The sequence below is a fragment of the Anser brachyrhynchus genome (genome assembly GCF_964034855.1).
Source record: "Anser brachyrhynchus genome assembly, chromosome: 2".
NCBI lineage: Eukaryota > Metazoa > Chordata > Aves > Anseriformes > Anatidae > Anser > Anser brachyrhynchus.
This window is the reverse complement of record NC_137695.1, coordinates 160,602,134-160,725,534: the sequence shown is the minus strand read 5'-3', so window position 1 is coordinate 160,725,534 and position 123,401 is coordinate 160,602,134. Positions and strand designations below refer to the sequence as shown.

Here is a 123,401-nt window from a genome sequence, read left to right as displayed (position 1 = left end):
GTTCTAAAGGAAATTTTCCCGGAAAATGCTGTCGAGCAGACGAAGAACCAGACTGTGATGGGGAGTAGTCAGCACAGATTTAGAGAGGGAAAGTCACACGTGAGCCTCCTCAGCGTCTTCTAAATTGAGGTGACCAGTTTGGTGGATGAGGGGAGAGCAGTGGCTGCTGCTCAACTTTAGTAAAGCTTTTAGTAAGGGCTTTCTTTGACGCTTGCTCCCGTGACAAGCTCCTAGAGAAGCGGACAAAGTATGGGTTAGATAAAGGGATAGTGAGGTGGGCTGCAAAGTTGCTGATTGCTTGGGTGCAGAGTCTATTGCTCAGTGGCAACGGTTGGTGTTGGAGGCAAGGCCCTAGTGGTGTAGGCCAGGTTTCGGAAGTGAGGCCAGCACTGTTCAATATGCCTCATTAGTGAGGTGGGTGGTGGGACGGAGTGACCCCGCAGGAATTCTGCAGATAACCCGAAACGGGGAGGAGCGTCTGATGCACGTGATGAACGTGGCACCATTCAGAATGATGTGCAGAGGCTGGAGAACTGGGCAGAGAAGAACATCACGAAGTTGCCGAAGGGGCAAAGCAAATTCCTGCCTCTGGGGAGGACTAACGCCGGGGAGCAGGACATGGTGTTGTCCGACAGAGTGGCAGGCAGCTTTGCCAAGCAGGACCTTGTGTTGCTGTTGGAGAGCAAGCTGACGATGAGTCAGCAATGCAGCCTTGCGGCAAAAGAGGCCACCAGGCTCCAGGAGGGCATGGGGAAGAGCGTTGCCAGCACGATGAGAAAGGCGCTCCGTCATCTCTCTTCATCGCCGGTGAGGCCCCTTGTGGAGTCCTTTGTCCGGTTTGAGGCGTCCCAGTGGAAGATGGAAGCGGACATGCTGGAGCAATTCCAGTGCAGGGCTACCAAGATGCTGAAGGGCCTGGAGCCTCTTCAATATGAGGAGAAGGTGAGAGAGCTGGGCGTTTTCAACCCGCAGAGAAGGCTGCTCAGGCTGAATCTCCTCCTTGTTCTAAATCCCGGATGGGCGGGAATGAAGACAAGGGAACCAGACTACTTTCAGTTACTGCCTGCTGCCAGGACAAAGGTGAGTGGACGCCACAGAGAAGAGATGCAATTGTCTTGGAAAAGAAGGGAAGCCTTTTCCCATGTTACAGCAGTTGAGCAGAGGAAGAATTTACCCAGAAGAATAATTTTTGGTTCCCCATCCGTCGAGATACTGAGAGCACAACTGCACATTTTCAGAACAGTCTTAGTGTGCTGTCTGACTCCACTCTATTCCTCTACTTGATAGAATTCCGGCTGAGGCTTAGGAGCCACAACAGGCCTTTATATGACCCTTCCTTCACTGTCAAATCCACAACTACAACGATAGGTTGTTACCTCCTTAAAGCAGGTGCCCGCTGAAATCCGTGAAAAGAAAATGATGGATTACATCAAATTCGAAGATCACTGTGGGAAGGAGTCTGCGTTTGACTACGCGTCACTCACTTTATCTTATAAATGTAGCGGCCAGAGAAAAATGTGGTGGAGTACATTTTTTCCCCAGCTCAGCTATGGTTTGGGAGTAACTTCAGTCCTCCATTGTCAGTGGGCAACAGGTATAAAGGGTGAATACAGTCAGGCACTCCCTGATCTTCTCTCAGACCCTGCAGCCTGGGCTCTGGAGAGTACCAGCACTGTACATTCTAGAATACCAAACTTGCCTTATCTGAACCGTAGCCAGGATGGAAAATTACAGTCAACCATCTTGTGGTCCTATAAATAGTAGTCCTAAGCAAAGAACTCCATGAGCTCTCCAAGGGCTGCAAACTCAATCTCTCCCTGAGCTGGGATGCCTCGTAGCATACCCCTGAGGGAAAGTACATCTCGGGGCTGACTCCTTGAGGAACAACCTCAGATGCAGACAAACACCAACAAGGAATTAGGGTGAGTAATTCACTCTTGGGGGGTATTTTGGAAGCGCATGACTGAATTTAAACACCCCCAAGAACCCTGCAGTGAGTCTCAGCTGAACCTTGCCATTCTTGAGCCTTTAAGTCACTGTTTCTATTGTAGCAAACCCCATTAAAATAATTCTGTTAAATTCTCTGCTGATCAAAGGTTGATTAAGAGCTGTTAAAAATCATACCATCTGTACCTCAAAAGTATAAAATAAATCCTAAATTGCTGCTATATTAAAGCAGTGTAAAATCTAATTCCACGACATGTGCCCAAGCCTTAGTTTGGTCATCTGTATGTACTGGATGATGGGCTGGAAAACCAGCTGGTGCACACCTGTGTTGTTGGTGATGACATCCTTGAGAGGGGAGGCTCAGTGGCCCTTTACAACCCCACCTGATGGCCTCTTGAGCAAAGCTTTAGTAGTAGGTGAAGTTGAAAGAGCGTTGGGTTGAAAAAAAGAAGACAACGAATGTCAGGATGGGATGCAGGTAGATTTTATTGAGGGGGAAAAAAATAAAAGGAAGGAGCACCAATAAAAGCGCCAGGGTCTGTGGTGCTATTAGAGTGACCACCAGCTGCTGTCCCTTGTCTACAGCACATTTCTCCAGGGCACTGACAACTTCCTGTCCTTTTGAGGAGAGTAGCAGGGATGGGGTCAATCCATGGTGGCATTCGGCTTATTAACCAGTCATAGCAGCAGAGAGTAGCGGCCGTAGAAGGTGGTGCTATGGAAAGGAGAAAGAGGAAGAAAGAAGGAGGTATGTTGGCCATGTGTCCTGACAGCATGGGCTGGCCCCTTCCTTGCTTGCTTGCTTTGTTGTGCCATGGAATGATGAGCTGCGGCTGGCGAGCCCGGGTGCCATGAAGAGCGCAGAGGTGCGTCCTCAGTGCGAGAGCTGTGTTGCACGGTGTTGGAGGCTTCTGTCAGGGGTGTTGGCGTGGGTCCTTAGCAGGGGTAGCAGGCTCTTCCGCCGTTGATGCAGCCCAGGCCTCCAAAGCCAAAGCCTCCAAAGCCACCGGAGGAGATGGGCACTCCCTGGGTGCTGAGGTTGCTGCCCACGGCAGCTGATGCGGAGGATCCAACGACGGTGTTCTGGGGGAAGGAGCTGAGGATGGGTCCTGGCAGGGTGACCAGCACGGCAGGAGGCTGGATGACGACGCGGGAATCCTCGCACTGCCTGACACAGGGCTCGTTGCAGCTGTTAGCCAGCGGGGTGGGTCCGCAGGGGCGGCAGATGTCGTAGCAGGACATGTCTGTGGTGCGGAGGGTCCCTGGAAGAGAGGATGTTGGGAAGGTGGAGGGTGTTGGGGGAATGAGAAGCAGTGCTGGGGGAGGCCAAGGGACTGGGGAGGCCTAAGTTGGGGCTGTGGGGTGCATGGGAGCAGGGATGAGGAATGGCTGCTGAGGCTGGGGGGCAGAAGGCGTGTGGAGTTTTATCCCTATGGGGCAGAGGGGAGCGGGGTTTAGGCTCACCTTGTTGGTCGCAGGGGAGAAGGTTTCGGGAGGAGTTTGTGAGGGTGCAAGGTGCAGGGCTGTCTTTTATTCTGGTCTCTGAGTGCCTGCGGGGCAAGAGAGCCTTTGCACGTGACAGCATTTGGCATGAGCAGCTCTTACATGCCAAAGCCTGGCAAGTAATGAGGTGGGGCATGTTTTTGATCCTGCAACACTCAATTTTCACGTCCTTCTCTTGAGGACATGTCCATTTGGCAATGGTGGCACATTTTACGCCAAAGTACTTATTAGAGGCCAAAGGATTGCTCTTGAAGGTGCATGTCAAAGCGGGCAGAAGACGTGACCCAAGCATAGGAGAGCAGCGGTGTTTTCAGTGAGGTCATGGTGCTGCTCTCATGTGGTGTGATTGCGGCTGTGTTGTGAGGAGGGGCTTCCTGGATGTGCTGGGCATGAGGTGCAGCCACTTCCTTTTATGACAAGGTTACCCATCTAATTGACCAAAGGAAGGCAGTACATGCAATTTCTTTGGATTTCAGCAAACCTTTTTGATACTGTTTCTCAAAACATCCTCCTGGACAAAACGTCCGGCACGCAGGTAGATAAATATATAACACAGTTGGTGGACTGTTGTCTGACTGGTCAAGTTCAAAGGGTTGTAGTAAAGGGGGGGTTCGTCACGCTTGCTGCAGTCACTAGTGGGGTTTCCCAGGACTCCATTTTGGACCCAGTTCTCTTTGATGTTTTTGCAGATGATCTGGATACAGGCCTCAAATGCATACTCAGTAAGTTTACAGATGACAGGAAATAAGGAGTTGCTGTTGTCTCCCTCAAGGGTGGAGAGGCTGTGCAGAGAGATCTTGACAGACCACAGGGCTGTGCAATCACTAGTCATGTGAAGTTTAAGAAGAGTAAGTACCAGATTCTGCACCTGGGGCACGGTAACCTGTCCCAGTATATGTACAGACTGGGGGATGAGGTACTGGGGAGCTGCCCCAAAGAAAGGGATCTGTGGCTTCTAGTTGACAGTAAGTTGAGTAATGAAGTGGGGTGTGTTTTCCTACCCCAAATGTTCCCTTTTTGGGTCCTTCTGCTGAGGACATGGCCAATGATCATGGCGGCGCATTTCAAGTGTCAGTATTAAAGACCAAAAAATAGTTCTTGAAGGTGCGTGTAAGGCTGGATAGAAGATGCATCCAAAGAAAGGGAGAGGTGTGGTGTCATCAGTGAGGTCAAAGGGAAACCTGTTTTTGATTTTTAGAAAGATGATTTGGACATTTCAGATGGGAACTGGAGGCATGCGGTCTGCAACTCAAAAGGGTGGGTGATATCAAACCCTTCCACTGGTTAGGCAAGGTGACTGGTTTGCAGGCTGTCTGACAGGTGAGTAGTGCATGTTGCTGAGGAAGATGGAGAAGCTGTGCCACTGGATGTACTGAAGTGCACAGGACCTGTCAGGTTGCACCCACAAATGCTGAGAGTCCTGGCTGATATCTTCACAAGGCTACTTTCAGCTTTCTTTGAAAGTTGATGGTGACTGGGCTCCTGAAGACTGGAATAGACTCATCCCACTCCTATGTTCAACAAGATCAAGAAGGAAGGTCTGGGGAACCGCAGGATGGTTTGCCTGCCATCAGTCTCTGGGAAGGTGCGGAAGGAAATCCTCTTGGGAAGCACTGCCCAGCACACAAATGATAAGAATGCGATGGGGAGTATTCAGCATGGATTTAGAGAACTGAAGTCATGCTTGAGCCTCCTCAGTGTCTTCTGCGTTGAAGTAACTCTCCTGGTAAATGAGGGAAGAGCCGTGTCTGTTGCTTACCTTGCCTTTAGTAAAAGCTTTGATGCTCCCTCAGACGACATGGCCATTCTGAAGCTGAGAAAGTACGGGTTTCTTTGAGAAAGAGCCATGGTTGAGAATTTGGTGAGCCCAAGATCCAGACTCATGCCAGAGGTGCAACCCTCATTCCATGTCATTGCTTGCAGCGTCTTGATGGTATTTGTCAGAGGTGGTGGCCAGAAAATCCTGATGGGAAAGAGAGTTGTTCAGTGCGTGCTGATTTCTGACCCATGCAGAAGTCCCTTAGTGTGCCCAGGCCTTTGGTTTTGCAAGTGAAGGGCTTGTGTCATATGCCAGAAGAACAGTAGCAGCCCATTGGTGCTGTTGTCAGTGACATACTTGCTGAGAGAGGTCTTGTGTCCCTTTTCATAGACTCTTAGAATTGTAGACTATCTTGACTGTGAGATACTGTAGAGTATCCAGATCCTTGAGGCTCCATGAGTCCGAGTCCTGACAACATACAAGGCAACCTGGGTGTTAAACCAGATAGAATAATTGAATGATTGAATGTTTTCAGTTGGAAGGCATGCTAATTCCATGATTCCTGTAGGCCTGTTTTAATTACTGGAGGGTCTCTATAACGTCTGCCTGGAGCCTTCTCTTCTCCAGGCTGAACAAGCCCGGCTCTCTCAGCCTGTCTTTGTAGGAGAGTTGCACCAGCTGTCTGACCATCTTTGTGTCCTTCCTCGCAACCTGCTCTGACAGTTCCAGATCTGTCTTATGCTGGGGGCCCAAGCACTCAACACAGTCTTGCAGGTGGGGTCTGACAAGAGCAGAGTACAGGGGGAGAATAGCCTCCCTCCTTTTGCCAGCTGCAATTCTTATGATGCAGCCCAGGAGACGGCTGGCTTTCTGGGCTGCGAGTGCACTGGCTGCTCAGGTTGAGACATTTCCCCACCAATACCCCTAAATCATTCTTCACTGGGCAGCTCATAATCCACTCGTTGCTCAGGCTGTATTCATGTTGGGGATTGTCTCGACCCAAAAGCAGGACCTTGCACTCGGCCTTGTTGAATGCCTTGAGGTTTGCTTGGGCCCGCCTGTCAAGGTCCTTCCAGATGGCATCCCTTTTTCCCCTAAGGTGCTGGCCACCCCACAGAGCTTGGTGCCATGTGCAAACTTGCTGGCTGCCTGATCAGTAGCACTGTGCATGTCAGCAACAAAGAGGTATAATAATGCTGGCCCCAGGACAGACCCCTGAGAGAAAACTTCCCCTCTGATCTCTACCTGGGAATCGAGCAGACTCCTTGAATGTGTTCAACTAGAAAATTTATTGTCTGCAAAGTGGGCCGTCAAACCTCTGACTCTTCTTTTTAAAAAAAAGGATATATGTAAGAGTTCTGTCCAGATGCTTCTTAAACAGCAACAGGCTTGGGCCCTGCCGGCCTGCTGAGCCTTGCTTAATGTTGAGTGAAGTTGAAGGAGTGTTGGGAGCAGAAAGGAAGAGGAGACATCACAGGCTGACATGCACGAGAACTTCATTGTGGAAAAAGAGTGCAAAGGCGTGCAGAGTAGAAGGGACCTGTTCTGTGGTGCAAGTAGTGCAACCATCAGCCTGTGTCCCATGGTACAGCAGGTTTTCGCAGAGCCCCAAGGTCTTCGTGCACTGCAATAGAATCAGCACATGGGAGGTGCCGGGTGGGTTTGTGGCTGGGAGCAAGTCATTGCAGTGGAGAGTACTCGACATGGAAGAGGGTGGAAGGAGAACAAGGGAATGAGAGAGGAGTAGGCCATCCTTCAGCCATGTTTCCAGGCAGCATGGACTGGCCCCGTTCCCTGCTAGAGTGTGGAGTGCCCTGAGAAGAAGAGCTGTGGCTGGTGAGCCCATGCACCATGAACAGCACAGAGGTGCGTCCTCAGTCTGAGAAGTGGCTTGCACAGTCTTGGAGGCTTCAGTCAGGGGTGTTGGTGTGGGTCCTTAGCAGGGGTAGCAGGCTCTTCTGCTGGAGAAGCAGCACAGGCCTTCGGAGCATCAATAATAAATTCAATAATCATGGATTTATAAAGAGCACATCAGGTGTGACCCTCCACAGAGTCTTCAACCTAGAATTGACTGATGTCCCACATATATGACTCTGTGATAGTGCTTGTTGTGAAGGCGTAGGATCATGTTGCAGAAGAAAGCAGGTCAAGGGTGTGCTCACATGAGGAGATTGTTTCAGAGGGCACACGCAGAAGAGCCTTAGCGTGCCTAAGGCTTTGGTTAGGTACATGTAGGTCTTGGGTGATGTGCTGGAAGCCCAGGCGGTGCCCACTTGTGGTGATGTTGGTGACATCCTTGCCAGGTGTGGTGGTTTTACCCAGCTGGGCAGCTGAGCTCCGCCACAACCACTGTCTCACTCCCCGTCCTCAAAGGGAAAGGGGGGGAAAAGACAATGAAAAGGGCTCAAGGGTTGAGTTAAGGACAGGGAGATCACTCAACAATGATAGTCATGGGCAAAACAGGCTCCGCACTGGGAGATTAATCAAACATATTACCTATTACTAACAAACTAGAACAGTGAGAAAGAAACAAAACACAAACAAACTAAAGATACCTACCCCCATCCACCCTATTCCACCTCCTCCCCTGAAGTGGCATAAGAAATGGGCAATGTGGGCTGCAGTCAGTCCTTGTCGCTTCGTGTCTGCCGCTCCTTCGTGGTCCCTCTCTGCCCCTGCTCCAAGTGGAGTCCCTCCCATGGGGCATTCACAGCTTCTTTTGGCAACCTGTTCCCATGCCTCACCACCCTCACAGTATAGAATTTCCTCCTAATATCTAATCAAAATCTATCCTCTTTTTCTTGAAGACCATTCTCCCTTGCCCTATCATTATCTACATGAGTAAAGAGTCCTTCTCCATCCTTTTTAGAAGACCCCTTTAAGTACTGAAAGGTCTCAAGGAAGTCTCCCCGGAGCCTTCTCTTTCCCAGGCTAAACATCCCCAGCTTTCTGAGCCTTTCTTCATAGGAGAGGTACTCCAGCCCTCTGATCATCTTTGGAGACTTCCTCTGGACTTGCTCGAACAGGAACACATCATTATGTGCTGGGGGCCCCAAACCTGGAGACACTACTCCAGGTGGGGCCTCACGAGAGCAGAGGAGAGGGGGACAATCACGTCCCTCGACCTGCTGGTCACACCTCTGTTGAAGCAGCCCAGGATGCAGTTCACCTTCTGGGCTGCAGGCATGCACTGCTGGGTCCTGTCAAGCCTTTGGTCCACCAGAACAACCCAAGTCCTTCTCTGCAGGGCTGCTCTCAATGAGTTCTTCTCCCAGTCTGTCCTCCTGACTGGGATTGCCCCGACCCAGGTGCAACACCTTGAACTTGGACTTCTTGAACCTCATGCGATTCACATGGGCCCGCTTCTGCAGCCTGTCCAGGTCCCTTTGGCTGAAGAGCGTTGAGTGAAGAAAGGAGGAGTGTCAGGCTGGCATGCATTAGAACTTTATTGAGGAAGACTCATGAAAAGGAAGGAGCACAAACAGAAGAGCCGTGGTCAGAGGTGCAAGCAGAGTGACCATCAGCAGCTATGCATTTTGTGTGGGAGCTATTCCCAGAGCACGGAGATGAGAGCATCCTCAGTCCATGAAGTGGCTTGCAGGGCATTGTTAGCTGCTGTCAGGGGTGCTGGCGTGGGTCCTTAGCAGGGGTAGCAGGCTCTTCTGCCAGAGAAGCAGCCCAGGCCTCCAAGGCCAAAGCCTCCAAGGCCAAAGCCTCCGAAGCCACCGGAGGAGATGGGCACTCCCTGGGAGCTGAGGTTGCTGCCCACGGCAGCTGATGCGGAGGATCCAACAGCGGTGTTCTGGGGGAAGGAGCTGAGGATGGGTCCTGGCAGGGTGACCAGCACGGCAGGAGGCTGGATGACGACGCGGGAATCCTCGCACTGCCTGACACAGGGCTCGTTGCAGCTGTTAGCCAGCGGGGTGGGTCCGCAGGGGCGGCAGATGTCGTAGCAGGACATGTCTGTGGTGTGGAGGGTCCCTGGAAGAGAGGGCGTTGGGAAGGTGGAGGGTGTTGGGAAGTCGGAGGGTGTTGAGGGTTTGAGGAGTGGTGCTGGGGGAGGCAAAGGGATTGGGGAGGCTTAGGGTGGGGCTGTGGGGAGCATGGCAGTGGGGAGGTGGAAGGGCTGCTGAGGCTGGGGGGCAGAGGGCATGTGGAAAGATGAAGGAGGGGAGCGGGGTTCAGGCTCACCTTGTTGGGCGCAGGGGAGAAGGCGTCGGGAGGATTGTGAGGGTGCGAGGCACAGGGCCGGCTTTTATGCTGGTCCCTGAGTGCCTGCGGGGCAAGAGAGCCTTTCCACATGACATCATTTGGCATGACCTGCTCTTACATGCCAAAGCCTGGCAAGTAACAAGGTGGGGTGTGTTGTCATTCCCACAATGCTCCCTTTTCATTTTCTCCTTTGAGGATGTGTCTGTTTGAACTTGGCGGCACATTTTAAGTGAGTGTATTAAAGACGAAAAGATAGTTCTTGAAGGTGCATGAAAGAGTGGGTAGAAGATGCATCCAAAGCATGTGGGAGGTTCATTGTCATCAGTGAGGTCATGGTTTGGCACTCAGGAGGTGTGGTTAGTGGCTCTGTTTTGAGAAGGGGGCATCAGCTGTTCGCATCCCCAGCAGGCTGGTCTGGATTTCCCAGGTGCGCCGGGTGTGATGCCCTGCCAATTGCATCACATTCACTCTCTCCGTGCTTTCACCCCAACTCATGAGCCTGCATTTAGCCCTTGTCTTTCCTATTGGGTGTGCTACACTGGTGGCTTGGTGTCTGTCTTGCACATAGAGGCTGTAGCTAGGAGCAAGTGGGCTCCCTGTCTTTTCCCTGGGGCCGCAGTCAAAAGAGGCAGAGGAGGGGTGTTTGCATAGGAGAATGTTGTAGTCATGGGACTGTCTTAGGGCTGACAAAATTAAGTGCGTTGGGAGTCCTGCCATGCTTCCCAAAGGGTTGCGTTGGCGACTCCATAGGGCTCCCTTTTGTGGGGCCAGCATGTTGACAGCCGGGGCTTTGGCCTCCGGCAGTTTGGTGGGAGTCCCTTAGGCTGTCTGGTGAGGCATGTGAGAGGCTCACCAGAGAGAGGCTCTGCCTCATCAGAGGCAGATGACAGACATGTGGGACTGTCCAGAAGGTTCAGCCCCAAGGTTCAGGGGAGTTTTTTGGGGTGAATGTCAAGGGGGAATCCTATTTCTGTGCGTGGTGTTCGATGTTGAGACAGATGATGTGAGCCTTTCAGAGGGGAGCTGGAGGCATGTATGCTGCTTGTGGCTGTGGACATGAGGCCCCAGTGGTGATGGTTGCATTCCAAGGAGTGGGGGGATGGCAAGTGCAGCCCCTGATCTGCCGAGGTGAGTGTTTTGTAGGCTGTCCCACTGGAGCTTGTTGACGAGGATGATGGGGAGGCTGTGTAGCTGGTTATGCAGGAGTCCGTGGGACCTGACAGGCTGCACCTGCAAATGCTGAGTGTCGTGGCTGATACGTTTTCAATAAATAGCTCTCTCATTTATCTTTGAAAAGTCATGGTGACTGGGAGAGGTTCCTGAAAAGTGGAAGAGACTCATCCCACTCTTATGTTCAAAAGATGAAGGAGGAATGTCTGGGAAACTGCAGCCTGGTCAGCCTGAGGTCAGAGTCTGGGAAGGTTCTGAAGGAAATCTTCCCAGAATGTATTGCCAAGCACAGAAAAGTGATGGAGAGTAGTCGACATGGATTTATAAAGAGCAAATCAGGCTTGAGCCTCTGCAGTGTTTTCTACAGAGAAGTGACTGACATCCTACATATATGACTCAGTGACACTGTTTGTTGTGAAGGTGTAGGATCATGTTGCAGATGAAAGCAGATCAAGTGTGTCCTGACATGGGGGGAGTAGAATCAGAATCATAGAATATCCCGAGCTGGAAGGGACCCACAAGGATCATTGAGTCCAACTCCTTGCACCACACGTCTACCCAAAAGTTCAGTCCATATGACAAAGAGCACAGTCCAAATGCTTCTTACACTCTGACAGGCGTGGTGCTGTGACTACATCCCTAGGGAACCTGTTCTAGTGCATGACGAACCCCTCATTGAAGAACCTCTTCCTGATATCCAGCCTGAACCTCCTCTGCCTCAACTTGACACCATTCCCGCGGGTCCTATCACTGGTCATTAAAGAAAACAGATCAGCACTTGCCCCTCCACTCCCCCTTGTGAGGAAGCTGTAACTGAGATAAGGTCTCCCTTCAGCCTCCTCTTTTCCAGGCTGAACAGGCCAAGTGACCTCAGCCGCTCCTCATACATCTTCCCCTCTAGGACTTTCACCATCTCAGCAGCCCTTCTCTGGACAGTCTCCATTAGTTTCACATCCTTTTTGTACTGTGGTGCCCAGAACTGCAGACAGTACTGAAGGTGAGGCTGCACATAGCAGAGCAGAGCAGGACAATCCCTTCCCTTGACCGACTAGAAATGTTGTGCTTGACGCCCCCCGGGTACGGTTCACTCTTCTGGCTGCCAGGGCACACTGCTGGCTCATATTCAACTTGCTATCAACCAAAACCCCCAGATCCCTCTCTGCAGGGCTGCTGTCCAGAGTCTCATCACCCAGTCTGTACACATAGCCAGGGTTGCCCCTTCCCAGGTGCAGGACCTGGCAATTGCTCTTGTTAAACTTCGGGCAGTCTGTGATTGTCCAGCTCTCCAATCTGTCCAGAGCTCTCTGCAAGGCCTTTCCACCCGCAACAGAGTCAACAACTCCTCCCAGTTTAGTATCATCAGGAAATTTGCTCAAAACACCTTCTAGTCCTACATCCAAATGGTTTATAGAAACATTGAAGAAGACTGGCCCTAAAATGGAGCCCTAGGGGACCCCACTGGTGACTGGCTGCCAGCTTCATGTGGCCCCATTTACCATAACCCTTTGAGCCCTACCCGTCAGCCAATTGTTCACCCATCATATTATGTTACTATCTAGCTGTATGCTGGACATTTTGTCCAGTAGGATCCTATGGGAAACTGTGTCAAAATCTTTACTGAAATCCAAAAAGATTACATCAACTGGTTTCCCTTGATCAACTAAATGGGTGATCTTATCATAAAAAACAATCAAATTTGTTAAACAGGACCTACCCCTCATTAACCCATGTTGGCTGGGACCAATGACTCCTCCCCCCGAGTAGCGCAGGGGAACAGGGAGCGTGGGCTGCAGTCAGTCCCTGTTGCTTCATGTCCACCGCACCTTCACGGTCACTCTCTGCTCCTGCTCCACGTAGGGTCCCTCCCACGGGATGCCGTCCTTCCCAAACTGAGCCTGTGTGGGCTTCCCACAGGCAGCAGCTCTTCAAGAACTGCTCCCATATGGCTCCGTACCAAGGGGTCCATATATCAGGAGCAAACTGCTCCAGCACAACCACCACAGGCGGCAGCTCCCTGCAGATCCCCTGCTCCGCTGTGGGCTCCTCTCCACAGGCTGCAGCTCTGACCTGGGGGCCTGCTCCTGCAGGGGCTCTCCATGGGCCGCTTCCTCCTCTCCACTGCATTTGTACAGGGTGAAGTGGGAATCGTCATAGAATCATAGAATGGCTCACCTTGGAAGGGACCTTAAGGATCATCTAACTCCAGCCCCCTGCTGGAGGCAGGGATGCCACCCACCAGATCACGTTGGCCAAGGCCCCATCCAGGCTGGCCTTGAACACCTCCACGCCTGGGGTAACCACAACTTCTCTTGGCAACCTATTCCAGTGCCTCATCCTCTCACAGTGAAGAATTTCCTTTTCATGTCTAGTCTAAATCTATCCTCTTTTAGTTGAAGACCATTCCCCCTTGTCCTATCATTATCTACCCAAGGAAAGAGACGTTCTCCATCTTTTTTAGAAGACCCCTTTAAGTATTGAAAGGTCTCAAGGAAGTCTCCCTGGAGCCTTCTCTTCTCTGGGCTGAACATCACAGAATCACAGAATTACATACTATTAAGGATTGGAAGGGACCTTGAAAGATCATCTAGTCCAATCCCCCTGCCGGAGCAGGAAGACCTAAATCATGTCACAAGGGAACGTGTCCAGATGGGTATTGAAAGTCTCCAGAGGAGGAGACTCCACAACCCCCCTGGGCAGCCTGTTCCAGTGTTCTGTCAACCTCAACATAAAAAAGATTTGTCACATATTTAAGCACCACCTCCTGTGTTCGAGCTTACACACATTGCCCCTTGTCCTATCACTGGGTGTCACCGAGAAGAGCCTGGCTCCATCCTCCTGACACTTGCCCTTTACGTATTTATAAATATCCCCAACTTTCTCAGCCTTTCTTCATAGGAGAGGTGCTCCAGCCCTCTGATCATCTTTGGAGACTTCCTCTGGACTTGCTCGAACAGGAACACATCATTATGTGCTGGGGGCCCCAAACCTGGAGACACTACTCCAGGTGGGGCCTCACGAGAGCAGAGGAGAGGGGGACAATCACGTCCCTCGACCTGCTGGTCACACCTCTGTTGAAGCAGCCCAGGGTGCAGGTGGCTTTCTGGGCTGCAGGCGTGCACTGCTGGGTCCTGTCGAGCCTTTGGTCCACCAGAACAACCCAAGTCCATCTCTGCAGGGCTGCTCTCAATGAGTTCTTCTCCCAGTCTGTCCTCCTGACTGGGATTGCCCCGACCCAGGTGCAACACCTTGAACTTGGACTTGTTGAAGCTCATGTGGTTCACATGAGCCCGCTTCTGCAGCCTGTCCAGGTCCCTTTGGCTGAAGAGCGTTGAGTGAAGAAAGGAGGAGTGTCAGGCTGGCATGCATTAGAACTTTATTGAGGAAGACTCATGAAAAGGAAGGAGCACAAACAGAAGGGCCGTGGTCAGAGGTGCAAGCAGAGTGACCATCAGCAGCTATGCATTTTGTGTGGGAGCTATTCCCAGAGCACGGAGATGAGAGCGTCCTCAGTCCATGAAGTGGCTTGCAGGGCATTGTTAGCTGCTGTCAGGGGTGCTGGCGTGGGTCCTTAGCAGGGGTAGCAGGCTCTTCTGCCAGAGAAGCAGCCCAGGCCTCCAAGGCCCCAGCCTCCAAGGCCCCATCCTCCAAAGCCTCCAGAGGAGATGGGCACTCCCTGGGAGCTGAGGTTGCTGCCCACGGCAGCTGATGCGGAGGATCCAACGGCGGTGTTCTGGGGGAAGGAGCTGAGGATGGGTCCTGGCAGGGTGACCACCACGGTGGAAGGCTGGATGGCGACGTGGGAGTCCTCGCACTGCCTGACACAGGGCTCGTTGCAGCTGTTAGCCAGTGGGGTGGGTCCGCAGGGGCGGCAGATGTCGTAGCAGGACATGTCTGTGGTGCGGCGGGTCCCTGGAAGAGAGGGTGTTGGGAAGGTGGAGGGTGTTGGGGGCGTGAGGAGCGGTGCTGGGGGAGGCCAAAGGAGCGGGGAGGCCTGGGGTTTTGCGGAGCATGGCAGTGGGGAGGTGGAAGGGCTGCTGAGGCTGGGGGCAGAGAGCATGTGGAAAGATGAAGGAGGGGAGCGGGGTTCAGGCTCACCTTGTTGGGCGCAGGGGAGAAGACGTCGGGAGGAGTGTGTGAGTGTGAGAGGCGCAGGGCCGGCTTTTATGCTGGTCCTTGAGTGCCCGCGGGGCGAGAGAGCCTTTGCGCATGACAGCATTTGGCGTGAGCTGCTCTTACATACCAAAGCCTCACAGGTAATGAGGTGGGGCGTGTTGTCCTTCCCACAACGCACCCTTTTCATTTTCCCTGTTGAGATGTGTCTCTGTGGCCTTGGCGGCAGCTTTTAAGTGAGAGTGGCTCTTTGGATGGATTTGCATGGACAGTGCATTTGAGGGCAGTCGGCAGACGCGGCCAAAGCATGAGAGAGGTGGGGTGTCACGAAGTGAGGTCATGGCGTGTCACTCGTGCGATGCGGTTTGCGGCTGCATTGTTGTGAGGAGGGGGCCCTATTTGCTGGCATCGCCATAATGCAGGCTGGTGTGGGCTTCCCAGATGTGCTGGGCGTGAGGCACTGGCACATTTATTTATGATGATGTTACCCCTCTCATTTACCATGTGTAGCCACCAGTAAGTGTAATCTCTTAGGAGTTCAGCAAAAATTTTGATAAAATTTCTTACAATGTCCTTCTGAACAAAATGTCAAGCATACAGCTAGACTTATATCTAATGTGATGGTTGAGCAGTTGGCTGATTGGTCAGACTCAAAGTGTATTGTAAGTGTGGTTAACTGTGCCTGGCAGGGAGTCACTATGGGGCTTCCCGAGGGCTCCATTTTGGGTAGAGAAGCCTTGCACATACATGTTGACGAATTAGAGGGCTGGGCTATGACCAACAGCATGAAATTTAATGAGGGCAACTGGCGAATTCCCCATCCGAGACAGGGCAACCCTGGATCCATGTCCAGACTCGGGGAGGAGAGGCTGGAAAGCAGCCCAGCATGAAAAGACCTGGGGGTTCTGGTTGACAGCAAGTGGACTGTGAGTCAACAGGGCGCCCTGGCAGCCCAAAGTTCCCCGTTTCCTGGGTTACATCAAGCACAGCATTGCTAGCCGGTCAAAGGAAGTGATTGTCCCACTCTACTCTGCACTGGTGCGGCCTCCCCTCAAGTGCTGTGTACAGAATTGGTCACCGCAATCTAACGACATAAAACTCTTAGCGATTGTCAAAAGGAGCACTACAGAGATGGTGAAGGGCTTCGAGGGCAAAATGTACGAGGAGTGGCTGCAGTCCCTTGGTTTGTTCATTCCAGAGAAGAGGAGGCTTCACCGGAGCCTACAGCTTCCTCATGAGGGGAGCGGAGGGACAGGCGCTGATCTCTTCTCTCTGGTGAGCAGCAGTAGGACCCGAGGGAATGGCCTGAAGCTGTGTCAGGGGAGGTTCAGCTTGGATATTAGGGAAAGGCTCTTTCCCGAGAGGGTGGTTGGGCATGGGAACAGGCTCCTCAGGGAAGCCATCACAGCACCAAGCTTGCTGGAGCACAAGACAACACCCTCAGAAATGTGGTTAGATTTTTGGGTGGTCCTGTGTGGAGCCACGAGTTGGACGCGATGATCCTCGTCGGTCCCTCACAACTTGGTCTATTCTGTGATTCCATGATTCCATCGCATTTGCTGCCTCCCTGCCTTTCTAACAACTCGCTAAGCCAGTCTTTACCCTTGTCTTTCCCATTGGGTGTGCTGTATAGGTAGCTTGGTGGCCGTGGTGCTTGGAAGGTTGTAGGTGGGAGAAAGGAGGCTGCCTGTTTTGTCTTGTGCAAGCTTGGGGCCATCCTTGTGGGTGGCAGTCCAAGGAGGCAGGAGGGGGCTGCTTGTGAAAGCAGGCTGTTGTCCCATGTGGCCTGGTACTGAGCTCACAAGCCCTTTGATGTCAGCAGTCCTGCCATTTTCTCAAAGATTTGCTTTGGCCACTCCATAGCGCTCCCCTTTGCTGACGCCAGCATCTTCCCAGGCTAGGCTTTGGCCCAACGTACTGCTTAATAGGGGCCCCTTGGGACAATTGAGGATGCCTGTGAGATGCCTTGAGACTCATGAGAGGCTGAGGGAGTGGAACTGCGAGGAAGGGCAAGCTGGGGAGCCCGGGTGTTGGGGGTGAGTGCCTTTAGGGTGAGTGTCATGGTGGCAGCTATTTTTATGCCCTATGTTTGATGGTCAGAAAGAGGATCTGGATGTTTCAGAGGGGAGCTGGAGGCATACAGATTAGTAGACCTTGTGCTGATGTTTCCATTCCAAAGGGCGGAATGATGGCAAGGCCTGCCCGAGGGCAGCTGAGGTGGGTGTTTTGCAGGCTGTCTCTCAGGTGAGCAGAGCTTCTTGCAGAGGCAGATGTGTAGGTTGTGCATCTGGATGTGCATAAGTAATCAGGACCTGACGGGTTGCACCCAAAAATGCCGAGGGTTCTGGCTGATGTCTGTGTAAGGCCACTTTCAATTTTCTTTGAAAGGTTATGGTGACTGGGACAGGACCTGGAAACTGGAAGAAACTCACTCCACTCCTATGTTCAACAAGATGAAGAAGGAAGGTCTGGGAAACTGCAGGCTGGTTGTTCTGTCATCGGTCACTGGGAAGGTTCTGAAAGAAATCCTCCTGGAAAGCACTGACAAGCACATGAGTGATAAGAAAGAGATGGGGAGTAGTCAGCATGGATCTACAAAGAGCAGATCATACAGGTGCCTTCTCACTGTCTTCTGTGTTGAAGTGACCTGCTGGGTGGACAAGGGGAGAGCAACAGCTGTTCCTTACCTTGCCTTTAGTAAAGGCTTTGCTGCTTGCTCCCGTGAAATGCTCGCAGAGAATCTGACAAGTACGGGTTACACCAACAAACAGTGGAGTGGTCTGAAAAGTGGCTGCATGCCACTGCACATGGTCCTACACAGCCTGCTGACTGTCCTTGACCACGGAAGTTGTACTACCCGCTGTCAAGAGCTTCCTTCCTGATTATATCATTCTGAGATAGTGTTTCTTGTGATGGTGTAGGATCATAGTACAGAAGGAAGCAGCAGTAGGGCGTGTAACACGGGGAAATTTTTTGAGAGGGCATGGGCAGAAGAGCGTTAGCATGATGAAGTCTGTGCTTGGGCACTTGTAGGTCTTGGGTGATGTGTTTTAAGGTCTTGTGGCCCTTTTGGACATGCCCCAATGACCACTTGAGCTTTGCCTTTGTACTGAGGGAAGTGGGAAAGGCGCTGGGAGAAGAAGGGAAGAGGAGGAGTGTCAGGCTGGCATGCTTGAGAACTTTATTGAGGAAAGCGCATGGAAAGGAAGGAGCAGCAAGTGGCACATCCCTGCGGGGTCTTGGATGCACGTAGGGTGACAAACAACGTCATCGCTGTGCACGGTAAATTTTCTCGGAGCACGGAAATCCTCCAGCCCTGTGATGGGAGCAGCAGAGAGGGAGTCGATCCCTGGTGGCGTTTGGCTTGTGAGCACGTCATAGTAGCAGAGAGAACCAGACATACGAGACAGTGCAAGTCAAGGAAAGAAGTGGCAGAATGGTAGAATGTAAGTCGGCCATGTTTCCAAACATCACGGAATAGCCCACTTCCTTGCTTCTCTGGTTCATGCCTTGAGAGAAATAGCCATGGTTGTGGAGCTGAAGACCCAGTGGGTCAGCGACGGCACAAAGGTGCATCCTCAATCCACGAGGAGTCTCACACCATATGTGTGGTGTCCGTGTGACGGACAACTCTGTTAAATCATACTGGCCTCACTAGAAGCCCCAGAGGGACACCACTCCTCCCTGGTCTCCACCTGAGCAAAGAGCTGTTGACCGCAACTCTTGGTATGTGACCATGCAGGCAATTCATTGTCTCCTGAGTGGCCCATCATGTCTTTCCATTTTAGTGACAAGGATCTATGTAAGAGCATTGTCCAAACGCTTCTTGAACACCACCAGGCTTGGGCCCTGATGGCCACTTGAGCCCTGCTTTTTATTCTTTTTGTCGGGTGAAGTTGGAAGAGCGTTGGGAGAAGAAAGGAAGAGGAGGCATCTGAGGATGTGGGATGCAGGCGGATTTTATTGAGGAAAACATGAAAAAGAGGGAGCGTCAAGTGGAAGGTGCACATTCGGAGGTGCCTGGAGGGCGACCACCAGCCTATGTCCCTTGCGTAGAGCAGATTTTCCCAGAGCCCCAAGGTCTCGCTACCGTGTGGTGGGAGCAGCCCCAGAAGGTCTCTGGAGGGATTGTGCTAGTGAGCAAGGCATTGCAGCAGAGAGTAGCAGCCGTAGAAGGTGGTGCTATGGACAGGAGAAAGAGGAAGAAAGAAGGAGGCATGTTGGCCATGTGTCCTGACAGCATGGGCTGGCCCCTTCCTTGCTTGCTTGCTTTGTTGTGCCATGGAATGATGAGCCGCGGCTGGCGAGCCCAGGTGCCATGAAGAGCGCAGAAGTGCGTCCTCAGTCCAAGAGCTGTTTTGCACGGTGTTGGAGGCTTCTGTCAGGGGTGTTGGCGTGGGTCCTTAGCAGGGGTAGCAGGCTCTTCCGCCGTTGATGCAGCCCAGGCCTCCAAAGCCAAAGCCTCCAAGGCCAAAGCCTCCGAATCCCCCGGAGGAGATGGGCACTCCCTGGGCGCTGAGGTTGCTGCCCACGGCAGCTGATGCGGAGGATCCAACGGCGGTGTTCTGGGGGAAGGAGCTGAGGATGGGTCCTGGCAGGGTGACCAGCACGGCAGGAGGCTGGATGACGACGCGGGAATCCTCGCACTGCCTGACACAGGGCTCGTTGCAGCTGTTAGCCAGCGGGGTGGGTCCGCAGGGGCGGCAGATGTCGTAGCAGGACATGTCTGTGGTGTGGAGGGTCCCTGGAAGAGAGGGCGTTGGGAAGGTGGAGGGTGTTGGGGAGGCGGAGGGTGTTGGGGGCATGAGGAGCGGTGCTGGGGGAGGCCAAGGGAGTGGGAAGGCCCAGGGTGGTACTGTGAGGAGCATGGAGGTGGGGAGGCAGAAGGGCTGCTGAGGCTGGGGGTAAAAGGCGTGTGGAGAGATGGGGCCAATTGGGTGGGTGAAGGAGGGGAGCGGGGTTCAGGCTTACCTTGTTGGGCGCAGGGGAGAAGGCGTCGGGAGGATTGTGTGAGGGTGTGAGACGCAGGGCCGGCTTTTATGCTGGTCCTTGAGTGCCCGCAGGGCGAGAGAGCCTTTGCGCATGACAGCATTTGGCGTGACGTGCTCTTGTATTCCAAAGCCTCCTGTTTAGTATGAGGCAAGTGGTCTTGCCTTGGTCTTTATTACTGTCACTTGTAATGCGCTGCCAAGATTCTGTGAAACAGACACATCCTAAATAAGAGAAAATGAAAAGGGAGCATTGTGGGAATGACAACACACACCACCTCATTACTTGCCATGCTTTGGAATGCAAGAGCAACTCACGCCAAATACTGTCATGCGCAAAGGCTCTCTCGCCCCGCGGGCACTCAAGGACCAGCATAAAAGCCGGCCCTGCGCCTCTCACACTCACAAACTCCTCCCGACGCCTTCTCCCCTGCGCCCAACAAGGTGAGCCTGAACCCCACCCCCTTCCTTCACCCGCCCCAACAGGCCTAGCTCTTCATACGCCCTCTGCCCCCAGCCTCAGCAGCCCTTCTGCCTCCCCACTGCCATGCTCCTCACAGTACCACCCTGGGCCTCCCCACTCCATTGGCCTCCCCCAGCACCACTCCTCACGCCCCCAACACCCTCCGACTTCCCAACACCCTCTCTTCCAGGGACCCTCCGCGCCACAGACATGTCCTGCTACAACCTCTGCCGCCCCTGCGGACCCACCCCGCTGGCTAACAGCTGCAACGAGCCCTGTGTCAGGCAGTGCGAGGACTCCCACGTCGCCATCCAGCCTTCCACCGTGGTGGTCACCCTGCCAGGACCCATCCTCAGCTCCTTCCCCCAGAACACCGCCGTTGGATCCTCCGCATCAGCTGCTGTGGGCAGCAACCTCAGCGCCCAGGGAGTGCCCATCTCCTCCGGGGGATTCGGAGGCTTCGGCCTTGGAGGCTTTGGCCTTGGAGGCCTGGGCTGCTTCTCTGGCAGAAGAGCCTGCTACCCCTGCTAAGGTCCCACACCAACACCATGCAAGCCAGCTCTTCAACTGAGGACACACCTCTGTGCTGTTCATAGCTCATGGGCTCACCAGCCACAGCTCTTCTTCTCATGGCACTCCACACTCTAGCAGGGAACGGGGCCAGTCCATGCTGCCTGGAAACATGGCTGATGGACAGCCTACTCCTCTCTCACTTCCTTGTTCTCCTTCCACCGTCTTCCATGTCCAGTACTCTCCACTGCAATGACTTGCTCGCAAAGTCCAAAAACACACTTGGCACCTTCCATGTACTGATTCTATTGCAGTGCACGAAGACCTTGGGGCTCTGCGAAAATCTGCTCTACCATGGGACACAGGCTGATGGTTGCACTACTTGCACCACAGAACAGGTCCCTTCTACTCTGCATAACTTTGTACTCTTTTTTTCCACAATAAAGTTCTCGTGCATGTCAGCCTGTGATGTCTCCTCTTCCTTTCTGCTCCCAACACTCCTTCAACTTCACTCAACATTAAGCAGGGCTCAGCAGGCCAGCAGGGCCCAAGCCTGTTGCTGTTCAAGAAGCATCTGGACAGAACTCTTACATACATCCTTGTTTTTAAAATGGAGAGTCACTGTTTTGACAGACGGACCACTTAGCAGACAACTAATTGGCTGGATGAGCACATATAAGGAGTTGCGGCCAACAGCTCAGTGCACACATAGAGACCAGTGAGGAGAGCTTTCTCTCAGGATTCTATCCTGGGACCAGTGTTATTTGACCTCTTTGTTGCTGACATGCGTGGTGGGATTGAGCAGGCCCTCAGCAAGTTTGTGAATGGCACCAAGCTCTGTGGGGTAGCCGACACCTTAGGGGAAAAAGGAATGGAAGGACCTTGACAGGCTTGACAGGTGGGCCCAAGCAAACGCAAAGGCATTCAACAAGGCCGAGTGCAAGGTCCTGCTTTTGGGTCGAGACAATCCCCACCATGAATACAGCCTGAGCAACGAGTGGATTATGAGCTGCCCAGTGAAGAATGATTTAGGGGTATTGGTGGGGAAATGTCTCAACCTGAGCAGCCAGTGCACTCGCAGCCCAGAAAGCCAGCCGTCTCCTGGGCTGCATCTTAAGAATTGCAGCTGGCAAAAGGAGGGAGGCTATTCTCCCCCTGTACTCTGCTCTTGTCAGACCCCACCTGCAAGACTGTGTTGAGTGCTTGGGCCCCCAGCATAAGACAGATCTGGAACTGTCAGAGCAGGTTGCGAGGAAGGACACAAAGATGGTCAGACAGCTGGTGCAACTCTCCTACAAAGACAGGCTGAGAGAGCCGGGCTTGTTCAGCCTGGAGAAGAGAAGGCTCCAGGCAGACGTTATAGAGACCCTCCAGTAATTAAAACAGGCCTACAGGAATCATGGAATTAGCATGCCTTCCAACTGAAAACATTCAATCATTCAATTATTCTATCTGGTTTAACACCCAGGTTGCCTTGTATGTTGTCAGGACTCGGACTCATGGAGCCTCAAGGATCTGGATACTCTACAGTATCTCACAGTCAAGATAGTCTACAATTCTAAGAGTCTATGAAAAGGGACACAAGACCTCTCTCAGCAAGTATGTCACTGACAACAGCACCAATGGGCTGCTACTGTTCTTCTGGCATATGACACAAGCCCTTCACTTGCAAAACCAAAGGCCTGGGCACACTAAGGGACTTCTGCATGGGTCAGAAATCAGCACGCACTGAACAACTCTCTTTCCCATCAGGATTTTCTGGCCACCACCTCTGACAAATACCATCAAGACGCTGCAAGCAATGACATGGAATGAGGGTTGCACCTCTGGCATGAGTCTGGATCTTGGGCTCACCAAATTCTCAACCATGGCTCTTTCTCAAAGAAACCCGTACTTTCTCAGCTTCAGAATGGCCATGTCGTCTGAGGGAGCATCAAAGCTTTTACTAAAGGCAAGGTAAGCAACAGACACGGCTCTTCCCTCATTTACCAGGAGAGTTACTTCAACGCAGAAGACACTGAGGAGGCTCAAGCATGACTTCAGTTCTCTAAATCCATGCTGAATACTCCCCATCGCATTCTTATCATTTGTGTGCTGGGCAGTGCTTCCCAAGAGGATTTCCTTCCGCACCTTCCCAGAGACTGATGGCAGGCAAACCATCCTGCGGTTCCCCAGACCTTCCTTCTTGATCTTGTTGAACATAGGAGTGGGATGAGTCTATTCCAGTCTTCAGGAGCCCAGTCACCATCAACTTTCAAAGAAAGCTGAAAGTAGCCTTGTGAAGATATCAGCCAGGACTCTCAGCATTTGTGGGTGCAACCTGACAGGTCCTGTGCACTTCAGTACATCCAGTGGCACAGCTTCTCCATCTTCCTCAGCAACATGCACTACTCACCTGTCAGACAGCCTGCAAACCAGTCACCTTGCCTAACCAGTGGAAGGCTTTGATATCACCCACCCTTTTGAGTTGCAGACCGCATGCCTCCAGTTCCCATCTGAAATGTCCAAATCATCTTTCTAAAAATCAAAAACAGGTTTCCCTTTGACCTCACTGATGACACCACACCTCTCCCTTTCTTTGGATGCATCTTCTATCCAGCCTTACACGCACCTTCAAGAACTATTTTTTGGTCTTTAATACTGACACTTGAAATGCGCCGCCATGATCATTGGCCATGTCCTCAGCAGAAGGACCCAAAAAGGGAACATTTGGGGTAGGAAAACACACCCCACTTCATTACTCAACTTACTGTCAACTAGAAGCCACAGATCCCTTTCTTTGGGGCAGCTCCTCAGTACCTCATCCCCCAGTCTGTACATATACTGGGACAGGTTACTGTGCCCCAGGTGCAGAATCTGGTACTTACTCTTCTTAAACTTCATATGACTAGTGATTGCACAGCCCTGTGGTCTGTCAAGATCTCTCTGCACAGCCTCTCCACCCTTGAGGGAGACAACAGCAACTCCTTATTTCCTGTCATCTGTAAACTTACTGAGTATGCATTTGAGGCCTGTATCCAGATCATCTGCAAAAACATCAAAGAGAACTGGGTCCAAAATGGAGTCCTGGGAAACCCCACTAGTGACTGCAGCAAGCGTGACGAACCCCCCCTTTACTAAAACCCTTTGAACTTGACCAGTCAGACAACAGTCCACCAACTGTGTTATATATTTATCTACCTGCGAGCCGGACGTTTTGTCCAGGAGGATGTTTTGAGAAACAGTATCAAAAAGGTTTGCTGAAATCCAAAGAAATTGCATGTACTGCCTTCCTTTGGTCAATTAGATGGGTAACCTTGTCATAAAAGGAAGTGGCTGCACCTCATGCCCAGCACATCCAGGAAGCCCCTCCTCACAACACAGCCGCAATCACACCACATGAGAGCAGCACCATGACCTCACTGAAAACACCGCTGCTCTCCTATGCTTGGGTCACGTCTTCTGCTCGCCCTGACATGCACCTTCAGGAACAGTCCTTTGGCCTTTAATAATTACTTTGACGTAAAAGGTGCCACTATTGCCAAATGGACATGTCCTCAAGAGAAGGACGTGAAAATTGAGTGTTGCAGGATCAAAAACATGCCCCACCTCATTACTTGCCAGGCTTTGGAATGCAAGAGCAGGTCATGCCAACTGCTGTCACGTGCAAAGGCTCTCTTGCCCCATGGGCACTTGGGGACCAGCATAAAAGCTGGCCCTGTGCCTCGCACCCTCACACAATCCTCCTGACGCCTTCTCCCGTGCGCCCAACAAGGTGAGCCTGAACCGCGCTCCCCTCCTTCGCCCACCTCACCGACCCCATCTCTCCTCAAACCCTCTGCCCCCAGCCTCAGCAGCCCTTCCGCCTCCCCACCGCCATGCTCCCCAAAGTCCCACCCTAGGCCTCCCCAACTCCCTTGGCCTCCCCCAGCACCACTCCTCACGCCCCCAACACCCTCCGACTTCCCAACACCCTCTCTTCCAGGGACCCTCCGCGCCACAGACATGTCCTGCTACAACCTCTGCCGCCCCTGCGGACCCACCCCGCTGGCTAACAGCTGCAACGAGCCCTGTGTCAGGCAGTGCGAGGACTCCCACGTCGCCATCCAGCCTTCCACCGTGGTGGTCACCCTGCCAGGACCCATCCTCAGCTCCTTCCCCCAGAACACCGCCGTTGGATCCTCCGCATCAGCTGCCGTGGGCAGCAACCTCAGCGCCCAGGGAGTGCCCATCTCCTCCGGGGGATTCGGAGGCTTTGGCCTTGGAGGCTTTGGCTTCGGAGGCCTGGGCTGCTTCTCTGGCAGAAGAGCCTGCTACCCCTGCTAAGGACCCACACCAATATTGCTGACAGCAGTCTCCAACACCGTGAAAGCCAGCTCTCAGACTGTGGATGCACCTCTGTGCTGTTCATGGCACACGGGCTCACCAGCCATAGTTCTTCTTTTCATGGCACTTTCTTCCTCTTTCTCCTTTCCACAGTGCCTCCTTCTATGTCAAGTACTTTCTGCTGCAATTACTCAGAGCAAGAAGCCCTTGGGGACCTCCTTTTTGGTGAATTTATCACAGTACAGGAAGACCTTTTTGCTCTGGGAAAATCTGCTGTGCACAAGGCACGTAAGCCGATGATTGCCCTACTTGCACCTTTGTATTCGTCCCTTTTATTCTGTATGCCTTCCTTTTTGATGTTTTTTCTTCAATAAAATCATCCTGCAATGCATTCTGAGATGCCTCCTCTTCCTTTCTTCTCCCAACACTCTTTCAACTTCATCCACAAGAAAGACAGGGCTCAAGAGGTCATCATTCCAGATGGTGAAGGGCCTTGTGCTCAGACTCCATCAAGCCTAACACAGAAATCCCATCCCAACATAAACGCAGGGATGGCTTGAGAAAGCTATTGGTGAGTTCCCCAAGGTGCCAAGACCTATCCCAAGAAGTATGTTCACCACAGCCAGCATAGCTTGGCACAATTTTTCCTTCCAGAACATGACACAAGCCTTTCACTTGTCCAAACAATGGCTTGGGTATATAAAGACCATCTGGTCAGGTATCTGATGCAATCTCCCTGTGTCACCACACACCTAACTCTCTTCCCCAGCACCACTCTCCAGCCCTCCTAAGATATGTTACCACAGAAGCAGAAAGAAAAGCAAAGAAACAAACAATGAAAAGAAAGAAGAGAGGAACAACGTGACTTCACAGTAAGGGCTCAGCTCCATTGTCACAAAGGGAACATTACTGGCCATGGCCTATGCCCCGTGTCATGTAAAGGCTAAGAATGTCCTGCAGGAAGCATTGCACCCCTCATCCAACCACTCTCCTGCTCCTCAGCTGTTCATCTATTCAAGGCTTTAGGGCTCCTGCACATTTTCCTGAACAAGATGAGACTGTAATAGGCTGCAAGGGAATCTCACAAAAATATCCACAGAGCCTTCCGCTGGCTGCCTCACACAGAAAGATGAATGGAGCAGGAACTGCAGTTCTCAATGGCCACACAGCCTTTTCCAAGACTTCCAGGGCTAAAAGGAAAGACACACAACAGGAAAGAGGGCCCACAAGCAACCATATGGCCACAGGGACAACGAGGATTGAGCATGAGAGTGGGTACAAGGGTTCTGGCACAAATATGCAGCTCACACTGCAACCACCCTTCCAAGTCTCCTTCCTCCAGCACAGAAACCCTTCTCTCCCCCCCACAAAGTCACCAACCTGTCTCACAGCAGGCCCCCAGCCCAGCATGGCATTCCTCCCCCATGCCTCTTCCCTGTCAGTCACCCCAGCGCCCAACAACAGAGAAACGCAGTCACCCTTCCCACCTCACCTCACCTCCTTCAGCAACAAGCCCTGCTTACCTGAGAGACAATGCACAGAACATCCACATGCATCACAGGAAGGCAGGCCACCCACAAACTCCCAGAAAGCGATTTATCCATCCCATCGACCATCTCTAAAGACCTGGGATGCTCCTTCACAAAACAGCCTGTCCCCTGCCTCCTCCCTGCACATCTCTCCCGCAGAGTCCGTGGGCAGCTATTGCAGCCCTCCAGTCATACAAGCTGTCCCACCAGCCTCAGGTAATCCCATGATGCCACAGTTTTCTGAGCTGACACAGGGCTCTTGCTCCTCCTGCCTACTTCCCAGGCTCTGTGCTTTTGCATACGGGCACCTCAGGTGAATCCTTTTCCCACCTCTTGCTTCTTCCCAAGACTTCTGTAGCTCAGTCACCACACCCTATGTACTGACAACCCAACCTCTGTTTCCCCACTTACCTGCAACCTACAATCTTTCAACAGAACCAGCTTACATCCCTACTCATCTGGTTTCACAGTATTGTGGAATGGTTGAGGTTGGAAGGGACCTCTGGCAGTCACCTCATTCATCCCCTCTGCTCAAGCAGCACCACCAAGACCAGATTACCCCAGATTGTCTCCAGGTGGCTTTTGAGTACCTCCAAGGAGGAGAACTTGGTCACCCACACTGTAAAAAAGGTTTCTACAGATTTACGCAGAACATCTGGTCTTCTACTTTGTGCCCATTACCTCTTGTCCTGGCACCACAGAATCACAGAATGGTTGAGGTTGGAGGGAACCTCTGAAGATCATCTAGTCCAATGCTCCTGCCAAGCAGGATCACCTAGAGCACATTGTACAGGATAGTATCCAGGCATGTTTTGAATATCTTCAGAGAAGGAGACTTCACGACCTCTCTGGGCAACCTGTTCCAGTGCTCTTTCACCCTCACAGTAAAGAAGTGCCCTCTCATATTCAGATGAAACTTCCCGTGCTTCAGTCTGTGCCCTTTGCCTCTCGTCCTGGCACTGGACACAACTGAAAAGAGTCTGGTTCCATCCTCTTGACACCCTCCCTTCATATATTTATATGCATTGATGAGATCTCCCCTCGGTCTTCTCTTTTCCAAGCTAAACAGGCCCAGTTCTCTCAGCCTGTCCTCGTATGACAGGTGCTCCAGTCCTCTAATCATCTTCATAGCCCTCCTCTGGCCTTGCTCCAGTAGTTCCATGTCCCTCTTGTACTGGGGAGCCCAGAACTGGACACAATACTCCAGGTGTGGCCTCACCAGGACTGAGCAGGCAGGCAGGATCACCTCCCTTGACCTGCTGGCAACACTCTTCCAAATGCACCCCATGATACCAATGGCCTTCTTGGCCACAAGGGCACATTGCTGACTCATGGTCAGCCTGCTGTCCACCAGGACTCCCAGCTCCCTCTCTGCAGAGCTGCTCCCCAGCAGGTCAGCCCCCAGCCTGTACTGGTTCTTGGGGTTATTCCTCCCTAGGTGCAGGAACCTGCACTTGCCTTTGTTGAACTTCGTGAGGTTCCCCTCAGCCCATCTCTCCAGCCTGTCCAGGTCCCTCTGAATGCCAGCACAGCCCTCTGGGGTATCAGCCACTCCTCCGAGCTTTGTGTCATCAGCAAACTTCCGGAGGGTGCACTCTGTTCCATCGTCGAGGTCATTAATGAATAAGTTGAACAAAACTGGACCCAGTACTGATGCCTGAGGGACACTTCTAGCTACAGGCCTGTAACTAGACTCCTCACCACTGAGCACAACCCTCTGAGCTCTGCCATCCAGCCAATTATCAATCCACCTCAGTGTCCACTCATCTAGCCCGCACATCCTGAGCTTGCCTATGAGGATGTTATGGGAGACAGTGTCAAAAGCCTTGCTGAAGCCAAGGTAGATCACATCCACCACTCTCCCCTCATCTACCCAGCTAGTCATCTCATCATTGAAAGTTATCAGATTAGTTAAGTATGATTTCCCCTTGGTAAATCCATGCTGACTACTCCTGATCACTCTCTAATCCTCCACATGCTTGGAGATGACCTCCAGGATGAGCTGCTCCATCACCTTTCCAGAAATGGAGGTGAGGCTGACTGGCCTGTATTTTCCTGAGTTCTCCTTCCTGCCCTTTTTGAAGACTGATGTGACATTGGCTTTCTTCCAGTCTTCAGGCACCTCTCTTGCACAACTCACAAGACCCTGGCTTCATCCTCTCTGCACCCTCCCTTCAGGTATTCGTAGACATATGTGAGATCTCTCATGAGCCATGTCTTCTCCAGGCTCAACAGTCCAAGCTCTCTTAGCACTTCCTCATTGAGGAGGCCCAGGTTGGGCCTCACCACTGCTGAGTAGAGGGGAAGGATCACCTCTCTTGATGTGCTGGCAACATTCCCTCTAATATAATGCAAGACACCATTAACCCTCCTACCTGCAAGGGCACATTGCTGCCCCGTGTTCAACCTGGTGTCCACCAGGACACCCAGGTCATTTTCTGCTAAGCTGCTTTCCAGATGGGCAGCCCCCAGCATGTCCTGGTGCCTGGGGCTGTTCCTCCCGAGCTGCAGGGCTTGGCACTTTCCCTGTTTGAACTCCAAGAGGTTCCCATCAGCCTGCTTCTCCAGCCTGTCAAGGTCCTTCAGGATGCCAAGACAATGCTGTGGCAGATCAGCCATTCCTTGGTGTTCTGTCAGCAGGAACCACGTAGAGGCTATGCTCTGCTGCATCACCCGCACCATAAATGAAGATGTTTACCAGGACTGGACCCAGCATTCTCCTCTGGGATCAATCTCTGACTCTCGACCTTAGGCCTGGCTGCTCACCCTGTTTTTGATCCACCTCACTGCTTGATCATCGAGCCCATACTTCAACAGCTTCTCTATAAAAATCTGATGGGAGACAGTGTCAAAAGCCTGACTGAAGTCAGGCAGACAGACAACATCCACTGCTTTCCTGTCTTTTACCAAGCCAGTCATTTCAGCCCAGAGGGTTATCAGGCCAGTCAAGTGTGACTTCCCCTTTGGGAATCCATACTCCTGATGATGTTCTTGTCCTCTGTGTGCCTGGAAATGAATCACCTTCCCAGGGATCAAGGTTAGGCTGACTGGTTTCCAGTTCCTCGGGTCCTCCTTCTTGCCTTTCTTCAAGGAGGAGTGATGTTTGCTTTCCTCCAGTCCTCAGGCCTCCTTCAGTCCTCCTTCACTCCCCATGACCATTTGCACATTACTGAGAGTGGCGTTGCAATGACATCAGCCAGCTCCTTCAGTACTCCTGGGTGCATCCCTTTGTAGCCCTTAGACTTGTGTATGGCTGCTTGACTAGGGGACCTCTTCCTTGCTCCTGAATTTCATGCTGGTCTCTGGGACATTGGATTCCTGAAGGCTGCTCTTGCTAGTGGAGACTCAAGTGAAGAAGACATTCACTACCTCCACCTTTTCCATGTCCTCTGTCATCCACCTCCACCTCATTCAGTGCCTTCCCTACTCTTGCTTTTACTGCTTTACACTTCGAGAACCCGTTCTCATTGCCTTTGACATCCCTGGATGTTTGTAAGCGGGTGGACAAAGAGCTCTTACCACGCTGTGTCACAAACATCCCATCTCTCTCCAAAGCATGCCAGCAGCTACTACCACACAGCCGAGCCAGGACAGGCTCTCTTCAACATTCAAGCTCAGCTCAAGCAGCTAGCCCTCATGTCCTGAGTGTCCTGCCGGCGAGGCCATGGCCACTGCAGCACCAAGTCCTGCAACAGCAGTGCCATGGCAACCCTGCATGGCATGGGTTGGGCTCTAGGCCCCGCTACCCCCTGTCATCGCCCACCTCTGCTCCAGCAGTCGCAGCCTACCCTCAGCACAGCCAGGCACTTGCAGCCCTCAGGGACTCCTCAGCCAATCATGAGGCAGTTAACAACCAGCACCTTCCAGTCAGGAGGCAGCTGACAGGCCCCAGCTGCAGCAGAAAAGACAACCAACCATCCTGTTAGAAAGGCCCGTTGAAACAAATTGTTCAGATCAACCAAAGGGCTTACAAAAACAACCAAAAAGAGAGGGAAAAAGAAACAGTCAATAAAACAAAACCCTGAGAACAAAATGGCAAGGAATCCCCAAACAGGGGTTATAAATAAATAAATAAATAAGGGGGGAGGGAGGAGCAGGTGGGGCTGGAAAAACGCTGATTAAAAAGTACTCATGAAAATAAAGTAGATAGACCACAAATGTAGGGTTCTGTCATGGTCCCCCCATACTGCAGGGTCCCAGACCCAATGTCCCCATGACTTCCTAGGGCCACAGTCTCACTAACTGCGTATTACCCACTCAGTCTATGAGAGCTATAAAAAATACTGTCCAGCCTTCATATGGAGTCCAGAAAACCCACATGGCCTCAACATACTCAAGACTGCAACCCAGGCAGCATGAAACGTCCTTTCTTGTAGCTACAACCTTACAAGCAAGAAGGGCACTAGGCCACTGACACTGCACACCCAGTGGGAAAGGCAAGGGCTGTAGAGAGTCTACCTCGACTTCAGCAAGGCCTTTGACACAGTCTCCCATAGTATTCTCCTGGAGAAGCTGGCAGCCCATGGCTTGGACAGGTACACTCTTTGCTGGGTTAAAAACTGGCTGGACGGCCAGACCCAGAGAGTGGTGGTGAACAGAGTGAAATCCAGCTGGCGACCGGTCACCAGTGGTATTCCCCAGGGGTTGGTGTTGGGGCCCATCCTCTTTAATATCTTTTTTGATGATTTGGATGAGGGAATTGAGTGCACCCTCAGTAAGTTTGCAAATGACACCAAGCTGGGGGGAAATGCTGATCTGCCAGAGGGTAGGAAGGCCCTGCAGAGGGACCTGGATAGGATGGGTCCATGGGCAAAGGCCAATGGGATGAGGTTCAACATGGCTAAGTGCCGGTTCCTGCACTTTGGCCACAACAACCCCATGCAGCACTACAGGCTTGGGGAAGGCTGGCTGGAAAGCTGTGCAGATGAAAAGGATCTGGGGGTGCTAGTTGATGCTCGCCTGAACATGAGCCGGCAGTGTGCCCAGGTGGCCAAGAAGGCCAACAGCATCCTGGCCTGTATGAGGAATAGTGCAGCCAGCAGGACCAGGGAGGTGATCGTTCCCCTGTACTCAGCTCTGGTGAGACTGCACCTCAAGTACTGTGTTCAGCTTTGGGCCCCTCAGTACAAGAAGGACATTGAGGCCCTGGAACGTGTCTAGAGAAGGGTGACGAAGCTGGTGAAGGGCCTGGAACACAAATCCTGTGAGGAGCACTTGAGGGAACTGGGGTTGTTTAGTCTGGAGAAGAGGAGGCTCAAGGGAGACGTTACTGCTCTCTACAACTACCTGAGAAGAAGTGGTGGGTAGCTGGGGGTCAGCCTCTTCTCGCAGATAACTAGTGATAGGACTAGAGAGAATGGCTTTGAGTTGCACCAGGGGAGGCTTAGGTTGGAAATTAAGAGACATTTCTTCTCAGAAAGAGCACTCAGGCATTGGAACAGGTTGCCCAGGGAAGTGCTGAAGTCACCGTCCCTGGGGGTGTTCAAGGAAAGGTTGGACCTGGTACTTAGGGACATGGTGTAGTGGGTGACATTGGTAGTAGGGAGACGGTTAGACCAGATGATCTTGAAGGTCTTTTCCAACCTTAATGATTCTATGATTCTGTGAAGCAATTTTATTCATAATTGCAATGGCAGGTGTCCTGCAAGCAGGAGTGCACAGCAAAAGTATATCATAACCTTATATTACCAATTACCCAACGCTTGATTCCTCCCTGGTTCCTCATCGACTGAGTAATACAGGTTCACAAACTACTTGACGCTTATTATTATACCATATATGTACAATTTTATTTGACCAGCTACTAACTTCTCTTTTTCCTTCTCTTTTTCCTTCTCGTCTCACGACAAGAGGGACCTGATTATTTGTTTATACGGATTTCGCACTTCTCCTCCTCTTTTTGTAAGCTGTGCTCCTTATCTGGGGACAGTGGCACCTTCCCTTATCTGGTTAACATACTCCCCACTCCCATGCCACTGTCATGCTTGCGCAATCACTTTTCAATATGCAAGCTTTGTGGAATTTTCTACTGCAAAAACACACTCAATGGCAAAAACACCACTTTTTTTTTTTTTCACATAACCTGCCAAAGCAGGACACACGATGGGAAAGACAAGGGCTAAACGCAGGCTTGCTGAGTTGGGTTGAAGGCACGGAGGGAGTGAATGTGATGCAAGTGGTAGCGCATCATGCCCAGATACCTGGGAAGCCCAGAACAGTCTGCTGGGGATACCAGCAAATGGGCCCCCCTTCTCAAAACAAAGCCACAGAAAACACCTCATGAGTGCCAACCCATGACCTCACTGATGACAACGCACCTCTCCCATGCCTTGGATGGATCTTCTACCCGCCCTTTTGCACACCTTCAAGAACTATTCTTTGGTTTTATTATTCTCACTTGAAATGTGCCACCAAACCAAACAGACACATACTCAAGAGTAGAAAATGAAAAGGTCGAGTTGTGGGAACGACAATGCACCCCACCTCATTACATGATCGGCTTTGGCATGTAAGAACAGCTCACACCAAATGCGGTCATGCGCAAAGGCTCTCTCGCCCCGTGGGCACTCACGGACCAGCATAAAAGCCAGCCCTGCGCCTCTCACACTCACACACTCCTCCCGACGCCTTTTCCCCTGCACCCAACAAGGTAAGCCTGAACCCCACTCCCCTCCTTCATCTCTCCACACTCCCTCTGTCCCCAGCCTCAGCAGCCTTTCTGCCTCCCCACCGCCATGTTCCCCACAGCCCCACCATAGGCTTTCCCACTCCCTTGGCCTCCCCCAGCACCGCTCCTCACGTCCCCAACACCCTCCACCTTCCCAGCACCCTCTCTTCCAGGGACCCTCCACACCACAGACATGTCCTGCTACGACATCTGCCGCCCCTGCGGACCCACCCCGCTGGCTAACAGCTGCAACGAGCCCTGTGTCAGGCAGTGCGAGGACTCCCACGTCGCCATCCAGCCTTCCACCGTGGTGGTCACCCTGCCAGGACCCATCCTCAGCTCCTTCCCCCAGAACACCGCCGTTGGATCCTCCGCATCAGCTGCTGTGGGCAGCAACCTCAGCGCCCAGGGAGTGCCCGTCTCCTCCGGTGGCTTTGGAGGCTTTGGCCTTGGAGGCTTTGGCTTCGGAGGCCTGGGCTGCTTCTCTGGCAGAAGAGCCTGCTACCCCTGCTAAGGACCCACAACAATGCCCCTGACAGCAGCTAACAATGCCCTGCAAGCCACTTCATGGACTGAGGATGCTCTCGTCTCCGTGCTCTGGGAATAGCTCCCACACAAAATGCATAGCTGCTGATGGTCACTCTGCTTGCACCTCTGACCACGGCCCTTCTGTTTGTGCTCCTTCCTTTTCATGAGTCTTCCTCAATAAAGTTCTAATGCATGCCAGCCTGACACTCCTCCTTTCTTCACTCAACGCTCTTCAGCCAAAGGGACCTGGACAGGCTGCAGAAGCGGGCTCATGTGAACCACATGAGCTTCAACAAATCCAAGTTCAAGGTGTTGCACCTGGGTCGATGCAATCCCAGTCAGGAGGACAGACTGGGAGAAGAACTCATTGAGAGCAGCCCTGCAGGGAAGGACTTGGGTTGTTCTGGTGGACCAGAGGCTCGACAGGACCCAGCAGTGCACGCCTGCAGCCCAGAAAGCCACCTGCATCCTGGGCTGCATCAACAGAGAAGTGGCCAGCATAATGAGGGAGTTGATCGTCCCCCTCTACTCTGCCCTCTTGAGGCCCCACAAGTGCATGGCTCAAGATATAGGTAGGGCAGGTCAATATGTGCCACAAGACCTCCCCTAGTGTTCTCGGTTTACGTGGCAAGGTTTTGGTAGTAGGGGCTGCAGGGATGGCCTCTGTGAGAAGAATCCAGCAGTTACCCCATTTTTGATAAGGGCCTGTTTCAGCAATCTACAAAGGGACCTGCCACTGCCCAGTATTGAGCCAGTAAGCAACGTTGTTTGCATGTCTTTGAGACCATTTTTACAAAAAGGAGAAAAAAATCCTGCTGCACAACAACAGCAGGGAGAGCGAAGAGTGAGAACCAGCTGTGCAGACCCCAAGGTGAGTGCAGAGGGGGACAGGAGGTGTTCCAGGCATGCAGCAGCAGTTCTACTGCAGCCTGTGGAGAGGCCCCTGGCAGAGCAGGCTGTCCCCCTGCAGCCCATAGGTCCCACATGGAGCAGATCTCCATGCTGCAGCCTGTGGAGGAGCCCCCATGGAGCAGGTGGATGTGGCCTGGAGGAGGCTGCGGCCCATGGAGAGCTGCCACAGGAGCAGGCCCCAGGCTGGAGCTGCAGCCCATGGAGAGGAGTCCACTCAGGAGGGGGGGAGCTGCCTCTTTGGAGGACCCGTGCTGGAGCAGTTTGCTCCTGATATATGGACCCCTTGGTACGGAGCCATATGAGAGCGGTTCTTGAAGATCTGCTTCCTGTGGGAAGCCCCCGCTGACTCAGTTCGGGAAAGATGGCATCCCATGGGAGGGACCCCACGGGGAGCAGGGGCAGAGAGGGACCATGAAGGAGTGGCGGATACGAAGAGACAGGGACTGACCACAGCCCACATTGCCCCTTCCCGTATGCCACATGGGGGGAGGAGGTGGAATGGGGTGGATGGGGGTAGGTGTCTTTAGTTTGTTTTTTGTTTCTTTCTCACTGTTCTAGCTTGTTAGTAATAGGTAATACATTTTATTAATCTCCCTATGCTGAGCCTGTTTTGCCCATGACTAACACTGTTGAGTGATCTCCCAGTCCTTATCTCAATTCTAGAGCCCTTTTCATTGTCTTTTCTCCCCCTTTCCCTTTGAGGAGGGGGAGTGAGACAGCGGTTGTGACAGAGCTCAGCTGCCCAGCTAGGTAAAACCACCACACTTGGCAAGGATGTCACCAACATCACCACAAGTGGGCACCGCCTGAGCTTCCAGCACATCACCCAAGACCTACATGTGCCCAGCTAAACCCTTGGGCATGCTAAAGCTCTTCTGCGTGTGCCCTCTGAAACAATCTCCTCATGTGAGCACACCCTTGACCTGCTTTCTTCTGCAACATGATCCTACACCTTCACAACAAACACTATCACAGAGTCATATATGTAGGACGTCAGAGACATACACGCCTGATTTGCTCTCTATAAATCCGTGCTGACTACTCTCCATCACTTTTCTGTGCTTGGCAATACATTCTGGGAGGATTTCCTTCAGAACCTTCCCAGACACTGAACTCAGGCTGACCAGGCTGCCGTTTCCCAGACATTCCTCCTTCGTCTTCCAAGGTCCGTATTGTCTGTCTCAACATCAAACACCACGCACAAAAATAGGATTCCGCCTTGATACTCACCTGAAAGAACACCCCAGCACCCTGGGGCCAGACCTTCTGGACAGTCCAACGTGTCTGTCCTCTGCCTCTCACGAATCTCACAGCTTCTCCCAGGCCTCACCAGACAGCCTAAGGGACTTCCACCAAACTGCGGGAAGCCAAAGCCCCGGCTGTCAACATGCTGGCCCAAGAAAAGGGAGTGCTATGGAGCTGCCAACGCAACCCTTCGGGAATCATGGCAGGACTCCCAACACACTTAGTCTTGTCAGCCCTGACACAGGCCCACGAATACAACATGGAATCATAGAATCATAGAATATCCCGAGTTGGAAGTGATAAGGATCATGGAGTCCAAGTCCTGGCACCACACAGATCTACCCAGAATTTTAGACCATGTTACTAAGTGTTCAGTCCAAATGCTTCTTAAACTCCGACAGGCTTGGTGCCGTGACTACTTCCCTGGGGAGCCTGTTCTAGTGTGCAACCACCCTCTCAGTGAAGAACCTCTTCCTGATATCCATCCTGAACCTCCCCTGCCTCAGCTTGACACCATTCCCACGGGTCTTATCACTGGTAACTAAAGAGAATAGATCAGCACCTGCTCCTCCACTCCCCCTCATGAGGAAGCTGTAGCCTGCGATGAGCTCTCCCCTCAGCCTCCTCCTTTCCAGGCTGAACAGGACAAGTGACCTCAGCCGCTCCTCATACATCTTCCCCTCTAGGCCCTTCACCTTCTTAGTTGCCCTCCTCTGGACACTCTCCAACAGTTTCACGTCCTTTCTGTACTGTGGTGCCCAGAACTGCAGACAGTACTGAAGGTGAGGCCGCACCAGCACAGAGTAGAGCAAGACAATCACCTGCCTCGACCGACTAGCGATGCCATGCTTGATGCACCCCAGGATACGATTCACCCTCCTGGCTGCCATGGCACACTGCTGGCTCATATTCAACTTGCTATCAACCAAAACCCCCAGATCCCTCTCTAAGGGGCTGCTGTCCAGCGTCTCATCGCCCAGTCTGTACGTGTAGCCAGGTTTGACCTTTCCCAAGTGCAGGACCCGACACTTGATCTTGTTAAACTTCATGCGGTTGGTGATTGCCCAGCTCTCCAATCTGTCCAGATCTCTCTGCATGGCCTTTCCACCCTCAACAGAATCCACATCTCCTCCAAGTTTGTTGTCGTCAGCAAATTTGCTCAAAACACCTTCTAGTCCTACATCCAATTGGTTTATAGAAACATTGAAGAGGACTAGCCCTAAAATGGAGCCTTGGGGCTCCCTGGGAGCTCCACACCTAGTGACCATCCGCCAGCCAGATGTGGCCTTATTTAACACAACCCTTTGAGCCCTCCGTCAGCCAACTGGTCACCCATTGGATGATGTTTTTCTTTAGCTGTATGCTGGGTATTTTCTCCAGTACGATCCTGTGGGAAACTGTCAAAAGGTTTGCTGACGTCCAAAAAGATCACATCAGCTGGTTTCCCTTGATCGACTAGATGGGTGATTTTGTCATAAAACAAAATCAAATTTGTTAAGCAGGACCTACATCCTGCTTGGCAAACACACCTCCTCTGCCTCTTGGGACTGAAGCGCCAGGGACAAGACAGGGAGCCTACTTGCTCCCAGCTACAGCCTCTAAGTGCAAGATGGCCACCAAGCCAGCGATACAGCACACCCAACGGGAAAGACAAGGCTAAAGACTGGCTTAGTGAGTTGTTAAAAAGGCAGGGAGGCAGCAAATGCAATGGAATCATGGAATCACAGAATAGACCAAGTTGTGAGGGACCCACGAGGATCATCGCGTCCAACTCGTGGCTCCACACAGGACCACCCAAAAATCAAAACACATTTCTTAGAGTGTTGTCTTGTGCTCCAGCAGGTTTGGTGCTGTGATGGCTTCCCTGGGGAGCCTGTTCCCATGCCCAACCACCCTCTCGGGAAAGAGCCTTTCCCTAATATCCAAGCTGAACCTCCCCTGACACAGCTTCAGGCTGTTCCCTCGGGTCCTACTGCTGCTCACCAGAGAGAAGAGATCAGCACCTGTCCCTCCGCTCCCTTGTGAGGAAGCTGTAGGCTCTGGTGAAGCCTCTTCTCTGGAATGAACAAACCAAGGGACTGCAGCCATTCCTCGTACATTTTGCCCTCTAAGCCCTTCACCATCTCTCTAGTGCTCCTTTTGACAATCTCTAAGAGTTTTATGTCGTTAGATTGCGGTGACCAATTCTGTACACAGCACTTGAGGGGAGGCTGCACCAGTGCAGAGTAGAGTGGGACAATCACTTCCTTTGACCAGCAAGCAATGCTGTGCTTGATGTAACCCAGGTCCAGGATTGCCCTGACTCAGATGGGGAATTTGCAAGTTGCTCTTGTTAAATTTCATGCTGTTGGTCATAGTCCAGCCCTCTAATTCATCAACATGTATGTGCAAGGCTTCTCTACCCAAAATGGAGCCCTCGGGAACCCCCATGGTGACTCCCTGTCAGGCACAGGTAACCCCATTTACAACTACACTTTGAGTCTGACCAATCAGCCAACTGCTCAACCATCACATTAGGTATAAGTCTAGCTATATGCTGGACATTTTGTTCAGAAGGACATTGTAAGAAATTTTATCAAAAGCTTTGCTGAACTCCTAAGAGATTACACTTACTGGTGGCTACACATGGTAAACGAGAGGGGTAACCTTGTGATAAATAATAATACGAGCACCTCGCGCCCAGCACATCTGGGAAGCCCACACCAGCCTGCATTATGGCGATGCCAGCAAATAGGGCCCCCTCCTCACGACAATGTAGCTGCAAACCACATCGCACGAGTGACACACCATGACCTCACTTCATGACACCCCACCTCTCCCATGCTTTGGCCGCATCTACCGACTGCCCTCAAATGCACTCTTCATGCAAATCCATCCAAAGAGCCACTCTCACTTAAAAGCTGCCGCCAAGGCCAAATAGACACATCTCAACAGGGAAAATGAAAAGGGTGCGTTGTGGGAAGGACAACACGCCCCACCTCATTACCTGTGAGGCTTTGGCATGTAAGAGCAGCTCACGCCAAATGCTGTCATGCGCAAAGGCTCTCTCGTCCCGCGGACACTCAAGGTCCAGCATAAAAGCTGGCCTTGTGCCTCGCACCCTCACACATTCCTCCCGACGCCTTCTCCCCTGCGCCCAAAAAGGTGAGCCTGAACACCACTCCCCTCCTTCATCTTTCCACACGCCCTCTGCCCTCAGCCTCAGCAGCCCTTCCGCCTCCCCACCGCCATGCTCCTCAGGACCCCAGGCCTCCCCACTCTCTTGGCATTGTAAGAACTTTTATCAAAAGCTTTGCTGAACTCCTAAGAGATTACACTTACTGGTGGCTACACATGGTAAATGAGAGGGGTAACCTTGTGATAAATAATAATACCAGCACCTCACGCCCAGCAAACCTGGTAAGCCCAGACCAGCCAGCACTATGGCAATGCCAGCAAATAGGACCCCCTCCTCACAACAATGCAGCCAAAAACCGCATCGCATGAGTGACACGCCGTGACCTAACTTCATGACACCCCACCTCTCCCGTGCTTTGGCTGCATCTGCCGACTGCCCTCACATGCCCTCTCCATGCAACTCCACCCAAAGAACCACTCTAACTTAACAGCTACTGCCAAGGCCAAATAGACACATCCTGAACAGGAGGAAATGAAAAGGGTGTGTTGTGGGAAGGACAAATCACCCCACCTCATTACTTGCCAGGCTTTGGCATGCAAGAGCAGCTCACGCCAAATGCTGTCATGCGCAAAGGCTCTCTCGCCCCGTGGGCACTCAAGCACCAGCATAAAAGCCAGTCCTAGGCCTCACACCCTCACACACTCCCAACGCCTTCTCCCCTGCGTCCACAAGGTGAGCCTGAACCCCACTCCCCTCCTTCGCCTGCCCCTCCGGGCCTACCCCTCCACACGTCCTCTGCCCCGAGTCTTCCGCCTCCCCACTGCCATGCTATCCAAAGCCCCACTCTAGGCCTCCCCACTCCCTTGGCCTCCCCCAGCACCGCTCCTCATGCCCCCAACACCCTCCACCTTCCCAACACCCTCTCTTCCAGGGACCCTCCGCACCACAGACATGTCCTGCTACGACATCTGCCGCCCCTGCGGACCCACCCCGCTGGCTAACAGCTGCAACGAGCCCTGTGTCAGGCAGTGCGAGGACTCCCACGTCGCCATCCAGCCTTCCACCGTGGTGGTCACCCTGCCAGGACCCATCCTCAGCTCCTTCCCCCAGAACACCGCCGTTGGATCCTCCGCATCAGCTGCCGTCAGCAGCAACCTCAGCTCCCAGGGAGTGCCCATCTCCTCTGGAGGCTTTGGAGGATGGGGCCTTGGAGGCTGGGGCCTTGGAGGCCTGGGCTGCTTCTCTGGCAGAAGAGCCTGCTACCCCTGCTAAGGACCCACGCCAGCACCCCTGACAGCAGCTAACAATGCCCTGCAAGCCACTTCATGGACTGAGGATGCTCTCATCTCCGTGCTCTGGGAATAGCTCCCACACAAAATGCATAGCTGCTGATGGTCACTCTGCTTGCACCTCTGACCACGGCCCTTCTGTTTGTGCTCCTTCCTTTTCATGAGTCTTCCTCAATAAAGTTCTAATGCATGCCAGCCTGACACTCCTCCTTTCTTCACTCAACGCTCTTCAGCCAAAGGGACCTGGACAGGCTGCAGAAGCGGGCTCATGTGAACCACATGAGCTTCAACAAGTCCAAGTTCAAGGTGTTGCACCTGGGTCGGGGCAATCCCAGTCAGGAGTACAGACTGGGAGAAGAACTCATTGAGAGCAGCCCTGCAGAGAAGGACTTGGGTTGTTCTGGTGACCAGAGGCTCGACAGGACCCAGCAGTGCACGCCTGCAGCCCAGAAGGCCAACTGCATCTTGGGCTGCTTCAACAGAGGTGTGACCAGCAGGTCGAGGGACGTGATTGTCCCCCTCTACTCTGCCCTTGTGAGGCCCCACCTGGAGTAGTGCCTCCAGGTTTAGGGCCCCCAGCACAAGATGGTGTGTACCTGTTAGAGCAAGTCCAGCGGAAGGCTCCAAATATGATCAGAGGTTGGATCACCTCTCCTATGAAGAAAGGCTCAGAGAGCTCGGGATGGTCTTCCTGGAGAAGAGAAGGCTCCGGGGAGACTTCCTTGAGACCTTTCAGTACTTAAAGGGGTCTTCTAAAAAGGATGGAGAAGGATTCTTTACTCGTGTAGACAATGTTAGGACAAGGGGGAATGGTCTTCAACTAAAAGAGGATAGATTTAGACTAGACATGAAAAGGAAATTCTTCACTGTGAGGGTGGTGAGGCATTGGAAAAGGTTGCCAAGACAAGCTGTGGATGCACCATCCGTGGAGGCGTTCAAGGCCAGCCTGGATAGGATCTTGGTCAGCCTGATCTGGTAGGTAACATCCTTGCTTATGGCAGGGGGCTGGCGTTAGATGATCCTTAAGGTCCCTTCCAAGGTGAGCCATTCTACGATTCTATGACGATTCCCACTTCACCCTGTACAAATGCAGTGGAAAGGAGGAAGAGGCCCATGGAGAGCCCCTGCAGGAATAGGGCCCCAGGACAGAGCTGCATGTTGTGGAGAGGAACCCAAACAGGAGAAGGGATCTGGGGGGAGCTGCCTCTTTGGAGGACCCGTGTTGGAGCAGTTTGCTCCTGATATATGGACCCCTTGGTATGGAGCCATATGGGAGCGGTTCTTGAAGATCTGCTGCCTGTGGGAAGCCCACACAGGCTCAGTTTGGGAAGGACGGCATCCCATGGGAGGGATCCCATGTGGAGCAGGTGCAGAGAGGGACCATGAAGGAGTGGTGGATATGAATCAACAAGGACTGAATGCAGCCCACATTGCCCGTTCCCCTATGTCACTCGAGGGGCGGAGGTCAAATAGGGTGGATGGAGGTACATATCTTTAGTTTGTTTGTGTTTTGTTTCTTTCTCACTGCTCTAGCTTGTTAGTAATAGGTAATACATTTTATTAATCTCCCTATGCTGAGCCTGTTTTGCCCATGACTAACACTGTTGAGTGATCTCCCAGTCCTTATGTCAACCCTTGAGCCCTTTACATTGTATTTCCCCCCCATTTCCCTTTGAGGAGGGGGAGTGAGACAGCGGTTGTGGCGGAGCTCAGCTGCCCAGCTGGGTAAAACCACCACACCTGGCAAGGATGCAACCAACACCACCAGAATTGGGCACCACCTGGGCTTCCAGCACATCACCCAAGACCTACATGTGCCTAACCAAAGCCTTGGGCACGCTAAGGCTCTTCTGCGTGTGCCCTCTGAAACAATCTCCCCATGTGAGCACACCCTTGACCTGCTTTCTTCTGGAACATGATCCTACACCTTCACAACAAACACTATCACAGAGTCATATATGTAGGACATCAATCACTTCTATGTAGAAGAGGCTGCGGAGGCACACACAGGATTTGCTCTTTATAAATCCATGCTGACTATTCTCCATCACTTTTCTGTGCTTGAGAATACATTCTGGGAGGATTTCCTTCAGAACCTTCCCAGACACGTTGAGAAACAAGGTTGTGTTTTTGCAATAGAAGGTGTTTTTACAGGGTAAAATTCCACTAACGTTGCATATTCAAAAGTGATTGTGCAGGCATGAGAGTAGCATTACAGTGGGGAGTATGGTAAGAACATAAGGGGAAGGTCCCACTGTCCCAAAATAAGCAGGATAGCTAACAAAAACAGGACAAGCAGTGTAAAATCAGTAAAAACAAAAAATCGTGATCCCTCCAGTCACGAGAGAAGAAGGGGAAAAAAAAAGGGAATGGAGAAATTAACGCTTGGTCAAATATAATTGGACTTATATGGTATAGAAAGGCACTGAGTAGCTTGTGAACCTGTAGTACGCAGCCAGTGAGGAAATGGGAGAAACCAAGTATTGGGTAATAGGGAATATAAGGTTATGATATACTTTTCCTGTGTACTCCTGCTTGCAGGATGCCCACCATTGCAATAACAAATAAAATAGCTTCACAGAAGACCCTGTCTGAAGAAAATTATTGAGATTTTTCTCAAAAAACTGATGTCAGGCTGACCAGGCTGCAGTTTCCCAGACATTCCTCCTTCATCTTCTTGAACATAAGGGTGGGATGAGTCTCTTCCAGTTTACAGGAACCTCTCCCAGTCACCATGACCTTTCAAAGATAACTGAAACTGCTATTGCAAATATCAGCCGGGACATTCAGCATTTGCAGGTGCAGCCCTTCAGGTCCCAAGGACTCCTGCATGACCAGCTACACAGCCTCCCCATCATCCTCGTCCACAAGCTCCAGTCGGACAGCTTACAAAACACTCACCTCAGCAGATCAGGGGCTGCACTTGCCATCCCCCCACTCCTCAGAATGCAACTATGACCACTGGGGCCTCATGTCCACAGCTACAAGCAGCACGCACACCTCCAGCTCCCTTCTGAAAGGTCCACATCATCTGTCTCAACATTGAACACCACACACAGAAATACCCCTTGACCCCTTGACACTGTGCTGGGTCTGTCTGGGATGGAGTCACCTTTCGCTGCCTACACAGTGCTGTGCTCTGCACTCGTAGCTGGAACAGCACTGCTATCACTCCAGTGTTGTGTCTATTGCTGCACAGTACTGGCACGGCATCAGGACTCCCTCCAAGCCCCCAACAGCCAGCAGGCTGGAGGTGGGCAAGTGGTGGGGACGGGACATCGCCAGGGCAGCTGACCTAAACCAACCAAAGGGATATTCCATAACACATGATGTCACACTCAGCAATAAAAAATGGGGCTCTCGTGGGGGAGGGGTCTGTCCTCCAGAACACCATTACTCATTTTGAGGCCCTGCTTCCCAGGATGTGGCCGAACATCACTTGTTCATGGGAAATAGAGAATAACTTTTTTTTTCCCTTTCTGTACTTCTGCGCTGCCTTATTCTTTTATTTTTTTTCCCCATTCCCTTTCCCTTTAATTAAATCATTCTGATCTCAAACCTCAAGCTTTTTGTGTCATATTTTCTCCCCCTTCCTCTTTGAGGAGGGAGGAGTGAAAGAGCATCCGTGGTGGAACTCGACTGCCCACCTGGGTAAAACCGTCACACCAGAGCACAGAGGGCTTCCTGCCTTGTGACAGGAGCAGCGGAGAGGGAGTCAAACCCTGGTGGCGTTTGGCTTGTCAGCAGCAGAGAGAACCAGACATACGAGACAGTGCAAGTCAAGGAAAGAAGTGGCAGAATGGTAGAATGTAAGTCGGACGTGTTTCCAAACATCACGGAATAGCCCACTTCCTTGCTTCTCTGGTTCATGCCTTGAGAGAAATCGCCGTGGTTGTGGAGCTGAAGACGCAGTGGGTCAGCGACGGCACAAAGGTGTATCCTCAATCCACGAGGAGTCTCGCACCATATGTGTGGTGTCCGTGTGACGGACAACTCTGTTAAATCATACTGGCCTCACTAGGGACCCCAGAGGGACACCACTCCTCCCTGGTCTCCACCTGAGCACCGAGCTGTTGACCGCAACTCTTGGTATGTGACCATGCAGGCAATTCATTGTCTGCTGAGTGGCCCATCATGTCTTTCCATTTTAGTGACAAGGATCTATGTAAGAGCGTTGTCCAAACGCTTCTTGAACACCACCAGGCTTGGGCCCTGATGGCCACTTGAGCCCTGCTTTTTGTTCTTTTTGTCGGGTGAAGTTGGAAGAGCGTTGGGAGAAGAAAGGAAGAGGAGGCATCTGAGGATATGGGATGCAGGCAGATTTTATTGAGGAAAACATGAAAAAGAGGGAGCGTCAAGTGGAAGGTGCACATTCGGAGGTGCCTGGAGGGCGACCACCAGCCTATGTCCCTTGCATAGAGCAGATTTTCCCAGAGCCCCAAGGTCTCGCTACCGTGTGGTGGGAGCAGCCCCAGAAGGTCTCTGGAGGGATTGTGCTAGTGAGCAAGGCATTGCAGCAGAGAGTAGCAGCCGTAGAAGGTGGTGCTATGGACAGGAGAAAGAGGAAGAAAGAAGAAGGTATGTTGACCATGTGTCCTGACAGCATGGGCAGGCCCCTTCCTTGCTTGCTTGCTTTGTTGTGCTATGGAATGACGAGCTGCGGCTAGTCAACCCAAATGCCATGGACAGCGCAGAGGTGCGTCCTCAGTGCGAGAGCTGTGTTGTACGGCGTTGGAGGCTTCTGTCAGGGGTGTTGGCGTGGGTCCTTAGCAGGGGTAGCAGGCTCTTCCGCCGTTGATGCAGCCCAGGCCTCCGAAGCCAAAGCCTCCAAGGCCAAAGCCTCCGAATCCCCCGGAGGAGATGGGCACTCCCTGGGAGCTGAGGTTGCTGCCCACGGCAGCTGATGCGGAGGATCCAACGGCGGTGTTCTGGGGGAAGGAGCTGAGGATGGGTCCTGGCAGGGTGACCAGCACGGCAGGAGGCTGGATGACGACGTGGGAGTCCTCGCACTGCCTGACACAGGGCTCGTTGCAGCTGTTAGCCAGCGGGGTGGGTCCGCAGGGGCGGCAGAAGTTGTAGCAGGACATGTCTGTGGTGCGGAGGGTCCCTGGAAGAGAGGGTGTTGGGAAGGTGGAGGATGTTGGGGGCGTGAGGAGTATTGCTGAGGGAGGCCAGGGGAGTGGAAAGGCCTAGAGTGGGGCTGTGGGGAGGACGGTGGTGGGGAGGCAGAAAGTCTGTTGAGGCTGGGGGGCAGAGGGCGTTTGTAGAGACAGACCAGGTGGGGTTGGCGAAGGAGAGGAACAGGGTTCAGGCTCACCTTGTTGGGCGCAGAGGAGAAGGCGTCGGGAGGAGTGTGTGAGGGTGCGAGGCGCAGGGCCGCTTTTATGCTGGTCCCCAAGTATGCACAGGGCGAGAGAACGCATGACAGCATTTGGCGTAAGCAGCTCTTATATGCCAAAACCCATCAAGTAATGAGGTGGGGTGTGTTGTCCCCACGATGCTCCATCTTCATTTCCTCCTGTTGAGGATGTTGGAAGTGGCGGAACATTTCAAGTGAGAGTATTAAAGGGATAGTTCCTGAAGGTTCGTTAAAGGGCTGGCAGAAGATGCATGCATGACATGGGAGAAGTGCATTGTTGTCAGTGAGGTCATGGTTTGGCACTCCTGAGGTGTGGTCGGTGGCTCTGTTGTGAGGAGGGGGCCCCCGTTGTTGGCATCCCCAGCAGGCTGGTCAGGGCTTCTCAGGTATGCTGGGCGTGATGCGCTACCACTTGCATCACATTCACTCCCTCCATGCCTTCATCCCAACTCACGAGCCTGCTTTTAGCCCTTGTCTTTCCTGTTTGGTGTGCTGCATTGGTGGCTTGGTGGTCATCTTGTAGGTAGAGGATGTATCTGGGAGCAAGTGGGCTCCCTGTCTTGTCCTTGGGGCCGCAGTCAAAAGAGGCAGAGGAGGGGAGTTTGCATAGCAGGATGTTGTAGTCGCGGGCCTGTCTTAGGGCTGACAGGACTAAGTGCGTTGGCAGTCTTGCCATGCTTCCCAAAGGGTTGCGTTGGTGACTCCATAGCGCTCCCTTTTGTGGGGCCAGCATGTTGACAGCCAGGGCTTTGGCCTCCTGCAGTTTGGTGGGATTTCATTAGGCTATTCATCTCCCTCTCAACAACTGCCATCACAGGGCAGGAAGAACTCTGTGCTCCACTTCCCTCAGTACAAGGGCAAAGCTTATAAGGTCATTGGGGCAGTTCGAAAAGGGCCGCAAGACCTTAAAACACATCACCCAAGACCTACAAGTGCCCAAGCACAGACTTCATCATGCTAAGGCTCTTCTGCCCATGCCCTCTCAAAAAATTTCCCCGCGTTAGCACACCCTACCACTGCTTTCTTCTGTACTATGATCCTACGCCGTCACAATAAAAATCTTAGAATGATATAGTCAGGAAGGAAGCTCTTGAGAGCATGTAGGGCAACTGCTATGGTCAAGGATGGTCAGCAGGCTGTGTAGGACCATGTGCAGTGGCATGCAGCCACTTTTCAGACCACTCCACTGTTTGTTGGTGTAACCCGTACTTGTCAGATTCTCTGGGAGCGTTTCATGGGAGCAAGCATCAAAGACTTTACTAAAGGCAAGGTAAGCAACAGCTGTTGCTCTCCCCTTCTCCACCCAGCAGGTCACTTCAACACAGAAGACAGTGAGAAGGCACCTGTATGATCTGCTCTTTGTAGATCCATGCTGACTACTCCCCATCTCTTTCTTATCACTCATGTGCTTGTCAATGCTTCCGAGGAGGATTTCTTTCAGAACCTTCCCAGTGACCGATGACCAAACAACCAGCCTGCAGTTTCCCAGACCTTCCTTCTTCATCTTGTTGAATATAGGAGTGGGGTGAGTTTCTTCCAGTTTCCAGGTCCTGTCCCAGTCACCATAACCTTTCAAATATAATTGAAAGTGGCCTTACACAGACATCAGCCAGAACCCTCGGCATTTTTGGGTGCAACCCATCAGGTCCTGATTACTTATGCACATCCAGATGCACAACCTACACATCTGCCTCTGCAAGAAGCTCTGCTCACCTGAGAGACAGCCTGCAAAACACTCACCTCAGCTGCCCTTGGGCAGGCCTTGCCATCATTCCGCCCTTTGGAATGCAAACATCAGCACAAGATCTACTAATCTGTATGCCTCCAGCTCCCCTTTGAAATGTCCAGATCCTCTTTCTGACCATCAAACATAGGGCATAAAAATAGCTGTCACCTTGACACTCACCCTAAAGGCACTCACCCCCAACACCCGGGCTCCCCAGCTTGCCCTTCCTCGCAGTTCCACTCCCTCAGCCTCTCATGAGTCTCAAGGCATCTCACAGGCATCCCCAATTGTCCCAAGGGGCCCCTATTAAGCAGTACGTTGGGCCAAAGCCTAGCCTGGGAAGATGCTGGCATCAGCAAAGGGGAGCGCTATGGAGTGGCCAAAGCAAATCTTTGAGAAAATGGCAGGACTGCTGACATCAAAGGGCTTGCGAGCTCAGTACCAGGCCGCACGGGACAACAGCCTGCTTTCACAAGCAGCCCCCTCCTGCCTCCTTGGACTGCCACCCACAAGGATGGCCCCAAGCTTGCACAAGACAAAACAGGCAGCCTCCTTTCTCCCACCTACAACCTTCCAAGCACCACGGCCATCAAGATACCGATACAGCACACCCAATGGGAAAGACAAGGGTAAAGACTGGCTTAGCGAGTTGTTAGAAAGGCAGGGAGGCAGCAAATGCGATGGAATTATAGAATCACAGAATAGACCAAGTTGTGAGGGACCCACAAGGATCATCGCGTCCAACTCAAGGCTCCACACAGGACCACCCTGGGGAGCCTGTTCCAGTGCCCAACCACCCTCTCGGGTGTCCTGGTTCCAGTTAGGACAGAGTTAATGTTCCCTCATAGTAGCTGGTAGGGTGCTATGTTTTGGATTAGGATGAGAAGAGCGCTGATAACATGCTGATGTTTTAATTGTTGCAGAGCAGTGTTTACACCAGGCCAAGGACTTTTCGGCTTCTCGCTCTGTCCTGCCAGCGAGCAGGCTGGGGGTGCAGCAGGAGCTGGGAGGGGACAGACCCAGGACAGCTGACCCAAACTGGCCAAAGGGGTATTCCATACCATCTGACGTCATGCTAAACAATATATAGGGGTGGCTGGCCGGGGTGGGGGGGCCGGCTGCTCGGGAAGAGGCTGGGCATCGGTCAGCGGGTGGTGAGCAATTGCATTGTGCATCACTTGTTTTCTTACACATTATTATTGTTAATACTATTACCATTATCACTATTATTATTATTATTGTTATTATTATTTTCCTGTCTTAATAAACTGTCTTTATCTCAACTCACAGGCTTCACTTTCCCGTTTCTCTCCCCCCATCCCAGAGAGGGAGGGGGGAGGGTGAGCGAACGGCTGTGTGGTGTTTAGCTGCCAGCCGGGTTAAACCACAACATCGGGAAAGAGCCTTTCCCTAATATCCAAGCTGAACCTCCCCTGACACAGCTTCAGGCTGTTCCCTCGGGTCCTACTGCTGCTCACCAGAGAGAAGAGATCAGCACCTGTCCCTCCGCTCCCCTCGTGAGGACGCTGTAGGCTCCGGTGAAGTTTCCTCTTCTCTGGGCTGAACAAACCAAGGGACTGCAGCCACATCCTGCCTCTAAACCCTTCGCCATCTCTCTAGTGCTCCTGTTGACAATCTCTAAGAGTTTTATGTCGTTAGATTGCGCTGACTGATTCTGTACACAGCACTTGAGGGGAGGCCGCACCAGTGCAGAGTAGAGTGGGACACTCACTTCCTTTGACCAGCAAGCAATGCTGTGCTTGATGTAACCCAGGTCCAGGATTGCCCTGTCTCAGATGCGGAATTCGCAAGTTGCTCTTGTTAAATTTCATGCTGTTGGTCATAGTCCAGCCCTCTAATTCAATAACATGTATGTGCAAGGCTTCTCTACCCAAAATGGAGCCCTCGGGAACCCCCATAGTGACTCCCTGCTGGGCACAGGTAACCCCATTTACAACTACACTTTGAGTCTGACCAATCAGCCAACTGCTCAACCATCACATTAGATATAAGTCTAGCTATATGCTGGACATTTTGTTCAGAAGGACATTGTAAGAAATTTTATCAAAAGCTTTGCTGAACTCCTAAGAGATTACACCTACTGGTGGCTACACATGGTAAATGAGAGGGGTAACCTTGTGATAAATAATAATAACAGCACCGCACGCCCAGCAAACCTGGTAAGCCCACACCAGCCTGCACTATGGCAATACCAGCAAACAGGGCCCCCGCCTCACAAAAATGCAGCCGCAAACCGCACCGCAAGAGTGACACGCCGTGACCTCACTTCATGACACCCCACCTCTCCCGTGCTTTGGCCGCGTCTGCCGAGTGCCCTCACATGCACTCTCCATGCAAATACAGCCAAAGAACCACTCTCACTTAAAAGGTACCGCCAAGGCCAAATAGACACATCCTCAACAGGATGAACAACTTGTTGAACATCAGAGTGGGATGAGTCTATTCCAGTCTTCAGGAACCCAGTCACCAAGAACTTTCAAAGAAAGCTGAATGTAGCCTTGTGAAGATTTCAGCCAGGACTCTCAGCATTTGTGGGTGCAACCTGATAGGTCCTGTGCACTTAAGCATATCCAGTGGCACAGCCTCCCCATCTTCCTCAGCAACACGCACCACTCACCTGTTGGACAGCCTGCAAAACACTCACCTTGGCTAAGCAGTGGAAGGCCTTGACATTCGCCCACACTTTGGAGTTGCAGACCACATGCCTCCAGTTCCGTCTGAAATGTCCAAATCACCTTTCAGAAAATCAAACACTGGGCAGAGAAATAGGTTTCTCCCTTGACACAAATGCCAAATATCACCCCCAATAACACAATGGCTCCCAGCTGGCCCTTTCTGACAGTACCTCTTGTCCTCCGCCTTTCATGAATCTCAGGGCCGCTCACGGACCTCCCCACCCAGCCCAAAACGTCCCATCAAGCAGAGCGTCAAGGCTTGATTTTTCTGGTGGCTTCGGCTTTGGAGGAAAGGCGAGGAAGCCTACGGTGTCAGGAAACATGGCCAGTGGAGGACCTACTCATCTCTCATTCCTTCTTTTCATAGCACCCTCTTCTATGCCCGATACGCTCCACTGCAATGATTTCCTCACAGCCACAAAGCCCAGTGTGGCTGGGCCACACCACATAAATGCCATGCAAAGACCTCACTCATGACACCACACCTCAGCCAGCCTTTGGCCACATCATCTACCTGCCCTGCCATGCACCTTTCACAGAAATGCTCCAGCCTCTAATACTCTCACTTTGAAGGTGCCACCAGGACCCAACACCATGTCCTCAACAGGAGGAAATGAAAAGGTCGAGTTGTGGGAAGGACACCACACCCCACCTCATTACTTGCCAGGCTTTGGCATGCAAGAGCAGCTCATGCCAAATGCTGTCATGCGCAAAGGCTCTCTCGCCCCACGGGCACTCAAGGATCAGCATAAAAGTCGGCCCTGCGCCTCTCACACTCACACACTCCTCCCGACGCCTTCTCCCCTGCGCCCAACAAGGTGAGCCTGAACCCCACCCCCTTCCTTCACCCGCCCCAACAGGCCTAGCTCTTCATACGCCCTCTGCCCCCAGCCTCAGCAGCACTTCCGCCTCCCCACTGCCATGCTCCACAAAACCCCAGGCCTCTCCACTCCCTTGGCTTCCCCCAGCACAGCTTCTCATGCCCCCAACACCCTCCGACTTCCCAACACCCTCTCTTCCAGGGACCCTCCGCACCACAGACATGTCCTGCTACGACATCTGCCGCCCCTGCGGACCCACCCCGCTGGCTAACAGCTGCAACGAGCCCTGTGTCAGGCAGTGCGAGGACTCCCACGTCGCCATCCAGCCTTCCACCGTGGTGGTCACCCTGCCAGGACCCATCCTCAGCTCCTTCCCCCAGAACACCGCCGTTGGATCCTCCGCATCAGCTGCCGTCAGCAGCAACCTCAGCTCCCAGGGAGTGCCCATCTCCTCTGGAGGCTTTGGAGGATGGGGCCTTGGAGGCTGGGGCCTTGGAGGCCTGGGCTGCTTCTCTGGCAGAAGAGCCTGCTACCCCTGCTAAGGACCCACGCCAGCACCCCTGACAGCAGCTAACAATGCCCTGCAAGCCACTTCATGGACTGAGGATGCTCTCATCTCCGTGCTCTGGGAATAGCTCCCACACAAAATGCATAGCTGCTGATGGTCACTCTGCTTGCACCTCTGACCACGGCCCTTCTGTTTGTGCTCCTTCCTTTTCATGAGTCTTCCTCAATAAAGTTCTAATGCATGCCAGCCTGACACTCCTCCTTTCTTCACTCAACGCTCTTCAGCCAAAGGGACCTGGACAGGCTGCAGAAGCGGGCTCATGTGAACCACATGAGCTTCAACAAGTCCAAGTTCAAGGTGTTGCACCTGGGTCGGGGCAATCCCAGTCTGGAGGACAGACTGGGAGAAGAACTCATTGAGAGCAGCCCTGCAGAGATGGACTTGGGTTGTTCTGGTGGACCAAAGGCTCGACAGGACCCAGCAGGGCACGCCTGCAGCCCAGAAAGCCACCTGCACCCTGGGCTGCTTCAACAGAGGTGTGACCAGCAGGTCGAGGGACGTGATTGTCCCCCTCTGCTCTGTCCTCGTGAGGCACCACCTTGAGCACCTCCCCTATGAAAGAAGGCTCAGAGAGCTCGGGATGTTCAGCCTGGAGAAGTGCAGGCTCTGCGGAGACTTCCTTGAGACCTTTCAGTACTTGAAGGGGTCTTCTGAAAAAGACGGAGAACGTCTCTTTCCTTGGGTAGATAATGATAGGACAAGGGGGAATGGTCTTCAACTAAAAGAGGATAGATTTAGACTAGACATGAAAAGGAAATTCTTCACTGTGAGAGGATGAGGCACTGGAACAGGTTGCCAAGAGAAGTTGTGGTTACCCCAGGCGTGGAGGTGTTCAAGGCCAGCCTGGATGGGGCCTTGGCCAACGTGATCTGGTGGGTGGCATCCCTGCCTCCGGCAGGGGGCTGGCGTTAGATGATCCTTAAAGTCCCTTCCAAGGTGAGCCATTCTATGATTCTATGATGACTCCCACTTCACCCTGTATAAATACACGGTTCAAGATCAGGTTGAAAAGTGCCACAAGACCTCCCCTAGTGTTCTGTTTTTACGTGGCAAGGTTTTGGTAGTGGGGGCTGCAGGGGTGGCCTCTATGAGAACAATCCAGCAGTTGCCCCATGTTTGATAAGGGCCTCTTTCAGCCATCTACAAAGGGACCTGCCGCTGCCCAGTGCTGAGCCAATAAGCGATGTTTTTTGTGCCTCTGTGATCCTACACCTTCACAACAAACACTATCACAGAGTCATATATGTAGGACGTCAGTCACTTCTCCGTAGAAGATGCTATGTAGGCACACAGGGGATATGCTCTCTATAAATCCACGCTGACTACTCTCCATCACTTTTCCGTACTTGAGAACACATTCTGGGAGGATTTCCTTCAGAACCTTCCCAGACTCTGACCTCAGGCTGACCAGGCTGCAGTTTCCCAGACATTCCTCCTTCATCTTTTGAACATAAGAGTGGGATGAGTCTCTTCCACTTTTCAGGAACCTCTCCCAGTCGCCGTGACTTTTCAAAGGTAACTGAGAGAGCTATTTATTGAAAACGTATCAGCCACGACACTCAGCACTTGCAGGTGCAGCCTGTCAGGTCCCACGGACTCCTGCATAACCAGCTACACAGCCTCCCCATCATCCTCGTCAACAAGCTCCAGTGGGACAGCCTACAAAACACTCACCTCGGCAGATCAGGGGCTGCACTTGCCATTCCCCAATCCTCGCAATGCAACCATCACCACTGGGGCCCCATGTTCACAGCTACAAGCAGCATACACACCTCCAGCTCCCCTCTAAAACGTCCATATCGTCTGTCTCAACGTTGAACACCACGCACAGAAATAGGATTCCCCCTTGACCCCCACCACAAAGAACAGCCTAAGGGACTCCCACCAAACTGCAGGAGGCCAAAGCCCCGGCTGTCAACATGCTGGCCCCACAAAAGGGAGCGCTACGGAGTCGCCAACGCAACCCTTTGGGAAGCATGGCAGGACTCCCAACGCACTTAGTCCTGTCAGCCCTAAGACAGGCCCGCGACTACAACATCCTGCTATGCAAACTCCCCTCCTCTGCCTCTTTTGACTGCGGCCCCAAGGACAAGACAGGGAGCCCACTTGCTCCCAGATACATCCTCTACCTACAAGATGACCACCAAGCCACCAATGCAGCACACCAAACAGGAAAGACAAGGGCTAAAAGCAGGCTCGTGAGTTGGGATGAAGGCACGGAGGGAGTGAATGTGATGCAAGTGGTAGCGCATCACGCCCAGCATACCTGAGAAGCCCTGACCAGCCTGCTGGGGATGCCAACAACGGGGGCCCCCTCCTCACAACAGAGCCACCAACCACACCTCAGGAGTGCCAAACCATGACCTCACTGACAACAATGCACTTCTCCCATGTCATGCATGCATCTTCTGCCAGCCCTTTAACGAACCTTCAGGAACTATCCCTTTAATACTCTCACTTGAAATGTTCCGCCACTTCCAACATCCTCAACAGGAGGAAATGAAGATGGAGCATTGTGGGGACAACACACCCCACCTCATTACTTGATGGGTTTTGGCATATAAGAGCAGCTCACGCCAAATGCTGTCATGCGCAAAGGCTCTCTCACCCCGCGGGCACTCAAGGACCAGCATAAAAGCGGCCCTGCACCTCGCACCCTCACACACTCCTCCCGACGCCTTCTCCTCTGTGCCCCACAAGGTGAGCCTGAACCCCGCTCCCCTCCTTCACCTGCCCCACAGGACCCATCTCTCCAGACTCTTTCTGCCCCCAGCCTCAACAGCCCTTCCGCTTCACCACCGCCATACTCCCCAAAGTCCCACCCTAGGCCTCCCCACTCCCTTGGCCTCCCGCAGCACCGCCCCTCACGCCCCCAACACCCTCTGACTTCCCAGCACCCTCTCTTCCAGGGACCCTCCGCACCACAGACATGTCCTGCTACGACATCTGCCGCCCCTGCGGACCCACCCCGCTGGCTAACAGCTGCAACGAGCCCTGTGTCAGGCAGTGCGAGGACTCCCACGTCGCCATCCAGCCTCCCACCGTGGTGGTCACCCTGCCAGGACCCATCCTCAGCTCCTTTCCCCAGAACACCACCGTTGGATCCTCCGCATCAGCTGCCGTGGGCAGCAACCTCAGCTCCCAGGGAGTGCCCATCTCCTCCGGTGGCTTTGGAGGCTTTGGTCTTGGAGGCCTGGGCTGCTTCTCTGGCGGAAGGGCCTGCTACCCCTGCTAAGGACCCACACCAACACCCCTGACAGAAGCCTCCAACTCCATGCAAGCCAGCTCTTCGACTGAGGACGCACCTCTGCGCTCTTCATAGCGCACAGGCTCCCCAGCCTCGGCTCTTCTTCTCAGGGCACTCCGCACTCTAGCAGGGAACGGGGCCAGTCCATGCTGCCTGGAAACATGGCTGATGGACAGCCTACTCCTCTCTCACTTCCTTGTTCTCCTTCCACCGTCTTCCATGTCCAGTACTCTCCACTGCAATGGCTTACTCCCAGCCACAAACCCACCCGGCACCTCCCTTGTGCTGATTCTATTGCAGTACACGAAGACCTTGGGGCTCTGCGAAAACCTGCTGTACCATGGGACACAGGCTGATGGTGGCACTACTTGCACCACAGAACAGGTCCCTTCTACTCTGCATAACTTTGTACTTTTTTTTTCCACAATAAAGTTCTCATGCATGTCAGCCTGTGATGTCTCCTCTTCCTTTCTGCTCCCAACACTCCTTCAACTTCACTCAACATTAAGCAGGGCTCAGCAGGCCGGCAGGGCCCAAGCCTGTTGCTGTTCAGGAAGCAGCTAGACAGCACTCTTACATGTATCCTGGTTTTTAAACAAGAGGAGTCACAGATTTGATGGACAGACCACTTAGCAGACAACTAATTGGCTGGATGAGCACATTCAAGGAGTAGCGGCCAACACTTCGATGCCCAGGTAGATAAAATGGAGGAGTGCTTTCTCTCAGGGGTCTGTCCTGGGACCTGTGTTATCTCACCTCCTTGCCCCTGACATACACAGTGGGATGGAGCGGGCCCTCAGCAAGTTCGCACATGGCACCAAGCTCTGTGGGGGGGCCGACACCTTAGAGGAAAGGGATGCCATCTGGAAGGACCTTGACAGGCTTGACAGGTGGGCCCAAGCAAACCTCAAGGAGTTCAACAAGGCCGAATGCAAAGTCCTGCATTTGGGTCGAGACAATCCCCAACATCAATACAGCCTGAGCAACGAGTGGATTGAGAGCAGCCCCACAGAGAATGACTTGGGGGTATTGGTGGAGAAACACCTCAATGTGAGCCAGTGATGTACACTCGCGGCCCAGAAAGCCAGCCATCTCCAGGGCTGCACCAATAGAAGTCAGCACGCACTGAACTACTCTCTTTCCCATTGGGATTTTCTGGACACCACCCCTGACAGATACCATCAAGACACTTCAATCAACGTCATAGAATGACGGTTGCGCCTCTGAGATGAGGCTGGATCTTGGGCTCACCAAATCCCCAACCATGGCTCTTTCTCAAAGAAACCCGTACTTCCTCAGCTTCTGAATGGCCATGTCATTGGAGCAATCATCAAAGCCTTTACTAAAGGCAAGGTAAGCAACAATTCCTGCTCTCCCCTTGTCCACCCAGCACGTCACTTCAACGTAGAAGACACTGAGAAGGCTCAAGTATGATCTGCTCTTTGTAGATCCATGCTGACTAGTCCCCATCTCTTTCTTACCGTTCATGGGCTTGTCAATGCTTTGCAGGAGGATTTCTTTCAAAACATTCCCAGCGACGGATGACAGAGCGACCAGCCTGCAGTTTCCCAGACCTTCCTTCTCCATCTTGTTGAACATCAGAGTGGGATGAGTCTATTCCAGTCTTCAGGAACCCAGTCACCAAGAACTTTCAAAGAAAGCTGAATGTAGCCTTGTGAAGATTTCAGCCAGGACTCTCAGCATTTGTGGGTGCAACCTGATAGGTCCTGTGCACTTAAGCATATCCAGTGGCACAGCCTCCCCGTCTTCCTCAGCAACACGCACCACTCACCTGTTGGACAGCCTGCAAAACACTCACCTTGGCTAAGCAGTGGAAGGCCTTGACATTCGCCCACACTTTGGAGTTGCAGACCACATGCCTCCAGTTCCGTCTGAAATGTCCAAATCACCTTTCAGAAAATCAAACACTGGGCAGAGAAATAGGTTTCTCCCTTGACACAAATGCCAAATATCACCCCCAATAACACAATGGCTCCCAGCTGGCCCTTTCTGACAGTACCTCTTGTCCTCCGCCTTTCATGAATCTCAGGGCCGCTCACGGACCTCCCCACCCAGCCCAAAACGTCCCATCAAGCAGAGCGTCAAGGCTTGACTTTTCTGGTGGCTTCGGCTTTGGAGGAAAGGCGAGGAAGCCTACGGTGTCAGGAAACATGGCCAGTGGAGGACCTACTCATCTCTCATTCCTTCTTTTCATAGCACCCTCTTCTATGCCCGATACGCTCCACTGCAATGATTTCCTCACAGCCACAGAGCCCAGCGTGGCTGGGCCACACCACATAAATGCCATGCAAAGACCTCACTCATGACACCACACCTCAGCCAGCCTTTGGCCACATCATCTACCTGCCCTGCCATGCACCTTTCACAGAAATGCTCCAGCCTCTAATACTCTCACTTTGAAGGTGCCACCAGGACCCAACACCATGTCCTCAACAGGAGGAAATGAAAAGGTCGAGTTGTGGGAAGGACACCACACCCCACCTCATTACTTGCCAGGCTTTGGCATGCAAGAGCAGCTCACGCCAAATGCTGTCATGCGCAAAGGCTCTCTCGCCCCGCGGGCACTCAAGGACCAGCATAAAAGCCGGCCCTGCGCCTCTCACACTCACACACTCCTCCCGACGCCTTCTCCCCTGCACCCAACAAGGTGAGCCTGAACCCCACCCCCTTCCTTCACCCGCCCCAACAGGCCTAGCTCTTCATACGCCCTCTGCCCCCAGCCTCAGCAGCCCTTCCGCCTCCCCACTGCCATGCTCCGCAAAACCCCAGGCCTCCCCACTCCCTTGGCTTCCCCCAGCACTGCTTCTCGTGCCCCCAACACCCTCCGACTTCCCAACACCCTCTCTTCCAGGGACCCTCCGCACCACAGACATGTCCTGCTACGACATCTGCCGCCCCTGCGGACCCACCCCGCTGGCTAACAGCTGCAACGAGCCCTGTGTCAGGCAGTGCGAGGACTCCCACGTCGCCATCCAGCCTTCCACCGTGGTGGTCACCCTGCCAGGACCCATCCTCAGCTCCTTCCCCCAGAACACCGCCGTTGGATCCTCCGCATCAGCTGCCGTGGGCAGCAACCTCAGCTCCCAGGGAGTGCCCATCTCCTCTGGAGGCTTTGGAGGATGGGGCCTTGGAGGCTGGGGCCTTGGAGGCCTGGGCTGCTTCTCTGGCAGAAGAGCCTGCTACCCCTGCTAAGGACCCACGCCAGCACCCCTGACAGCAGCTAACAATGCCCTGCAAGCCACTTCATGGACTGAGGATGCTCTCATCTCCGTGCTCTGGGAATAGCTCCCACACAAAATGCATAGCTGCTGATGGTCACTCTGCTTGCACCTCTGACCACGGCCCTTCTGTTTGTGCTCCTTCCTTTTCATGAGTCTTCCTCAATAAAGTTCTAATGCATGCCAGCCTGACACTCCTCCTTTCTTCACTCAACGCTCTTCAGCCAAAGGGACCTGGACAGGCTGCAGAAGCGGGCTCATGTGAACCACATGAGCTTCAACAAGTCCAAGTTCAAGGTGTTGCACCTGGGTCGGGGCAATCCCAGTCAGGAGGACAGACTGGGAGAAGAACTCATTGAGAGCAGCCCTGCAGAGATGGACTTGGGTTGTTCTGGTGGACCAAAGGCTCGACAGGACCCAGCAGGGCACGCCTGCAGCCCAGAAAGCCACCTGCACCCTGGGCTGCTTCAACAGAGGTGTGACCAGCAGGTCGAGGGACGTGATTGTCCCCCTCTGCTCTGTCCTCGTGAGGCACCACCTTGAGCGCCTCCCCTATGAAAGAAGGCTCAGAGAGCTCAGGATGTTCAGCCTGGAGAAGTGCAGGCTCTGCGGAGACTTCCTTGAGACCTTTCAGTACTTGAAGGGGTCTTCTGAAAAAGACGGAGAACGTCTCTTTCCTTGGGTAGATAATGATAGGACAAGGGGGAATGGTCTTCAACTAAAAGAGGATAGATTTAGACTAGACATGAAAAGGAAATTCTTCACTGTGAGAGGATGAGGCACTGGAACAGGTTGCCAAGAGAAGTTGTGGTTACCCCAGGCGTGGAGGTGTTCAAGGCCAGCCTGGATGGGGCCTTGGCCAACGTGATCTGGTGGGTGGCATCCCTGCCTCCGGCAGGGGGCTGGCGTTAGATGATCCTTAAAGTCCCTTCCAAGGTGAGCCATTCTATGATTCTATGATGACTCCCACTTCACCCTGTATAAATACACGGTTCAAGATCAGGTTGAAAAGTGCCACAAGACCTCCCCTAGTGTTCTGTTTTTACGTGGCAAGGTTTTGGTAGTGGGGGCTGCAGGGGTGGCCTCTATGAGAACAATCCAGCAGTTGCCCCATGTTTGATAAGGGCCTCTTTCAGCCATCTACAAAGGGACCTGCCGCTGCCCAGTGCTGAGCCAATAAGCGATGTTTTTTGTGCCTCTGTGATCCTACACCTTCACAACAAACACTATCACAGAGTCATATATGTAGGACGTCAGTCACTTCTCCGTAGAAGATGCTATGTAGGCACACAGGGGATATGCTCTCTATAAATCCACGCTGACTACTCTCCATCACTTTTCCGTACTTGAGAACACATTCTGGGAGGATTTCCTTCAGAACCTTCCCAGACTCTGACCTCAGGCTGACCAGGCTGCAGTTTCCCAGACATTCCTCCTTCATCTTTTGAACATAAGAGTGGGATGAGTCTCTTCCACTTTTCAGGAACCTCTCCCAGTCGCCGTGACTTTTCAAAGGTAACTGAGAGAGCTATTTATTGAAAACGTATCAGCCACGACACTCAGCATTTGCAGGTGCAGCCTGTCAGGTCCCACGGACTCCTGCATAACCAGCTACACAGCCTCCCCATCATCCTCGTCAACGAGCTCCAGTGGGACAGCCTACAAAACACTCACCTCGGCAGATCAGGGGCTGCACTTGCCATTCCCCAATCCTCGCAATGCAACCATCACCACTGGGGCCCCATGTTCACAGCTACAAGCAGCATACACACCTCCAGCTCCCCTCTAAAACGTCCATATCGTCTGTCTCAACGTTGAACACCACGCACAGAAATAGGATTCCCCCTTGACCCCCACCACAAAGAACAGCCTAAGGGACTCCCACCAAACTGCAGGAGGCCAAAGCCCCGGCTGTCAACATGCTGGCCCCACAAAAGGGAGCGCTACGGAGTCGCCAACGCAACCCTTTGGGAAGCATGGCAGGACTCCCAACGCACTTAGTCCTGTCAGCCCTAAGACAGGCCCGCGACTACAACATCCTGCTATGCAAACTCCCCTCCTCTGCCTCTTTTGACTGCGGCCCCAAGGACAAGACAGGGAGCCCACTTGCTCCCAGATACATCCTCTACCTACAAGATGACCACCAAGCCACCAATGCAGCACACCAAACAGGAAAGACAAGGGCTAAAAGCAGGCTCGTGAGTTGGGATGAAGGCACGGAGGGAGTGAATGTGATGCAAGTGGTAGCGCATCACGCCCAGCATACCTGAGAAGCCCTGACCAGCCTGCTGGGGATGCCAACAACGGGGGCCCCCTCCTCACAACAGAGCCACCGACCACACCTCAGGAGTGCCAAACCATGACCTCACTGACAACAATGCACTTCTCCCATGTCATGCATGCATCTTCTGCCAGCCCTTTAACGAACCTTCAGGAACTATCCCTTTAATACTCTCACTTGAAATGTTCCGCCACTTCCAACATCCTCAACAGGAGGAAATGAAGATGGAGCATTGTGGGGACAACACACCCCACCTCATTACTTGATGGGTTTTGGCATATAAGAGCAGCTCACGCCAAATGCTGTCATGCGCAAAGGCTCTCTCGCCCCGCGGGCACTCGTGACCCAGCATAAAAGCGGCCCTGCGCCTCGCACCCTCACACACTCCTCCCGACGCCTTCTCCTCTGCGCCCAACAAGGTGAGCCTAAGCCCCGCTCCCCCCCTTCACCCGCCACACTGGACCCACCTCTCCAGACTCTTTCTGCCCCCAGCCTCAACAGCCCTTCCGCTTCACCACCGCCATACTCCCCAAAGTCCCACCCCAGGCCTCCCCACTCCCTTGGCCTCCCCCAGCACCGCTCCTCACGCCCCCAACACCCTCTGACTTCCCAGCACCCTCTCTTCCAGGGACCTTCCGCACCACAGACATGTCCTGCTACGACATCTGCCGCCCCTGCGGACCCACCCCGCTGGCTAACAGCTGCAACGAGCCCTGTGTCAGGCAGTGCGAGGACTCCCACGTCGCCATCCAGCCTTCCACCGTGGTGGTCACCCTGCCAGGACCCATCCTCAGCTCCTTCCCCCAGAACACCGCCGTTGGATCCTCCGCATCAGCTGCCGTGGGCAGCAACCTCAGCTCCCAGGGAGTGCCCATCTCCTCCGGTGGCTTTGGAGGCTTTGGCCTTGGAGGCCTGGGCTGCTTCTCTGGCGGAAGGGCCTGCTACCCCTGCTAAGGACCCACACCAACACCCCTGACAGAAGCCTCCAACTCCATGCAAGCCAGCTCTTCGACTGAGGACGCACCTCTGCGCTCTTCATAGTGCACAGGCTCCCCAGCCTCGGCTCTTCTTCTCAGGGCACTCCGCACTCTAGCAGGGAACGGGGCCAGTCCATGCTGCCTGGAAACATGGCTGATGGACAGCCTACTCCTCTCTCACTTCCTTGTTCTCCTTCCACCGTCTTCCATGTCCAGTACTCTCCACTGCAATGGCTTACTCCCAGCCACAAACCCACCCGGCACCTCTCATGTGCTGATTCTATTGCAGTGCACGAAGACCTTGGGGCTCTGCGAAAACCTGCTGTACCATGGGACACAGGCTGATGGTTGCACTACTTGCACCACAGAACAGGTCCCTTCTACTCTGCAAGTGTTTGCACTCTTTTTTTCCACAATAAAGTTCTCGTGCATGTCAGCCTGTGATGTCTCCCCTTCCTTTCTGCTCCCAACACTCCTTCAACTTCACTCAACATTAAGCAGGGCTCAGCAGGCCGGCAGGGCCCAAGCCTGTTGCTGTTCAGGAAGCAGCTAGACAGCACTCTTACATGTATCCTGGTTTTTAAACAAGAGGAGTCACAGATTTGATGGACAGACCACTTAGCAGACAACTAATTGGCTGGATGAGCACATTCAAGGAGTAGCGGCCAACACTTCGATGCCCAGGTAGATAAAATGGAGGAGTGCTTTCTCTCAGGGGTCTGTCCTGGGACCTGTGTTATCTCACCTCCTTGCCCCTGACATACACAGTGGGATGGAGCGGGCCCTCAGCAAGTTCGCACATGGCACCAAGCTCTGTGGGGGGGCCGACACCTTAGAGGAAAGGGATGCCATCTGGAAGGACCTTGACAGGCTTGACAGGTGGGCCCAAGCAAACCTCAAGGAGTTCAACAAGGCCGAATGCAAAGTCCTGCATTTGGGTCGAGACAATCCCCAACATCAATACAGCCTGAGCAACGAGTGGATTGAGAGCAGCCCCACAGAGAATGACTTGGGGGTATTGGTGGAGAAACACCTCAATGTGAGCCAGTGATGTACACTCGCGGCCCAGAAAGCCAGCCATCTCCAGGGCTGCACCAATAGAAGTCAGCACGCACTGAACTACTCTCTTTCCCATTGGGATTTTCTGGACACCACCCCTGACAGATACCATCAAGACACTTCAATCAACGTCATAGAATGACGGTTGCGCCTCTGAGATGAGGCTGGATCTTGGGCTCACCAAATCCCCAACCATGGCTCTTTCTCAAAGAAACCCGTACTTCCTCAGCTTCTGAATGGCCATGTCATTGGAGCAATCATCAAAGCCTTTACTAAAGGCAAGGTAAGCAACAATTCCTGCTCTCCCCTTGTCCACCCAGCACGTCACTTCAACGTAGAAGACACTGAGAAGGCTCAAGTATGATCTGCTCTTTGTAGATCCATGCTGACTAGTCCCCATCTCTTTCTTACCGTTCATGGGCTTGTCAATGCTTTGCAGGAGGATTTCTTTCAAAACATTCCCAGCGACGGATGACAGAGCGACCAGCCTGCAGTTTCCCAGACCTTCCTTCTCCATCTTGTTGAACATCAGAGTGGGATGAGTCTATTCCAGTCTTCAGGAACCCAGTCACCAAGAACTTTCAAAGAAAGCTGAATGTAGCCTTGTGAAGATTTCAGCCAGGACTCTCAGCATTTGTGGGTGCAACCTGATAGGTCCTGTGCACTTAAGCATATCCAGTGGCACAGCCTCCCCGTCTTCCTCAGCAACACGCACCACTCACCTGTTGGACAGCCTGCAAAACACTCACCTTGGCTAAGCAGTGGAAGGCCTTGACATTCGCCCACACTTTGGAGTTGCAGACCACATGCCTCCAGTTCCGTCTGAAATGTCCAAATCACCTTTCAGAAAATCAAACACTGGGCAGAGAAATAGGTTTCTCCCTTGACACAAATGCCAAATATCACCCCCAATAACACAATGGCTCCCAGCTGGCCCTTTCTGACAGTACCTCTTGTCCTCCGCCTTTCATGAATCTCAGGGCCGCTCACGGACCTCCCCACCCAGCCCAAAACGTCCCATCAAGCAGAGCGTCAAGGCTTGACTTTTCTGGTGGCTTCGGCTTTGGAGGAAAGGCGAGGAAGCCTACGGTGTCAGGAAACATGGCCAGTGGAGGACCTACTCATCTCTCATTCCTTCTTTTCATAGCACCCTCTTCTATGCCCGATACGCTCCACTGCAATGATTTCCTCACAGCCACAGAGCCCAGCGTGGCTGGGCCACACCACATAAATGCCATGCAAAGACCTCACTCATGACACCACACCTCAGCCAGCCTTTGGCCACATCATCTACCTGCCCTGCCATGCACCTTTCACAGAAATGCTCCAGCCTCTAATACTCTCACTTTGAAGGTGCCACCAGGACCCAACACCATGTCCTCAACAGGAGGAAATGAAAAGGTCGAGTTGTGGGAAGGACACCACACCCCACCTCATTACTTGCCAGGCTTTGGCATGCAAGAGCAGCTCACGCCAAATGCTGTCATGCGCAAAGGCTCTCTCGCCCCGCGGGCACTCAAGGACCAGCATAAAAGCCGGCCCTGCGCCTCTCACACTCACACACTCCTCCCGACGCCTTCTCCCCTGCGCCCAACAAGGTGAGCCTGAACCCCACCCCCTTCCTTCACCCGCCCCAACAGGCCTAGCTCTTCATACGCCCTCTGCCCCCAGCCTCAGCAGCCCTTCCGCCTCCCCACTGCCATGCTCCGCAAAACCCCAGGCCTCCCCACTCCCTTGGCTTCCCCCAGCACTGCTTCTCGTGCCCCCAACACCCTCCGACTTCCCAACACCCTCTCTTCCAGGGACCCTCCGCACCACAGACATGTCCTGCTACGACATCTGCCGCCCCTGCGGACCCACCCCGCTGGCTAACAGCTGCAACGAGCCCTGTGTCAGGCAGTGCGAGGACTCCCACGTCGCCATCCAGCCTTCCACCGTGGTGGTCACCCTGCCAGGACCCATCCTCAGCTCCTTCCCCCAGAACACCGCCGTTGGATCCTCCGCATCAGCTGCCGTGGGCAGCAACCTCAGCTCCCAGGGAGTGCCCATCTCCTCTGGAGGCTTTGGAGGATGGGGCCTTGGAGGCTGGGGCCTTGGAGGCCTGGGCTGCTTCTCTGGCAGAAGAGCCTGCTACCCCTGCTAAGGACCCACGCCAGCACCCCTGACAGCAGCTAACAATGCCCTGCAAGCCACTTCATGGACTGAGGATGCTCTCATCTCCGTGCTCTGGGAATAGCTCCCACACAAAATGCATAGCTGCTGATGGTCACTCTGCTTGCACCTCTGACCACGGCCCTTCTGTTTGTGCTCCTTCCTTTTCATGAGTCTTCCTCAATAAAGTTCTAATGCATGCCAGCCTGACACTCCTCCTTTCTTCACTCAACGCTCTTCAGCCAAAGGGACCTGGACAGGCTGCAGAAGCGGGCTCATGTGAACCACATGAGCTTCAACAAGTCCAAGTTCAAGGTGTTGCACCTGGGTCGGGGCAATCCCAGTCAGGAGGACAGACTGGGAGAAGAACTCATTGAGAGCAGCCCTGCAGAGATGGACTTGGGTTGTTCTGGTGGACCAAAGGCTCGACAGGACCCAGCAGTGCATGCCTGCAGCCCAGAAAGCCACCTGCACCCTGGGCTGCTTCAACAGAGGTGTGACCAGCAGGTCGAGGGACGTGATTGTCCCCCTCTGCTCTGTCCTCGTGAGGCACCACCTTGAGCGCCTCCCCTATGAAAGAAGGCTCAGAGAGCTCAGGATGTTCAGCCTGGAGAAGTGCAGGCTCTGCGGAGACTTCCTTGAGACCTTTCAGTACTTGAAGGGGTCTTCTGAAAAAGACGGAGAACGTCTCTTTCCTTGGGTAGATAACGATAGGACAAGGGGGAATGGTCTTCAACTAAAAGAGGATAGATTTAGACTAGACATGAAAAGGAAATTCTTCACTGTGAGAGGATGAGGCACTGGAACAGGTTGCCAAGAGAAGTTGTGGTTACCCCAGGCGTGGAGGTGTTCAAGGCCAGCCTGGATGGGGCCTTGGCCAACGTGATCTGGTGGGTGGCATCCCTGCCTCCGGCAGGGGGCTGGCGTTAGATGATCCTTAAAGTCCCTTCCAAGGTGAGCCATTCTATGATTCTATGATGACTCCCACTTCACCCTGTATAAATACACGGTTCAAGATCAGGTTGAAAAGTGCCACAAGACCTCCCCTAGTGTTCTGTTTTTACGTGGCAAGGTTTTGGTAGTGGGGGCTGCAGGGGTGGCCTCTATGAGAACAATCCAGCAGTTGCCCCATGTTTGATAAGGGCCTCTTTCAGCCATCTACAAAGGGACCTGCCGCTGCCCAGTGCTGAGCCAATAAGCGATGTTTTTTGTGCCTCTGTGATCCTACACCTTCACAACAAACACTATCACAGAGTCATATATGTAGGACGTCAGTCACTTCTCCGTAGAAGATGCTATGTAGGCACACAGGGGATATGCTCTCTATAAATCCACGCTGACTACTCTCCATCACTTTTCCGTACTTGAGAACACATTCTGGGAGGATTTCCTTCAGAACCTTCCCAGACTCTGACCTCAGGCTGACCAGGCTGCAGTTTCCCAGACATTCCTCCTTCATCTTTTGAACATAAGAGTGGGATGAGTCTCTTCCACTTTTCAGGAACCTCTCCCAGTCGCCGTGACTTTTCAAAGGTAACTGAGAGAGCTATTTATTGAAAACGTATCAGCCACGACACTCAGCATTTGCAGGTGCAGCCTGTCAGGTCCCACGGACTCCTGCATAACCAGCTACACAGCCTCCCCATCATCCTCGTCAACAAGCTCCAGTGGGACAGCCTACAAAACACTCACCTCGGCAGATCAGGGGCTGCACTTGCCATTCCCCAATCCTCGCAATGCAACCATCACCACTGGGGCCCCATGTTCACAGCTACAAGCAGCATACACACCTCCAGCTCCCCTCTAAAACGTCCATATCGTCTGTCTCAACGTTGAACACCACGCACAGAAATAGGATTCCCCCTTGACCCCCACCACAAAGAACAGCCTAAGGGACTCCCACCAAACTGCAGGAGGCCAAAGCCCCGGCTGTCAACATGCTGGCCCCACAAAAGGGAGCGCTACGGAGTCGCCAACGCAACCCTTTGGGAAGCATGGCAGGACTCCCAACGCACTTAGTCCTGTCAGCCCTAAGACAGGCCCGCGACTACAACATCCTGCTATGCAAACTCCCCTCCTCTGCCTCTTTTGACTGCGGCCCCAAGGACAAGACAGGGAGCCCACTTGCTCCCAGATACATCCTCTACCTACAAGATGACCACCAAGCCACCAATGCAGCACACCAAACAGGAAAGACAAGGGCTAAAAGCAGGCTCGTGAGTTGGGATGAAGGCACGGAGGGAGTGAATGTGATGCAAGTGGTAGCGCATCACGCCCAGCATACCTGAGAAGCCCTGACCAGCCTGCTGGGGATGCCAACAACGGGGGCCCCCTCCTCACAACAGAGCCACCGACCACACCTCAGGAGTGCCAAACCATGACCTCACTGACAACAATGCACTTCTCCCATGTCATGCATGCATCTTCTGCCAGCCCTTTAACGAACCTTCAGGAAATATCCCTTTAATACTCTCACTTGAAATGTTCCGCCACTTCCAACATCCTCAACAGGAGGAAATGAAGATGGAGCATTGTGGGGACAACACACCCCACCTCATTACTTGATGGGTTTTGGCATATAAGAGCAGCTCACGCCAAATGCTGTCATGCGCAAAGGCTCTCTCGCCCCGCGGGCACTCGTGACCCAGCATAAAAGCGGCCCTGCGCCTCGCACCCTCACACACTCCTCCCGACGCCTTCTCCTCTGCGCCCAACAAGGTGAGCCTAAGCCCCGCTCCCCCCCTTCACCCGCCACACTGGACCCATCTCTCCAGACTCTTTCTGCCCCCAGCCTCAACAGCCCTTCCGCTTCACCACCGCCATACTCCCCAAAGTCCCACCCCAGGCCTCCCCACTCCCTTGGCCTCCCCCAGCACCGCTCCTCACGCCCCCAACACCCTCTGACTTCCCAGCACCCTCTCTTCCAGGGACCTTCCGCACCACAGACATGTCCTGCTACGACATCTGCCGCCCCTGCGGACCCACCCCGCTAGCTAACAGCTGCAACGAGCCCTGTGTCAGGCAGTGCGAGGACTCCCACGTCGTCATCCAGCCTTCCACCGTGGTGGTCACTCTGCCAGGACCCATCCTCAGCTCCTTCCCCCAGAACACCGCCGTTGGATCCTCCGCATCAGCTGCCGTGGGCAGCAACCTCAGCTCCCAGGGAGTGCCCATCTCCTCCGGTGGCTTTGGAGGCTTTGGCCTTGGAGGCCTGGGCTGCTTCTCTGGCGGAAGGGCCTGCTACCCCTGCTAAGGACCCACACCAACACCCCTGACAGAAGCCTCCAACTCCATGCAAGCCAGCTCTTCGACTGAGGACGCACCTCCGCGCTCTTCATAGCGCACAGGCTCCCCAGCCTCGGCTCTTCTTCTCAGGGCACTCCGCACTCTAGCAGGGAACGGGGCCAGTCCATGCTGCCTGGAAACATGGCTGATGGACAGCCTACTCCTCTCTCACTTCCTTGTTCTCCTTCCACCGTCTTCCATGTCCAGTACTCTCCACTGCAATGGCTTACTCCCAGCCACAAACCCACCCGGCACCTCTCATGTGCTGATTCTATTGCAGTGCACGAAGACCTTGGGGCTCTGCGAAAACCTGCTGTACCATGGGACACAGGCTGATGGTTGCACTACTTGCACCACAGAACAGGTCCCTTCTACTCTGCAAGGGTTTGCACTCTTTTTTTCCACAATAAAGTTCTCGTGCATGTCAGCCTGTGATGTCTCCCCTTCCTTTCTGCTCCCAACACTCCTTCAACTTCGCTCAACATTAAGCAGGGCTCAGCAGGCCGGCAGGGCCCAAGCCTCTTGCTGTTCAGGAAGCAGCTAGACAGCACTCTTACATGTATCCTGGTTTTTAAACAAGAGGAGTCACAGATTTGATGGACAGACCACTTAGCAGACAACTAATTGGCTGGATGAGCACATTCAAGGAGTAGCGGCCAACACTTCGATGCCCAGGTAGATAGAATGGAGGAGTGCTTTCTCTCAGGGGTCTGTCCTGGGACCTGTGTTATCTCACCTCCTTGCCCCTGACATACACAGTGGGATGGAGCGGGCCCTCAGCAAGTTTGCACATGGCACCAAGCTCTGTGGGGGGGCCGACACCTTAGAGGAAAGGGATGCCATCTGGAAGGACCTTGACAGGCTTGACAGGTGGGCCCAAGCAAACCTCAAGGAGTTCAACAAGGCCGAATGCAAAGTCCTGCATTTGGGTCGAGACAATCCCCAACATCAATACAGCCTGAGCAACGAGTGGATTGAGAGCAGCCCCACAGAGAATGACTTGGGGGTATTGGTGGAGAAACATCTCAATGTGAGCCAGCGATGTACACTCGCGGCCCAGAAAGCCAGCCATCTCCAGGGCTGCAGCAATAGAAGTCAGCACGCACTGAACTACTCTTTCCCATTGGGATTTTCTGGACACCACCCCTGACAGATACCATCAAGACACTTCAATCAATGTCATAGAATGACGGTTGCGCCTCTGAGATGAGGCTGGATCTTGGGCTCACCAAATCCCCGACCATGGCTCTTTCTCAAAGAGACCCGTACTTCCTCAGCTTCTGAATGGCCATGTCATTGGAGCAATCATCAAAGCCTTTACTAAAGGCAAGGTAAGCAACAATTCCTGCTCTCCCCTTGTCCACCCAGCACGTCACTTCAACGTAGAAGACACTGAGAAGGCTCAAGTATGATCTGCTCTTTGTAGATCCATGCTGACTAGTCCCCATCTCTTTCTTACCGTTCATGGGCTTGTCAATGCTTTGCAGGAGGATTTCTTTCAAAACATTCCCAGCGACGGATGACAGAGCGACCAGCCTGCAGTTTCCCAGACCTTCCTTCTCCATCTTGTTGAACATCAGAGTGGGATGAGTCTATTCCAGTCTTCAGGAACCCAGTCACCAAGAACTTTCAAAGAAAGCTGAATGTAGCCTTGTGAAGATTTCAGCCAGGACTCTCAGCATTTGTGGGTGCAACCTGATAGGTCCTGTGCACTTAAGCACATCCAGTGGCACAGCCTCCCCGTCTTCCTCAGCAACACGCACCACTCACCTGTTGGACAGCCTGCAAAACACTCACCTTGGCTAAGCAGTGGAAGGCCTTGACATTCGCCCACACTTTGGAGTTGCAGACCACATGCCTCCAGTTCCGTCTGAAATGTCCAAATCACCTTTCAGAAAATCAAACACTGGGCAGAGAAATAGGTTTCTCCCTTGACACAAATGCCAAATATCACCCCCAATAACACAATGGCTCCCAGCTGGCCCTTTCTGACAGTACCTCTTGTCCTCCGCCTTTCATGAATCTCAGGGCCGCTCACGGACCTCCCCACCCAGCCCAAAACGTCCCATCAAGCAGAGCGTCAAGGCTTGAGTTTTCTGGTGGCTTCGGCTTTGGAGGAAAGGCGAGGAAGCCTACGGTGTCAGGAAACATGGCCAGTGGAGGACCTACTCATCTCTCATTCCTTCTTTTCATAGCACCCTCTTCTATGCCCGATACGCTCCACTGCAATGATTTCCTCACAGCCACAGAGCCCAGCGTGGCTGGGCCACACCACATAAATGCCATGCAAAGACCTCACTCATGACACCACACCTCAGCCAGCCTTTGGCCACATCATCTACCTGCCCTGCCATGCACCTTTCACAGAAATGCTCCAGCCTCTAATACTCTCACTTTGAAGGTGCCACCACGACCCAACACCATGTCCTCAACAGGAGGAAATGAAAAGGTCGAGTTGTGGGAAGGACACCACACCCCACCTCATTACTTGCCAGGCTTTGGCATGCAAGAGCAGCTCACGCCAAATGCTGTCATGCGCAAAGGCTCTCTCGCCCCGCGGGCACTCAAGGACCAGCATAAAAGCCGGCCCTGCGCCTCTCACACTCACACACTCCTCCCGACGCCTTCTCCCCTGCGCCCAACAAGGTGAGCCTGAACCCCACCCCCTTCCTTCACCCGCCCCAACAGGCCTAGCTCTTCATACGCCCTCTGCCCCCAGCCTCAGCAGCCCTTCCGCCTCCCCACTGCCATGCTCCGCAAAACCCCAGGCCTCCCCACTCCCTTGGCTTCCCCCAGCACTGCTTCTCGTGCCCCCAACACCCTCCGACTTCCCAACACCCTCTCTTCCAGGGACCCTCCGCACCACAGACATGTCCTGCTACGACATCTGCCGCCCCTGCGGACCCACCCCGCTGGCTAACAGCTGCAACGAGCCCTGTGTCAGGCAGTGCGAGGACTCCCACGTCGCCATCCAGCCTTCCACCGTGGTGGTCACCCTGCCAGGACCCATCCTCAGCTCCTTCCCCCAGAACACCGCCGTTGGATCCTCCGCATCAGCTGCCGTGGGCAGCAACCTCAGCTCCCAGGGAGTGCCCATCTCCTCTGGAGGCTTTGGAGGATGGGGCCTTGGAGGCTGGGGCCTTGGAGGCCTGGGCTGCTTCTCTGGCAGAAGAGCCTGCTACCCCTGCTAAGGACCCACGCCAGCACCCCTGACAGCAGCTAACAATGCCCTGCAAGCCACTTCATGGACTGAGGATGCTCTCATCTCCGTGCTCTGGGAATAGCTCCCACACAAAATGCATAGCTGCTGATGGTCACTCTGCTTGCACCTCTGACCACGGCCCTTCTGTTTGTGCTCCTTCCTTTTCATGAGTCTTCCTCAATAAAGTTCTAATGCATGCCAGCCTGACACTCCTCCTTTCTTCACTCAACGCTCTTCAGCCAAAGGGACCTGGACAGGCTGCAGAAGCGGGCTCATGTGAACCACATGAGCTTCAACAAGTCCAAGTTCAAGGTGTTGCACCTGGGTCGGGGCAATCCCAGTCAGGAGGACAGACTGGGAGAAGAACTCATTGAGAGCAGCCCTGCAGAGATGGACTTGGGTTGTTCCGGTGGACCAAAGGCTCGACAGGACCCAGCAGGGCACGCCTGCAGCCCAGAAAGCCACCTGCACCCTGGGCTGCTTCAACAGAGGTGTGACCAGCAGGTCGAGGGACGTGATTGTCCCCCTCTGCTCTGTCCTCGTGAGGCACCACCTTGAGCGCCTCCCCTATGAAAGAAGGCTCAGAGAGCTCAGGATGTTCAGCCTGGAGAAGTGCAGGCTCTGCGGAGACTTCCTTGAGACCTTTCAGTACTTGAAGGGGTCTTCTGAAAAAGACGGAGAACGTCTCTTTCCTTGGGTAGATAACGATAGGACAAGGGGGAATGGTCTTCAACTAAAAGAGGATAGATTTAGACTAGACATGAAAAGGAAATTCTTCACTGTGAGAGGATGAGGCACTGGAACAGGTTGCCAAGAGAAGTTGTGGTTACCCCAGGCGTGGAGGTGTTCAAGGCCAGCCTGGATGGGGCCTTGGCCAACGTGATCTGGTGGGTGGCATCCCTGCCTCCGGCAGGGGGCTGGCGTTAGATGATCCCTAAGGTCCCTTCCAAGGTGAGCCATTCTATGATTCTATGATGACTCCCACTTCACCCTGTATAAATACACGGTTCAAGATCAGGTTGAAAAGTGCCACAAGACCTCCCCTAGTGTTCTGTTTTTACGTGGCAAGGTTTTGGTAGTGGGGGCTGCAGGGGTGGCCTCTATGAGAACAATCCAGCAGTTGCCCCATGTTTGATAAGGGCCTCTTTCAGCCATCTACAAAGGGACCTGCCGCTGCCCAGTGCTGAGCCAATAAGCGATGTTTTTTGTGCCTCTGTGATCCTACACCTTCACAACAAACACTATCACAGAGTCATATATGTAGGACGTCAGTCACTTCTCCGTAGAAGATGCTATGTAGGCACACAGGGGATATGCTCTCTATAAATCCACGCTGACTACTCTCCATCACTTTTCCGTACTTGAGAACACATTCTGGGAGGATTTCCTTCAGAACCTTCCCAGACTCTGACCTCAGGCTGACCAGGCTGCAGTTTCCCAGACATTCCTCCTTCATCTTTTGAACATAAGAGTGGGATGAGTCTCTTCCACTTTTCAGGAACCTCTCCCAGTCGCCGTGACTTTTCAAAGGTAACTGAGAGAGCTATTTATTGAAAACGTATCAGCCACGACACTCAGCATTTGCAGGTGCAGCCTGTCAGGTCCCACGGACTCCTGCATAACCAGCTACACAGCCTCCCCATCATCCTCGTCAACAAGCTCCAGTGGGACAGCCTACAAAACACTCACCTCGGCAGATCAGGGGCTGCACTTGCCATTCCCCAATCCTCGCAATGCAACCATCACCACTGGGGCCCCATGTTCACAGCTACAAGCAGCATACACACCTCCAGCTCCCCTCTAAAACGTCCATATCGTCTGTCTCAACGTTGAACACCACGCACAGAAATAGGATTCCCCCTTGACCCCCACCACAAAGAACAGCCTAAGGGACTCCCACCAAACTGCAGGAGGCCAAAGCCCCGGCTGTCAACATGCTGGCCCCACAAAAGGGAGCGCTACGGAGTCGCCAACGCAACCCTTTGGGAAGCATGGCAGGACTCCCAACGCACTTAGTCCTGTCAGCCCTAAGACAGGCCCGCGACTACAACATCCTGCTATGCAAACTCCCCTCCTCTGCCTCTTTTGACTGCGGCCCCAAGGACAAGACAGGGAGCCCACTTGCTCCCAGATACATCCTCTACCTACAAGATGACCACCAAGCCACCAATGCAGCACACCAAACAGGAAAGACAAGGGCTAAAAGCAGGCTCGTGAGTTGGGATGAAGGCACGGAGGGAGTGAATGTGATGCAAGTGGTAGCGCATCACGCCCAGCATACCTGAGAAGCCCTGACCAGCCTGCTGGGGATGCCAACAACGGGGGCCCCCTCCTCACAACAGAGCCACCGACCACACCTCAGGAGTGCCAAACCATGACCTCACTGACAACAATGCACTTCTCCCATGTCATGCATGCATCTTCTGCCAGCCCTTTAACGAACCTTCAGGAACTACCCCTTTAATACTCTCACTTGAAATGTTCCGCCACTTCCAACATCCTCAACAGGAGGAAATGAAGATGGAGCATCGTGGGGACAACACACCCCACCTCATTACTTGATGGGTTTTGGCATATAAGAGCAGCTCACGCCAAATGCTGTCATGCGCAAAGGCTCTCTCGCCCCGCGGGCACTCGTGACCCAGCATAAAAGCGGCCCTGCGCCTCGCACCCTCACACACTCCTCCCGACGCCTTCTCCTCTGCGCCCAACAAGGTGAGCCTAAGCCCCGCTCCCCCCCTTCACCCGCCACACTGGACCCATCTCTCCAGACTCTTTCTGCCCCCAGCCTCAACAGCCCTTCCGCTTCACCACCGCCATACTCCCCAAAGTCCCACCCTAGGCCTCCCCACTCCCTTGGCCTCCCCCAGCACCGCTCCTCACGCCCCCAACACCCTCCACCTTCCCAGCACCCTCTCTTCCAGGGACCTTCCGCACCACAGACATGTCCTGCTACGACATCTGCCGCCCCTGCGGACCCACCCCGCTGGCTAACAGCTGCAACGAGCCCTGTGTCAGGCAGTGCGAGGACTCCCACGTCGTCATCCAGCCTTCCACCGTGGTGGTCACCCTGCCAGGACCCATCCTCAGCTCCTTCCCCCAGAACACCGCCGTTGGATCCTCCGCATCAGCTGCCGTGGGCAGCAACCTCAGCTCCCAGGGAGTGCCCATCTCCTCCGGTGGCTTTGGAGGCTTTGGCCTTGGAGGCCTGGGCTGCTTCTCTGGCGGAAGGGCCTGCTACCCCTGCTAAGGACCCACACCAACACCCCTGACAGAAGCCTCCAACTCCATGCAAGCCAGCTCTTCGACTGAGGACGCACCTCTGCGCTCTTCATAGCGCATAGGCTCCCCAGCCTCGGCTCTTCTTCTCAGGGCACTCCGCACTCTAGCAGGGAACGGGGCCAGTCCATGCTGCCTGGAAGCATGGCTGATGGACAGCCTACTCCTCTCTCACTTCCTTGTTCTCCTTCAACCGTCTTCCATGTCCAGTACTCTCCACTGCAATGGCTTACTCCCAGCTACAAACCCACCCGGCACCTCCCATGTGCTGATTCTATTGCAGTGCACGAAGACCTTGGGGCTCTGCGAAAACCTGCTGTACCATGGGACACAGGCTGATGGTTGCACTACTTGCACCACAGAACAGGTCCCTTCTACTCTGCAAGTGTTTGCACTCTTTTTTTCCACAATAAAGTTCTCGTGCATGTCAGCCTGTGATGTCTCCCCTTCCTTTCTGCTCCCAACACTCCTTCAACTTCGCTCAACATTAAGCAGGGCTCAGCAGGCCGGCAGGGCCCAAGCCTGTTGCTGTTCAGGAAGCAGCTAGACAGCACTCTTACATGTATCCTGGTTTTTAAACAAGAGGAGTCACAGATTTGATGGACAGACCACTTAGCAGACAACTAATTGGCTGGATGAGCACATTCAAGGAGTAGCGGCCAACACTTCGATGCCCAGGTAGATAAAATGGAGGAGTGCTTTCTCTCAGGGGTCTGTCCTGGGACCTGTGTTATCTCACCTCCTTGCCCCTGACATACACAGTGGGATGGAGCGGGCCCTCAGCAAGTTTGCGCATGGCACCAAGCTCTGTGGGGGGGCCGACACCTTAGAGGAAAGGGATGCCATCTGGAAGGACCTTGACAGGCTTGACAGGTGGGCCCAAGCAAACCTCAAGGAGTTCAACAAGGCCGAATGCAAAGTCCTGCATTTGGGTCGAGACAATCCCCAACATCAATACAGCCTGAGCAACGAGTGGATTGAGAGCAGCCCCACAGAGAATGACTTGGGGGTATTGGTGGAGAAACATCTCAATGTGAGCCAGCGATGTACACTCGCGGCCCAGAAAGCCAGCCATCTCCAGGGCTGCACCAATAGAAGTCATCACGCACTGAACTACTCTTTCCCATTGGGATTTTCTGGACACCACCCCTGACAGACACCATCAAGACACTTCAATCAATGTCATAGAATGACGGTTGCGCCTCTGAGATGAGGCTGGATCTTGGGCTCACCAAATCCCCAACCATGGCTCTTTCTCAAAGAAACCCGTACTTCCTCAGCTTCTGAATGGCCATGTCATTGGAGCAATCATCAAAGCCTTTACTAAAGGCAAGGTAAGCAACAATTCCTGCTCTCCCCTTGTCCACCCAGCACGTCACTTCAACGTAGAAGACACTGAGAAGGCTCAAGTATGATCTGCTCTTTGTAGATCCATGCTGACTAGTCCCCATCTCTTTCTTACCGTTCATGGGCTTGTCAATGCTTTGCAGGAGGATTTCTTTCAAAACATTCCCAGCGACGGATGACAGAGTGACCAGCCTGCAGTTTCCCAGACCTTCCTTCTCCATCTTGTTGAACATCAGAGTGGGATGAGTCTATTCCAGTCTTCAGGAACCCAGTCACCAAGAACTTTCAAAGAAAGCTGAATGTAGCCTTGTGAAGATTTCAGCCAGGACTCTCAGCATTTGTGGGTGCAACCTGATAGGTCCTGTGCACTTAAGCACATCCAGTGGCACAGCCTCCCCGTCTTCCTCAGCAACACGCACCACTCACCTGTTGGACAGCCTGCAAAACACTCACCTTGGCTAAGCAGTGGAAGGCCTTGACATTCGCCCACACTTTGGAGTTGCAGACCACATGCCTCCAGTTCCGTCTGAAATGTCCAAATCACCTTTCAGAAAATCAAACACTGGGCAGAGAAATAGGTTTCTCCCTTGACACAAATGCCAAATATCACCCCCAATAACACAATGGCTCCCAGCTGGCCCTTTCTGACAGTACCTCTTGTCCTCCGCCTTTCATGAATTTCAGGGCCGCTCACGGACCTCCCCACCCAGCCCAAAACGTCCCATCAAGCAGAGCGTCAAGGCTTGACTTTTCTGGTGGCCTTGGCTTTGGAGGAAAGGCGAGGAAGCCTACGGTGTCAGGAAACATGGCCAGTGGAGGACCTACTCATCTCTCATTCCTTCTTTTCATAGCACCCTCTTCTATGCCCGATACGCTCCACTGCAATGATTTCCTCACAGCCACAAAGCCCAGTGTGGCTGGGCCACACCACATAAATGCCATGCAAAGACCTCACTCATGACACCACACCTCAGCCAGCCTTTGGCCACATCATCTACCTGCCCTGCCATGCACCTTTCACAGAAATGCTCCAGCCTCTAATACTCTCACTTTGAAGGTGCCACCACGACCCAACACCATGTCCTCAACAGGAGGAAATGAAAAGGTCGAGTTGTGGGAAGGACACCACACCCCACCTCATTACTTGCCAGGCTTTGGCATGCAAGAGCAGCTCACGCCAAATGCTGTCATGCGCAAAGGCTCTCTCGCCCCGCGGGCACTCAAGGACCAGCATAAAAGCCGGCCCTGCGCCTCTCACACTCACACACTCCTCCCGACGCCTTCTCCCCTGCACCCAACAAGGTGAGCCTGAACCCCACCCCCTTCCTTCACCCGCCCCAACAGGCCTAGCTCTTCATACGCCCTCTGCCCCCAGCCTCAGCAGCCCTTCCGCCTCCCCACTGCCATGCTCCGCAAAACCCCAGGCCTCCCCACTCCCTTGGCTTCCCCCAGCACTGCTTCTCGTGCCCCCAACACCCTCCGACTTCCCAACACCCTCTCTTCCAGGGACCCTCTGCACCACAGACATGTCCTGCTACGACATCTGCCGCCCCTGCGGACCCACCCCGCTGGCTAACAGCTGCAACGAGCCCTGTGTCAGGCAGTGCGAGGACTCCCACGTCGCCATCCAGCCTTCCACCGTGGTGGTCACCCTGCCAGGACCCATCCTCAGCTCCTTCCCCCAGAACACCGCCGTTGGATCCTCCGCATCAGCTGCTGTGGGCAGCAACCTCAGCTCCCAGGGAGTGCCCATCTCCTCTGGAGGCTTTGGAGGATGGGGCCTTGGAGGCTGGGGCCTTGGAGGCCTGGGCTGCTTCTCTGGCAGAAGAGCCTGCTACCCCTGCTAAGGACCCACGCCAGCACCCCTGACAGCAGCTAACAATGCCCTGCAAGCCACTTCATGGACTGAGGACGCTCTCATCTCCGTGCTCTGGGAATAGCTCCCACACAAAATGCATAGCTGCTGATGGTCACTCTGCTTGCACCTCTGACCACGGCCCTTCTGTTTGTGCTCCTTCCTTTTCATGAGTCTTCCTCAATAAAGTTCTAATGCATGCCAGCCTGACACTCCTCCTTTCTTCACTCAACGCTCTTCAGCCAAAGGGACCTGGACAGGCTGCAGAAGCGGGCTCATGTGAACCACATGAGCTTCAACAAGTCCAAGTTCAAGGTGTTGCACCTGGGTCGGGGCAATCCCAGTCAGGAGGACAGACTGGGAGAAGAACTCATTGAGAGCAGCCCTGCAGAGAAGGACTTGGGTTGTTCCGGTGGACCAAAGGCTCGACAGGACCCAGCAGGGCACGCCTGCAGCCCAGAAAGCCACCTGCACCCTGGGCTGCTTCAACAGAGGTGTGACCAGCAGGTCGAGGGACGTGATTGTCCCCCTCTGCTCTGTCCTCGTGAGGCACCACCTTGAGCGCCTCCCCTATGAAAGAAGGCTCAGAGAGCTCAGGATGTTCAGCCTGGAGAAGTGCAGGCTCTGCGGAGACTTCCTTGAGACCTTTCAGTTCTTGAAGGGGTCTTCTGAAAAAGACGGAGAACGTCTCTTTCCTTGGGTAGATAATGATAGGACAAGGGGGAATGGTCTTCAACTAAAAGAGGATAGATTTAGACTAGACATGAAAAGGAAATTCTTCACTGTGAGAGGATGAGGCACTGGAACAGGTTGCCAAGAGAAGTTGTGGTTACCCCAGGCGTGGAGGTGTTCAAGGCCAGCCTGGATGGGGCCTTGGCCAACGTGATCTGGTGGGTGGCATCCCTGCCTCCGGCAGGGGGCTGGCGTTAGATGATCCTTAAGGTCCCTTCCAAGGTGAGCCATTCTATGATTCTATGATGACTCCCACTTCACCCTGTATAAATACACGGTTCAAGATCAGGTTGAAAAGTGCCACAAGACCTCCCCTAGTGTTCTGTTTTTACGTGGCAAGGTTTTGGTAGTGGGGGCTGCAGGGGTGGCCTCTATGAGAACAATCCAGCAGTTGCCCCATGTTTGATAAGGGCCTCTTTCAGCCATCTACAAAGGGACCTGCCGCTGCCCAGTGCTGAGCCAATAAGCGATGTTTTTTGTGCCTCTGTGATCCTACACCTTCACAACAAACACTATCACAGAGTCATATATGTAGGACGTCAGTCACTTCTCCGTAGAAGATGCTATGTAGGCACACAGGGGATATGCTCTCTATAAATCCACGCTGACTACTCTCCATCACTTTTCCGTACTTGAGAACACATTCTGGGAGGATTTCCTTCAGAACCTTCCCAGACTCTGACCTCAGGCTGACCAGGCTGCAGTTTCCCAGACATTCCTCCTTCATCTTTTGAACATAAGAGTGGGATGAGTCTCTTCCACTTTTCAGGAACCTCTCCCAGTCGCCGTGACTTTTCAAAGGTAACTGAGAGAGCTATTTATTGAAAACGTATCAGCCACGACACTCAGCATTTGCAGGTGCAGCCTGTCAGGTCCCACGGACTCCTGCATAACCAGCTACACAGCCTCCCCATCATCCTCGTCAACAAGCTCCAGTGGGACAGCCTACAAAACACTCACCTCGGCAGATCAGGGGCTGCACTTGCCATTCCCCAATCCTCGCAATGCAACCATCACCACTGGGGCCCCATGTTCACAGCTACAAGCAGCATGCACACCTCCAGCTCCCCTCTAAAACGTCCATATCGTCTGTCTCAACGTTGAACACCACGCACAGAAATAGGATTCCCCCTTGACCCCCACCACAAAGAACAGCCTAAGGGACTCCCACCAAACTGCAGGAGGCCAAAGCCCCGGCTGTCAACATGCTGGCCCCACAAAAGGGAGCGCTACGGAGTCGCCAACGCAACCCTTTGGGAAGCATGGCAGGACTCCCAACGCACTTAGTCCTGTCAGCCCTAAGACAGGCCCGCGACTACAACATCCTGCTATGCAAACTCCCCTCCTCTGCCTCTTTTGACTGCGGCCCCAAGGACAAGACAGGGAGCCCACTTGCTCCCAGATACACCCTCTACCTACAAGATGACCACCAAGCCACCAATGCAGCACACCAAACAGGAAAGACAAGGGCTAAAAGCAGGCTCGTGAGTTGGGATGAAGGCACGGAGGGAGTGAATGTGATGCAAGTGGTAGCGCATCACGCCCAGCATACCTGAGAAGCCCTGACCAGCCTGCTGGGGATGCCAACAACGGGGGCCCCCTCCTCACAACAGAGCCACCGACCACACCTCAGGAGTGCCAAACCATGACCTCACTGACAACAATGCACTTCTCCCATGTCATGCATGCATCTTCTGCCAGCCCTTTAACGAACCTTCAGGAACTATCCCTTTAATACTCTCACTTGAAATGTTCCGCCACTTCCAACATCCTCAACAGGAGGAAATGAAGATGGAGCATTGTGGGGACAACACACCCCACCTCATTACTTGATGGGTTTTGGCATATAAGAGCAGCTCACGCCAAATGCTGTCATGCGCAAAGGCTCTCTCACCCCGCGGGCACTCAAGGACCAGCATAAAAGCGGCCCTGCGCCTCGCACCCTCACACACTCCTCCCGACGCCTTCTCCTCTGCGCCCCACAAGGTGAGCCTGAGCCCCGCTCCCCTCCTTCACCTGCCCCACTGGACCCATCTCTCCAGACTCTTTCTGCCCCCAGCCTCAACAGCCCTTCCGCTTCACCACCGCCATACTCCCCAAAGTCCCACCCTAGGCCTCCCCACTCCCTTGGCCTCCCCCAGCACCGCTCCTCACGCCCCCAACACCCTCTGACTTCCCAGCACCCTCTCTTCCAGGGACCCTCCGCACCACAGACATGTCCTGCTACGACATCTGCCGCCCCTGCGGACCCACCCCGCTGGCTAACAGCTGCAACGAGCCCTGTGTCAGGCAGTGCGAGGACTCCCACGTCGTCATCCAGCCTTCCACCGTGGTGGTCACCCTGCCAGGACCCATCCTCAGCTCCTTCCCCCAGAACACCGCCGTTGGATCCTCCGCATCAGCTGCCGTGGGCAGCAACCTCAGCTCCCAGGGAGTGCCCATCTCCTCCGGTGGCTTTGGAGGCTTTGGTCTTGGAGGCCTGGGCTGCTTCTCTGGCGGAAGGGCCTGCTACCCCTGCTAAGGACCCACACCAACACCCCTGACAGAAGCCTCCAACTCCATGCAAGCCAGCTCTTCGACTGAGGACGCACCTCCGCGCTCTTCATAGCGCACAGGCTCCCCAGCCTCGGCTCTTCTTCTCAGGGCACTCCGCACTCTAGCAGGGAACGGGGCCAGTCCATGCTGCCTGGAAACATGGCTGATGGACAGCCTACTCCTCTCTCACTTCCTTGTTCTCCTTCCACCGTCTTCCATGTCCAGTACTCTCCACTGCAATGGCTTACTCCCAGCCACAAACCCACCCGGCACCTCCCATGTGCTGATTCTATTGCAGTGCACGAAGACCTTGGGGCTCTGCGAAAACCTGCTGTACCATGGGACACAGGCTGATGGTTGCACTACTTGCACCACAGAACAGGTCCCTTCTACTCTGCAAGTGTTTGCACTCTTTTTTTCCACAATAAAGTTCTCGTGCATGTCAGCCTGTGATGTCTCCCCTTCCTTTCTGCTCCCAACACTCCTTCAACTTCGCTCAACATTAAGCAGGGCTCAGCAGGCCGGCAGGGCCCAAGCCTGTTGCTGTTCAGGAAGCAGCTAGACAGCACTCTTACATGTATCCTGGTTTTTAAACAAGAGGAGTCACAGATTTGATGGACAGACCACTTAGCAGACAACTAATTGGCTGGATGAGCACATTCAAGGAGTAGCGGCCAACACTTCGATGCCCAGGTAGATAAAATGGAGGAGTGCTTTCTCTCAGGGGTCTGTCCTGGGACCTGTGTTATCTCACCTCCTTGCCCCTGACATACACAGTGGGATGGAGCGGGCCCTCAGCAAGTTTGCACATGGCACCAAGCTCTGTGGGGGGGCCGACACCTTAGAGGAAAGGGATGCCATCTGGAAGGACCTTGACAGGCTTGACAGGTGGGCCCAAGCAAACCTCAAGGAGTTCAACAAGGCCGAATGCAAAGTCCTGCATTTGGGTCGAGACAATCCCCACCATCAATACAGCCTGAGCAACGAGTGGATTGAGAGCAGCCCCACAGAGAATGACTTGGGGGTATTGGTGGAGAAACATCTCAATGTGAGCCAGCGATGTACACTCGCGGCCCAGAAAGCCAGCCATCTCCAGGGCTGCACCAATAGAAGTCAGCACGCACTGAACTACTCTCTTTCCCATTGGGATTTTCTGGACACCACCCCTGACAGATACCATCAAGACACTTCAATCAACGTCATAGAATGACGGTTGCGCCTCTGAGATGAGGCTGGATCTTGGGCTCACCAAATCCCCAACCATGGCTCTTTCTCAAAGAGACCCGTACTTCCTCAGCTTCTGAATGGCCATGTCATTGGAGCAATCATCAAAGCCTTTACTAAAGGCAAGGTAAGCAACAATTCCTGCTCTCCCCTTGTCCACCCAGCACGTCACTTCAACGTAGAAGACACTGAGAAGGCTCAAGTATGATCTGCTCTTTGTAGATCCATGCTGACTAGTCCCCATCTCTTTCTTACCGTTCATGGGCTTGTCAATGCTTTGCAGGAGGATTTCTTTCAAAACATTCCCAGCGACGGATGACAGAGCGACCAGCCTGCAGTTTCCCAGACCTTCCTTCGCCATCTTGTTGAACATCAGAGTGGGATGAGTCTATTCCAGTCTTCAGGAACCCAGTCACCAAGAACTTTCAAAGAAAGCTGAATGTAGCCTTGTGAAGATTTCAGCCAGGACTCTCAGCATTTGTGGGTGCAACCTGATAGGTCCTGTGCACTTAAGCACATCCAGTGGCACAGCCTCCCCGTCTTCCTCAGCAACACGCACCACTCACCTGTTGGACAGCCTGCAAAACACTCACCTTGGCTAAGCAGTGGAAGGCCTTGACATTCGCCCACACTTTGGAGTTGCAGACCACATGCCTCCAGTTCCGTCTGAAATGTCCAAATCACCTTTCAGAAAATCAAACACTGGGCAGAGAAATAGGTTTCTCCCTTGACACAAATGCCAAATATCACCCCCAATAACACAATGGCTCCCAGCTGGCCCTTTCTGACAGTACCTCTTGTCCTCCGCCTTTCATGAATCTCAGGGCCGCTCACGGACCTCCCCACCCAGCCCAAAACGTCCCATCAAGCAGAGCGTCAAGGCTTGAGTTTTCTGGTGGCTTCGGCTTTGGAGGAAAGGCGAGGAAGCCTACGGTGTCAGGAAACATGGCCAGTGGAGGACCTACTCATCTCTCATTCCTTCTTTTCATAGCACCCTCTTCTATGCCCGATACGCTCCACTGCAATGATTTCCTCACAGCCACAGAGCCCAGCGTGGCTGGGCCACACCACATAAATGCCATGCAAAGACCTCACTCATGACACCACACCTCAGCCAGCCTTTGGCCACATCATCTACCTGCCCTGCCATGCACCTTTCACAGAAATGCTCCAGCCTCTAATACTCTCACTTTGAAGGTGCCACCACGACCCAACACCATGTCCTCAACAGGAGGAAATGAAAAGGTCGAGTTGTGGGAAGGACACCACACCCCACCTCATTACTTGCCAGGCTTTGGCATGCAAGAGCAGCTCACGCCAAATGCTGTCATGCGCAAAGGCTCTCTCGCCCCGCGGGCACTCAAGGACCAGCATAAAAGCCGGCCCTGCGCCTCTCACACTCACACACTCCTCCCGACGCCTTCTCCCCTGCGCCCAACAAGGTGAGCCTGAACCCCACCCCCTTCCTTCACCCGCCCCAACAGGCCTAGCTCTTCATACGCCCTCTGCCCCCAGCCTCAGCAGCCCTTCCGCCTCCCCACTGCCATGCTCCGCAAAACCCCAGGCCTCCCCACTCCCTTGGCTTCCCCCAGCACTGCTTCTCGTGCCCCCAACACCCTCCGACTTCCCAACACCCTCTCTTCCAGGGACCCTCCGCACCACAGACATGTCCTGCTACGACATCTGCCGCCCCTGCGGACCCACCCCGCTGGCTAACAGCTGCAACGAGCCCTGTGTCAGGCAGTGCGAGGACTCCCACGTCGCCATCCAGCCTTCCACCGTGGTGGTCACCCTGCCAGGACCCATCCTCAGCTCCTTCCCCCAGAACACCGCCGTTGGATCCTCCGCATCAGCTGCCGTGGGCAGCAACCTCAGCTCCCAGGGAGTGCCCATCTCCTCTGGAGGCTTTGGAGGATGGGGCCTTGGAGGCTGGGGCCTTGGAGGCCTGGGCTGCTTCTCTGGCAGAAGAGCCTGCTACCCCTGCTAAGGACCCACGCCAGCACCCCTGACAGCAGCTAACAATGCCCTGCAAGCCACTTCATGGACTGAGGATGCTCTCATCTCCGTGCTCTGGGAATAGCTCCCACACAAAATGCATAGCTGCTGATGGTCACTCTGCTTGCACCTCTGACCACGGCCCTTCTGTTTGTGCTCCTTCCTTTTCATGAGTCTTCCTCAATAAAGTTCTAATGCATGCCAGCCTGACACTCCTCCTTTCTTCACTCAACGCTCTTCAGCCAAAGGGACCTGGACAGGCTGCAGAAGCGGGCTCATGTGAACCACATGAGCTTCAACAAGTCCAAGTTCAAGGTGTTGCACCTGGGTCGGGGCAATCCCAGTCAGGAGGACAGACTGGGAGAAGAACTCATTGAGAGCAGCCCTGCAGAGATGGACTTGGGTTGTTCTGGTGGACCAAAGGCTCGACAGGACCCAGCAGGGCACGCCTGCAGCCCAGAAAGCCACCTGCACCCTGGGCTGCTTCAACAGAGGTGTGACCAGCAGGTCGAGGGACGTGATTGTCCCCCTCTGCTCTGTCCTCGTGAGGCACCACCTTGAGCGCCTCCCCTATGAAAGAAGGCTCAGAGAGCTCAGGATGTTCAGCCTGGAGAAGTGCAGGCTCTGCGGAGACTTCCTTGAGACCTTTCAGTACTTGAAGGGGTCTTCTGAAAAAGACGGAGAACGTCTCTTTCCTTGGGTAGATAATGATAGGACAAGGGGGAATGGTCTTCAACTAAAAGAGGATAGATTTAGACTAGACATGAAAAGGAAATTCTTCACTGTGAGAGGATGAGGCACTGGAACAGGTTGCCAAGAGAAGTTGTGGTTACCCCAGGCGTGGAGGTGTTCAAGGCCAGCCTGGATGGGGCCTTGGCCAACGTGATCTGGTGGGTGGCATCCCTGCCTCCGGCAGGGGGCTGGCGTTAGATGATCCCTAAGGTCCCTTCCAAGGTGAGCCATTCTATGATTCTATGATGACTCCCACTTCACCCTGTATAAATACACGGTTCAAGATCAGGTTGAAAAGTGCCACAAGACCTCCCCTAGTGTTCTGTTTTTACGTGGCAAGGTTTTGGTAGTGGGGGCTGCAGGGGTGGCCTCTATGAGAACAATCCAGCAGTTGCCCCATGTTTGATAAGGGCCTCTTTCAGCCATCTACAAAGGGACCTGCCGCTGCCCAGTGCTGAGCCAATAAGCGATGTTTTTTGTGCCTCTGTGATCCTACACCTTCACAACAAACACTATCACAGAGTCATATATGTAGGACGTCAGTCACTTCTCCGTAGAAGATGCTATGTAGGCACACAGGGGATATGCTCTCTATAAATCCACGCTGACTACTCTCCATCACTTTTCCGTACTTGAGAACACATTCTGGGAGGATTTCCTTCAGAACCTTCCCAGACTCTGACCTCAGGCTGACCAGGCTGCAGTTTCCCAGACATTCCTCCTTCATCTTTTGAACATAAGAGTGGGATGAGTCTCTTCCACTTTTCAGGAACCTCTCCCAGTCGCCGTGACTTTTCAAAGGTAACTGAGAGAGCTATTTATTGAAAACGTATCAGCCACGACACTCAGCATTTGCAGGTGCAGCCTGTCAGGTCCCACGGACTCCTGCATAACCAGCTACACAGCCTCCCCATCATCCTCGTCAACAAGCTCCAGTGGGACAGCCTACAAAACACTCACCTCGGCAGATCAGGGGCTGCACTTGCCATTCCCCAATCCTCGCAATGCAACCATCACCACTGGGGCCCCATGTTCACAGCTACAAGCAGCATACACACCTCCAGCTCCCCTCTAAAACGTCCATATCGTCTGTCTCAACGTTGAACACCACGCACAGAAATAGGATTCCCCCTTGACCCCCACCACAAAGAACAGCCTAAGGGACTCCCACCAAACTGCAGGAGGCCAAAGCCCCGGCTGTCAACATGCTGGCCCCACAAAAGGGAGCGCTACGGAGTCGCCAACGCAACCCTTTGGGAAGCATGGCAGGACTCCCAACGCACTTAGTCCTGTCAGCCCTAAGACAGGCCCGCGACTACAACATCCTGCTATGCAAACTCCCCTCCTCTGCCTCTTTTGACTGCGGCCCCAAGGACAAGACAGGGAGCCCACTTGCTCCCAGATACATCCTCTACCTACAAGATGACCACCAAGCCACCAATGCAGCACACCAAACAGGAAAGACAAGGGCTAAAAGCAGGCTCGTGAGTTGGGATGAAGGCACGGAGGGAGTGAATGTGATGCAAGTGGTAGCGCATCACGCCCAGCATACCTGAGAAGCCCTGACCAGCCTGCTGGGGATGCCAACAACGGGGGCCCCCTCCTCACAACAGAGCCACCGACCACACCTCAGGAGTGCCAAACCATGACCTCACTGACAACAATGCACTTCTCCCATGTCATGCATGCATCTTCTGCCAGCCCTTTAACGAACCTTCAGGAACTACCCCTTTAATACTCTCACTTGAAATGTTCCGCCACTTCCAACATCCTCAACAGGAGGAAATGAAGATGGAGCATCGTGGGGACAACACACCCCACCTCATTACTTGATGGGTTTTGGCATATAAGAGCAGCTCACGCCAAATGCTGTCATGCGCAAAGGCTCTCTCGCCCCGCGGGCACTCGTGACCCAGCATAAAAGCGGCCCTGCGCCTCGCACCCTCACACACTCCTCCCGACGCCTTCTCCTCTGCGCCCAACAAGGTGAGCCTAAGCCCCGCTCCCCCCCTTCACCCGCCACACTGGACCCATCTCTCCAGACTCTTTCTGCCCCCAGCCTCAACAGCCCTTCCGCTTCACCACCGCCATACTCCCCAAAGTCCCACCCTAGGCCTCCCCACTCCCTTGGCCTCCCCCAGCACCGCTCCTCACGCCCCCAACACCCTCCACCTTCCCAGCACCCTCTCTTCCAGGGACCTTCCGCACCACAGACATGTCCTGCTACGACATCTGCCGCCCCTGCGGACCCACCCCGCTGGCTAACAGCTGCAACGAGCCCTGTGTCAGGCAGTGCGAGGACTCCCACGTCGTCATCCAGCCTTCCACCGTGGTGGTCACCCTGCCAGGACCCATCCTCAGCTCCTTCCCCCAGAACACCGCCGTTGGATCCTCCGCATCAGCTGCCGTGGGCAGCAACCTCAGCTCCCAGGGAGTGCCCATCTCCTCCGGTGGCTTTGGAGGCTTTGGCCTTGGAGGCCTGGGCTGCTTCTCTGGCGGAAGGGCCTGCTACCCCTGCTAAGGACCCACACCAACACCCCTGACAGAAGCCTCCAACTCCATGCAAGCCAGCTCTTCGACTGAGGACGCACCTCTGCGCTCTTCATAGCGCATAGGCTCCCCAGCCTCGGCTCTTCTTCTCAGGGCACTCCGCACTCTAGCAGGGAACGGGGCCAGTCCATGCTGCCTGGAAGCATGGCTGATGGACAGCCTACTCCTCTCTCACTTCCTTGTTCTCCTTCAACCGTCTTCCATGTCCAGTACTCTCCACTGCAATGGCTTACTCCCAGCTACAAACCCACCCGGCACCTCCCATGTGCTGATTCTATTGCAGTGCACGAAGACCTTGGGGCTCTGCGAAAACCTGCTGTACCATGGGACACAGGCTGATGGTTGCACTACTTGCACCACAGAACAGGTCCCTTCTACTCTGCAAGTGTTTGCACTCTTTTTTTCCACAATAAAGTTCTCGTGCATGTCAGCCTGTGATGTCTCCCCTTCCTTTCTGCTCCCAACACTCCTTCAACTTCGCTCAACATTAAGCAGGGCTCAGCAGGCCGGCAGGGCCCAAGCCTGTTGCTGTTCAGGAAGCAGCTAGACAGCACTCTTACATGTATCCTGGTTTTTAAACAAGAGGAGTCACAGATTTGATGGACAGACCACTTAGCAGACAACTAATTGGCTGGATGAGCACATTCAAGGAGTAGCGGCCAACACTTCGATGCCCAGGTAGATAAAATGGAGGAGTGCTTTCTCTCAGGGGTCTGTCCTGGGACCTGTGTTATCTCACCTCCTTGCCCCTGACATACACAGTGGGATGGAGCGGGCCCTCAGCAAGTTTGCGCATGGCACCAAGCTCTGTGGGGGGGCCGACACCTTAGAGGAAAGGGATGCCATCTGGAAGGACCTTGACAGGCTTGACAGGTGGGCCCAAGCAAACCTCAAGGAGTTCAACAAGGCCGAATGCAAAGTCCTGCATTTGGGTCGAGACAATCCCCACCATCAATACAGCCTGAGCAACGAGTGGATTGAGAGCAGCCCCACAGAGAATGACTTGGGGGTATTGGTGGAGAAACATCTCAGTGTGAGCCAGCGATGTACACTCGCGGCCCAGAAAGCCAGCCATCTCCAGGGCTGCACCAATAGAAGTCATCACGCACTGAACTACTCTTTCCCATTGGGATTTTCTGGACACCACCCCTGACAGACACCATCAAGACACTTCAATCAATGTCATAGAATGACGGTTGCGCCTCTGAGATGAGGCTGGATCTTGGGCTCACCAAATCCCCAACCATGGCTCTTTCTCAAAGAAACCCGTACTTCCTCAGCTTCTGAATGGCCATGTCATTGGAGCAATCATCAAAGCCTTTACTAAAGGCAAGGTAAGCAACAATTCCTGCTCTCCCCTTGTCCACCCAGCACGTCACTTCAACGTAGAAGACACTGAGAAGGCTCAAGTATGATCTGCTCTTTGTAGATCCATGCTGACTAGTCCCCATCTCTTTCTTACCGTTCATGGGCTTGTCAATGCTTTGCAGGAGGATTTCTTTCAAAACATTCCCAGCGACGGATGACAGAGTGACCAGCCTGCAGTTTCCCAGACCTTCCTTCTCCATCTTGTTGAACATCAGAGTGGGATGAGTCTATTCCAGTCTTCAGGAACCCAGTCACCAAGAACTTTCAAAGAAAGCTGAATGTAGCCTTGTGAAGATTTCAGCCAGGACTCTCAGCATTTGTGGGTGCAACCTGATAGGTCCTGTGCACTTAAGCACATCCAGTGGCACAGCCTCCCCGTCTTCCTCAGCAACACGCACCACTCACCTGTTGGACAGCCTGCAAAACACTCACCTTGGCTAAGCAGTGGAAGGCCTTGACATTCGCCCACACTTTGGAGTTGCAGACCACATGCCTCCAGTTCCGTCTGAAATGTCCAAATCACCTTTCAGAAAATCAAACACTGGGCAGAGAAATAGGTTTCTCCCTTGACACAAATGCCAAATATCACCCCCAATAACACAATGGCTCCCAGCTGGCCCTTTCTGACAGTACCTCTTGTCCTCCGCCTTTCATGAATTTCAGGGCCGCTCACGGACCTCCCCACCCAGCCCAAAACGTCCCATCAAGCAGAGCGTCAAGGCTTGAGTTTTCTGGTGGCTTCGGCTTTGGAGGAAAGGCGAGGAAGCCTACGGTGTCAGGAAACATGGCCAGTGGAGGACCTACTCATCTCTCATTCCTTCTTTTCATAGCACCCTCTTCTATGCCCGATACGCTCCACTGCAATGATTTCCTCACAGCCAAAAAGCCCAGTGTGGCTGGGCCACACCACATAAATGCCATGCAAAGACCTCACTCATGACACCACACCTCAGCCAGCCTTTGGCCACATCATCTACCTGCCCTGCCATGCACCTTTCACAGAAATGCTCCAGCCTCTAATACTCTCACTTTGAAGGTGCCACCATGACCCAACACCATGTCCTCAACAGGAGGAAATGAAAAGGTCGAGTTGTGGGAAGGACACCACACCCCACCTCATTACTTGCCAGGCTTTGGCATGCAAGAGCAGCTCACGCCAAATGCTGTCATGCGCAAAGGCTCTCTCGCCCCGTGGGCACTCAAGGACCAGCATAAAAGCCGGCCCTGCGCCTCTCACACTCACACACTCCTCCCGACGCCTTCTCCCCTGCACCCAACAAGGTGAGCCTGAACCCCACCCCCTTCCTTCACCCGCCCCAACAGGCCTAGCTCTTCATACGCCCTCTGCCCCCAGCCTCAGCAGCCCTTCCGCCTCCCCACTGCCATGCTCCGCAAAACCCCAGGCCTCCCCACTCCCTTGGCTTCCCCCAGCACTGCTTCTCGTGCCCCCAACACCCTCCGACTTCCCAACACCCTCTCTTCCAGGGACCCTCTGCACCACAGACATGTCCTGCTACGACATCTGCCGCCCCTGCGGACCCACCCCGCTGGCTAACAGCTGCAACGAGCCCTGTGTCAGGCAGTGCGAGGACTCCCACGTCGCCATCCAGCCTTCCACCGTGGTGGTCACCCTGCCAGGACCCATCCTCAGCTCCTTCCCCCAGAACACCGCCGTTGGATCCTCCGCATCAGCTGCCGTGGGCAGCAACCTCAGCTCCCAGGGAGTGCCCATCTCCTCTGGAGGCTTTGGAGGATGGGGCCTTGGAGGCTGGGGCCTTGGAGGCCTGGGCTGCTTCTCTGGCAGAAGAGCCTGCTACCCCTGCTAAGGACCCACGCCAGCACCCCTGACAGCAGCTAACAATGCCCTGCAAGCCACTTCATGGACTGAGGATGCTCTCATCTCCGTGCTCTGGGAATAGCTCCCACACAAAATGCATAGCTGCTGATGGTCACTCTGCTTGCACCTCTGACCACGGCCCTTCTGTTTGTGCTCCTTCCTTTTCATGAGTCTTCCTCAATAAAGTTCTAATGCATGCCAGCCTGACACTCCTCCTTTCTTCACTCAACGCTCTTCAGCCAAAGGGACCTGGACAGGCTGCAGAAGCGGGCTCATGTGAACCACATGAGCTTCAACAAGTCCAAGTTCAAGGTGTTGCACCTGGGTCGGGGCAATCCCAGTCAGGAGGACAGACTGGGAGAAGAACTCATTGAGAGCAGCCCTGCAGAGATGGACTTGGGTTGTTCTGGTGGACCAAAGGCTCGACAGGACCCAGCAGGGCACGCCTGCAGCCCAGAAAGCCACCTGCACCCTGGGCTGCTTCAACAGAGGTGTGACCAGCAGGTCGAGGGACGTGATTGTCCCCCTCTACTCTGTCCTCGTGAGGCACCACCTTGAGCGCCTCCCCTATGAAAGAAGGCTCAGAGAGCTCAGGATGTTCAGCCTGGAGAAGTGCAGGCTCTGCGGAGACTTCCTTGAGACCTTTCAGTACTTGAAGGGGTCTTCTGAAAAAGACGGAGAACGTCTCTTTCCTTGGGTAGATAACGATAGGACAAGGGGGAATGGTCTTCAACTAAAAGAGGATAGATTTAGACTAGACATGAAAAGGAAATTCTTCACTGTGAGAGGATGAGGCACTGGAACAGGTTGCCAAGAGAAGTTGTGGTTACCCCAGGCGTGGAGGTGTTCAAGGCCAGCCTGGATGGGGCCTTGGCCAACGTGATCTGGTGGGTGGCATCCCTGCCTCCGGCAGGGGGCTGGAGTTAGATGATCCCTAAGGTCCCTTCCAAGGTGAGCCATTCTATGATTCTATGATGACTCCCACTTCACCCTGTATAAATACACGGTTCAAGATCAGGTTGAAAAGTGCCACAAGACCTCCCCTAGTGTTCTGTTTTTACGTGGCAAGGTTTTGGTAGTGGGGGCTGCAGGGGTGGCCTCTATGAGAACAATCCAGCAGTTGCCCCATGTTTGATAAGGGCCTCTTTCAGCCATCTACAAAGGGACCTGCCGCTGCCCAGTGCTGAGCCAATAAGCGATGTTTTTTGTGCCTCTGTGATCCTACACCTTCACAACAAACACTATCACAGAGTCATATATGTAGGACGTCAGTCACTTCTCCGTAGAAGATGCTATGTAGGCACACAGGGGATATGCTCTCTATAAATCCACGCTGACTACTCTCCATCACTTTTCCGTACTTGAGAACACATTCTGGGAGGATTTCCTTCAGAACCTTCCCAGACTCTGACCTCAGGCTGACCAGGCTGCAGTTTCCCAGACATTCCTCCTTCATCTTTTGAACATAAGAGTGGGATGAGTCTCTTCCACTTTTCAGGAACCTCTCCCAGTCGCCGTGACTTTTCAAAGGTAACTGAGAGAGCTATTTATTGAAAACGTATCAGCCACGACACTCAGCATTTGCAGGTGCAGCCTGTCAGGTCCCACGGACTCCTGCATAACCAGCTACACAGCCTCCCCATCATCCTCGTCAACAAGCTCCAGTGGGACAGCCTACAAAACACTCACCTCGGCAGATCAGGGGCTGCACTTGCCATTCCCCAATCCTCGCAATGCAACCATCACCACTGGGGCCCCATGTTCACAGCTACAAGCAGCATACACACCTCCAGCTCCCCTCTAAAACGTCCATATCGTCTGTCTCAACGTTGAACACCACGCACAGAAATAGGATTCCCCTTGACCCCCACCACAAAGAACAGCCTAAGGGACTCCCACCAAACTGCAGGAGGCCAAAGCCCCGGCTGTCAACATGCTGGCCCCACAAAAGGGAGCGCTACGGAGTCGCCAACGCAACCCTTTGGGAAGCATGGCAGGACTCCCAACGCACTTAGTCCTGTCAGCCCTAAGACAGGCCCGCGACTACAACATCCTGCTATGCAAACTCCCCTCCTCTGCCTCTTTTGACTGCGGCCCCAAGGACAAGACAGGGAGCCCACTTGCTCCCAGATACATCCTCTACCTACAAGATGACCACCAAGCCACCAATGCAGCACACCAAACAGGAAAGACAAGGGCTAAAAGCAGGCTCGTGAGTTGGGATGAAGGCACGGAGGGAGTGAATGTGATGCAAGTGGTAGCGCATCACGCCCAGCATACCTGAGAAGCCCTGACCAGCCTGCTGGGGATGCCAACAACGGGGGCCCCCTCCTCACAACAGAGCCACCGACCACACCTCAGGAGTGCCAAACCATGACCTCACTGACAACAATGCACTTCTCCCATGTCATGCATGCATCTTCTGCCAGCCCTTTAACGAACCTTCAGGAAATATCCCTTTAATACTCTCACTTGAAATGTTCCGCCACTTCCAACATCCTCAACAGGAGGAAATGAAGATGGAGCATTGTGGGGACAACACACCCCACCTCATTACTTGATGGGTTTTGGCATATAAGAGCAGCTCACGCCAAATGCTGTCATGCGCAAAGGCTCTCTCGCCCCGCGGGCACTCGTGACCCAGCATAAAAGCGGCCCTGCGCCTCGCACCCTCACACACTCCTCCCGACGCCTTCTCCTCTGCGCCCAACAAGGTGAGCCTAAGCCCCGCTCCCCCCCTTCACCCGCCACACTGGACCCATCTCTCCAGACTCTTTCTGCCCCCAGCCTCAACAGCCCTTCCGCTTCACCACCGCCATACTCCCCAAAGTCCCACCCTAGGCCTCCCCACTCCCTTGGCCTCCCCCAGCACCGCTCCTCACGCCCCCAACACCCTCCACCTTCCCAGCACCCTCTCTTCCAGGGACCTTCCGCACCACAGACATGTCCTGCTACGACATCTGCCGCCCCTGCGGACCCACCCCGCTGGCTAACAGCTGCAACGAGCCCTGTGTCAGGCAGTGCGAGGACTCCCACGTCGTCATCCAGCCTTCCACTGTGGTGGTCACCCTGCCAGGACCCATCCTCAGCTCCTTCCCCCAGAACACCGCCGTTGGATCCTCCGCATCAGCTGCCGTGGGCAGCAACCTCAGCTCCCAGGGAGTGCCCATCTCCTCCGGTGGCTTTGGAGGATGGGGCCTTGGAGGCCTGGGCTGCTTCTCTGGCGGAAGGGCCTGCTACCCCTGCTAAGGACCCACACCAACACCCCTGACAGAAGCCTCCAACTCCATGCAAGCCAGCTCTTCGACTGAGGACGCACCTCCGCGCTCTTCATAGCGCACAGGCTCCCCAGCCTCGGCTCTTCTTCTCAGGGCACTCCGCACTCTAGCAGGGAACGGGGCCAGTCCATGCTGCCTGGAAGCATGGCTGATGGACAGCCTACTCCTCTCTCACTTCCTTGTTCTCCTTCCACCGTCTTCCATGTCCAGTACTCTCCACTGCAATGGCTTACTCCCAGCTACAAACCCACCCGGCACCTCTCATGTGCTGATTCTATTGCAGTGCACGAAGACCTTGGGGCTCTGCGAAAACCTGCTGTACCATGGGACACAGGCTGATGGTTGCACTACTTGCACCACAGAACAGGTCCCTTCTACTCTGCAAGTGTTTGCACTCTTTTTTTCCACAATAAAGTTCTCGTGCATGTCAGCCTGTGATGTCTCCCCTTCTTTTCTGCTCCCAACACTCCTTCAACTTCACTCAACATTAAGCAGGGCTCAGCAGGCCGGCAGGGCCCAAGCCTGTTGCTGTTCAGGAAGCAGCTAGACAGCACTCTTACATGTATCCTGGTTTTTAAACAAGAGGAGTCACAGATTTGATGGACAGACCACTTAGCAGACAACTAATTGGCTGGATGAGCACATTCAAGGAGTAGCGGCCAACACTTCGATGCCCAGGTAGATAAAATGGAGGAGTGCTTTCTCTCAGGGGTCTGTCCTGGGACCTGTGTTATCTCACCTCCTTGCCCCTGACATACACAGTGGGATGGAGCGGGCCCTCAGCAAGTTTGCACATGGCACCAAGCTCTGTGGGGGGGCCGACACCTTAGAGGAAAGGGATGCCATCTGGAAGGACCTTGACAGGCTTGACAGGTGGGCCCAAGCAAACCTCAAGGAGTTCAACAAGGCCGAATGCAAAGTCCTGCATTTGGGTCGAGACAATCCCCACCATCAATACAGCCTGAGCAACGAGTGGATTGAGAGCAGCCCCACAGAGAATGACTTGGGGGTATTGGTGGAGAAACATCTCAATGTGAGCCAGCGATGTACACTCGCGGCCCAGAAAGCCAGCCATCTCCAGGGCTGCACCAATAGAAGTCAGCACGCACTGAACTACTCTCTTTCCCATTGGGATTTTCTGGACACCACCCCTGACAGATACCATCAAGACACTTCAATCAATGTCATAGAATGACGGTTGCGCCTCTGAGATGAGGCTGGATCTTGGGCTCACCAAATCCCCAACCATGGCTCTTTCTCAAAGAGACCCGTACTTCCTCAGCTTCTGAATGGCCATGTCATTGGAGCAATCATCAAAGCCTTTACTAAAGGCAAGGTAAGCAACAATTCCTGCTCTCCCCTTGTCCACCCAGCACGTCACTTCAACGTAGAAGACACTGAGAAGGCTCAAGTATGATCTGCTCTTTGTAGATCCATGCTGACTAGTCCCCATCTCTTTCTTACCGTTCATGGGCTTGTCAATGCTTTGCAGGAGGATTTCTTTCAAAACATTCCCAGCGACGGATGACAGAGTGACCAGCCTGCAGTTTCCCAGACCTTCCTTCTCCATCTTGTTGAACATCAGAGTGGGATGAGTCTATTCCAGTCTTCAGGAACCCAGTCACCAAGAACTTTCAAAGAAAGCTGAATGTAGCCTTGTGAAGATTTCAGCCAGGACTCTCAGCATTTGTGGGTGCAACCTGATAGGTCCTGTGCACTTAAGCACATCCAGTGGCACAGCCTCCCCGTCTTCCTCAGCAACACGCACCACTCACCTGTTGGACAGCCTGCAAAACACTCACCTTGGCTAAGCAGTGGAAGGCCTTGACATTCGCCCACACTTTGGAGTTGCAGACCACATGCCTCCAGTTCCGTCTGAAATGTCCAAATCACCTTTCAGAAAATCAAACACTGGGCAGAGAAATAGGTTTCTCCCTTGACACAAATGCCAAATATCACCCCCAATAACACAATGGCTCCCAGCTGGTCCTTTCTGACAGTACCTCTTGTCCTCCGCCTTTCATGAATCTCAGGGCCGCTCACGGACCTCCCCACCCAGCCCAAAACGTCCCATCAAGCAGAGCGTCAAGGCTTGACTTTTCTGGTGGCCTTGGCTTTGGAGGAAAGGCGAGGAAGCCTACGGTGTCAGGAAACATGGCCAGTGTAGGACCTACTCATCTCTCATTCCTTCTTTTCATAGCACCCTCTTCTATGCCCGATACGCTCCACTGCAATGATTTCCTCACAGCCACAAAGCCCAGTGTGGCTGGGCCACACCACATAAATGCCATGCAAAGACCTCACTCATGACACCACACCTCAGCCAGCCTTTGGCCACATCATCTACCTGCCCTGCCATGCACCTTTCACAGAAATGCTCCAGCCTCTAATACTCTCACTTTGAAGGTGCCACCACGACCCAACACCATGTCCTCAACAGGAGGAAATGAAAAGGTCGAGTTGTGGGAAGGACACCACACCCCTCCTCATTACTTGCCAGGCTTTGGCATGCAAGAGCAGCTCACGCCAAATGCTGTCATGCGCAAAGGCTCTCTCGCCCCGCGGGCACTCAAGGACCAGCATAAAAGTCGGCCCTGCGCCTCTCACACTCACACACTCCTCCCGACGCCTTCTCCCCTGCACCCAACAAGGTGAGCCTGAACCCCACCCCCTTCCTTCACCCGCCCCAACAGGCCTAGCTCTTCATACGCCCTCTGCCCCCAGCCTCAGCAGCCCTTCCGCCTCCCCACTGCCATGCTCCGCAAAACCCCAGGCCTCCCCACTCCCTTGGCTTCCCCCAGCACTGCTTCTCGTGCCCCCAACACCCTCCGACTTCCCAACACCCTCTCTTCCAGGGACCCTCCGCACCACAGACATGTCCTGCTACGACATCTGCCGCCCCTGCGGACCCACCCCGCTGGCTAACAGCTGCAACGAGCCCTGTGTCAGGCAGTGCGAGGACTCCCACGTCGCCATCCAGCCTTCCACCGTGGTGGTCACCCTGCCAGGACCCATCCTCAGCTCCTTCCCCCAGAACACCGCCGTTGGATCCTCCGCATCAGCTGCCGTGGGCAGCAACCTCAGCTCCCAGGGAGTGCCCATCTCCTCTGGAGGCTTTGGAGGATGGGGCCTTGGAGGCTGGGGCCTTGGAGGCCTGGGCTGCTTCTCTGGCAGAAGAGCCTGCTACCCCTGCTAAGGACCCACGCCAGCACCCCTGACAGCAGCTAACAATGCCCTGCAAGCCACTTCATGGACTGAGGACGCTCTCATCTCCGTGCTCTGGGAATAGCTCCCACACAAAATGCATAGCTGCTGATGGTCACTCTGCTTGCACCTCTGACCACGGCCCTTCTGTTTGTGCTCCTTCCTTTTCATGAGTCTTCCTCAATAAAGTTCTAATGCATGCCAGCCTGACACTCCTCCTTTCTTCACTCAACGCTCTTCAGCCAAAGGGACCTGGACAGGCTGCAGAAGCGGGCTCATGTGAACCACATGAGCTTCAACAAGTCCAAGTTCAAGGTGTTGCACCTGGGTCGGGGCAATCCCAGTCAGGAGGACAGACTGGGAGAAGAACTCATTGAGAGCAGCCCTGCAGAGATGGACTTGGGTTGTTCCGGTGGACCAAAGGCTCGACAGGACCCAGCAGTGCACGCCTGCAGCCCAGAAAGCCACCTGCACCCTGGGCTGCTTCAACAGAGGTGTGACCAGCAGGTCGAGGGACGTGATTGTCCCCCTCTGCTCTGTCCTCGTGAGGCACCACCTTGAGCGCCTCCCCTATGAAAGAAGGCTCAGAGAGCTCAGGATGTTCAGCCTGGAGAAGTGCAGGCTCTGCGGAGACTTCCTTGAGACCTTTCAGTACTTGAAGGGGTCTTCTGAAAAAGACGGAGAACGTCTCTTTCCTTGGGTAGATAATGATAGGACAAGGGGGAATGGTCTTCAACTAAAAGAGGATAGATTTAGACTAGACATGAAAAGGAAATTCTTCACTGTGAGAGGATGAGGCACTGGAACAGGTTGCCAAGAGAAGTTGTGGTTACCCCAGGCGTGGAGGTGTTCAAGGCCAGCCTGGATGGGGCCTTGGCCAACGTGATCTGGTGGGTGGCATCCCTGCCTCCGGCAGGGGGCTGGCGTTAGATGATCCCTAAGGTCCCTTCCAAGGTGAGCCATTCTATGATTCTATGATGACTCCCACTTCACCCTGTATAAATACACGGTTCAAGATCAGGTTGAAAAGTGCCACAAGACCTCCCCTAGTGTTCTGTTTTTACGTGGCAAGGTTTTGGTAGTGGGGGCTGCAGGGGTGGCCTCTATGAGAACAATCCAGCAGTTGCCCCATGTTTGATAAGGGCCTCTTTCAGCCATCTACAAAGGGACCTGCCGCTGCCCAGTGCTGAGCCAATAAGCGATGTTTTTTGTGCCTCTGTGATCCTACACCTTCACAACAAACACTATCACAGAGTCATATATGTAGGACGTCAGTCACTTCTCCGTAGAAGATGCTATGTAGGCACACAGGGGATATGCTCTCTATAAATCCACGCTGACTACTCTCCATCACTTTTCCGTACTTGAGAACACATTCTGGGAGGATTTCCTTCAGAACCTTCCCAGACTCTGACCTCAGGCTGACCAGGCTGCAGTTTCCCAGACATTCCTCCTTCATCTTTTGAACATAAGAGTGGGATGAGTCTCTTCCACTTTTCAGGAACCTCTCCCAGTCGCCGTGACTTTTCAAAGGTAACTGAGAGAGCTATTTATTGAAAACGTATCAGCCACGACACTCAGCATTTGCAGGTGCAGCCTGTCAGGTCCCACGGACTCCTGCATAACCAGCTACACAGCCTCCCCATCATCCTCGTCAACGAGCTCCAGTGGGACAGCCTACAAAACACTCACCTCGGCAGATCAGGGGCTGCACTTGCCATTCCCCAATCCTCGCAATGCAACCATCACCACTGGGGCCCCATGTTCACAGCTACAAGCAGCATACACACCTCCAGCTCCCCTCTAAAACGTCCATATCGTCTGTCTCAACGTTGAACACCACGCACAGAAATAGGATTCCCCCTTGACCCCCACCACAAAGAACAGCCTAAGGGACTCCCACCAAACTGCAGGAGGCCAAAGCCCCGGCTGTCAACATGCTGGCCCCACAAAAGGGAGCGCTACGGAGTCGCCAACGCAACCCTTTGGGAAGCATGGCAGGACTCCCAACGCACTTAGTCCTGTCAGCCCTAAGACAGGCCCGCGACTACAACATCCTGCTATGCAAACTCCCCTCCTCTGCCTCTTTTGACTGCGGCCCCAAGGACAAGACAGGGAGCCCACTTGCTCCCAGATACACCCTCTACCTACAAGATGACCACCAAGCCACCAATGCAGCACACCAAACAGGAAAGACAAGGGCTAAAAGCAGGCTCGTGAGTTGGGATGAAGGCACGGAGGGAGTGAATGTGATGCAAGTGGTAGCGCATCACGCCCAGCATACCTGAGAAGCCCTGACCAGCCTGCTGGGGATGCCAACAACGGGGGCCCCCTCCTCACAACAGAGCCACCGACCACACCTCAGGAGTGCCAAACCATGACCTCACTGACAACAATGCACTTCTCCCATGTCATGCATGCATCTTCTGCCAGCCCTTTAACGAACCTTCAGGAACTATCCCTTTAATACTCTCACTTGAAATGTTCCGCCACTTCCAACATCCTCAACAGGAGGAAATGAAGATGGAGCATTGTGGGGACAACACACCCCACCTCATTACTTGATGGGTTTTGGCATATAAGAGCAGCTCACGCCAAATGCTGTCATGCGCAAAGGCTCTCTCGCCCCGCGGGCACTCGTGACCCAGCATAAAAGCGGCCCTGCGCCTCGCACCCTCACACACTCCTCCCGACGCCTTCTCCTCTGCGCCCAACAAGGTGAGCCTAAGCCCCGCTCCCCTCCTTCACCCTCCACACTGGACCCATCTCTCCAGACTCTTTCTGCCCCCAGCCTCAACAGCCCTTCCGCTTCACCACCGCCATACTCCCCAAAGTCCCACCCTAGGCCTCCCCACTCCCTTGGCCTCCCCCAGCACCGCTCCTCACGCCAACACCCTCTGACTTCCCAGCACCCTCTCTTCCAGGGACCTTCCGCACCACAGACATGTCCTGCTACGACATCTGCCGCCCCTGCGGACCCACCCCGCTGGCTAACAGCTGCAACGAGCCCTGTGTCAGGCAGTGCGAGGACTCCCACGTCGTCATCCAGCCTTCCACCGTGGTGGTCACTCTGCCAGGACCCATCCTCAGCTCCTTCCCCCAGAACACCGCCGTTGGATCCTCCGCATCAGCTGCCGTGGGCAGCAACCTCAGCTCCCAGGGAGTGCCCATCTCCTCCGGTGGCTTTGGAGGCTTTGGCCTTGGAGGCCTGGGCTGCTTCTCTGGCGGAAGGGCCTGCTACCCCTGCTAAGGACCCACACCAACACCCCTGACAGAAGCCTCCAACTCCATGCAAGCCAGCTCTTCGACTGAGGACGCACCTCCGTGCTCTTCATAGCGCACAGGCTCCCCAGCCTCGGCTCTTCTTCTCAGGGCACTCCGCACTCTAGCAGGGAACGGGGCCAGTCCATGCTGCCTGGAAACATGGCTGATGGACAGCCTACTCCTCTCTCACTTCCTTGTTCTCCTTCCACCGTCTTCCATGTCCAGTACTCTCCACTGCAATGGCTTACTCCCAGCTACAAACCCACCCGGCACCTCTCATGTGCTGATTCTATTGCAGTGCACGAAGACCTTGGGGCTCTGCGAAAACCTGCTGTACCATGGGACACAGGCTCATGGTTGCACTACTTGCACCACAGAACAGGTCCCTTCTACTCTGCAAGCCTTTGCACTCTTTTTTTCCACAATAAAGTTCTCGTGCATGTCAGCCTGTGATGTCTCCCCTTCCTTTCTGCTCCCAACACTCCTTCAACTTCACTCAACATTAAGCAGGGCTCAGCAGGCCGGCAGGGCCCAAGCCTCTTGCTGCTCAGGAAGCAGCTAGACAGCACTCTTACATGTATCCTGGTTTTTAAACAAGAGGAGTCACAGATTTGATGGACAGACCACTTAGCAGACAACTAATTGGCTGGATGAGCACATTCAAGGAGTAGCGGCCAACACTTCGATGCCCAGGTAGATAAAATGGAGGAGTGCTTTCTCTCAGGGGTCTGTCCTGGGACCTGTGTTATCTCACCTCCTTGCCCCTGACATACACAGTGGGATGGAGCGGGCCCTCAGCAAGTTTGCACATGGCACCAAGCTCTGTGGGGGGGCCGACACCTTAGAGGAAAGGGATGCCATCTGGAAGGACCTTGACAGGCTTGACAGGTGGGCCCAAGCAAACCTCAAGGAGTTCAACAAGGCCGAATGCAAAGTCCTGCATTTGGGTCAAGACAATCCCCAACATCAATACAGCCTGAGCAACGAGTGGATTGAGAGCAGCCCCACAGAGAATGACTTGGGGGTATTGGTGGAGAAACATCTCAATGTGAGCCAGCGATGTACACTCGCGGCCCAGAAAGCCAGCCATCTCCAGGGCTGCACCAATAGAAGTCAGCACGCACTGAACTACTCTTTCCCATTGGGATTTTCTGGACACCACCCCTGACAGACACCATCAAGACACTTCAATCAATGTCATAGAATGACGGTTGCGCCTCTGAGATGAGGCTGGATCTTGGGCTCACCAAATCCCCAACCATGGCTCTTTCTCAAAGAGACCCGTACTTCCTCAGCTTCTGAATGGCCATGTCATTGGAGCAATCATCAAAGCCTTTACTAAAGGCAAGGTAAGCAACAATTCCTGCTCTCCCCTTGTCCACCCAGCACGTCACTTCAACGTAGAAGACACTGAGAAGGCTCAAGTATGATCTGCTCTTTGTAGATCCATGCTGACTAGTCCCCATCTCTTTCTTACCGTTCATGGGCTTGTCAATGCTTTGCAGGAGGATTTCTTTCAAAACATTCCCAGCGACGGATGACAGAGTGACCAGCCTGCAGTTTCCCAGACCTTCCTTCTCCATCTTGTTGAACATCAGAGTGGGATGAGTCTATTCCAGTCTTCAGGAACCCAGTCACCAAGAACTTTCAAAGAAAGCTGAATGTAGCCTTGTGAAGATTTCAGCCAGGACTCTCAGCATTTGTGGGTGCAACCTGATAGGTCCTGTGCACTTAAGCACATCCAGTGGCACAGCCTCCCCGTCTTCCTCAGCAACACGCACCACTCACCTGTTGGACAGCCTGCAAAACACTCACCTTGGCTAAGCAGTGGAAGGCCTTGACATTCGCCCACACTTTGGAGTTGCAGACCACATGCCTCCAGTTCCGTCTGAAATGTCCAAATCACCTTTCAGAAAATCAAACACTGGGCAGAGAAATAGGTTTCTCCCTTGACACAAATGCCAAATATCACCCCCAATAACACAATGGCTCCCAGCTGGTCCTTTCTGACAGTACCTCTTGTCCTCCGCCTTTCATGAATCTCAGGGCCGCTCACGGACCTCCCCACCCAGCCCAAAACGTCCCATCAAGCAGAGCGTCAAGGCTTGACTTTTCTGGTGGCCTTGGCTTTGGAGGAAAGGCGAGGAAGCCTACGGTGTCAGGAAACATGGCCAGTGTAGGACCTACTCATCTCTCATTCCTTCTTTTCATAGCACCCTCTTCTATGCCCGATACGCTCCACTGCAATGATTTCCTCACAGCCAAAAAGCCCAGTGTGGCTGGGCCACACCACATAAATGCCATGCAAAGACCTCACTCATGACACCACACCTCAGCCAGCCTTTGGCCACATCATCTACCTGCCCTGCCATGCACCTTTCACAGAAATGCTCCAGCCTCTAATACTCTCACTTTGAAGGTGCCACCAGGACCCAACACCATGTCCTCAACAGGAGGAAATGAAAAGGTCGAGTTGTGGGAAGGACACCACACCCCACCTCATTACTTGCCAGGCTTTGGCATGCAAGAGCAGCTCACGCCAAATGCTGTCATGCGCAAAGGCTCTCTCGCCCCGCGGGCACTCAAGGACCAGCATAAAAGTCGGCCCTGCGCCTCTCACACTCACACACTCCTCCCGACGCCTTCTCCCCTGCGCCCAACAAGGTGAGCCTGAACCCCACCCCCTTCCTTCACCCACCCCAACAGGCCTAGCTCTTCATACGCCCTCCCCCCCCAGCCTCAGCAGCCCTTCCGCCTCCCCACTGCCATGCTCCGCAAAACCCCAGGCCTCCCCACTCCCTTGGCTTCCCCCAGCACTGCTTCTCGTGCCCCCAACACCCTCCGACTTCCCAACACCCTCTCTTCCAGGGACCCTCCGCACCACAGACATGTCCTGCTACGACATCTGCCGCCCCTGCGGACCCACCCCGCTGGCTAACAGCTGCAACGAGCCCTGTGTCAGGCAGTGCGAGGACTCCCACGTCGCCATCCAGCCTTCCACCGTGGTGGTCACCCTGCCAGGACCCATCCTCAGCTCCTTCCCCCAGAACACCGCTGTTGGATCCTCCGCATCAGCTGCCGTGGGCAGCAACCTCAGCTCCCAGGGAGTGCCCATCTCCTCTGGAGGCTTTGGAGGATGGGGCCTTGGAGGCTGGGGCCTTGGAGGCCTGGGCTGCTTCTCTGGCAGAAGAGCCTGCTACCCCTGCTAAGGACCCACGCCAGCACCCCTGACAGCAGCTAACAATGCCCTGCAAGCCACTTCATGGACTGAGGACGCTCTCATCTCCGTGCTCTGGGAATAGCTCCCACACAAAATGCATAGCTGCTGATGGTCACTCTGCTTGCACCTCTGACCACGGCCCTTCTGTTTGTGCTCCTTCCTTTTCATGAGTCTTCCTCAATAAAGTTCTAATGCATGCCAGCCTGACACTCCTCCTTTCTTCACTCAACGCTCTTCAGCCAAAGGGACCTGGACAGGCTGCAGAAGCGGGCTCATGTGAACCACATGAGCTTCAACAAGTCCAAGTTCAAGGTGTTGCACCTGGGTCGGGGCAATCCCAGTCAGGAGGACAGACTGGGAGAAGAACTCATTGAGAGCAGCCCTGCAGAGATGGACTTGGGTTGTTCCGGTGGACCAAAGGCTCGACAGGACCCAGCAGTGCACGCCTGCAGCCCAGAAAGCCACCTGCACCCTGGGCTGCTTCAACAGAGGTGTGACCAGCAGGTCGAGGGACGTGATTGTCCCCCTCTGCTCTGTCCTCGTGAGGCACCACCTTGAGCGCCTCCCCTATGAAAGAAGGCTCAGAGAGCTCAGGATGTTCAGCCTGGAGAAGTGCAGGCTCTGCGGAGACTTCCTTGAGACCTTTCAGTTCTTGAAGGGGTCTTCTGAAAAAGACGGAGAACGTCTCTTTCCTTGGGTAGATAATGATAGGACAAGGGGGAATGGTCTTCAACTAAAAGAGGATAGATTTAGACTAGACATGAAAAGGAAATTCTTCACTGTGAGAGGATGAGGCACTGGAACAGGTTGCCAAGAGAAGTTGTGGTTACCCCAGGCGTGGAGGTGTTCAAGGCCAGCCTGGATGAGGCCTTGGCCAACGTGATCTGGTGGGTGGCATCCCTGCCTCCGGCAGGGGGCTGGCGTTAGATGATCCTTAAGGTCCCTTCCAAGGTGAGCCATTCTATGATTCTATGATGACTCCCACTTCACCCTGTATAAATACACGGTTCAAGATCAGGTTGAAAAGTGCCACAAGACCTCCCCTAGTGTTCTGTTTTTACGTGGCAAGGTTTTGGTAGTGGGGGCTGCAGGGGTGGCCTCTATGAGAACAATCCAGCAGTTGCCCCATGTTTGATAAGGGCCTCTTTCAGCCATCTACAAAGGGACCTGCCGCTGCCCAGTGCTGAGCCAATAAGCGATGTTTTTTATGCCTCTGTGATCCTACACCTTCACAACAAACACTATCACAGAGTCATATATGTAGGACGTCAGTCACTTCTCCGTAGAAGATGCTATGTAGGCACACAGGGGATATGCTCTCTATAAATCCACGCTGACTACTCTCCATCACTTTTCCGTACTTGAGAACACATTCTGGGAGGATTTCCTTCAGAACCTTCCCAGACTCTGACCTCAGGCTGACCAGGCTGCAGTTTCCCAGACATTCCTCCTTCATCTTTTGAACATAAGAGTGGGATGAGTCTCTTCCACTTTTCAGGAACCTCTCCCAGTCGCCGTGACTTTTCAAAGGTAACTGAGAGAGCTATTTATTGAAAACGTATCAGCCACGACACTCAGCATTTGCAGGTGCAGCCTGTCAGGTCCCACGGACTCCTGCATAACCAGCTACACAGCCTCCCCATCATCCTCGTCAACAAGCTCCAGTGGGACAGCCTACAAAACACTCACCTCGGCAGATCAGGGGCTGCACTTGCCATTCCCCAATCCTCGCAATGCAACCATCACCACTGGGGCCCCATGTTCACAGCTACAAGCAGCATACACACCTCCAGCTCCCCTCTAAAACGTCCATATCGTCTGTCTCAACGTTGAACACCACGCACAGAAACAGGATTCCCCCTTAACCCCCACCACAAAGAACAGCCTAAGGGACTCCCACCAAACTGCAGGAGGCCAAAGCCCCGGCTGTCAACATGCTGGCCCCACAAAAGGGAGCGCTACGGAGTCGCCAACGCAACCCTTTGGGAAGCATGGCAGGACTCCCAACGCACTTAGTCCTGTCAGCCCTAAGACAGGCCCGCGACTACAACATCCTGCTATGCAAACTCCCCTCCTCTGCCTCTTTTGACTGCGGCCCCAAGGACAAGACAGGGAGCCCACTTGCTCCCAGATACACCCTCTACCTACAAGATGACCACCAAGCCACCAATGCAGCACACCAAACAGGAAAGACAAGGGCTAAAAGCAGGCTCGTGAGTTGGGATGAAGGCACGGAGGGAGTGAATGTGATGCAAGTGGTAGCGCATCACGCCCAGCATACCTGAGAAGCCCTGACCAGCCTGCTGGGGATGCCAACAACGGGGGCCCCCTCCTCACAACAGAGCCACCGACCACACCTCAGGAGTGCCAAACCATGACCTCACTGACAACAATGCACTTCTCCCATGTCATGCATGCATCTTCTGCCAGCCCTTTAACGAACCTTCAGGAAATATCCCTTTAATACTCTCACTTGAAATGTTCCGCCACTTCCAACATCCTCAACAGGAGGAAATGAAGATGGAGCATTGTGGGGACAACACACCCCACCTCATTACTTGATGGGTTTTGGCATATAAGAGCAGCTCACGCCAAATGCTGTCATGCGCAAAGGCTCTCTCGCCCCGCGGGCACTCGTGACCCAGCATAAAAGCGGCCCTGCGCCTCGCACCCTCACACACTCCTCCCGACGCCTTCTCCTCTGCGCCCAACAAGGTGAGCCTAAGCCCCGCTCCCCTCCTTCACCCGCCACACTGGACCCATCTCTCCAGACTCTTTCTGCCCCCAGCCTCAACAGCCCTTCTGCTTCACCACCGCCATACTCCCCAAAGTCCCACCCTAGGCCTCCCCACTCCCTTGGCCTCCCCCAGCACCGCTCCTCACGCCAACACCCTCTGACTTCCCAGCACCCTCTCTTCCAGGGACCTTCCGCACCACAGACATGTCCTGCTACGACATCTGCCGCCCCTGCGGACCCACCCCGCTGGCTAACAGCTGCAACGAGCCCTGTGTCAGGCAGTGCGAGGACTCCCACGTCGTCATCCAGCCTTCCACCGTGGTGGTCACTCTGCCAGGACCCATCCTCAGCTCCTTCCCCCAGAACACCGCCGTTGGATCCTCCGCATCAGCTGCCGTGGGCAGCAACCTCAGCTCCCAGGGAGTGCCCATCTCCTCCGGTGGCTTTGGAGGCTTTGGCCTTGGAGGCCTGGGCTGCTTCTCTGGCGGAAGGGCCTGCTACCCCTGCTAAGGACCCACACCAACACCCCTGACAGAAGCCTCCAACTCCATGCAAGCCAGCTCTTCGACTGAGGACGCACCTCCGCGCTCTTCATAGCGCACAGGCTCCCCAGCCTCGGCTCTTCTTCTCAGGGCACTCCGCACTCTCTCAGGGAACGGGGCCAGTCCATGCTGCCTGGAAACATGGCTGATGGACAGCCTACTCCTCTCTCACTTCCTTGTTCTCCTTCCACCGTCTTCCATGTCCAGTACTCTCCACTGCAATGGCTTACTCCCAGCTACAAACCCACCCGGCACCTCTCATGTGCTGATTCTATTGCAGTGCACGAAGACCTTGGGGCTCTGCGAAAACCTGCTGTACCATGGGACACAGGCTGATGGTTGCACTACTTGCACCACAGAACAGGTCCCTTCTACTCTGCAAGTGTTTGCACTCTTTTTTTCCACAATAAAGTTCTCGTGCATGTCAGCCTGTGATGTCTCCCCTTCCTTTCTGCTCCCAACACTCCTTCAACTTCACTCAACATTAAGCAGGGCTCAGCAGGCCGGCAGGGCCCAAGCCTGTTGCTGTTCAGGAAGCAGCTAGACAGCACTCTTACATGTATCCTGGTTTTTAAACAAGAGGAGTCACAGATTTGATGGACAGACCACTTAGCAGACAACTAATTGGCTGGATGAGCACATTCAAGGAGTAGCGGCCAACACTTCGATGCCCAGGTAGATAAAATGGAGGAGTGCTTTCTCTCAGGGGTCTGTCCTGGGACCTGTGTTATCTCACCTCCTTGCCCCTGACATACACAGTGGGATGGAGCGGGCCCTCAGCAAGTTTGCACATGGCACCAAGCTCTGTGGGGGGGCCGACACCTTAGAGGAAAGGGATGCCATCTGGAAGGACCTTGACAGGCTTGACAGGTGGGCCCAAGCAAACCTCAAGGAGTTCAACAAGGCCGAATGCAAAGTCCTGCATTTGGGTCGAGACAATCCCCACCATCAATACAGCCTGAGCAACGAGTGGATTGAGAGCAGCCCCACAGAGAATGACTTGGGGGTATTGGTGGAGAAACATCTCAATGTGAGCCAGCGATGTACACTCGCGGCCCAGAAAGCCAGCCATCTCCAGGGCTGCACCAATAGAAGTCAGCACGCACTGAACTACTCTCTTTCCCATTGGGATTTTCTGGACACCACCCCTGACAGATACCATCAAGACACTTCAATCAATGTCATAGAATGACGGTTGCGCCTCTGAGATGAGGCTGGATCTTGGGCTCACCAAATCCCCAACCATGGCTCTTTCTCAAAGAGACCCGTACTTCCTCAGCTTCTGAATGGCCATGTCATTGGAGCAATCATCAAAGCCTTTACTAAAGGCAAGGTAAGCAACAATTCCTGCTCTCCCCTTGTCCACCCAGCACGTCACTTCAACGTAGAAGACACTGAGAAGGCTCAAGTATGATCTGCTCTTTGTAGATCCATGCTGACTAGTCCCCATCTCTTTCTTACCGTTCATGGGCTTGTCAATGCTTTGCAGGAGGATTTCTTTCAAAACATTCCCAGCGACGGATGACAGAGTGACCAGCCTGCAGTTTCCCAGACCTTCCTTCTCCATCTTGTTGAACATCAGAGTGGGATGAGTCTATTCCAGTCTTCAGGAACCCAGTCACCAAGAACTTTCAAAGAAAGCTGAATGTAGCCTTGTGAAGATTTCAGCCAGGACTCTCAGCATTTGTGGGTGCAACCTGATAGGTCCTGTGCACTTAAGCACATCCAGTGGCACAGCCTCCCCGTCTTCCTCAGCAACACGCACCACTCACCTGTTGGACAGCCTGCAAAACACTCACCTTGGCTAAGCAGTGGAAGGCCTTGACATTCGCCCACACTTTGGAGTTGCAGACCACATGCCTCCAGTTCCGTCTGAAATGTCCAAATCACCTTTCAGAAAATCAAACACTGGGCAGAGAAATAGGTTTCTCCCTTGACACAAATGCCAAATATCACCCCCAATAACACAATGGCTCCCAGCTGGTCCTTTCTGACAGTACCTCTTGTCCTCCGCCTTTCATGAATCTCAGGGCCGCTCACGGACCTCCCCACCCAGCCCAAAACGTCCCATCAAGCAGAGCGTCAAGGCTTGACTTTTCTGGTGGCCTTGGCTTTGGAGGAAAGGCGAGGAAGCCTACGGTGTCAGGAAACATGGCCAGTGTAGGACCTACTCATCTCTCATTCCTTCTTTTCATAGCACCCTCTTCTATGCCCGATACGCTCCACTGCAATGATTTCCTCACAGCCACAAAGCCCAGTGTGGCTGGGCCACACCACATAAATGCCATGCAAAGACCTCACTCATGACACCACACCTCAGCCAGCCTTTGGCCACATCATCTACCTGCCCTGCCATGCACCTTTCACAGAAATGCTCCAGCCTCTAATACTCTCACTTTGAAGGTGCCACCACGACCCAACACCATGTCCTCAACAGGAGGAAATGAAAAGGTCGAGTTGTGGGAAGGACACCACACCCCACCTCATTACTTGCCAGGCTTTGGCATGCAAGAGCAGCTCACGCCAAATGCTGTCATGCGCAAAGGCTCTCTCACCCCGCGGGCACTCAAGGACCAGCATAAAAGTCGGCCCTGCGCCTCTCACACTCACACACTCCTCCCGACGCCTTCTCCCCTGCGCCCAACAAGGTGAGCCTGAACCCCACCCCCTTCCTTCACCCACCCCAACAGGCCTAGCTCTTCATACGCCCTCCCCCCCCAGCCTCAGCAGCCCTTCCGCCTCCCCACTGCCATGCTCCGCAAAACCCCAGGCCTCCCCACTCCCTTGGCTTCCCCCAGCACTGCTTCTCGTGCCCCCAACACCCTCCGACTTCCCAACACCCTCTCTTCCAGGGACCCTCCGCACCACAGACATGTCCTGCTACGACATCTGCCGCCCCTGCGGACCCACCCCGCTGGCTAACAGCTGCAACGAGCCCTGTGTCAGGCAGTGCGAGGACTCCCACGTCGCCATCCAGCCTTCCACCGTGGTGGTCACCCTGCCAGGACCCATCCTCAGCTCCTTCCCCCAGAACACCGCCGTTGGATCCTCCGCATCAGCTGCCGTGGGCAGCAACCTCAGCTCCCAGGGAGTGCCCATCTCCTCTGGAGGCTTTGGAGGATGGGGCCTTGGAGGCTGGGGCCTTGGAGGCCTGGGCTGCTTCTCTGGCAGAAGAGCCTGCTACCCCTGCTAAGGACCCACGCCAGCACCCCTGACAGCAGCTAACAATGCCCTGCAAGCCACTTCATGGACTGAGGACGCTCTCATCTCCGTGCTCTGGGAATAGCTCCCACACAAAATGCATAGCTGCTGATGGTCACTCTGCTTGCACCTCTGACCACGGCCCTTCTGTTTGTGCTCCTTCCTTTTCATGAGTCTTCCTCAATAAAGTTCTAATGCATGCCAGCCTGACACTCCTCCTTTCTTCACTCAACGCTCTTCAGCCAAAGGGACCTGGACAGGCTGCAGAAGCGGGCTCATGTGAACCACATGAGCTTCAACAAGTCCAAGTTCAAGGTGTTGCACCTGGGTCGGGGCAATCCCAGTCAGGAGGACAGACTGGGAGAAGAACTCATTGAGAGCAGCCCTGCAGAGAAGGACTTGGGTTGTTCCGGTGGACCAAAGGCTCGACAGGACCCAGCAGTGCACGCCTGCAGCCCAGAAAGCCACCTGCACCCTGGGCTGCTTCAACAGAGGTGTGACCAGCAGGTCGAGGGACGTGATTGTCCCCCTCTGCTCTGTCCTCGTGAGGCACCACCTTGAGCGCCTCCCCTATGAAAGAAGGCTCAGAGAGCTCAGGATGTTCAGCCTGGAGAAGTGCAGGCTCTGCGGAGACTTCCTTGAGACCTTTCAGTTCTTGAAGGGGTCTTCTGAAAAAGACGGAGAACGTCTCTTTCCTTGGGTAGATAATGATAGGACAAGGGGGAATGGTCTTCAACTAAAAGAGGATAGATTTAGACTAGACATGAAAAGGAAATTCTTCACTGTGAGAGGATGAGGCACTGGAACAGGTTGCCAAGAGAAGTTGTGGTTACCCCAGGCGTGGAGGTGTTCAAGGCCAGCCTGGATGGGGCCTTGGCCAACGTGATCTGGTGGGTGGCATCCCTGCCTCCGGCAGGGGGCTGGCGTTAGATGATCCTTAAGGTCCCTTCCAAGGTGAGCCATTCTATGATTCTATGATGACTCCCACTTCACCCTGTATAAATACACGGTTCAAGATCAGGTTGAAAAGTGCCACAAGACCTCCCCTAGTGTTCTGTTTTTACGTGGCAAGGTTTTGGTAGTGGGGGCTGCAGGGGTGGCCTCTATGAGAACAATCCAGCAGTTGCCCCATGTTTGATAAGGGCCTCTTTCAGCCATCTACAAAGGGACCTGCCGCTGCCCAGTGCTGAGCCAATAAGCGATGTTTTTTGTGCCTCTGTGATCCTACACCTTCACAACAAACACTATCACAGAGTCATATATGTAGGACGTCAGTCACTTCTCCGTAGAAGATGCTATGTAGGCACACAGGGGATATGCTCTCTATAAATCCACGCTGACTACTCTCCATCACTTTTCCGTACTTGAGAACACATTCTGGGAGGATTTCCTTCAGAACCTTCCCAGACTCTGACCTCAGGCTGACCAGGCTGCAGTTTCCCAGACATTCCTCCTTCATCTTTTGAACATAAGAGTGGGATGAGTCTCTTCCACTTTTCAGGAACCTCTCCCAGTCGCCGTGACTTTTCAAAGGTAACTGAGAGAGCTATTTATTGAAAACGTATCAGCCACGACACTCAGCATTTGCAGGTGCAGCCTGTCAGGTCCCACGGACTCCTGCATAACCAGCTACACAGCCTCCCCATCATCCTCGTCAACAAGCTCCAGTGGGACAGCCTACAAAACACTCACCTCGGCAGATCAGGGGCTGCACTTGCCATTCCCCAATCCTCGCAATGCAACCATCACCACTGGGGCCCCATGTTCACAGCTACAAGCAGCATACACACCTCCAGCTCCCCTCTAAAACGTCCATATCGTCTGTCTCAACGTTGAACACCACGCACAGAAATAGGATTCCCCCTTAACCCCCACCACAAAGAACAGCCTAAGGGACTCCCACCAAACTGCAGGAGGCCAAAGCCCCGGCTGTCAACATGCTGGCCCCACAAAAGGGAGCGCTACGGAGTCGCCAACGCAACCCTTTGGGAAGCATGGCAGGACTCCCAACGCACTTAGTCCTGTCAGCCCTAAGACAGGCCCGCGACTACAACATCCTGCTATGCAAACTCCCCTCCTCTGCCTCTTTTGACTGCGGCCCCAAGGACAAGACAGGGAGCCCACTTGCTCCCAGATACACCCTCTACCTACAAGATGACCACCAAGCCACCAATGCAGCACACCAAACAGGAAAGACAAGGGCTAAAAGCAGGCTCGTGAGTTGGGATGAAGGCACGGAGGGAGTGAATGTGATGCAAGTGGTAGCGCATCACGCCCAGCATACCTGAGAAGCCCTGACCAGCCTGCTGGGGATGCCAACAACGGGGGCCCCCTCCTCACAACAGAGCCACCGACCACACCTCAGGAGTGCCAAACCATGACCTCACTGACAACAATGCACTTCTCCCATGTCATGCATGCATCTTCTGCCAGCCCTTTAACGAACCTTCAGGAAATATCCCTTTAATACTCTCACTTGAAATGTTCCGCCACTTCCAACATCCTCAACAGGAGGAAATGAAGATGGAGCATTGTGGGGACAACACACCCCACCTCATTACTTGATGGGTTTTGGCATATAAGAGCAGCTCACGCCAAATGCTGTCATGCGCAAAGGCTCTCTCGCCCCGCGGGCACTCGTGACCCAGCATAAAAGCGGCCCTGCGCCTCGCACCCTCACACACTCCTCCCGACGCCTTCTCCTCTGCGCCCAACAAGGTGAGCCTAAGCCCCGCTCCCCTCCTTCACCCGCCACACTGGACCCATCTCTCCAGACTCTTTCTGCCCCCAGCCTCAACAGCCCTTCTGCTTCACCACCGCCATACTCCCCAAAGTCCCACCCTAGGCCTCCCCACTCCCTTGGCCTCCCCCAGCACCGCTCCTCACGCCAACACCCTCTGACTTCCCAGCACCCTCTCTTCCAGGGACCTTCCGCACCACAGACATGTCCTGCTACGACATCTGCCGCCCCTGCGGACCCACCCCGCTGGCTAACAGCTGCAACGAGCCCTGTGTCAGGCAGTGCGAGGACTCCCACGTCGTCATCCAGCCTTCCACCGTGGTGGTCACTCTGCCAGGACCCATCCTCAGCTCCTTCCCCCAGAACACCGCCGTTGGATCCTCCGCATCAGCTGCCGTGGGCAGCAACCTCAGCTCCCAGGGAGTGCCCATCTCCTCCGGTGGCTTTGGAGGCTTTGGCCTTGGAGGCCTGGGCTGCTTCTCTGGCGGAAGGGCCTGCTACCCCTGCTAAGGACCCACACCAACACCCCTGACAGAAGCCTCCAACTCCATGCAAGCCAGCTCTTCGACTGAGGACGCACCTCCGCGCTCTTCATAGCGCACAGGCTCCCCAGCCTCGGCTCTTCTTCTCAGGGCACTCCGCACTCTCTCAGGGAACGGGGCCAGTCCATGCTGCCTGGAAACATGGCTGATGGACAGCCTACTCCTCTCTCACTTCCTTGTTCTCCTTCCACCGTCTTCCATGTCCAGTACTCTCCACTGCAATGGCTTACTCCCAGCTACAAACCCACCCGGCACCTCTCATGTGCTGATTCTATTGCAGTGCACGAAGACCTTGGGGCTCTGCGAAAACCTGCTGTACCATGGGACACAGGCTGATGGTTGCACTACTTGCACCACAGAACAGGTCCCTTCTACTCTGCAAGTGTTTGCACTCTTTTTTTCCACAATAAAGTTCTCGTGCATGTCAGCCTGTGATGTCTCCCCTTCTTTTCTGCTCCCAACACTCCTTCAACTTCACTCAACATTAAGCAGGGCTCAGCAGGCCGGCAGGGCCCAAGCCTGTTGCTGTTCAGGAAGCAGCTAGACAGCACTCTTACATGTATCCTGGTTTTTAAACAAGAGGAGTCACAGATTTGATGGACAGACCACTTAGCAGACAACTAATTGGCTGGATGAGCACATTCAAGGAGTAGCGGCCAACACTTCGATGCCCAGGTAGATAAAATGGAGGAGTGCTTTCTCTCAGGGGTCTGTCCTGGGACCTGTGTTATCTCACCTCCTTGCCCCTGACATACACAGTGGGATGGAGCGGGCCCTCAGCAAGTTTGCACATGGCACCAAGCTCTGTGGGGGGGCCGACACCTTAGAGGAAAGGGATGCCATCTGGAAGGACCTTGACAGGCTTGACAGGTGGGCCCAAGCAAACCTCAAGGAGTTCAACAAGGCCGAATGCAAAGTCCTGCATTTGGGTCGAGACAATCCCCACCATCAATACAGCCTGAGCAACGAGTGGATTGAGAGCAGCCCCACAGAGAATGACTTGGGGGTATTGGTGGAGAAACATCTCAATGTGAGCCAGCGATGTACACTCGCGGCCCAGAAAGCCAGCCATCTCCAGGGCTGCACCAATAGAAGTCAGCACGCACTGAACTACTCTCTTTCCCATTGGGATTTTCTGGACACCACCCCTGACAGATACCATCAAGACACTTCAATCAATGTCATAGAATGACGGTTGCGCCTCTGAGATGAGGCTGGATCTTGGGCTCACCAAATCCCCAACCATGGCTCTTTCTCAAAGAGACCCGTACTTCCTCAGCTTCTGAATGGCCATGTCATTGGAGCAATCATCAAAGCCTTTACTAAAGGCAAGGTAAGCAACAATTCCTGCTCTCCCCTTGTCCACCCAGCACATCACTTCAACGTAGAAGACACTGAGAAGGCTCAAGTATGATCTGCTCTTTGTAGATCCATGCTGACTAGTCCCCATCTCTTTCTTACCGTTCATGGGCTTGTCAATGCTTTGCAGGAGGATTTCTTTCAAAACATTCCCAGCGACGGATGACAGAGTGACCAGCCTGCAGTTTCCCAGACCTTCCTTCTCCATCTTGTTGAACATCAGAGTGGGATGAGTCTATTCCAGTCTTCAGGAACCCAGTCACCAAGAACTTTCAAAGAAAGCTGAATGTAGCCTTGTGAAGATTTCAGCCAGGACTCTCAGCATTTGTGGGTGCAACCTGATAGGTCCTGTGCACTTAAGCACATCCAGTGGCACAGCCTCCCCGTCTTCCTCAGCAACACGCACCACTCACCTGTTGGACAGCCTGCAAAACACTCACCTTGGCTAAGCAGTGGAAGGCCTTGACATTCGCCCACACTTTGGAGTTGCAGACCACATGCCTCCAGTTCCGTCTGAAATGTCCAAATCACCTTTCAGAAAATCAAACACTGGGCAGAGAAATAGGTTTCTCCCTTGACACAAATGCCAAATATCACCCCCAATAACACAATGGCTCCCAGCTGGTCCTTTCTGACAGTACCTCTTGTCCTCCGCCTTTCATGAATCTCAGGGCCGCTCACGGACCTCCCCACCCAGCCCAAAACGTCCCATCAAGCAGAGCGTCAAGGCTTGACTTTTCTGGTGGCCTTGGCTTTGGAGGAAAGGCGAGGAAGCCTACGGTGTCAGGAAACATGGCCAGTGTAGGACCTACTCATCTCTCATTCCTTCTTTTCATAGCACCCTCTTCTATGCCCGATACGCTCCACTGCAATGATTTCCTCACAGCCACAAAGCCCAGTGTGGCTGGGCCACACCACATAAATGCCATGCAAAGACCTCACTCATGACACCACACCTCAGCCAGCCTTTGGCCACATCATCTACCTGCCCTGCCATGCACCTTTCACAGAAATGCTCCAGCCTCTAATACTCTCACTTTGAAGGTGCCACCACGACCCAACACCATGTCCTCAACAGGAGGAAATGAAAAGGTCGAGTTGTGGGAAGGACACCACACCCCACCTCATTACTTGCCAGGCTTTGGCATGCAAGAGCAGCTCACGCCAAATGCTGTCATGCGCAAAGGCTCTCTCACCCCGCGGGCACTCAAGGACCAGCATAAAAGTCGGCCCTGCGCCTCTCACACTCACACACTCCTCCCGACGCCTTCTCCCCTGCGCCCAACAAGGTGAGCCTGAACCCCACCCCCTTCCTTCACCCACCCCAACAGGCCTAGCTCTTCATACGCCCTCCCCCCCCAGCCTCAGCAGCCCTTCCGCCTCCCCACTGCCATGCTCCGCAAAACCCCAGGCCTCCCCACTCCCTTGGCTTCCCCCAGCACTGCTTCTCGTGCCCCCAACACCCTCCGACTTCCCAACACCCTCTCTTCCAGGGACCCTCCGCACCACAGACATGTCCTGCTACGACATCTGCCGCCCCTGCGGACCCACCCCGCTGGCTAACAGCTGCAACGAGCCCTGTGTCAGGCAGTGCGAGGACTCCCACGTCGCCATCCAGCCTTCCACCGTGGTGGTCACCCTGCCAGGACCCATCCTCAGCTCCTTCCCCCAGAACACCGCCGTTGGATCCTCCGCATCAGCTGCCGTGGGCAGCAACCTCAGCTCCCAGGGAGTGCCCATCTCCTCTGGAGGCTTTGGAGGATGGGGCCTTGGAGGCTGGGGCCTTGGAGGCCTGGGCTGCTTCTCTGGCAGAAGAGCCTGCTACCCCTGCTAAGGACCCACGCCAGCACCCCTGACAGCAGCTAACAATGCCCTGCAAGCCACTTCATGGACTGAGGATGCTCTCATCTCCGTGCTCTGGGAATAGCTCCCACACAAAATGCATAGCTGCTGATGGTCACTCTGCTTGCACCTCTGACCACGGCCCTTCTGTTTGTGCTCCTTCCTTTTCATGAGTCTTCCTCAATAAAGTTCTAATGCATGCCAGCCTGACACTCCTCCTTTCTTCACTCAACGCTCTTCAGCCAAAGGGACCTGGACAGGCTGCAGAAGCGGGCTCATGTGAACCACATGAGCTTCAACAAGTCCAAGTTCAAGGTGTTGCACCTGGGTCGGGGCAATCCCAGTCAGGAGGACAGACTGGGAGAAGAACTCATTGAGAGCAGCCCTGCAGAGATGGACTTGGGTTGTTCTGGTGGACCAAAGGCTCGACAGGACCCAGCAGTGCATGCCTGCAGCCCAGAAAGCCACCTGCACCCTGGGCTGCTTCAACAGAGGTGTGACCAGCAGGTCGAGGGACGTGATTGTCCCCCTCTGCTCTGTCCTCGTGAGGCACCACCTTGAGCGCCTCCCCTATGAAAGAAGGCTCAGAGAGCTCAGGATGTTCAGCCTGGAGAAGTGCAGGCTCTGCGGAGACTTCCTTGAGACCTTTCAGTACTTGAAGGGGTCTTCTGAAAAAGACGGAGAACGTCTCTTTCCTTGGGTAGATAACGATAGGACAAGGGGGAATGGTCTTCAACTAAAAGAGGATAGATTTAGACTAGACATGAAAAGGAAATTCTTCACTGTGAGAGGATGAGGCACTGGAACAGGTTGCCAAGAGAAGTTGTGGTTACCCCAGGCGTGGAGGTGTTCAAGGCCAGCCTGGATGGGGCCTTGGCCAACGTGATCTGGTGGGTGGCATCCCTGCCTCCGGCAGGGGGCTGGCGTTAGATGATCCTTAAAGTCCCTTCCAAGGTGAGCCATTCTATGATTCTATGATGACTCCCACTTCACCCTGTATAAATACACGGTTCAAGATCAGGTTGAAAAGTGCCACAAGACCTCCCCTAGTGTTCTGTTTTTACGTGGCAAGGTTTTGGTAGTGGGGGCTGCAGGGGTGGCCTCTATGAGAACAATCCAGCAGTTGCCCCATGTTTGATAAGGGCCTCTTTCAGCCATCTACAAAGGGACCTGCCGCTGCCCAGTGCTGAGCCAATAAGCGATGTTTTTTGTGCCTCTGTGATCCTACACCTTCACAACAAACACTATCACAGAGTCATATATGTAGGACGTCAGTCACTTCTCCGTAGAAGATGCTATGTAGGCACACAGGGGATATGCTCTCTATAAATCCACGCTGACTACTCTCCATCACTTTTCCGTACTTGAGAACACATTCTGGGAGGATTTCCTTCAGAACCTTCCCAGACTCTGACCTCAGGCTGACCAGGCTGCAGTTTCCCAGACATTCCTCCTTCATCTTTTGAACATAAGAGTGGGATGAGTCTCTTCCACTTTTCAGGAACCTCTCCCAGTCGCCGTGACTTTTCAAAGGTAACTGAGAGAGCTATTTATTGAAAACGTATCAGCCACGACACTCAGCATTTGCAGGTGCAGCCTGTCAGGTCCCACGGACTCCTGCATAACCAGCTACACAGCCTCCCCATCATCCTCGTCAACAAGCTCCAGTGGGACAGCCTACAAAACACTCACCTCGGCAGATCAGGGGCTGCACTTGCCATTCCCCAATCCTCGCAATGCAACCATCACCACTGGGGCCCCATGTTCACAGCTACAAGCAGCATACACACCTCCAGCTCCCCTCTAAAACGTCCATATCGTCTGTCTCAACGTTGAACACCACGCACAGAAATAGGATTCCCCCTTGACCCCCACCACAAAGAACAGCCTAAGGGACTCCCACCAAACTGCAGGAGGCCAAAGCCCCGGCTGTCAACATGCTGGCCCCACAAAAGGGAGCGCTACGGAGTCGCCAACGCAACCCTTTGGGAAGCATGGCAGGACTCCCAACGCACTTAGTCCTGTCAGCCCTAAGACAGGCCCGCGACTACAACATCCTGCTATGCAAACTCCCCTCCTCTGCCTCTTTTGACTGCGGCCCCAAGGACAAGACAGGGAGCCCACTTGCTCCCAGATACATCCTCTACCTACAAGATGACCACCAAGCCACCAATGCAGCACACCAAACAGGAAAGACAAGGGCTAAAAGCAGGCTCGTGAGTTGGGATGAAGGCACGGAGGGAGTGAATGTGATGCAAGTGGTAGCGCATCACGCCCAGCATACCTGAGAAGCCCTGACCAGCCTGCTGGGGATGCCAACAACGGGGGCCCCCTCCTCACAACAGAGCCACCGACCACACCTCAGGAGTGCCAAACCATGACCTCACTGACAACAATGCACTTCTCCCATGTCATGCATGCATCTTCTGCCAGCCCTTTAACGAACCTTCAGGAAATATCCCTTTAATACTCTCACTTGAAATGTTCCGCCACTTCCAACATCCTCAACAGGAGGAAATGAAGATGGAGCATTGTGGGGACAACACACCCCACCTCATTACTTGATGGGTTTTGGCATATAAGAGCAGCTCACGCCAAATCCTGTCATGCGCAAAGGCTCTCTCGCCCCGCGGGCACTCGTGACCCAGCATAAAAGCGGCCCTGCGCCTCGCACCCTCACACACTCCTCCCGACGCCTTCTCCTCTGCGCCCAACAAGGTGAGCCTAAGCCCCGCTCCCCTCCTTCACCCGCCACACTGGACCCATCTCTCCAGACTCTTTCTGCCCCCAGCCTCAACAGCCCTTCCGCTTCACCACCGCCATACTCCCCAAAGTCCCACCCTAGGCCTCCCCACTCCCTTGGCCTCCCCCAGCACCGCTCCTCACGCCAACACCCTCTGACTTCCCAGCACCCTCTCTTCCAGGGACCTTCCGCACCACAGACATGTCCTGCTACGACATCTGCCGCCCCTGCGGACCCACCCCGCTGGCTAACAGCTGCAACGAGCCCTGTGTCAGGCAGTGCGAGGACTCCCACGTCGTCATCCAGCCTTCCACCGTGGTGGTCACCCTGCCAGGACCCATCCTCAGCTCCTTCCCCCAGAACACCGCCGTTGGATCCTCCGCATCAGCTGCCGTGGGCAGCAACCTCAGCTCCCAGGGAGTGCCCATCTCCTCCGGTGGCTTTGGAGGCTTTGGCCTTGGAGGCCTGGGCTGCTTCTCTGGCGGAAGGGCCTGCTACCCCTGCTAAGGACCCACACCAACACCCCTGACAGAAGCCTCCAACTCCATGCAAGCCAGCTCTTTGACTGAGGACGCACCTCCGCGCTCTTCATAGCGCACAGGCTCCCCAGCCTCGGCTCTTCTTCTCAGGGCACTCCGCACTCTAGCAGGGAACGGGGCCAGTCCATGCTGCCTGGAAACATGGCTGATGGACAGCCTACTCCTCTCTCACTTCCTTGTTCTCCTTCCACCGTCTTCCATGTCCAGTACTCTCCACTGCAATGGCTTACTCCCAGCTACAAACCCACCCGGCACCTCTCATGTGCTGATTCTATTGCAGTGCACGAAGACCTTGGGGCTCTGCGAAAACCTGCTGTACCATGGGACACAGGCTGATGGTTGCACTACTTGCACCACAGAACAGGTCCCTTCTACTCTGCAAGTGTTTGCACTCTTTTTTTCCACAATAAAGTTCTCGTGCATGTCAGCCTGTGATGTCTCCCCTTCCTTTCTGCTCCCAACACTCCTTCAACTTCACTCAACATTAAGCAGGGCTCAGCAGGCCGGCAGGGCCCAAGCCTGTTGCTGTTCAGGAAGCAGCTAGACAGCACTCTTACATGTATCCTGGTTTTTAAACAAGAGGAGTCACAGATTTGATGGACAGACCACTTAGCAGACAACTAATTGGCTGGATGAGCACATTCAAGGAGTAGCGGCCAACACTTCGATGCCCAGGTAGATAAAATGGAGGAGTGCTTTCTCTCAGGGGTCTGTCCTGGGACCTGTGTTATCTCACCTCCTTGCCCCTGACATACACAGTGGGATGGAGCGGGCCCTCAGCAAGTTTGCACATGGCACCAAGCTCTGTGGGGGGGCCGACACCTTAGAGGAAAGGGATGCCATCTGGAAGGACCTTGACAGGCTTGACAGGTGGGCCCAAGCAAACCTCAAGGAGTTCAACAAGGCCGAATGCAAAGTCCTGCATTTGGGTCGAGACAATCCCCACCATCAATACAGCCTGAGCAACGAGTGGATTGAGAGCAGCCCCACAGAGAATGACTTGGGGGTATTGGTGGAGAAACATCTCAATGTGAGCCAGCGATGTACACTCGCGGCCCAGAAAGCCAGCCATCTCCAGGGCTGCACCAATAGAAGTCAGCACGCACTGAACTACTCTCTTTCCCATTGGGATTTTCTGGACACCACCCCTGACAGATACCATCAAGACACTTCAATCAACGTCATAGAATGACGGTTGCGCCTCTGAGATGAGGCTGGATCTTGGGCTCACCAAATCCCCAACCATGGCTCTTTCTCAAAGAGACCCGTACTTCCTCAGCTTCTGAATGGCCATGTCATTGGAGCAATCATCAAAGCCTTTACTAAAGGCAAGGTAAGCAACAATTCCTGCTCTCCCCTTGTCCACCCAGCACGTCACTTCAACGTAGAAGACACTGAGAAGGCTCAAGTATGATCTGCTCTTTGTAGATCCATGCTGACTAGTCCCCATCTCTTTCTTACCGTTCATGGGCTTGTCAATGCTTTGCAGGAGGATTTCTTTCAAAACATTCCCAGCGACGGATGACAGAGTGACCAGCCTGCAGTTTCCCAGACCTTCCTTCTCCATCTTGTTGAACATCAGAGTGGGATGAGTCTATTCCAGTCTTCAGGAACCCAGTCACCAAGAACTTTCAAAGAAAGCTGAATGTAGCCTTGTGAAGATTTCAGCCAGGACTCTCAGCATTTGTGGGTGCAACCTGATAGGTCCTGTGCACTTAAGCACATCCAGTGGCACAGCCTCCCCGTCTTCCTCAGCAACACGCACCACTCACCTGTTGGACAGCCTGCAAAACACTCACCTTGGCTAAGCAGTGGAAGGCCTTGACATTCGCCCACACTTTGGAGTTGCAGACCACATGCCTCCAGTTCCGTCTGAAATGTCCAAATCACCTTTCAGAAAATCAAACACTGGGCAGAGAAATAGGTTTCTCCCTTGACACAAATGCCAAATATCACCCCCAATAACACAATGGCTCCCAGCTGGCCCTTTCTGACAGTACCTCTTGTCCTCCGCCTTTCATGAATCTCAGGGCCGCTCACGGACCTCCCCACCCAGCCCAAAACGTCCCATCAAGCAGAGCGTCAAGGCTTGACTTTTCTGGTGGCTTCGGCTTTGGAGGAAAGGCGAGGAAGCCTACGGTGTCAGGAAACATGGCCAGTGTAGGACCTACTCATCTCTCATTCCTTCTTTTCATAGCACCCTCTTCTATGCCCGATACGCTCCACTGCAATGATTTCCTCACAGCCACAAAGCCCAGTGTGGCTGGGCCACACCACATAAATGCCATGCAAAGACCTCACTCATGACACCACACCTCAGCCAGCCTTTGGCCACATCATCTACCTGCCCTGCCATGCACCTTTCACAGAAATGGCCCGGCCTCTAATACTCTCACTTTGAAGGTGCCACCAGGACCCAACACCATGTCCTCAACAGGAGGAAATGAAAAGGTCGAGTTGTGGGAAGGACACCACACCCCTCCTCATTACTTGCCAGGCTTTGGCATGCAAGAGCAGCTCACGCCAAATGCTGTCATGCGCAAAGGCTCTCTCGCCCCGCGGGCACTCAAGGACCAGCATAAAAGTCGGCCCTGCGCCTCTCACACTCACACACTCCTCCCGACGCCTTCTCCCCTGCGCCCAACAAGGTGAGCCTGAACCCCACCCCCTTCCTTCACCCGCCCCAACAGGCCTAGCTCTTCATACGCCCTCCCCCCCCAGCCTCAGCAGCCCTTCCGCCTCCCCACTGCCATGCTCCGCAAAACCCCAGGCCTCCCCACTCCCTTGGCTTCCCCCAGCACTGCTTCTCGTGCCCCCAACACCCTCCGACTTCCCAACACCCTCTCTTCCAGGGACCCTCCGCACCACAGACATGTCCTGCTACGACATCTGCCACCCCTGCGGACCCACCCCGCTGGCTAACAGCTGCAACGAGCCCTGTGTCAGGCAGTGCGAGGACTCCCACGTCGCCATCCAGCCTTCCACCGTGGTGGTCACCCTGCCAGGACCCATCCTCAGCTCCTTCCCCCAGAACACCGCCGTTGGATCCTCCGCATCAGCTGCCGTGGGCAGCAACCTCAGCTCCCAGGGAGTGCCCATCTCCTCTGGAGGCTTTGGAGGATGGGGCCTTGGAGGCTGGGGCCTTGGAGGCCTGGGCTGCTTCTCTGGCAGAAGAGCCTGCTACCCCTGCTAAGGACCCACGCCAGCACCCCTGACAGCAGCTAACAATGCCCTGCAAGCCACTTCATGGACTGAGGACGCTCTCATCTCCGTGCTCTGGGAATAGCTCCCACACAAAATGCATAGCTGCTGATGGTCACTCTGCTTGCACCTCTGACCACGGCCCTTCTGTTTGTGCTCCTTCCTTTTCATGAGTCTTCCTCAATAAAGTTCTAATGCATGCCAGCCTGACACTCCTCCTTTCTTCACTCAACGCTCTTCAGCCAAAGGGACCTGGACAGGCTGCAGAAGCGGGCTCATGTGAACCACATGAGCTTCAACAAGTCCAAGTTCAAGGTGTTGCACCTGGGTCGGGGCAATCCCAGTCAGGAGGACAGACTGGGAGAAGAACTCATTGAGAGCAGCCCTGCAGAGATGGACTTGGGTTGTTCCGGTGGACCAAAGGCTCGACAGGACCCAGCAGTGCACGCCTGCAGCCCAGAAAGCCACCTGCACCCTGGGCTGCTTCAACAGAGGTGTGACCAGCAGGTCGAGGGACGTGATTGTCCCCCTCTGCTCTGTCCTCGTGAGGCACCACCTTGAGCGCCTCCCCTATGAAAGAAGGCTCAGAGAGCTCAGGATGTTCAGCCTGGAGAAGTGCAGGCTCTGCGGAGACTTCCTTGAGACCTTTCAGTTCTTGAAGGGGTCTTC

At 54.0% G+C, this 123,401-nt stretch overlaps 16 protein-coding genes and 1 pseudogene across 17 annotated transcripts; 13 read left to right on the top strand and 4 right to left on the bottom strand.

The window, feature by feature from the left end:
• Nucleotides 1–2,883: 2,883 nt before the first annotated feature.
• Nucleotides 2,884–4,274, bottom strand: LOC308188750 (feather keratin 1-like; the record flags this gene model as incomplete). The annotated part of the gene is made up of 1 exon (XM_080578125.1): nucleotides 2,884–4,274. The coding sequence occupies exon 1, from the start codon at nucleotides 3,187–3,189 to the stop codon at nucleotides 2,884–2,886; it is 306 nt and encodes a 101-aa protein (XP_080434251.1). The 5' UTR covers nucleotides 3,190–4,274.
• A 4,431-nt stretch (nucleotides 4,275–8,705) lies between these two features.
• LOC308188738 (feather keratin 1-like) lies at nucleotides 8,706–9,416 on the bottom strand. Its single transcript, XM_080578113.1, has 2 exons — nucleotides 9,401–9,416; nucleotides 8,706–9,190 (listed from the first exon to the last, which is right to left on the bottom strand). Exon 2 carries the CDS (start codon nucleotides 9,168–9,170, stop codon nucleotides 8,850–8,852), a length of 321 nt encoding a protein of 106 aa, XP_080434239.1. The 5' UTR covers nucleotides 9,171–9,190; nucleotides 9,401–9,416; the 3' UTR covers nucleotides 8,706–8,849.
• Nucleotides 9,417–18,596: 9,180 nt separating this feature from the next.
• On the bottom strand, nucleotides 18,597–19,785 carry LOC308188752 (feather keratin 1-like; annotated as a pseudogene). Its single transcript has 2 exons — nucleotides 19,673–19,785; nucleotides 18,597–19,445 (listed from the first exon to the last, which is right to left on the bottom strand). The product of its transcript is annotated as a feather keratin 1-like (transcript).
• Nucleotides 19,610–33,902, top strand: LOC308188732 (feather keratin 1-like). The gene is made up of 2 exons (XM_080578107.1): nucleotides 19,610–20,133; nucleotides 33,337–33,902. The coding sequence occupies exons 1-2, from the start codon at nucleotides 19,929–19,931 to the stop codon at nucleotides 33,675–33,677; spliced, it is 546 nt and encodes a 181-aa protein (XP_080434233.1). The 5' UTR covers nucleotides 19,610–19,928; the 3' UTR covers nucleotides 33,678–33,902.
• Nucleotides 20,126–21,166, top strand: LOC308188734 (feather keratin 1-like). Its single transcript, XM_080578109.1, has one exon. It carries the CDS (start codon nucleotides 20,237–20,239, stop codon nucleotides 20,681–20,683), a length of 447 nt encoding a protein of 148 aa, XP_080434235.1. The 5' UTR covers nucleotides 20,126–20,236; the 3' UTR covers nucleotides 20,684–21,166.
• Nucleotides 23,871–25,383, top strand: LOC308190830 (feather keratin 1-like). The gene is made up of 2 exons (XM_080582583.1): nucleotides 23,871–24,416; nucleotides 24,627–25,383. Exon 2 carries the CDS (start codon nucleotides 24,647–24,649, stop codon nucleotides 24,965–24,967), a length of 321 nt encoding a protein of 106 aa, XP_080438709.1. The 5' UTR covers nucleotides 23,871–24,416; nucleotides 24,627–24,646; the 3' UTR covers nucleotides 24,968–25,383.
• Nucleotides 33,903–38,227: 4,325 nt separating the features above from the next.
• On the top strand, nucleotides 38,228–40,238 carry LOC308190733 (feather keratin 1-like; the record flags this gene model as incomplete). The annotated part of the gene is made up of 2 exons (XM_080582388.1): nucleotides 38,228–38,300; nucleotides 39,898–40,238. 2 exons carry the CDS (start codon nucleotides 38,228–38,230, stop codon nucleotides 40,236–40,238), a joined length of 414 nt encoding a protein of 137 aa, XP_080438514.1.
• Nucleotides 40,239–44,932: 4,694 nt separating this feature from the next.
• LOC308191014 (feather keratin 1-like) lies at nucleotides 44,933–47,906 on the bottom strand. The gene has a single exon (XM_080582913.1). The coding sequence runs from the start codon at nucleotides 45,340–45,342 to the stop codon at nucleotides 45,022–45,024; it is 321 nt and encodes a 106-aa protein (XP_080439039.1). The 5' UTR covers nucleotides 45,343–47,906; the 3' UTR covers nucleotides 44,933–45,021.
• A 1,302-nt stretch (nucleotides 47,907–49,208) lies between these two features.
• On the top strand, nucleotides 49,209–51,399 carry LOC308190732 (feather keratin 1-like; the record flags this gene model as incomplete). Its single annotated transcript, XM_080582387.1, has 2 exons — nucleotides 49,209–49,281; nucleotides 51,059–51,399. The coding sequence occupies 2 exons, from the start codon at nucleotides 49,209–49,211 to the stop codon at nucleotides 51,397–51,399; spliced, it is 414 nt and encodes a 137-aa protein (XP_080438513.1).
• Nucleotides 51,400–58,870: 7,471 nt separating this feature from the next.
• On the top strand, nucleotides 58,871–61,634 carry LOC308191356 (feather keratin 1-like). Its single transcript, XM_080583683.1, has one exon. It carries the CDS (start codon nucleotides 60,841–60,843, stop codon nucleotides 61,144–61,146), a length of 306 nt encoding a protein of 101 aa, XP_080439809.1. The 5' UTR covers nucleotides 58,871–60,840; the 3' UTR covers nucleotides 61,147–61,634.
• Nucleotides 61,635–65,356: 3,722 nt separating this feature from the next.
• On the top strand, nucleotides 65,357–67,985 carry LOC308190591 (feather keratin 1-like). Its single transcript, XM_080582154.1, has one exon. It carries the CDS (start codon nucleotides 67,327–67,329, stop codon nucleotides 67,630–67,632), a length of 306 nt encoding a protein of 101 aa, XP_080438280.1. The 5' UTR covers nucleotides 65,357–67,326; the 3' UTR covers nucleotides 67,633–67,985.
• A 5,825-nt stretch (nucleotides 67,986–73,810) lies between these two features.
• Nucleotides 73,811–74,116, top strand: LOC308190731 (feather keratin 1-like; the record flags this gene model as incomplete). The annotated part of the gene is made up of 1 exon (XM_080582386.1): nucleotides 73,811–74,116. One exon carries the CDS (start codon nucleotides 73,811–73,813, stop codon nucleotides 74,114–74,116), a length of 306 nt encoding a protein of 101 aa, XP_080438512.1.
• A 6,178-nt stretch (nucleotides 74,117–80,294) lies between these two features.
• On the top strand, nucleotides 80,295–80,863 carry LOC308191370 (feather keratin 1-like; the record flags this gene model as incomplete). The annotated part of the gene is made up of 1 exon (XM_080583689.1): nucleotides 80,295–80,863. One exon carries the CDS (start codon nucleotides 80,295–80,297, stop codon nucleotides 80,598–80,600), a length of 306 nt encoding a protein of 101 aa, XP_080439815.1. The 3' UTR covers nucleotides 80,601–80,863.
• Nucleotides 80,864–86,780: 5,917 nt separating this feature from the next.
• LOC308190730 (feather keratin 1-like) lies at nucleotides 86,781–87,086 on the top strand (the record flags this gene model as incomplete). The annotated part of the gene is made up of 1 exon (XM_080582385.1): nucleotides 86,781–87,086. The coding sequence occupies one exon, from the start codon at nucleotides 86,781–86,783 to the stop codon at nucleotides 87,084–87,086; it is 306 nt and encodes a 101-aa protein (XP_080438511.1).
• Nucleotides 87,087–89,745: 2,659 nt separating this feature from the next.
• On the top strand, nucleotides 89,746–90,521 carry LOC308190181 (feather keratin 1-like). The gene is made up of 2 exons (XM_080581209.1): nucleotides 89,746–89,764; nucleotides 89,969–90,521. The coding sequence occupies exon 2, from the start codon at nucleotides 89,989–89,991 to the stop codon at nucleotides 90,307–90,309; it is 321 nt and encodes a 106-aa protein (XP_080437335.1). The 5' UTR covers nucleotides 89,746–89,764; nucleotides 89,969–89,988; the 3' UTR covers nucleotides 90,310–90,521.
• Nucleotides 90,522–93,263: 2,742 nt separating this feature from the next.
• On the top strand, nucleotides 93,264–93,569 carry LOC308190729 (feather keratin 1-like; the record flags this gene model as incomplete). The annotated part of the gene is made up of 1 exon (XM_080582384.1): nucleotides 93,264–93,569. The coding sequence occupies one exon, from the start codon at nucleotides 93,264–93,266 to the stop codon at nucleotides 93,567–93,569; it is 306 nt and encodes a 101-aa protein (XP_080438510.1).
• Nucleotides 93,570–96,228: 2,659 nt separating this feature from the next.
• On the top strand, nucleotides 96,229–96,836 carry LOC308191354 (feather keratin 1-like). The gene is made up of 2 exons (XM_080583682.1): nucleotides 96,229–96,249; nucleotides 96,454–96,836. Exon 2 carries the CDS (start codon nucleotides 96,474–96,476, stop codon nucleotides 96,792–96,794), a length of 321 nt encoding a protein of 106 aa, XP_080439808.1. The 5' UTR covers nucleotides 96,229–96,249; nucleotides 96,454–96,473; the 3' UTR covers nucleotides 96,795–96,836.
• Nucleotides 96,837–123,401: the final 26,565 nt, after the last annotated feature.

What these genes read in the sequence shown, in the direction of transcription:
- LOC308191356 (XM_080583683.1), top strand. Translation starts at nt 60,841, where the DNA reads ATGTCCTGCTACGACATCTGCCGCCCCTGCGGACCCACCCCGCTGGCT.
- LOC308190181 (XM_080581209.1), top strand. Translation starts at nt 89,989, where the DNA reads ATGTCCTGCTACGACATCTGCCGCCCCTGCGGACCCACCCCGCTGGCT.
- LOC308190830 (XM_080582583.1), top strand. Translation starts at nt 24,647, where the DNA reads ATGTCCTGCTACAACCTCTGCCGCCCCTGCGGACCCACCCCGCTGGCT.
- LOC308188738 (XM_080578113.1), bottom strand. Translation starts at nt 9,170, where the DNA reads ATGTCCTGCTACGACATCTGCCGCCCCTGCGGACCCACCCCGCTGGCT.
- LOC308188732 (XM_080578107.1), top strand. Translation starts at nt 19,929, where the DNA reads ATGAAAAGGGAGCATTGTGGGAATGACAACACACACCACCTCATTACT. An exon ending in TCTCCCCTGCGCCCAACAAG is followed by an intron (nt 20,134 to 33,336) that starts GTGAGCCTGAAC and finishes CCTCTCTTCCAG; the next exon opens with GGACCCTCCACACCACAGAC.
- LOC308190591 (XM_080582154.1), top strand. Translation starts at nt 67,327, where the DNA reads ATGTCCTGCTACGACATCTGCCGCCCCTGCGGACCCACCCCGCTAGCT.
- LOC308191014 (XM_080582913.1), bottom strand. Translation starts at nt 45,342, where the DNA reads ATGTCCTGCTACAACTTCTGCCGCCCCTGCGGACCCACCCCGCTGGCT.
- LOC308191354 (XM_080583682.1), top strand. Translation starts at nt 96,474, where the DNA reads ATGTCCTGCTACGACATCTGCCGCCCCTGCGGACCCACCCCGCTGGCT.
- LOC308188734 (XM_080578109.1), top strand. Translation starts at nt 20,237, where the DNA reads ATGCTCCTCACAGTACCACCCTGGGCCTCCCCACTCCATTGGCCTCCC.